Below are 126,154 nucleotides of genomic sequence, written 5' to 3'. Positions count from 1 at the left end.
AATATTTCTAATGCACATGGATAATTGAGAAAGCCAAAGAATGCAAAAATAAGTCACTATGTCATTCACTGATTTTAGAAAGGTTCGCCCCATTTTACGACCTTTCTTGCCCCAGTTGTTAAGTGAATCACTGCAGTTCTTAAGTTAGTAACATGTTTGTTAAGTGAATCTGACTTCCCCATTGATGTTGCTTCTCAGAAGTGCACAAAAGGAGATCATTTCCACCATCATAAATATGAGTCAACTGGCAAGCATCTGAATTTTGATCACATGATCATGGGGGATGCTACAAGGGTCGTAAGTGTGATAACTGGTTATAAGTCACTTTTTTTTCAGTGCTATTGTAGCTTTGAACGGTCACTAAATGAACTGTTGTAAGTTGAGGACTACCTGTATTGGATCTGCTATTGCCAAGAGTGAGCTGTAATGCCACAAGTGGAAGTGGACATAGTAGTAGAAGTGCAGCTGTTATCTATATTTTCTTCTTGCCCGTTTCTTCTTCCGCAAAAAGAACAAAACAAACAGATGAATAGGTGAACAGATTGGTGTGGATGTTTGGTTTGGGCCATGCTTATTCCCTTTCTAAGGACAACACACAATTTCCCCAATGCATATGTTGCTTTCCACCTGAGACGTGTGCAACACAACTGAAGGGGATGTGAGCCACATAACAGTCTTGATGCCCTTACAACCTCCTACCTGGAATAACTGCTTTACTGGACCTAAAGTATGCAGCTCTCTAGAAAGCCTTTCTGCCCCCAGCCAGGTGCTTTGTGTACCCTGTTTCTCCCAAAATAAGACATCCCCGATAATAAGCCCAATCGGGCTTTTGAGTGCATGGCAATAAGGCCAAGTGCTTATTTCAAGGTTCAAAAAAATATAAGACAGGGACTTATTTTCGGGGGAAACATGTTAGGTTACCTCTGGAAGGTGCTCAGCAAACACCTTAGGAAGTCTGATGCATAAGGTACTGGCACTACCCCTTCTCCATTCATCAGTTGATGTTATGTCTACTTATGGGAGATTGGAGTGGATGCATTGCCATCATTGGAACAGAGGATAGAGAGCATGTTGGAGGATAATTTGGTAGTGCGGCTCCAGAGAAAAATTATCAGGAAAGGACAACATGTAAGCTATCAGAAAGAAGGGATGATTAACAGAAGGATGAACTAGATTTCTAGATTAAGATGAACCTAAGGATGAAAACCCATTGTGGTGGCACTGATGAACAAGCAACGAACCCAGGACTGAAGACGAGCTGCAGACACAAAGATCAAGTAGAACCTGTCAAAAGACACATTAACTAAAGATAATAATATGTCAAAGAATTGTCAGTCAATAACAACTAGACTGAGACTCAGCCTTATATATTTATTCACCATCATGCTTGTTCTACTTTTCCGTAATCTGCTTGCCTACAGTAAGCTTCAGGTCAGCACTAGACCTTGGATTCCTGACTGGCTGAAAGGTTAGGTTGATAATTTTTAGAAAGACCTAATTTTACTTCTGGGGTGTACAAAAAGACAGAAACTGGCATTTAAGTTTTCCTATCATGCTAGTAACAATGATAAGAATGCAAGGCACAGATGTGAAGATAAATATAAAGGGCCAAAATTAGCAAGGGAAAAGGCAGCCGGGAAGGTGCGGATTCAGTTATTACCTGGCCTTCACGGAATAGTTGTTTTTCAGAGATGGTTGCATTCCTGTAGCTTCTTTTAATAGCCCTCCAGGCTGATAGATTTGTCATGCCTCAATTGGCTCAGAATGCAGGTGGAGACACAACAAGACTAGTAAACTCAAAGCTTTTGATGATTCCAAAGAGTCATGCTCAAAAGCTGGGTTCCATCAATCTCTTTCAACCATTTATTCATTTTTAAGGAACTTCAGCTAACCTGTCTCCAAGTCTTCTTTAGCCACACCCACCACACCTGTCTTTAGCCATATGTTTAGTAGTATTATAAAGGGCCACATATAGATATATGCAAGAGAACTCTATTACACTAATATGTCTCAGAGGCATGGGGGTGGGGGACCCTTTTATATTTCAAGTGAGAGTATAGCAGATAGAGAGAGGGACATTGTTTTATTTTTATCCCACCTTTATTATTTCTTTAAATAACTCAAGGAGGCAAATATACCGATACTTGTCCTTCCTATTTCTCCACAACAACCACCCTGTGAAATAGGTTGGGCCGAATGAGAGTGACTGACCAGTCACCCAATCAGTTTTCATGCCTAAGGCAGGACTAGAACTCACAGTTTCTAGCCTGGTGCCTTATACACTAGACCAGTAGGCCCCAACCTTTTGGGGACCAGGGACCGGTTCAGTGGAAAAAGGTTTTTCCATGACCAGAGGGGGTATGATTTGCCCGGATCAGTTGCTGGTATACCATGGACCTGTGCCGGTCCATAGACCGGGGGTTGGGGACCCCTGCATGGGACCAAACTGGCTCATTGGAAACCATATTTCATTTTCTGTTTTAGTGGCAACCCATTGCATTGAGACAAATCTATGTGCCACTTGAAAGAGATTCTGCCTGGGTAGCTGGGAAGTGGGGAGTGATTTAATTCCTTGAAGCTTCTGAAACCCCCTTTTCTGCTCAATTTGCAGAAAAATAAGGAGGAGCTGGTTCATATAACCCAACAGAGCATTTCTTGGAAAGCACCTTGTTGCCCAAGTTCAAGCACAACAGATCTTGATGTAAAACCAGACAGAGCCTAGGGGCTCTTCCGCATTGCAACTGCTACCCAGTGTGAGAACTGGTAGAAAACTATGCCAACTTAGAGAAGGGCTGGCTACCCATTGAACTCCTACTCTGCCTTGGCAACAAAGCAGACAGGAGGTCTCTCTGCCACAGAAGAGAGAGAAAGGGTGGCACATGGGATTAGTTCTTTTCTTCCTCATCTCCCCAGGTACATTCTCCCCCCAAGAATAATAGAATAACAAAGTTGGAAGGGACTTGGGAGGTCTCCTTGCTCAAGCAGGAAATCTTATGCCATTTCAGACAAATAGTTGTCTAATCTCTTCTTAAAAACCTCCTAGAGGCAAGTCATTCCACTGATTACTTGTTCTGTCAGAAAATTTCTCCTTAGTTCTAGCTTGGTTCTCTCCTACATTAGTTTCCATCCACTGCTTCTTAACCTGTCTTCAGGTGCTTTGGAGAATAGCTTGATCCGTTCTTCTTTATGGCAGACCTTTAAATATTGGAACAATGCTATCATGTCACCTCTAGTCTGGCTTTTCATTAAACTAGACATACCCAATTTCTGCATACTAAAGAGCAGAGACATCACTCTGCAAACAAAAGTGTGTATAGTAAAGGCTATGGTGTTCCCAGTTGCAATGTATAGCTGTGAAAGTTGGACCATAAGAAAAGCTGAGCGCCAAAGAACTGAGGCTTTCGAACTATGGTGCTGGAGAAGACTCCTGTGAGTCCCTTGGACTGCAAGGTGATCAAACCGGTCAGTCCTAGAGGAGATCAACCCTGATTGCTCTTTAGAAGGCCAGGTCCTGAAGATGAAACTCAAATACTTTGGCCACCTAATGAGAAGGAAGGACTCACTGGAGAAGAGCCTAATGCTGGGAACGATTGAGGGCGGAAGAAGAAGGGTATGGAAGAGAATGGGGTGGCTGGATGGAGTCACTGAAGCAGTCGGCGTGAGCTTAAATGGACTCCAGAGGATGGTAGAAGACAGGAAAGCCTGGAGGAATGTTGTCCATGGGGAAGTCGGACACGACTTCGCAACTAACAACAACACCACCCAATTCCTGCAACTGTTCTTCCTATTTTTAGCTTTCTGTCCCCTAATCAGCTTTTTAGCTGTAATGCTTGTTTTCCTGGCAGTAAACAGACCCTCTCTCTCACAACAGAGTAGTGTGAAGACCCACCTGCTCCAGCTTCAGAGAAAGAGGAGTGGAAAACGATGGCCTTTGCAGTGGACAAGGAGTGGTTTGAAGATGTGTTCTTGTCAGTTTATGGAGCATCTTCTTATCAGGGCAAGCAGGTGTATGAATGAGCTGAATATATACTTATATATATGCAAATACATACAGCAGCCAAATTTTTTGGGTTTTTTTATTGGTGTGCTAATAAACCATCTTTCAATTTATACAAGTAAATTTTCGATGAATAAATCACAGATTTTAAAAAGAATACTAGTCACACATCAATTTCTAAATGATAAAACAAATAATTAGTTTAAACCAAGAATCTAAAACTGCATTAAAAAGCAGCAAGAAGGTTATTTTTTGGATGCACTAGATATAAATTTTTCTTGATTTCCACTTAACATCCTTAAGCACTGTGCTAATCTCTAAACTCCAGCTCTGAAGTTGAAATAATGGATCTTGTCTTGATTTTAATGGGAGAGAATGCTAAAAGAAGTAGAAGAGACAGGAAGGGAAGCATCACTTCCTTATTTCCATTCACTCAGTTTCATGTTTGTTTTTAGCCACAAACATTTAGGCAAAATAGCTGAGTCTGTCTGGTTTTTGTTTGAAGGTCAGCAACATGCCCGTGGGAACTATTGACTGAATACCTCAGAATTATGTTCTGAAAAGCTTCAAAATGCAGAAGGAAGGATCCCTGCTTAGTGGTTGCTCATAGAAATACTTGAACAAACCAGTTAAAAGTGTTTAATTTTATCTACAGGCTGGTAATACCTTCGACAAATCTTTTCTTATCAGCAGTTTCATCTATTATCTGGAAGGTGTTTGAGGCTGGCCAATCTCCTTTGAAATTACCCTACCAATCTGTTTCCTGTGCCAGCTTTCCCCCCTCCTACAGTATGATATGATATGATATGATATGATATGATATGATATGATATGATATGATAATAATATAATAATAATATAATATAATATAATATAATATAATATAATATAATATAATATAATAAATATAATATAATATAATATAATATAATATAATATAATATAATATAATATAATATAATATAATATAATATAATATAATATATATTATAATGGCCTAAGAGCCAGTGTATGATCTGATGTTAAACAAAACCTGTTATCAATAACCTTCTTGCTGTGAATAATTTGGGAGATACCTCCCTTCTGCCTCAGCATTGATTGACAGATTTGATTTATGTCCATTCTTTTATTCTCTATACACATCCGATATTTTCTAAACCCTGAACTCCTTAAATATATTTCTATTATTTATTATTCAGCTAATTTAAAAACATGCTATTCCACTGCTAATGATCACTGTCTTCAATCAAAAAAAATTCAAAATCAATTAAGGAATTCTTACTATGTTCCTTTTGAAGGAAAGGCTGGAGAGATGAATGCCATAAATTGTTGTCCATTCCTGTAGATTACTAGTCAAACCTGTCAAGACTGACTGCATTGCAGAAAACAATGAAAAAGACATTTCAAAGATTTTCAAAACATTTTTAGTTGTCAAATTTAATACCCATCTAGCCAGTTAATTATATGGAGAAAGTTCCTTGAAGTTAAAATATTTGTGAAGAATTGCTAGATATAATAAGGGCGAGGTAGTCCCAAAGAAAATTAGCAATATTTAGTGGGTTTCAATAAAAATGGAATGGTGCCAAACCAAGCCTATGAATACTTTGAATTGCTTTCATTTCACTTGTCCAACCAAGTCTACTTTGGGTAGTCATACATAAAGGATCACTTTGTGGAGAGGCTATAGAATTGCATATCTCTTTATGGCCTGCTACCATCACAATACAGAACTGACAGTTGAATGCAAAAGCTTTAGGATGAAGGATGGAGTCAGGTACTGGATAGGACGGAAGTAATTAAACCTCTCCAAGGTGTAAAAGCAGGGGAGGAGTAAGCAGAAACTCTGGCTTTAATAGCAGAAGTCTCCATAATCTTAGTGGGGACAATAAGCATTTCCCAAACTATGCTTTCCAGGAGGAACTTCCCATGGATGCAAGTTGATTTGGTGGTGGCCCTGAGCTTTCTTTGGGTGGGTTTGCTGGGACTGGATGAGACAATGGCACAGTGGTGGGTTGCCCCCGGTTCGCACCGGTTCTTTTTTTTAAAATTTGATTTATATGCCGCCCTTCTCCGGAGACTCAGGGCGGCTTACAATGCGTTAAGCAATAGCCTTCATGCTTTTGTATATTTATACAAAGTCAGCTTATTGCCCCCACAAACTGGGTCCTCATTTCACCTACCTTAGAAAGGATGGAAGGCTGAGTCAACCTTGAGCCTTGGAGAGATTCGAACCAGCAGTAAATTGCAGGCAGCTGTGTTAATAACAGGGTGCGTAGATCACTGTACTATCAAGGCTCTATAGAACCGGTAGTAAAACCGGCGGGAAGCTCTGCCCACTGACCCTGATGTCATCAAAATGCTTCTGTTCATGCGCAGAAGCTTCTATGCTTGCACGAGGCCCCGTTGCGAACTGGTAGTAAAGGTAAATAGAACCCACCCCTGCAATGGCATCTTTGGTAATGGTCAACATGATCTCAGCTTTTTTAGCTGTCTGCTGAGTGGCATTCAAGAAGTGATTATTAATCCAAGTCTGCTAGTACCACTTAAACTGGAAATTGACCCCAAGATTCAGAATGTCCACAAAGAAGAAGAGCAAATCGAGAAGAAATTTTCCTGTTTCATTGACAAGATGGGAAATTGAATATTATGTTGGTGTTTGCCCATTATGATAAGCTAAGCTTCAACTGGGAAATGAGCCTGGTCATACTCATTGGTTTCTGCCTGTTTAATTGAATTTCCAAGGTTGTACGAATCGGGGATACTAGCTTCTTCTGCTTTCTGCCTAATATGTTCATTAGGAAAATAAATCCTAAACAAATCATGTTCCAGGAGGAAAAAACAAGAATTTGTGGTTTATACAACACAGGAAGATAGGTTAGACAAACTTTGGAAGGTTCCTAGCCACACCTGTTAGTGGGCAGGTGTGTGTGGGGGTTTACCACTAAGCTACAAGTAAGCATAGATCAAATATTTTTGTTTTTCATCATAGAAAATGTTTAGCAATACTCCTAACTGATGGGCCCATGATTATGTGTTTCCACTTTTTAAAATGTTGATCTGTGTTTTATATTATGAATATTTGTCTGGGATCAACAAAGTCCTGGATCCAAATGCCTTCCAGGTGTTTCAAGACTTCCTGGAAGATATCTGATTTATAGAAGAGAAGCCTGATAACTTTTGTGATGCCCTCTTTGCATCTTTGTATAAAAACAAGAGACACAAACTACAGGGATATCTCACTACTGTCCATCACGAGCAAGAGTTTTGCCAGCATTTTCCTGAACAGACTTGCCACTCTCTCAGAAAGGAATTTCCTGGAAGGTTGGTATGGCTTTCAGCCAGAATGAAATATAGTAAACATGATATTTGCCAGGAGGCAGGTCCAGAACTTGCTTTTTTTGACTTGACAAAGGCATTTGACATTGTAAATAAGGAGACTCTCTGAATCATTCTGAGATACTGTAAATCAGAGATGGAGACAGTTTATGGCCCCTTTACGATCTGTGAATTTCAAGTCGCAGAATTCCTGAGCCAGTCATGTGGGAGTTGAAGTTGAGGTCATAAAGGGGCCATAGTTGTCCACCTTTGCTATAGATGCCTAAGGAAATTTGTGAACTTGATTCAGTTGCTCCATGCCAAAATGACAGGACAAGTCCTTTACAGTAGTGATATGTTAGCTGCACTTGCCATTTCCAATGGGGTGAATCAGGACTGTGTACAGGTAGTTCTCAATTTATGACCACAATTGAGCCCAAAATTTCTGTTGCTAAATGACACAGTTGTTAAGTGAGTTTTGCCCCAATTTATTTATTTATTTATTTATTTATTTATTTATTTATTTATTTATTTATTTATTTATTGCGATTTATATGCCGCCTTTCTCCCTAGGGACTCAAGGCGGCTTACAAAATGACAACTTCAATACAAATCACAATACAATACCAAATTAAAATCAGTAACCCAATTAAAAAACGATTTAAAATTATACCAGTGTACCCCCAAACGGATCAGTTTACATTTTACAACCTTTCTTGTCAGAATTGTTAGGTGAATCACTGCAATTGTTAAGTTAATTGCATGGTTGTTAAGTGAATCTGACTTCCCTATTAACTGTGCTTGCCAGAAGGTTGCAAAATATGACTCCAGGACACTGCACCTGTCATAAATACATTTCAATTGTCAAGTGTCCAAATTTTGATAACATGACCATGGGGATGCTACAACGGTTGTAAAAGTCGTAAGTCACTTTTTTCAGTGCTGTTGTAACTTCAAACGGTCACTAAATGAATGATTATAAGTCAACAATCACCTGTATTATGCATCACTGACCTTTCTGTCACCTTTCCTATGAAAGTTGGCATGCAACCAAAGCTCAACATTATTGCCATTGCTGTTCATTCTCATGATGGATACCTTCATGTGAGACCTGCATCACAGTGCTTCCTGGGCCTTTCTCTATGCTGCTGATGGTCTTCTTACAGTTGCCACCAGGGAAAAAGTGCAATACTTTGTCCATATATGGAAAAACCATCTTAACCAATAGACTTAGACTTAGAATAAGTTTATTGTCACTTTATATGTACACTAACCGGCATACATTAAAATGAAATTTTGTTGCATACTGCTCTCAAAGGGTCACCACCTTCAATATACACTACAAAAACATGATGAAAATATAAATAAATAAATTCAGTTTGGGTCTCACTATCAAGAAGATTGAGTATCTAGAAATTAGCCAGAACAGCTCCACCATCCAGATCAGTGGTGAACCCTTTATAAATCATAGAGATGCACATGCCCAATTGGTCATTAGGTGTTTTCTGGACAGCAATGTACAGTCCAGCAATAATAACAGAGAAAATGCTATAGCGGCATGACTTTATTTTATAAGCAGCACCTCACCTATCACTTTAATACCAGTGGCAAATGTATGTATAGGAGACGAAAGCAAAAGTGGCAGGACACAATTAATGCAGACATGAAAAACCATTCAATTGGACTCAGTTGAAGAGCCAATTTACTCAGACTTCAAATGGCTAGGGTGGGATGGATCTACTGAGCCTCTGGATAATGGTTTGGCTCAGGGGTGAAATCTACTTACCTTCCTTACCGGTTCGGAAGTGTGTGTGCCACACGCATCACATGTGATTTTGCACCCTATGTGCAAAGCCTTCTGTGCATGGTCAGAGGGTCAAAAACCAGGAAGTAACAACGTTCAGGTGGGTGGGCAGAGCCTTGCACTGCTACCGCTACCGTTTCGCCGAACCACGCACCGCCGCTGCTACCAGTTCGTCTGAAGCAGTGCGAACCGGGAAGCATTTCACCACTGGTGTGGCTATGCAGCAGCATTGAAGTGACCACAAATTTGCCGAATTTCAATCCCATGGGAATTGTGGATCTTGAATTTTGGACACATTCTGTAAGTTAGCCCATTTGAAGCACCTTAGCTGAACGACTTTTGCCCTTTGATTACTGTTTTGCTTAGTTCAAGCTTACAGGTACAAGAGTTTTAGTAGTACAGTATGTATATTATTCATTCTGGCCACTGGAGATTACTCTGTTTAGAAAAAAAAGTATCTCTGAAATGATGACCCAATAGGTCATGGATTGCCTAGTGGCAATTAAAACTGAAAGGTCAATAATGGAAACTTACTCTTGACTATTGCCTGGTTTTACTATGGAAACCATGATGTAACTTGGTTTGGGTATTTAGCAAAAGAGCAGAGATTACTTTCTGTTAGGGGTCCTTCATTCAGCTTGGTGCTAAAGAAGAAAAAGGAGAAAAAAAGTGGGAAGGTGAGGGATAGGAGGAGATACCTGAAAAAAAGGAGGGAAAAGGGGATAGGGTAGCAAAGGTATTTGTGGACCAAGCCTGAGGGAGAGAAGGAGATAGGATAGGAGAGGCTTCTGTGGGGCATGTCTGAGGGACAAAGGTTTCTGTGGGGCAAGCAAAGGAATCCATGAAGGAGCAGAGGCGGTGGAGAGCTCAGCAGGTAATTCAAGAGAGGGAGAGAGGAGAAAGAGAGAAAGGAAGGAGGACTGACCAGCCACATGAATACCATCTCATCACGTGACCCGCCGGCTAGGAAAAGACTGACCATCACCCGGTGTGAAATGTAAAATTTGTTACTACTGGTTCTGTGGGTGTGGCTTGGTGGTGGTGGGGGTTTAATGTGACTGGGTGAGCGTGGCCAACTTTTTTTTTTTTAAACTTTTCAAAGCATTTTTTCTAATGCTTTGAAAAGCCTCTGCCAATCAGGCAACTCAGCTGGGATCGTCAGAGAGGCATTTTAAAAAATACCTCTCTGCCGATCAGGCAACTCAGCTGGGAGTTGCCAGAGACTTTTCAAAGCATTTTTTTACCACCTCTTTGGCCAAGAGGTTGCAGAAAAAAATGCTTTGAAAAGCCTCTGATGATCCCAGCTGAGCCGTGTGACCATCAGAGGCTTTTTTTTTTACTTTTAAAAGCATTTTTTCTTCGGAAGAGGTTGTAGAAAAAATGCTTTTAAAAGTAAAAAAAAAAAAAAAGCCTCTGATGATCGTGCGGCTCAGCTGGACATGATGCGTGTGTGTGTGTGTGTGTGTGTGTGTGTGTGTGTGTGTGTGTGCAGGGATTTTTGCTACCGGTTCTCCGAACCACCCGCCGCCATTGCTACCGGATCGGGCAATCCAGTCCAAACCGGGAGCATTTCACTCCTGCCATCACCCCACCACGTGACCTGCCTGCTGAGAGGAGACTGACCACCATGACCCTACATGACCCAGGCCAGTAGGGGTGCCTGAGCAAGGGACCAGTGTGAACCGATGGCTATACCAAAAAGGTCCAGGAGAACCTGGACTCCAATGGCCCTTTTGGGGAAGCGCTACATATAGGAGACTTTACGGGCTAGATATAAGTAGCAAAATGGGTTTTGGGTCTGATTTCTTCCTTTCAGAAGAAGAGGCAGAAGAAACATTCTGCCTCTCCCCGCCAGCAATTTTAATAAAATTCTCCCTTTGTTACCTCAGGCAAATGGTAGTTTGAAGCAGCAAAATGGCCCCGTGTCTGGATGTTATCCAATAGGACTCACCTGCCCCAGATAGTTTGGTCTCTGCCCCCCAGCTTCTGACTTGAATGCATTCTGGGTTGTAAAATTACTGCCAATTCAATAGAAGTATTGCCAAAGGCTAGGGTGGATTTCCCTCAGTTATATTAATTTCCTTCAACCTTATTGTCAAGAGAATGATTTCTTGCCAGTTTTCAAAAATAATTTGGCATTGCTTCATTTGCCTGTTACCTTAAAAAAAGCCAGAGGTCCTAATATAAAGCATTATGTAGGGATTGGGGATACAGTTAAAGCTTAGTGTAATATAACATATATACTTATACTATATTAACATATAACATATCAAGTATAGTTTCATGAGGGTGAGTGGGGATAGTTTGAAGAAATCGTGATGTTTTTTTAGGTGCCTAATTATTTATATTAACTTTGAGGAAGTAGCAGTAGGTTCAATATTTTTCTTGCCTTTTGCGGATAATATGAAGATTTAAATTCAGGTTATCTATTCCTTCCTGGCTAGGAAATTCTGGGAGCTGAAGTCCACAGATCATAGAGTTGCTAAGGTTGAGAAACACTGACTTATTTATTTATATCCCATCTTTATTATTTTTTTACAAACAACTCAAGGCTGTAAACATATCCAATACATCTTCCTCCTCCTATTTTCTCCACAACAGCCCCATGAGGTGAGTTGGGCTGAGAGAATGTGACTGGCCCAAGGTTACCCAGCTGGCTTTCATGGCTAAGGCATGACTTGAACTGATGATATTCTGGTGCCTTAACTTCTACCGTAGACCAAACTGGCTCTTAGTGGTTGTTTGGGATTTCAGTATGAAGCTGATGCAGCTACAAAGATCAAAGGATATGTCAATTGTTGAAATAGTCAAATAATATGAAGTTCTTAGATTAGCCAGGTTTAATATTCTGCTTCTACATCTTTATTTTCTATATGTTTCATTTCAGAGCTGCAGCTCCTGTTGCCTCCAGCTGAAGCTACTGAGTTCTTGTTTTAAATCTCTTTTTAAAAAACAGAAGCTACTTCCTGTAATGCTTTCCATCAGGGGTATAGCATTTTGCCTGTGAGTATTTGAATAGTAAATGATACCTAATATATATTAAGATATTTAAATAGTTTATGTGATCAGGATTAGGATTTTATTAGCTCAGGAGATAAAGTGGATTGCAGAAATGTACCAAGTGAGCTGGATGAAGAGGATGTGCAACATACTTGTTTTTTTTTGTGGGAGGGGGTTAGTAGGGTGGGAGATCTCTGGCTTGTAGTTACTCATGTTTCATCATTTCAGAAAGTATGCTGCTTCCTCACCAAATATGAGGCTGCTAAATTCTGCTGTTTATTTATTTATTTATCAAATTTTTATACCGTCCTTCTCCCAAAGGGACTCAGGGCGGTGTACAGCCAAGATAAAAAGTAAAAATATAAAAGTTAAAAACAATTTAAAATTATTAGATAGTTTGGCCAATCAACTAAAACACAATAACCCATTAAAATAATATTTTAGGCCAGTCCTGTTTGATGGAATAATAGCATTTTAAGGGCGCGGCGGAAGGTACGGAGGTCGGAAATCCGACGAATCTCCGGGGGCAGCTCGTTCCAGAGGGCAGGTGCTCCCACAGAGAAGGCTCTCCCCCTGGGGGTCGCCAGTCGACACTGTCTAACCGACAGCACCCTGAGGAGACCCTCTCTGTGGGAGCATACTGGTCGGTGGGAGGCTATTGGAGGCAGAAGGCGGTCTCGTAAATATCCAGGTCCTATGCCATGGAGCGCTTTAAAGGTAGCGACCAACACCTTGAATCGCACCTGGAAGACCACTGGGAGGCAGTGCAGCTCGCGCAGGAGCGGTGTTACATGGGAGCACCAAGTCGCCCCCATAATCACCCGTGCGGCCGCATTCTGGACCAGCTGGAGCCTCCGGGTGCTCTTCAAGGGGAGCCCCATGTAGAGAGCGTTACAGTAGTCCAGATGGGAAGTGATGAGGGTGTGAGTGATTGTGCGCAAGGCGTCCCGGTCCAGAAAGGGGCGCAACTAGCGGATCAGGCGAACTTGATAAAAAGCCCCCCTGGCCACAGCCGTCAGATGGTCTTCTAAAGACAGCTGAGAGTCCAGGAGGGCACCCAAGTTGCGAACCCTCTCCGAGGGGGCCAAAGTTTCACCCCCTATATAGTCAGTGATGGAACCAACTGACTATGATAGGTCCGTATCTTTTTTTTTTTTTTTTAAACAAGCTTCACTGTCTTGCCTTACCACTGTAAGCTACCACTTACTAGCTTTGGACCTTGAAAGAATGAAAAGAATTGATGTCTTCCCTTTGTACATTATACTCCAAACAGTTATTGTTGTTACAATTAGAGACAACAGGCCTTCAGCTGCAGCTCTGGGAGGAAGATTCTACACAAGCCGATGAACTGTTTGATTGGTGTAAATTAGGCTCACCTGGAAGATTGGCTTAGGCTAGTTTGGGTGATTATTCCCCAAATAAAATTAAGAAGGCATTCCGGAATAGATGAGGCATTTTCTTGAAGGTGCATCATAAATGGCTAACTTTCAGAACCCTGTACTTCTCAGATCACTGCCAACAGTCTTAGCATCTTGGCTTGAGCATAAAATTTCAGTCTGCCCTTCAAGCTAAGGGCAACTCTCAGGTTCAAAACAATGGTATGCTCTCATTCATTTTAAGGAAGGATCAGAAGCAGGAAGTGATATTTCACCTACCACTACTGACCTTCTCAGTGAAAAGGTACTGAGAGTCCTTCCTTTTTTGCAGTTCAGCTAAACAGGTTTGAGGACTAGGATTGCCAACATGATCACCAATGTCCGATGACAGATATGGCAGGAAAAGGAGATAGGATCTAGCTATGATTGAACTAAAAATCCCAACATCCTTCACCATTGACTATATTGATTACATCTGCTGGGAGTTGTAGTTCAGCAACAACAGAAGAACTGATAAGAGTTTGATAGCAGTGCTGGATAAAAAGTAGCATTTCTGATTCATAGGACCAGAAGCCGAAGTTTTGTTGCCTAAAGCATGGATGAGATCGGCCAAGGGCTAGAAAAAGAACTGTTCCTGTTCCAAGAAATGGGGAAAGCGCTTTCAAACATATCATGAGGAATAAGCAAGAGAATTGCATCAAACTCCCCTCAGGGGAAGCAATCAACCATCTGCAATATCTGTGCTGTGCTATAGATTTTAGATTTTCAGCCAATAGTGGCAGGGGAGGTTGGGGGGTGGAAACCTCTACATAGCTTTGAAGTACGGCACTGAATAATAATTATCCACAATTAAAGCAAATCATTTTTTTTAAGAATAAAAAAAATCTTTGTTGTCAGGTGTTAATTATTTTTTGGTTTATGCGTAGAGGCAGTGGTGGGAAAATTAATTTGTTAGCTTACACGGGTTTTGTGCCATGTAAGCCTGCAAGCTAAGCAATTTTAAGGCAGCACTTCACTTCAAAGGTACCTTTAAGAAAAGTTGAAGGGATTTTTTATTGCTGCCAGATATAACCCAGCCCAGTAACGATCTGATTCTTAATTAATTACCTAATTCCAGCCAAGCCCATCTCCACATATAGATGTGTATATATATATATAAAGGGGAAACCAAAACTGCACCTCGGAGTGGGGTGTGCTGTCCTTCTCTCTCTCTCTCTCTTCCTTCCTTCTCTAGCCCAACTTTTGCTCAGCTCTCTTTAGCACTCTTTGAATTGGGCACAATGAATAGGCAATTCAGTTCTAGATCTGGGGGAGGGATTAGGACTTCCCGGGGATATACCTCTTCCACTACTGTCATTCCCAGTGGAACAAAAGCTAGTTTCAGTTCCGTTTCATTATCCCGTGGTGTGAAGGGAAGTGCAGGATATGGTGGGGGCTTTGGTAGTAGAAGCCTCTACAATCTGGGGGGTAGCAAACGAATCTCTTTTGGAATCAGTCATGGTGGCATTGGAGGAGGCTTTGGGAGTGGCCTAGGATATGGTGGTGGTGGTAGAGGAGGATTTGGTAGTGGCTATGGATATGGAGCTGGAGCTGGAGCGGGAGCTGGAGGTTTTGGTTTAGGTTTAGGAGTAGGAGTAGGAGGTTATGATGGTGGACTAAGAATGGGGTCCATGGTTCCTCCTGGGGGCATCCAGAAAGTGACTGTCAATCCCAACCTCCTATCGCCACTGCACTTGGAGATTGATCCTGAGATTCAAAAAGTGCGGCAACAAGAAAGGGAACAGATCAAGACCCTCAACAACAAGTTTGCATCCTTCATTGACAAGGTGAGTCGAGTCAATCATCAAGTTCTTTGCAGGTAGTCTCAAAAACAAAGTCTGTTAATAAGAATGCAAGAGAGAAATGGATAAATGAACCATCCGAGTGCCTCTTGGATGAAAATGAGGACAGATATGAGTGTTTGAGTGTTCCAAACCAAACATTTAATTTCTGAAAAGACAGGAGGAGTTAAAGTAATACTTTGGCAGTCAGGAGATTGCATTTAATGTTGCATGGCTGACCAAGGCCTGCAAAATTTCCATAATCATGCAAAGTGGAGAGAGCTTTCTGGATTGGGGTTTTCTTAGAACCTATATTATTATTATTATAGAGACTATTTAAGGTTGATAATCTCAGAGATCACAGCTCACAACACTACTATGAGCCTCTTAAGTTGCAGAACAGTGTGAACTGAATTTTCAGGTTTTGAATGTTATGACCTGAGAGGCCTCTTGCAATTTCCAAGATTCTAAGTTCCTGCTATTCCTCCAAAGCTGGAGGAGTGAAATCAGGATTCCCACAACACATTGTTCACAGAACACGTTTAGGAAATCATTCAGAGTTTCAGCAGCTACATTACCACTCATCTCTCATATTTTTTTATAAGACTACAACTCCCAGAGTTCCATAGGAAGAGGAGTTGACCAAAAAAATCTCTTACATCTATGACATAGGATTATTTGTTTTTGTTGTCTACAGTATCTTCAAATAGCAGTTGCTATGTTTCATTCTAAGTATCTTTTTGCAAATTTGAATACAAGTTCTCCTGAAGAGATTTTTAACTCAAGCTTGAATATATTTTCAGGCCTGCAGCTCTTAAAATACAGGTAGTCCTCAACTTACAACAGTTCATTTAGTGACTGTTCAAAGTTACAACAGCACTGAAAAAAGTGACTTATGACCATTTTTCACACTTATGACCATTGTCCCATCCCCATGGTCACAAGATTTATATTTAGATGCTTTACAACTGGTATATATTTATGACAGTTGCAGTGTCCTGGGGTCATATGATCACTTTTTGTGACCTCCTGACAAGCAAAATCAATGAAGTCAGATTCACTTAACAACTGTGTTACTGTGTTTCCCCGAAAATAAGACCCTGTCTTATATTTTTTTGAACCCTGAAATAAGCGCTTGGCCTTATTGCCATACGCTCCAAAGCCTGATTGGGCTTATTATCAGGGGATGTCTTATTTTGGGGGAAACAGGGTCCTAATTTAACCACTGCAGTGATTCACTTAATAAATGTGGCAAGAAAAGTCATAAAATGGGGCAAAACTCACTTAACAAAATTCTCACCTAGCAACATAAATTCTAGGCTCAATTGTGGTCGTAAATCGAGGACTACCTGTAATGTAGCCAGTCTTAGCAATAGCCAGAAGGCCTTTGGAAACAGAAATTACAGTCCTCTGCACAGAATTTAAGTCCCCCATTTCCATCTCAGTTGACGAGATGCAAAATCGCTCCAAGGCATAGGCGCTACATCAATTATACTTTAGCAAGGCTTTTAGACATGATGAAGCTAACCATTGGTTATGTAAAACTGCAGCTTCTCAACTGCCCTATGAGAATTTTGATGTGAAATGTCAGTAAGGAATGTTTTTGCTGGAAATTTTTTTTCCTGTACATTAGGTTTCTGCGAAATATAACAAGAATACATATACTTCTCTTTTTTTTCTCAAAGTTTATTGGCAATCCTCACATTGCAGCCATTCATGTAGTATTTAGACTGTCATGAAAATGGTACCCGTGGTTCTAGATTCAGCACAGAATTAACTGTACCATTATTTTGGGATTGCCAATTGCTCGTGTGTTGATAGAAAGGAAGCTATTTTTATAGCAATTTACTACTATTTTTTTTCCCTGGTCACTCACTATTAGTGCCAAAGTTGTTGTTGTTGTTGTTTTTTAAACAAAAGATGACACAGTAATTTAAAGTAATTTTGTCCAGCTCCATATTCTCTAGGGTACAGATTACTACTGGGATGATAGGTGCTGTACTCTAATTTTCCTGAAGGACACAAGTGGAAGCATACAGATTTAGCCTTTTTTTTAAAAGCAAATAAGTACAAGACCAATTTATCCACAATCCAACAAAGTAATATATTTTTTGTGCACATACATGATTTAATGACAGGGCTATAGGATCTGAGCTGCAACGTCTGGATTACTTCTGAATGACAGAAAAGAAAGGTACAAAATTCTAAATCTTTGCAGCTGTCATGTGGTTGATCTGGTAGCACTATTAAGGATTTGGGTGGCCTCTTGGTTGTCTTGCTGCACTTGTGATACTGTGGCTGTCATCCCTTGATTTAAATGCTGCTAGTCCTCATTATATAATGAGGTGTGCATTCCAATCTAAGAGGGCTTATAAAAGCATCTCTCTCTCTCTCTCTCTCTCTCTCTCTCTCTCTCTCTCTCTCTCTCTCTCTCTCTCTCTCTCTGGACTTCAGGTACGGTTTCTCGAGCAACAAAATAAAGTACTAGAAACAAAATGGAATCTTCTGCAACAACATGGCAGCTCAGCTCCAAAGTTCAACCTAGAGGCCTTATTCGAGGACTACATTTTTAACCTCAGAAGGCGATTGGATCAGTTAATGAGCGATCGGGCAAAGTTGGATGGAGATCTAAGAAACGTACAGGATCTTGTAGAAGACTACAGAAGGAAGTAAGTGAGATTCCAAGACCTACTTAGCAAATTTATTTATTTATTTATTTATTTATTTATTTATTATCAGATTTATATACCGCCCTTCTCCCGAAGGACTCAGGGCAGTGCACAGCCAAAGTAAGAACATGTGAGATAAGAAGGGTTAGGATGGCAAATATTCAGTCTACAAGTGTGTATGTGGGGCATAAAAGTTTTAAGGCCTTCCCTTATGAACAAATAAACACAAAATGAAAAACTAAAACAGGCAGAAAATAAGCATGTTAGATGCTCCCTAACCACACTGTTTGCCTGCTGTCTGCCAGAAGGTTTTAGCAGAGCTTACCTGTTTCTTCACATTGTCAATTTCTGCTCTTAGTCTCTGGATAACTCGATTCAGTTCTGCGATCTCAGTCTTGGTATTTTTCAGGTCATCCCCCGTGACCAACAGCTGTGCTCTGAAGTTCCTGAAACATTTTGGTCTCAGAACTCCTTTATATTCTTAAAAATGATTGAGGACCCCAAAGAATTTTTGTTTATGTCGATCATATCTATTGATATGTACTGGAAATGAAAACTGAGAAATGTTAAAATATTTAACCTTTGACTTTGCAGACCCTGCCCCCCCCCCCCTGAAAGGTTCTACCCAGACCCCTGAGAATCACTTTGTGAAATACTCTTGTGGGTTAGGAGGAAGCACCCAGAGGAAGCTCTGATGAAGCTGCAGCAGCCCATCCTATCCCTCTTCCTTGGAATTATGCCCAACTGATAGCTGTGTGGCTGTGGCATTTTGGCATGAACTCGAGCTTGTGGTTTAGGGTGGAGACATTTTTGATTTATCAAAGAAATGACATTAAAGCAAGCAGTTACAGGTTCATTAAAATGCCTTTTGGCTCATAAAATAGGCTTTATGAACACTTCTGATAGCAATTAAATCAAATGCGCTGAGGAGACAGTTACAATAAAATGAAATGGAACTGGCATGATTTAAAAATTTTTTTTTAAAAAAATTGATGGAATGGTCATCAAATATGATAATATAAATGGAATAATCAGTGAGAATAAGAACTTTTATAACAAAAACAACAATATTGTGTAGTGCCATCAAACTTTCTAATGCCTACCCAGACTTGTGATATATTTGACAAAGCTACTTGCCTCCTTGTTTGAATTTAGTTTGGAAGATTATTATTTAAATTAATAGCTTTCAGATGTTGTTTCAGATTAAATTAAGAGTATTGATACTCTTAATTGAAAACTGGTGAAAACACACACACACAAACACACACACCATGATACAGTAGAAGTGATATATTCCTGCTCTATGTGCTTATTCTATGTCCATTTATTGTAGGGGTGTTCTTAAAAATAAAAATGACTGCTTTTTTACAACTACAATTAAAAATGTAAAAACTTCGGACTAGCAAGCTAACATGAAGATAAAGAAAAAGGCAAGAATAAATAGGAAAATGAAAAAAAATGAATTAGTCTACTATTTTTATGCAAATGTAATTTTCATAACTATACAGTACCATTATAGAGCTCCTGTTGTGCCAACCTGGGGAAAAATGTAAATTGACTGGAGAGGTTATAGCAGATTACTAAAACCTTTGAATTGGGAGTGTGCTGCATAGCCATAATGTGTTACATATGTAATATGAAGCAAGAATAACCCTTTCCTTTATGGTATTCCAAAAGCCTGTGAAATCTCAGCTATCATGCAAAGTCTTGGAGACCACTCAGTTAAAGATTGCAGTGCCATGAATTAATGTTAATGGATGCTGACCAAATTATATTGTGTTAATTTCTGCACTGTAATTGTTTCAGTACAGTTTTTAGGTTTTTTAAAATGCATGTTCTTAGTCAAACTGCTTAGAATCAACTGTGATTAAAGTGGTCTAAATCATAAGTAATAAATAGCTGCTTATTTAAACATTGACATCCAACACTTGTAATGACCTGCTGTTGGCAGCAATGATGAAAGATGACAATCCTTCACTTGCAGAAATGCTGGCCAAGTTCCAGCAGCCAATTTACTGGACTGGTAACTTAAGTCAGAAACTGTTTTAGAGGAGATAAACTATTGAAACTCAGGTTCCTCAAGCATGGGATGTAAAATAAATGCTGGTGACTTTAGTGAACTGTCCTCTCTGAATGACCATCAAGAGTGATATTTATAATCCGGGCTTGATATTCCTTGCAGATGGTTTGATGATTCAGTATTGTAAAATGAGTCTTCTTTTTTCTTTTTGCATGGCTGCTGTGCCACAAATTAATTTAGAACTGATATAGACAAATTTCTTTCCCTAGAAAGAGGAGCTTTTATGACAGCTTTGTCAAGGCCATTGAAGGCTATTGATTGGCACCTTTTTATATGACATTTTCTCTGCTGGATATTTTCTTTGAAGAGGACTGAAAGTCTATGTTCCTTCTCTTCACAGATATGAAGAAGAAATTAACAGACGCACCACTGCTGAAAACGATTTCGTTGGTATCAAAAAGGTGACTATCCTAAAACAAAAGAATTAAGTTAAGAAAAAAAATAATATGTGGGAGGTTTTTACACACAGAGAAAAAGCACTTTTGTTCAAAGTCTTTCTAATGTCTTAATTAGAAATTTCTAATTTAAATTAAATTAGAAATTTCTAATTACTTAATTAGGCTGAGAAATTTACAGCCATTGCTGGACACAACTCCTATAATTTCTCATTCTTCACTTTGGTTGATGGTCGTCAGAGCCCATTAATACCTGCAATCCCATTCACTTTTTAGTGTGCTAAAGCAAGAAACTGGATCAAGATTATACGACAATTATCAAAATATTTTGAATGGCCTTTTCGTTGGAATGTTCACATTTACTATTAAATGTAAACTGATTACTGATAAAGCAACAACTTAAAATTATGCTCTACATTTTACATCCCACTGTAAGGAAGTGTTCATTCTTTATCTATTGGTATACAATATTAAACTTGTATTAATTTATTAGGCAGTGAGCTTGTAGAGGCATGTTCAGAGTAAGATGTTGAATTAAAAGGGACAGTTCTAAATAGAAATATGCCTCGTACAGAACTTTGCAGCAATGTAGAATTATTTGGACAATCTGTAGTCTTTCACATATGTTCAGCTACAATTCCCAGCCTTGTTCACCATTAGTTGTTTTGGCTATAGCTGCTGGAGATTGCAATTCAGCTACTTTTGAAGGACCTCAATTTCGCCATCCCTTTTATGTGGTGTAAAACATTTAGAGGACTCCTGTTCCCCAACATTTTTCTTTGTTGTAAAAAGGCATAAGTTCAATGCCCAGCTTGTTAGTTAGAAACAAAGAGCTAGAAGCCTCTATGTGACAATCTGAAGAAATGCTACCAATTGGAGTACACTCTATGGGCTAAATAAATTAAATGTCTAAAGTGGTATGAAACAGCTGTCTAGGAATCCTTGGACTGCTTTTTTGTAATTTTGGTCTGTGTTGCATTTTTGCAGGATGTTGATGTTTCATTCATGCAAAAAGTAGAGCATCAAGCAAAGTCTGATAGGCTGTCAGATGAGATCAACTTCCTGAGGGCCCTCTATGAGGCTGTAAGTGTTGAATGTTCTTGTCATTGAATCCAAAGTAATGAAAAGTCCTTTGGGGCCAGAAATCATACTGCATCTGGAGAAGAAATGGAATGATCTTGCCAGGAAAGTAGAGCAACTGTGATTCATTGACAATCCTACGAACTACCATATTCTATTTCAAAAATCTCCTGGGGACTTAGATCAAAACCTTGGGGCTCTTTTGTGGGAGAGGGAGGCCAGTATACACTATATGAACTTGGGAGTGTCCTGATTGGATTCACACATCATGCTAAAATGTGATATTGCTAGCCCAGATTTGTTGATTAAGTCACAATTGCCTGGACAACATTTTGCATTAAAATGTACTGTTGTTTCTTTAATGCTGGCATGATGTAATGTGAGAACTGCAGTACTGCTACATATAGTTTCTTCAAATAGGTTTAAAGAGGTGTTGATTGACGCACAATGTAGAGGGACCATTGAACTACAAAGGAGAAAGATGAAGTCAGTCAGGTCCACTAATCAATTATGTCTTCTTTAAACAGTAAACAGTTTGATATACACGAGGCCTATTTTTATTAGAAACAGTGATGGAGAAAGTGCTATCTGTAAAAAAAAAAGTATACTTTTTAATTGATGCTCTGAATCAGAATGTTTTTAATAATGGGTTCCCAGACATGAGAATCATATAATCAGATCAGTTAGTTTGAATGGTTATACTACACTTTCATATATCACCTCAGGTTAAAAAATCCACATTATTATGCTGACAGCCATGTTCTCTTCGATTGTGAAAGTTTGGGAAATATCTAAAAAGGCTGCTCAAATTTCTTTAATTTAAGCTTTGTTTTAAATGAAAAAATAAAACTAGACTAGAGCTAAACTGTGGTATGAAAAGATCTGATAATGGAACCCTATATTCAATAGAAAAATAAAATTTACAGGGATTTCTAGAATCTAGACCTCTGGATTATGACCTAAACTCAATTTTCTTAATCACATTCTTACCTGAACACTGAGATGCCTGGGATGAGAATTCGTTTTGCTAAGTTTGGCTTGTTTGGTTTCCTATTAAAATGGAATCTATGTTCCAGATTTAATTTACAGTTTTAGAAGGGACTTATCAAAGGAGACTACAGAAAAGGCATCTGCGGGAAAAGATATGAATGTGAGATGGATGTTTTCTTGCACTTGGTTTGCATTCATGATGTTACGGACCCATGTCAGTGCTAAGGAAGTACAAATTAGTAAAAACTCATTCTCTTTCCTCCCTTTGTTATGCAGCAATATTATGATCCAGTGCAGGGGTGAAATCCAGCAGGTTCTGAGAACCGGTAGCAGAAATTTTGAGTAGTTCGGAGAACCGGCAAATGCCACCTCTGGCTGGCCCCAGAGTGGGGAGAGAATGGGGATTTTGCAGTATCCTTCCCCTGGAGTGGGGTGTTAATGGAGATTTTGAAGTATCCTTCCCCTGCCACACCCACCAAGCCACGCCTACCAAGCCACACCACGCCCACCAAACCACACCCACAGAACCAGTAGTAAAAAAAAAAAATGGATTTCACCACTGGTCCGGTGGTTTGTTTGTTTGTTTGAGTTTTCTTTTTTAATCAAAGGGAGCTTTGTAATATATTGCACTGTAACTGTCCATTCAAGAGTCTATTCAACTGTCCATTCAAGAGACGAGGTAGCGCAGTGGTTAGAGTGCAGTACTGCTGGCTACTTCTGCTGACTGCTAGCTGCAGTTCAGCAGTTCAAATTTTACCGGCTCAAGGTTAACTCAGCCTTCCATCCTTCCGAGGTGGGTAAAATGAGGACCCAGATTGTTGGGGGCAATATGCTGACTCTGTAAACTGCTTAGAGAGGGCTATAAAAGCACTATGAAGTGGTATATACGTTCTATTGCTATTGCTATTCTTCTTGCCCAGAACAGAGGCCTCCACTGATAAGCACAATTCATATGAATTGATAGAAAATTTCCTGAATGCAGCAGTCTTATCATGCTGAACTTTGTCAAGTCCCTGGTGGGATTTCATTTGGTGAATCTTCCACGGGAATCTAGCCCTACCACATCTAGGCTGCAAAATCCTGAATGACCAGCAGATAGCAGCAAAAAGGCAAAAACTGTATATTGTGATTCCATCTAACTCAGGGGTGTCAAACTGGTGGTCCATGGGCCAGATGCGTCACATGCAGGGCATGCCCACCCCAGCTCCATGAAGACAAAAAACGTTGTGACATCACGTGACAGCAATGTGATGCAGCGAGTTCAGTGGTGAAATGCAAAATTTTTCTCTACCAGTTCTGTGGGTGTGGCTTGGTGGGCATAGCTTGGTGGTGGTGGGGTCATGTGACTAGGTGGGCGTGGCCAACTTTTTTTTTTTTTTACTTTTAAAAGCATTTTTTTACTACCTAATCACCCGAACCGGATGTAAAAAAATGCTTTAAAAAAGTAAAAAAAAAAAAAGGTTCCGACGATTGTGCGGCACAGCTGATTATCACACCTGATCGTCGGAACCTTTTAAAAAACTTTTTAAAAGCATTTTTTTTACTACCAGTTCAGGGAACCTGTAGCATTTTTTCCTACTGGTCTGAGTGAACTGTCCCGAACCGGTAGCATTTCACCCCTGGGTGAGTTTGACACCCATAATCTGCTTTGCCGAAATGAGGCACAATCTTTATTTTGAGTTGGCTTCCACAGAATATTTTGCTAGGCAAAGATGACTTAGTGAGTAACAATGGGAAATATCTGGACGGATGGATAATAGCATCTTGTTTTTCCACAAAGGAATTGAATCAAATCCGAGGACAAATTAGTGACACCAATGTTGTCTTGCAAATGGACAACAACCGAGATCTGGACCTCAACAGTATCATTGCTGAAGTGAAAGCACAGTATGAAGACATTGCCAACAGGAGCCGGGCTGAGGCAGAAGCATGGTATCAAACCAAGGTAAGACTCTGTAAAACTTTTCCAGAGATGATAGTGGAATTAAGATAAAATTATCCTCTTAATCTGGAATCAATGCTCTTCTTAACCAGAAGGAAAGCCTGAAGTGACAGGGTTGATAGTCAGACCATGGTTTTACACCTCCAATGGGCTTTTCTTTTTTCAGAAATCCTTTAAGTGAATTGAATCTGATGTAGAACATTTGTCTTATATTGTAGATTTCTTTATAATGGGGTCGTAACAAGCATTACCTTTTGGACTGCTAGGAAGAACAGAAAAATCCTAGACCCTATTATTTGAGAAGCCATGGTGGATGGGCCTCATGAGCTTTGCAATTTCTCATGAGAAATAATGCAACTACAAGTTCTGAATCTATCATTCTAACCACAAAGTTATAGTGCCTACTGAGCTTTGCTGAAACACAAACACGAACTGTGATGCCATTGTCTCAATACATAGTATATTCCTAGGAGGCAAAAATTTGGATTCCACTTTTTGTTTTGAAATCACATTTAGGTTTAGAGGTGGCAAATTCGGCAAATCGTTTATCTGCCTTTTCCAGGGAAAGGTAATACACGGAGTTTGCCTCATATCCAAGGCTTCTTGTCTAATTCCTGAAGCTGGTGTTGCTTCCTATCAGTCATGAGGGTTCTCCTTTGGTGTTACAGTTTCAGGAACTTCAGACCACAGCTGTTGGTCACGGAGATGATCTGAAAAATACCAAGAATGAGATTGCAGACCTGAATCGGTTTCTCCACAGACTAAGAGCAGAAATTGACAATGTGAAGAAGCAGGTAAGTGGGCATTTGAATATAGCAATACTTCTGTCTGCATGGATTTTTCTGTTCTCTTTTTTCATCTTTGTTACAGGTCCATCTTCTCTTAGCTTGCACACTATTTTGCAGTTCATTCATGCTAGGAACATTTTCCCACTGAATTTCAATAGGATTTATTTCTGAGGAAAAGCGATCAAGCATATCCATTCAAGTTGGATAGCTCCTTGATTAAAATGATCCCTGCCACCATTTTAAGGAGATTATTCCCCAACCCTGACTGTTTATAACTCACACTTACCAGATTGAGACACAATGTGCAGAGATGTATTCTAAGCAGCTATTTCTTCCTCTATAGTAGAACTGGAGCAGAAATATTGCAAGAAGTGTGATGTGGACGTGTTCTTTGATTCTCAGGACTATCTGTCAGTCATGCATTACCATCTTTGACTGTGTGCCAGCTGCTGTTCTGCTTGGATAAAAATAGCTTCACTTCATTAATCTAAATTCTAGTAACCTCACATTTAAATTGTTGCACACTTTTGAATATGAATTTGCTCCCAAAAATGCTCTTTAATACAAAACACGGCAGCTTGAATAATCTCTGAAACTCCATGACCCTATTATGCCAAGATTAGATCCTATTTTATAGGCAAAATGCAAAATTTATTTATTTGTTTTTATTTATTTATTAATTTAATTTCTATACCGCCCTCCTCCCGAAGGACTCGGGGCAGTGTACAGCCAATTAAAACATAATATATATATACATCAATTTAAAAACCAATTAAAAGTAATAAATAATTTTGGCTCAGAATTAAAACCTAATTAAAACACCCAATTTGAACTCATTCACAGAGATAGCCCAGCCTGGCGGAACAATAGGGTTTTAAGAGTGCAGCGAAATACATGGAGATCAGAAATCTTATGTATTTCCGGGGGCAGTTCGTTCCAAAGGGCAGGAGCACCCACAGAGAAGGCTCTCCCCCTGGGTGTCATCAGCCGACATAACTTGGCTGATGGCACCCTGGGGAGCTCCTCTCTGTGGGAGCGAACTGGCCGGTGGGAGGCTACTGGCGGCAGAAGTCGGTCTTGGAGGTACTCCGGCCCTAAGCCATGGAGCGCTTTAAAGGTGGTAACCAACACCTTGAATTGCACCCGGAAGACCACTGGGAGCCAGTGCAGCTCGCGCAGGAGGGGTGTTACATGGGCGTAACGGGTCGCGCCCATAACTACCCGCGCGGCCGCATTCTGGACCAGTTGGAGCCTCCGAGTGCTCTTCAAGGGCATCCATGTAGAGAGCATTACAGTAGTCCAGCCGGGAGGTGACAAGGGCATGAGTGACCGTGTGCAAGGCGTCCCGATCCAGAAAGGGTCACAACTGGCGGATCAGGCGAACCTGATAAAAATCCACAAAATACATGGAAATGGACTCACTAGCTCCAGAAAGACTATGATTTGAATAAAACACTGCTCAAAGTTGAATAGCAATAGGACTAACAGAGACTTATATATTGCTTCGTAGTGCTTTTACAGCACTCTCTAAGCAGTTTACAGAGTCAACGTATTGCCCCCCCCAACAATCTAGGCCCTCATTTTACCGACCTCAGAAGAATGGAATCCTGAGTTAACCTTGAGCCAGTCACAACTGAACTGCTGGCAGTCGGTAGAGTTAGCCTGCAATATTGCATTCTAACCACTGCACCACCATATAGTTCCTTGTATTATGACTTGCAATATTCCTTGGTTCAGAGAGCTTCAGTCTCTCATTTGCAGGAAGATGCAGTATTTGATAATTTCCAGGTTTACTCTTTGTTGGCTATGCTGATAAAAGCTCAAAAAACATCCACAATCAAACCCCCTGCACCTGTTTTTCTGAATGCATGAACAATTCAAGATGCAAGACATGTTTTTGTTACGATACTATATGCATTTCCTGAAGATTTTTAGGGGAAAAAAAGTATTTGTCAATAATTTGAATCAAACCTTAGGCCAAGATGATATACATAAGGAAAAGAGGACCATGAAATGCTTGATTGGCATTTGGCACATCAAACCAGAGTAAACTTACTAATTATCTAAGCACATTTCCATGTTATTAACATGACTAATTCTTGCCCTGTTAAGTCTCATAGTTGGAGGTTGCCTAGGAACAGAGGGTGGCACTCACTCTGAGCTGATTTGCTGAAGAATAAACTTTTTGTTGGAAAAAGATAGTGAAGGAGAGAGAGTACAGATAGACCTCAATTTACAACAGTTCATTTAGTGACCGTTCAAAGTTATGATGGCCCTGAAAAAAGCGACTTATGACCTTTTTTCACACTTATGACCTTTGTAGCATCCCCATGATCATGTGATCAAAATTCAGATGTTTGGCGACTGACTCATACTTATGACCAATGCTGTATCCCAAGGACATGTTGCGACCAAAGTCAATGGGGAAGCCAGAGTCACTTAACAACCTTGTTACTAGCTTATCAACTGCAGTGATTCACTTAACAACTATGGCAAGGAAGGATGTAAAATGGGAAAAACTCACCTAAGAAATGTCTCACTTAACAACATAAATTTTAGGCACAATGTGGTCATAGGTTGAGGACTGCCAGTATTACAACTCACAGAGGGATCCCTTGAGTTACCTATTTCGTTGAAATTCATTTTGCTGAAATTGAATTTGCCCAGTGGCCTTTCAACCAGATTTTGAACTTGTCCGCTGAAAGATGTGCGAGTCCTGTTGAATCTGTTCACCCCATCAGTTTAATAACACATGCTTTTATCAATATCCTTGTTGAGGTAGGGATTTGAAGAGTAATTGGGGCAATTAAATGTTACCATCTGATTTTTTTTGAGGCTCTGAGGTCCAAATAAAAGCCAGTGTACAATAATGTGATCCTGTTTACAATCCTCTTGTAAAGACTTAGCTGTCTGCTGCTATAACAGAAATGAGAGGCAAAGTGCCGACTCTTACCAATGGATTCTTAAGACATCTATATTTAATACTTCATGAAGTCACGCATGCTATGACACACACGTATCATGAAATTAGAACCTAATTAATATTAATATATTAATAATTAATTAATAATTAATAAAAATTAAGAACCTAATTAATAATTAACTGTTGACCTCACCCCATTCCTAAGAGGTCCGTAAAGGGGGTGTGCATAAGAGCACCAGCGTGCCTACCGTCCCTGTCCTTATGTTCCCTTTATTTGTATTCATTTTATGTATTCAGTTCATGCTTATACTTATATATATATATATTATCTAATACGTACTTGACAAATAAATAAATAAAATAAATAAAAAATAATACACGAATGTATCCAGATTGCTGATCATCAAAGAGCAATAGCTGATGCCGAACAGCGTGGGGAGTCAGCCCTGAAAGATGCCCGACTGAAATTGAGCGACCTGCAAGTGGCTCTGCAAAATTCTAAGGATGAGCTGGCGCGTCTCCTGCGGGATTATCAGGAGCTGATGAATGTCAAACTGTCTCTGGATATTGAGATTGCTACATACCGCACGCTGCTCGAAGGCGAAGAATCCAGGTGGGTGCCATCTTGCGATGAATCGGGTCTCTGAGTGAAACATACCTATTTGCATGTTTCTTGTGTGTCGATTTTACCCAATCGTAAACATGGGTATATACACACAGATTCCTGTCATCGTAGCTGTTCTGCTTTTTCTATAACTGTGTATGAAATGCAGCCTGTGCATCCATTGTCTTCCCCATTAATTTTTTTTGTTTGTTTGTTTGTCCATCATTCTTTTTCGGCCTTTAACAAAGATCTTGTCCTAGGCTTGGAGCTTGTATGTTTTTCTATTGATTCTCTTTTCAGAGCTCCACTGATTGTTTCCTTAGAAAATTCCTAGAATTTCCAGTCAATAGTACATTTGATGGATGCCAAATTAGAAAAAGAAATGCATTTAGTTCATCCATTTTAGAAGGCTGTCTTTCTTCAACCACACTGTCCCTGGGTCTGATCTTTAGTTTATTCAGTTTTGAGCTGTTTTTTTCCTCCTTTCTCTTTCAGTTTCCTTTTGCCTAGCACAATTCAGTCTGTAGGATAAAGTTCCAAAGGGCTCCAAGAAGAGGACATCAGTGGTGGGTTGCTCCCGGTTTACACCTGTTCGCAAGAACCGGTAGTAAAAAATTTTAATAGTTCAGAGAACCAGTAATAAGATTGGCTGGCCACGCCCCCGAACTGGTCCCCGGTCCAGTTGCCCCTTGCTTACCCTGCCCACCTCATCAGTGGCTTTTTTTTTTTTTAACTTTTAAAAGCATTTTTTCTACAACCTCTTTGGCTGAAAAAATGCTTTTAAAAGTTAAAAAAAAGGCCTCTGATGATCACGCGGCTCAGCTGGGATTGTCAGAGGCTTCTGAAAGCATTTTTTCTGCAGCCTCTTCAGAGGTTGTAGAAAAAATGCTTTTAAGAGCCTCTGACGATCCAAGCTGAGATGCCTGATCGCCAAGGCTTTTTTTCTTTTAAATGCCTCTGACGATCCAAGCTGAGTTGCCTGATCGGCAAAAGCTTGAAGAAGTTGCAGAAAAAAGATGCTCTTAGAAGCTTTAAAAGAAAAAATGCCTCTGCTGATTAGGTAACTCAGCTTGGATCGTCAGAGGCTTTTAAAGGATTTTTTTAAAGAGGTTGTAGGAAAAAAAATCCCTTTAAAAGCCTCTGGCCATCCCAGCAGATTTGCATGATCGTCAGAAGCTTCTAAAAGCATTTTTTTCTGTAACCTCTTAAGGTTGTAGAAAAAAATGCTCTTAAAAGTAAAAGAAAAAAAAAAGGTTGGCCACCCAGTCACATTACCCCCAAGCCCACAAAATAAGCCACACCCACAGAACGTTAGTAAAAAATTTTAGAACCCACCCCTAAGGACATTATAAAGAGGACATTTTCCCCAAACTCAGCAATAGCAAAAATTATCATTGGAAACAACAAGAGTCCTGTCAATGAAAAGTGATATCAAATATTTTGTAGCTAAAATGATTTTTCTCTTTCTGCCTCTAAATACGTTATCTTCCTAAACATGATTTCTAATTTTATCTCCAAATCTAGAGTACCATATTTTTCAGAGTATAAGACGCACCGGAATATAAGACGCACCTACCTTTTTGTTTTTTGTTTTACTATTATTATTATTATTATTATTATTATTATTATTATTATTATTATTATTATTATTATTATTATTAGACAAACACACATACAAACATACAATGTATTTTCTTTGAACAGAGTATTTGGCCAGTTCACAAATTTAAACAGTGTTTAGTCATTTCAATTAAATTTATAATTTCTATATTTCCTTTTTGCCATATTTATTCCTCATTTATTTTTTTTAAAAACCAATATTACCCTTCATCCTCATCTCTAATCTTAATCAAATTCAATTTTCCCCTTCTATTCTATATTATACCCCTTCCCATTGTCATCTATTTTTATATCCATCCTCATATTGGTTAATTATGTAATATTACAATTGTTTAATACAAATTTAACATTTTAATATAAATCAACTATCTTTTTTTGTATATTCATCAATATGAACATGAATATTCCAATTACTTCCATGCAATCCAATTTCTTACAAATCAATTAATTATATTTACCAATAATAATAAACCAAATAATTTCCCCCGTATATTTTTCCAAACCACAACTTAACCATTTCTGCTTCCAACACAATATACAATTAATAGTATCTCAATTATTACAATTCCCTAGTTAAATAGAGCTTTCCCCTTATGTTACTCATTTTCACATCTTAAACTCTCCCAATAACCCAAATAGTTTTGCCCATCTGATCCTCCAAATCACAACTTAATCATTTCTACTTTCATCACAATATATAATTAAAAATATTTCAATCGTTACAATTTCTCTAATTAAATTTAAAAATGTTCTAGCTGTTATCCAAGCTACAATTTAATCCTTTTTACTTTCACCACCATATACCATTAAAGGTATTTTGTTACAGTTTATACTTATTCATATTTCTAAAAAAAATAAAAAAACTAAAAACTTACCATTGTCTAGATTTCAAAAATACAAAGACAAATATTCCAATTATTATTCATTTCATTTTTACAATCATGGTTTCCCATTTATTTCTTACTACTATTCATATTTCAATTCTAAATATGTATAACATCTTTCTCTTTCATTTCTTTTTCTCCCTTCCCATATTTATTTTTGCCTTTTTCTTAAAATCTTGAACTCTCCTCTTTTGCCCTAAATTTCCCATTGTTTGCACCTACCTTTTTTAGTGAGGAAAAAGAAGAAAAAGAAGAAAAAGAAATCTCCCTCTGCTTCTGCCTAATTTTTCCTTGCAGCAAACAGCAAACAGCCTGCTTTACTTTCAGTTTCGTTTTCAGCATACTTGTAGCTTGATTAGCACAAGGGAAAAAAAATCTGCTCCAGCACTCTTTGGACCTGGCTTAGGACCTGGCTACTTACGGGACTGCCTGCTACCACCAATAGCCTCCCACCAGCCAGTACGCTCCCATAGAGAGGGGCTCCTCCGGGTGCCATCGGCCAAACAATGTCGACTGGTGGCCCCCAGGGGGAGAGCCTTCTCTGTGGGGGCACCTACAATCTGGAACGAGCTCTCCCCGGAGATACGGAGGATTCCGGATCTGCGTACCTTCCGTCACGCGCTTAAGACGTTCTTATTCCATCAAGCTGGCCTGACCTAAACTTTTCCTCTTTTTAAATGGAATTTTAAATTTGGTTTTAAATTATTGGGGTTTTAAAGTGGTTCAGCCAAATTTATTTAATTAGTTTTATCTCTATTTTAAATTTTGTATCTATATGTTTTATTTTATGGCTGTTCACCGCCCTGAGTCCTTCGGGAGTAGGGCGGTATACAAATTTAATAAAATGAAATGAAATGAAAAATGGAGCAAGCAGCAGAGCCCTGCGCAAAACAGCTGAGAGCAAATCAGCTGAGAGTGGGGAGGCCAATCTAATCAACTTGTGCTAATTACCCTGTGCTAAAGCTGAAAGGAGCTGTTTTTTCTTGCTGTTTGCTTGCAAGGAGGTAACTGCTGTGAGGCACAGGCCAAAGGGTGGGGGGCAGTGGGTGGGCAGGGCTACATTCGGTGTATAAGAGGCACCTAAATTTTCACCCCCTTTTAGGGGGGTGGGGGAAAGGTGCATCTTATACTCCAAAAAATACCATATATGTTATGGTATATTTAGCCAGTAAATAAAAGTGATTCTCAAGCTGTCAGTAGGAAGTTTAGAATGTGGCAGGTTTGTGTGGGTGTGTATATCTGCATGTGTGTATATATGCAAATATTAACATTTGTATGGCACATTTCCAATGATGTTGAAATGTCTGAATGTTCAATGTGCAAATTTAGGAAGCACTACATGCTGTTCAATATCATCAGCATAGTAGAAGACATTTCCACACATCCATAATTTGCAATAACATTAGCTGGTGCTTCTAGCATGGGGTAGGCTTTTAAGAATGTAAATAAATACTATGTGCTTGTATAATTGCAAGTAAATAACTAAAACTATGTTTGCTATACAATCTGGAATTAATTGCAGTTGTTATGTCTACCATAATACTGCTTAGTCATTATTCATAGTAAGAATTGGTTGCTGACTTGGAGAGAGACACATAAAGTTATCCTTCACTCCTGATATTTTTAATTAGTGGTGAAAATTCAGAACAGAAAATATTGCACAGGTATAGAAGCAATCTTTCCTCAAGTATGTTTCTATAAACAAAGTAAATATGCCTTAGGCTTGTATTCTACATAAAATGTATGCTGGAAATTAAATCTGGTTCTCTCTGTGCAATATCTTTACATTTTAAGATTTCATCAATTTGCAATCCAAATGTGTGTACATTTACTCCTAAACTAACTCCCCCTATGTTTGACAGTTTTTCTTCAAAGTTAGCTGCCTTGGTTCATACCATAACTTATTCTCCTACCATCTGATGCCCTTCAGATGAGTTGTACATATTTTAATTTCCTAGGGCTAATAGGGATTGGTCTACACCAGATTGGGAAAAGCTGTCCTAAACTTCATAATTTGTGCTGCACAAACTTTGCACAAGAGTTTGCAAGATATATCCGAGGCATCTGGGTAAGGCCCAAAGCCCATCATGTTTAAACTAAGAAAAGATCTCTCATCCGTTCAAAAGAAAAATAGCAGCCGCATCACCACAATACAAAAAAAGATGTTGAGACCAGAGGTGGGCATCAGATACTGTAACAATCGGTTCACCCGGAACCAAAAATGTGAGCCCACGCACGAATTTAAAATTTTTGTTTTCTCTGAAAGGACATTAGCTTCTATTAACCTTATGAGGAAAACCTGTTTTTAAATATGAAGAGTTCCTAGTTTTCATTTTGTCCTCCAGTACTTAACTTCGTTTTTGAAGCATGATGTGAACTATTGGCAGAAGGACTTGCTGGAAAGCAACTGGGGAAAGTGACATCTTGTGGTCACTTCTTTTGTTGACATGCTTTGAGAGCTTAATTTATTTTGTGCCAAAATGCTGCCACCAATGCTAGGGCAGAAAGGCTGCCTTGTTCATTTTCCTCACCCCTCTGAGATATTGTGGTTCCATGGTATTCCGGGAATTTCAATGGTGGGCTGGATTTTGGTACTTGGTGTCAGTTGCAGCAGTATCTTCAATTTTGTTGAACAAGAAAACCCAGGGTAGACATTAATTGTAAGACCACTCCAGAGGTGGGTTTCAGCAGGTTCTGACCAGTTATGGAGAACCAGTAGTGGAAATTTTGAGAGTTTGGAGAACCAGTAAATACCACATCTGACTGGCTCCGCCCTCATCTATTCTCTGCCTCGCGAGTCCCAGCTGATCGGGAGGGAATGGAGATTTTACAGTATCCTTCCCCTGCCACGCCCACCAAGCCACGCCCACCAAGTCATGCCACACCCACCAAACCATGCCCACAGAACCAGTAGTAATTTTTTAAAAATTCCACCACTGGACTACTGCCAGAATTCTGTCAACTACTGAAGGGGCTGGGGGGTGGCCAGCGTTGATGACAAACTGCATTGTACTTTTCTATATTCCCCTAAGATATTGCTACAGTTAGTTCTGGAAACTGTAAATCAACTCTGGTGCCCACAAGAATGGAGATCAGGGCTGTTTGTGTTCAACCTCATAGCTATCCCTCATCACTGAAATAGTGGAGCATGGAGCACCTGATAGAGGAAGGAGCAAGGAGTACTTTTAGATAATAAAGACAATGATTTAGTGTTTCTTACCTGCACTAATAGCCCAGGATCTAAAATTACTGAGTTACAGATCAGGAAAAAAAAGAATTACTATAAAATGCTGCTGGCTACTTCTGCTGATCATCGGCTGCCAGCAATTTGGCAGATCGAATCTCACCAGGCTCAAGGTTGACTCAGCCTTCCATCCTTCCGAGGTGGGTAAAATGAAAACCCAGATTGTTGGGGGCAATAGACTGACTCTGTAAACTGCTTAGAGAGAGCTGTAAAGCACTGTGAAATGGTATATAAGTCTAAGTGCTATTGCTATTATGTGTGTTGATGCAGTTTGTTTCTGAGCCTTCCTTCAGGCCACTGTTTGATTCAGTACATTGGAAAAACCTTATGCTGTAGTAACCCTTGAACTAAATGTATTTTTTTTCTCTGGGTGAAATAATTGCCAGTAGTTACACAGGTGTAAAAAAGGAATAATCTGTATATACACCAACATTTTTAGCAACATTTGTTCATGTACTTTATTCTGGTTAATGTCTGACCCTGAAGAACAGCAGATGCTACGGTGGACTCCTGTTGCCATCTAGATAACCCTGGAGGGCAATAAGAGTCAGGATTGTCTTCCCTCATGATGTTTTTGTACAAAGCAGATGAGCACTCTGTCCTCAGGAGGGCGCTCCTAAGACAGTCCCATCAAGGCAGCTAGTACCTGAGAGCACAATGTTAACTGGGTACAGAAGACAGGTTTTGAATTCCATGAGAAGATGAGGGAAGGGGGTAGAGAGATTGCACCACCTGTGCTGCAACACAGTCACCGATTGCTACAAAATGCTTTCTTGTGGGTTCCTGGTTGAACCACAGACTGGGCATGGCCATTTTGCACCAGGTTGCTTCCTCACGGCTGAAACGTAAGTTCTGCCAGCACGAGAGGGGCAGCCTCCTCTTCCCCCCTTCCCAGTTATGTCTGCAGGGGATTAGGACCTATAGGAATTTGTTCTGCTCAAACGTGGAGGGCAGGATCCCACGAGGGAGGGGCGAACCGCTGCAAGCCGGCTGAAAAGATTACTGTGCAACCTGTTTCAGTGTCCTCCCAAATCTTAATGCTTCATGTGACCCCTCCAAGCTCAGGGGTGCGCTCAGATAGTGCATGAATGTTATGCAGTTGCCCTGCTTCTTGCACAATCCCCTTTATAAGGGGATATAGATTGTTTAATCCTCACAAGTTTCCCTAGGAATTCCCCCCCCCCATTTTAATTTGTTTAATAAAATTGCTGCCTTTTCTATCAGGAAGGAAAGGCAGAGAAACTGTAAGCTTCCTTTGGCTGGCAGGGATAGGAGCCAATTATACCAAAGGTCCCCAGCCCCTCAAAGCCAATTTATTTTTCTTTTTTTCCATTCAGTCTGAAGCTGGTGACTTTTTTGCACTAACTTCTCAGAAATCGATTCTAAGTTAAAGGATTTCTCTCTAATTGTAGAGCATCCGGTCCTGGGCATTCTTTTGAACTCACCTATCTGTAGTGGGATATGCAAATTCTCTGTTTTATGCTTTTCATAAGAAAAGTATAAACTCTAGCTTTGTTCACTGGTGGCACTAATCCATAATGTGATTAGTTTGAACTGGTGTGATGCAGGGTAGTCCAGTCAAACTTTAAATGGTTTAGTTATGCATATAAATCCTCTTTGTTGAATGACAAAAGATGAGAGGGTCAATCAAATCAAATCTTTCTTATAGACAAAGACCAACAAAAATGAAAAGGTCTGGTTAAAAAATAGCTAAAAGGCTAGCAGGAGACAGTACATGAAGAAAATATTTCAGCTGCTGGAATCTCCAGGCAAGCTATTTTAAGGCAGTTTTGAGATATAGTCCAAAAGCAGGAAAGAATAAATGCAGCTGACATAGCTCCTCAGTGAGCTTAACTTCCACAGGAATTTCCTTATACTTAATCAGGTCTGTTTCCTGGTTATACTGTACGTGTGTTCTGTTTGACAAATCATGTGTCTAAAGCCATCTTCTTCAGCCTGGAGAACGTCTGGTTTTTTTTTTTTTTACTTCAATACTCAGTCAGGGGAGTTGTGGTCTCAGGAGAGAAGGAGACCAAGGATGTCTGGTCCAGGGAGAACAGTTTCTAGAAGGATTTTTGGAGGTGCAGCTTACATCCCTCACCCAAATACATCAATGTCCCAGTACACAAATTCCTATTTTTTACATATAGACAATGCAAGGAAAGAAGTGTGTATATATGGGGGTGACGATGGGGGGCAGGGAACACAAAGTATGTTTTCCTTTATTTTGTTGCCCATCTGAAAGAGAATTTAAAATGACAGTTTGTTCCTTGTGTTTACTTGATACTTTCTGCCCAGATCTTTATTTGCAAGGACAAGGTCGTATAGGCTATAAGCTATACATGATAAAGGTAATTGACTTATACACATATTGTTTTCTCTTTCTTGCCTATAGGATGTCTGGAGAACTCACTGCCCCTGTGAGCATGTGTAAGTATTTCATTTATGTTAATTAGCCGTGAAGGCCCATGATAATACACTTGTTTGCACAGACTTTATTGTTTAATATTAATACTGAATAATTTAGAAATCTTGAAAAAAATACTCTCTATCACTGACAAGAGAATCAAATAAGAAATATTATACTGTGTATGTATCCTGCCTATCCTATTTTATACTGTTGATGAGAATAATAATTTAGATAAAAAGTGAGACATGAGGCTTTAAGAAAAGGTAACTAAAATTAAGTTGCGGTCAATTCATACTGAAATAAAAACAGTCTATTTGCTAAATAGAAGAAGGAATTAGAAGGTGTTAGCCTTATAAGATAGATCTGCAATGGCATATGAGAAAGACCTTGGGAGAGGAGCAACTAAGATGATTAAGAGCTTGGAGACTAAAACATATGAAGAAAGGTTTCAGGAACCGAATATGGCTGGGGGCTGCCACAAAGAAGAGGGGCTCAAATTATTCTACAAAGCACCAGAGGGCAGGACAAGAAACAATGGTTGGAAACTAATCAAAGAGAGAAGCAACTTGGAATTAAGGAGAAACTTCCTAACAGTGAGGACAATTAACCAGTGGAGCAGTTTGCCTTCAGAAATCGTGGGCTCTCCATCACTGGATATTTTTAAGAAGAGTCAAGACAATCACTTATCTGAAATAGTATAGGTTCTCCTGCTTTAACAGGGGGCTGGACTAGAAGACATCCAAGATCCCTTCCAGTTCATTCTATTCTAAGATCCATTCCTTCTTATGGGTTACAGCCAATGGTTGGAACAAAGTCCAGTAATGCACCTGTGTTTTTCTTGCAGCGGTGGTCAGCAACACATCTACCATGAGTGGAGGCGGTCGTGTGAGCAGTGGAGGATTTGGCCTGGGGATTGGTGGAGGAGGAGGAGGCAGTGTTTCTGGAGGCAGCTTGAGCCTGACAAGGGGAGGGGTTAGTGGTGGTGGCTTTGGTATAAGCAGTGGGGTTACTACTGGAGGGAGCAGTTACAGCAGCGGAAGCTATGGTGGAGGAATAGGTGTTGGAGGTGTAGGTGTTGGAGGTGTAGGTGTAGGTGTTGGAGGTGGCTCTTCCAGCATGAAATATGTCTCAACCACAACCTCATCGTCCAGCCGAAAAGTAGTCAGATAAAAAAAAAAATAAAATGTTGCCAATTGATTCTGAAAAAGCTCCTAATCGCCAGCATCAGCACAAGTCCCCAAGCTAGTCATCCTTCTTTTTTTTTTCCTGAGAAGTTTAATATGAGCAGACATTGTCCCTTGTCTCCTGAATGAACACATCTGAGCAGGGGTTGACCATTCATGAGAAATGGCTCGTGTCATCCCTTCTCCGGGCAGTTTCAGTGTTACAAGTCTCTTTCTCAACCAACGTGACTTGTGGCTGTGGAGGCATTTCTGATTTTCCTCCCTCTGTTACTATAATTCTGCCTTCAGTAAAGAAGTCCCATATTTCCTACAGGTTTAATGAATCAAAGCATCCCCCACATTGGACAGAATTGAACGTTTCCTCCCCTTCTCTCTTTCAAAAGGATGATGAGGATGCCCTTTTGTGATAGGAATTGTCAATCAATTTTTAAATCTGAAAAGGAATCTGGTGAAGGCTGATTTTAGTCAAAAGGAAACAAATCAAAAAAGCCAAGCACAAAACCTCTGAGTATTATTCCTAAAAGGAACCCCCTTCCCCACCTCAAATACTATTGTTACAGTGCAAAACTTTAGGAATAGAGTCTGGCCACATAAAACATTTTTTTAACACCCTGTTGATTTCAGTGGGAGATTAAGTACTTAGTTCGCTCTCCATATTTGAAATCGACAGGATGGGGAAAATGCTTACTTTTTATTTCAGTTGTTTTTAAGCACTAAAAAAAAAAATCACTGAATTGTTTCCAGCATTGGCATTCATTTTATGGTCATAGTTTCACTTCCATTTTCACATTTCTGCGATTTCTTATGCTGCTCTTTTTGTTCAGTGCTTTGCACCAGCCAATGAATGCGATATAATTATATTCTCTTAAACCCCATTGAAAGCAGGAGGAAAGTGTAACCCAAACTGGTCTTGTATCATCAGGGCCTGCACTTTTTCCATTTAAGCCCATTGCCCTGTTTAGTATATATTGTTTGGTATATTTTTGGTTTTCCAGAGCATTTAAAAATGTGACAGCCTTCTGCTAAGAGGGCATTTGAGAATGGAAAAGGCAATTTAATGGATGGGCTGACTGAAACAATATAGTTGCCAACAGAAAACAAAGAACTCCTGTGCTTTAATTCAGTTGTAATAGTAGGCAGGCCACTTCCCACACCCCAAGGAATATACACAGTCAAAACAACACATTGTTTAATAGGGAATTAGAAGACAAGTGCACAGGTCAGCCATCTTTTTAAAGGATGCCTTTTATTGTTCTGCGCCTAGAAGAAGCATAACATTTGACTTCATCAACCGCAGAAAAATAATTTTAGTATTCGTTTGGTTGACCTCCCCCCCCGCCACCCGCAAGATGAATTTTTAAACCCGTTAAATACATTTCCCATTTGATGAAGAACATTTTAAAAAGGCATAATAGTTTGTATGGCTTATTTTGTAAGTGTCCCCAAATGCTTGATGTAAATAAAATAGCAACCGTTTGGCTTCTTTTGCTCGGTCTATTGTTCTCCATAACTTCATGCTTGAAATTGCAAATAAACTGCATTGTGATAACTTGTTTCTTGCTGGTGTCTTCCTTGTTTTTACCCGTGGGCATTCATTACAGCTAAAATGCTTTTTTTTCCTCTGTGAAGAACTCAAACATGGAGGGCCTATAGCTGAATAGAGAAATAGGAGACTAGGAATATTTGGTTTACAACTTTTTTTTTCTTATGAAATGGTTTCAACTGATTGACTCATTTATGGTTCACCTCATTTACCTCTGGTGTCTCACTGATGGGCAATACTACAAGTATAAGAGAGATGTACCATTATCAACAGGGTCGAGGTACTGGTTTTGTACCAGAAAGTGCTTTTTCTCAAATGACAGAACTGGCCTGAGTAAACAGCTCAGCTCACCTCAAGAAAAAAAATATGTTTGAGATTATCCAGTGAAAAAAATGAAATCATTTTTTTTCTTCCCCTCACAGCAGACATGGCTTTTTCACAATTTAGACTACAATAGTAAATGTAATAGATAACGTTTCCCAGTTAAAGCCATTTCTCATTTCAGAGATTAGGAACAAATCTGGCTCTTCCCCAGATGGCCTGAGAGGACAAATCAGATCAAAGCTGGGCACAAAGAGATCTTTCAAATTCCCTTCCAAACTTGTAGGCAGAGACTAATGCATTTTCAGAATTTATCCAGGGGAAATAAGAAATTGTCCCGGAGTTTCTCAAGCGAGGCTAACAGCTGAATTCCTCCAGAAGAAATATAGTCATGATGATATTTATAGGGATTTAATAGGCCAAGGGAACCAGAGCCCGACACGATGATGGTGAAATGAAAGGCTGGATATCAACATACACCCCATTGGTCATTGGTAGTAATATAAACAGAAAAGCACATTGTTTCACTCATGAGAAGTTTTCCAATTTTTTCCCCCTTAGGAAGACTTTCAAAAGCAAATTATCATGTTGAATGAGAGCTGGTAGGAAAATCAGAAAAAATATCTCCTGGCACTGAACCAGATGTTATAGCAGCATGAGAAACAACTTCTTGCCAAATGCTGATACAGCATGTTTTTCATCTCCCAAATTGCTGAGGGGGCCCCCTCTTTCCTCTCAAGAAGGGTTATTTCTAACCCCAATTAGGGGTGGGGTGGAGGGGAGGGGTAAACCCTAGGGAGAAATATCCATAAAAGGAGGGGTGTGAGGAGAGGGAACACAGAGGGAAGGAAAAGAGCTGAGTTCCTACACTCCCTTGCTAAGCTTACAATCCACTGTAGCATTCAGAGACAAACCAGTTCCAATCTAACAGATCTGCCCCTTCAACCTCATTGAGAAATACAAGAGCATGACACAGCAAGAACATGGAGGAAATACCTGCAGAGTTAAAATGAAGTCTAGGAAGGACTTCATTGAAGAGATGTTTCCCTAATGAATACTACTCTTACGTTTTGGGAGGTGGTGGTGGTGGTGCTAAGAACATGGTCTTACACAGAAGACTGGCTGGGAAGTGCATATTCTTCAGAAGGTTATGACTTTGTTCTTGCAGATGTTTTAAAAAGGAGTTTTAAACAAGGAACAAGGGATTTACAAGAGGGGAGGTAGGACAGAATCCCCATAGACAGTATCAATTGTCTACATCAAGTTGGAGATGAAGGTGTGATTGTGGTTCAGGAGACTCAAGAAACCTTCGGTGTTGAGGGGCAAAGTGAATGCTTGACTTCCAAGTAGGCTAAGCATGTGTTTTATAAAGTTTAAAAACAAAAACAAAAAAACCCTGTAACCATTGAAAGTCAAGTAGGAGGTTAATCAAAAAGACTTTTACTTATCCCTGAAGTGGGAGGATTGTCTTATATTCAAAGCAGATTCTGTTCGAAGTGAAGAAGATGAGTGGGAGAATTGAGGTACCTAGCTATCAATGATACAAGCGAATGGCAGAAAAGGGTTAACAATGGAGATGTCTGCTCCCTATTCATTTTTTAAAAAATTTCATCCTCCTTATAGAGGGTAACTGGAGGAATGGGTAGAAATGGCATGCAGACCTCCTACTCCCCTTGAATAGTTTTCATCTCTCTTGATGGGTTTCGCAGTGATCAAATAGGTCTGATAATCCCAAGGATATTCATTTGGAAAAGCCATAGAGCTCAATGGGATTTACGACATTGTAATCATGCGTAGGTTTGAATTTCCTTACAACCCAGCACAAATGCCTCTGTCAAAGTTTTTGGGGTGCAAATGAAAGTGTGAATGTGGGGGTGGGGGGTGGGAGGGGGGGAAGGGAGCTCTTTTTCCAATGTCTTGAGACTTTGAACCCTAGTCCTAACCCGTTTCCATCACCCCACTAAAGTGATGTGTTCCCAGCCCTATGAACTGAATTTAGTAAGATTTCAAAATTACTACAGCATTCCTATTGTACTTGCTGGGTAAGATCCAAGTACCTACTGGCTTTCTATTCTCTTTCTCTATTATTCTCTTTCTTTCCTTATCTCTATCTCATTTATTTCTCCTCTCACCACCTCTCCAGCTTCCTCCCTTCCCTTTTTTTCTTCCTCATTTTGGACAATGCCTTATTTTGAAATGTGGCCTCTAGCCAGTCTGTGCGCACATACTGTACATGCGCTAATGCACAAAGATGTACAGTACAAAAGTATTGGAGGAGGAGGAACCGTCTGTTTCATTTGAAGCGGGCAATCGTGGTTTGAAAATGGACACCACATAGAGCTTTAGTATATGTTTAAATATATTTTTGTCTAATTCTACTTATTTTTTTCCCCAAAGGATCATCTTAATCTTCAAGATTGTCTTCCTTTCAAGTAAATATGATATGTGATACTCGGTGCAATGACTGAACAAGTAAAACTAAAGATGATTTGCAAAACAATAGCTAAGAATTATAGGTTCTTGAGGATGAATTGAGAGATGAGTCAGTTTATTTTTACTTAGAATCATTTTTTGAATGACCTATCAATTAATGCATCGTGTGAATTACATTTTCAATGTATCTAGAATTTGCATTTAAATCCAGTTCAAACTGTGAATTAGTTCAACCAGTCTAACTACTGATCCATGTTTGTTAGTATTAGTTAATTAAATTTCCCAATAGTCAATTCACTTGCATGTATTCAACTCTAAATTTATTTCCTCCTATATCTGCATCAGCTGCACATTAAGAAATACAAAATAATGCTTCCTAATTTACATGCAGTTTCCCTAGTGTACAGATCAATGTGGGTTTATGCATTAAAAAATTTGGATTAAAAAGTTTCTTTGAAAATTTATAAAGAGTATCCAGCCCTTAAGAACTGGATGGAGTATGGATACTGCAGAACATATTATGTTTTATCACTGTGACCTATATACATACCAAATCTTCTGTGTGAACCTTCTGGGAGAAAATAGATTGTGGTATGAAGCCTTTTTCTGCAATACATACACCCATTGAATGATTTGGACACAGTTCCTTTGAAGCTTGATATATTAATTATAGGGTTTTGTGATGCCCACGGCCATTTATTAATTAATTGTTTTTAGCCTTGTTTGTACACCGCCCAAAGTCATTTCTTTATAAGATGGGCGGGTACATAAATTTGAAAAATAAATAATAAATCTACATGGTATTCATCAATGATACGCAAATACTCCCAAGATATTAGTTCTGCCTCGTTGTGCCAAACCACTGGAATTAAAAACTTACCTAAGGAACTGAGGCTTTCTTCCATTTGGCCCATGGTCAATTTGGAAGCTGCTGAAAGGAAGACATTCAGGTCATGAAGTTTAACAGGAAATCCAACTGAATTGGTATTCAACCCAAGTTACAGTTTCTATGTCCCAAGAGCTTGTGATTGAGCTATAGCTTCTTCAGCAAAATGTGAAGGCGACATGTTCTCTTTCCCTTGAATTAACGTCCTGGGACAGATAATTTAATATGAGTTATGATTCAGCCAAGGGTTCATGTCCTCATTCATAAATCTGTGCCATGTAGGTTTTGTAGCTATCTGTAAATTGAAAAATGCCTGTAGATAAATGTTATGTTAAATATTTAAATAAATGCATATTTGAAAAAAAATCTAAGCATATTTTTCTTTTTTATTAAAAAAAAAGCATTGGTATATTTTGGAGCCATCAAGTACTGCGCTGACACATCCAGAAGTTGTAAGTATGAACCCTGCATATCCTGAGAAATGTAGGACTAGATTGTGTCTAAATGATATCACAATTCACAGAAATCTAATTTCTCAAATAGAGAAACAACATGCAACTATTAAAAATGAGGAAGTCCTACTTTCAGAAGAATCTATAATCTTTCTCAAGTAGCTTCTACTTTTTGGGGAGGAGCTTACTGAGGAACTATATTATAAAGAAGGAAAAAAAGCACCAAGATCCAGTTTGACTCAGTTCTCGGGACCAAATGTTTTTTCTTCCAAGCTTTCAGGCTCATGCTGGAGCCCATCATCAGAGAACTTCTCTCTCTCTCTCTCTCTAGATTATGGTTCCTGGCTGGGTGTCAGAGGTGGGTTTCAGCAAATTCTGACCAATTCTGGAGAAATGGTAGCAGAAATTTTGAGTAGTCCGGAGAACCGGTAAATACCACTTCTGACTGGCCCCGCCCCCATCTATTCTCTGCCTCCCGAGTCCCAGCTGATCGGGAGGAAATGGGGATTTTGCAGTAACCTTCCTCTGGAGTGGGGAGGGAATGGAGATTTCACAGTATCCTTCCCCTGCCACACCCACCAAGCCACGCCATGCCCACTAAGCCATACCCACAGAACCGGTACTAAAAACTTTTGAAACCCATCACGGCTGGGTAAGGCTTTTAGTTGTTAATTAGGGTGTTGAAAAAAAAAGCACCATTTTATATTTGCTTGTTGTTTGTTTATATATCATATTTAGAGGCTGCCTATCTCACTCAGAATGACTAATCTAGTGATTACCTCACATATAAGCTCCCAAACCCTAGTCTTACATACAGCACAAAGTCTGTGTTCTGTAGCCCACTCCTCTGCCATCATACTGTTCCAGTTCCAGTTTCTACTCTTAGAAAGAGATTTACACCAGAGAGCAATTTTATTTATTTATTTATTTATTTATTTATTTATTTATTTTCTATTAAAATTTATCTATTTATTTATTTATTAAAATTTATTTATTTATTTATTAAAATTTATTTATTTATTCATTCATTTATTTATTTTGTCAAGCACATATTAGATAACAGAAATAGATATAAACATGGTTATTAATACATGAAATGGTTACGAATAAAAGGGGGACATTAGGACAGGGACGGTAGGCACATTGCTGCACTTATGCACGTCCCTTACAGACCTCTTAGGAATGGGGTGAGGTCAACGGTAGATACTCTAAGGTTAAAGTTTCGGGGGTTTGGGGAATAAACCACAGAGTCAGGTAGTGCATTCCAGGCACAGATGGGCACAGAAGAGAAGATCGACTTAGGGCAAGGAGAAATTCTACTTGAAAGGGAAAGGAAGCAAAAGGAGGGAACAAAATAGAATGGAGATGGGATGAAGGAAAGAAATTACCAAATAGGGAAGCATTAAGGTTTAGGGAGGAAGTGATTCTTCAAGGCTTTGACTAATGTTTATAAAACTATTGAACGGATTGATTGATTGATTGAATGATAGTGTGCGGTTGAGTATTTTTTTTTTTTTTTTTTTTTTTTTTTTACTCCTGGTGGTCAGACAGATGTATTTTCTCCATAATAAGCAGTCCCTAGCCTGGAGTCATTCATGTCTTCCAACAGTGCTCCCATCACCATCTGATACAGTGGATAGTAATCTTTGAAGATTAATAGAGCAATAAATATGTCTATGAAGATTAATAGAGTGATAAATATACCCTGTTTCCCCCAAAATAAGACATCTCCTGATAATAAGCACAATCAGGCTTCTGAGCGCATGGCAATAAGGCCAAGCACTTATTTCAGGGTTCAAAAAAATATAAGACAGGGTCTTATTTTCGGCGAAACATGGTATTAGACTTCAAACTAGTCCTTCTGATACCCCTTAGTGCCGTGATGGCGAACCTATGGCACGTGTGCCATAGGTGGCATGCGGAGCCATATTGGTGGGCATGTGAGCATTGCCCTAGCTCAGCTCCAGCACTCATGTGTGCGTTGGCCAGCTGATTTTCAGGCCTTCTGGGCCCACCAGAAGTTGGCAAATGGGCTGTTTTTGGCCTCCGGAGGGCCTCCGGGGGTGGGTGGGTGGGTGGGGAAAGCTGTTTTCACTCTCCCCAGGCTCCCAGAAAGCCTTTGGAGCGTGGGGAGGGCGAAAAACGAGTCTACCGGGTCCACCGTGCCATCACATGCCAAAAGCGGAAGGAGCATGGGGGGAGGGGTGTCACACGTGCATGCACGGGGGTGGGGGGTAGGGCACATAGAATTATGGGTGTGGGCACGTGCGTGTGTGACCACCCCGCACTCCTCCCGCTTTTGACACACAATGGCAAAAAGGTTAGCCATCACTGTCTTAGAGTATATATGAAGAGATCTGAACCAGCTTGTTGACTGGGATTCCAAGCATATTTTGAAACAAAGGCCGATGATGCCTGCTTTCAGGTGTCAGAAAACACAATTTTTTTCTGGTGTAGGGGACTGACATAACTGACATACCCAGAAAGTCCTCCGTAATTTAATTTCCAGCATCAGCATGAGAGAATCATATTGCCCTCCCATTAAGCCTATTTTAATTTCCATGATTTTAAAAATGGTACTACCACCATTTTTGACAGTCCAGAACTTCTTCAGCAACAAAATATTGGGATGTTGTTGTGTTTCCCTGTGGCATCTTGGCTTCTCTCTGATTGCAATCTGCCTCTTTTCACAAGAATAGAATAGCACCTAGTTTTGTTTTAAGGAGTGCAACAAACCTGAAATGAATAGGAGTTCCTTTTTTTCTTTCCTCACATGATTATGTCCCTACTTCAGGGGTGCTATTCAGAAGGTTCTGACTGGTTTTGGAGAACCGGTAGCAGAAATTTTGAGTAGTTCGGAAAACCGGCAAATACCACCTCTGATTGACCCCAGAGTGGGGTGGGAATGGAGATTTTGCAATATCCTTCCTCCAGGAATGGGGATTTTGCAGTATCCTTCCTCTGGAGTGGGGTGGGAGTGGAGATTTTGCAGTATCCTTCCCCTGCCATGCCCACTAAGCCACGCCCACCAAGCCACACCATGCCCACAGAACCGGTAGTAAAAAAATTTGAATTCCACCACTGCCTTACTTCAAGCAGGGGTGTCAAACTCACGGCCCATGGGCCGGATGTGTCATGCACTGGCCACACCCATTCCCAGTTTAATGAAGGGGGGAAAAAGTCATGATACGTCACGTGATGACAACATGACGTCACGAGTTTGACACCCATGCTTAGAGGGATAAAGAGGGCTTTTATTTTATGACACCATCACCCTTTCTTAATACAAACGCAATGCGAACCAATAACATGGTGGTTTCCTCTGGCTTATAATGTTGTGTGAAGGTAGCCAACTGTACCAAATAGGTTGTGGTGCAACTGCAATTTATCCATTCTTGCTTATTAAAGTTGTTCATATTGTGAACATCCATATAGTACATTAACAAAGAGCAGCACAAACAAACTAACATTACAGAGGAGATTGCTTTAGCAGGTGCCAAATTATGTCAGGTGCTCCTGGATTCCAAGTAGCTGATAATTATCCTGGGACAGTTGATAATTAATGTGTGTTGCACTGCTGACATTCCAAAACTGTTATGACCTCTGGGTTTGACAAGGATGAGGTAGTATCTCCTTTGATCTGAGATACCAATTTATTTTTAAAATAATTTTTAAAAAAGGGTTTTTTTTTAAGCCTTCGTGTCTTAGCCTTGTTACACCACTGCTACTCTGGACAATGGATGCTTGCAGCGTAGAGTTCACTGCAACTCAAGACTCTCCTCCAGTGGTGAGATTCAAGTAATTTAACAACCGGTTCTCTGCCCTAATTATTATTATAATTTATTTATTGAATTTCTTTAATGATTTCTTCCAGTTTGCCAAACTGCTCAGAAAGTTAACAACCGGTTCTCCCAAAGTGGTGTGAACTGGCTGAATCCCACTCCTCTCTTTTGTTTTGTTGGCCAGAGATAGAATATCTATGGTGCCTGCAGAATATGTTTCTTCTGCAGGCACCATAGACACAATCAGTTCTCAATGGAAGAGTATCAGAAACCCAGAGGGGCCCTGAGAAAAGGTGACTTATTGGGCAAAAACCAGCGGTGAAATCCACTTATCTTCGCTACTGGTTCGGGAATGGGAACGCATGTGCAGAGGGTCAAAAACAGCTTGTAATGACATCCCAGTGGGTGGGTGGAGCCTCCTGCAGCCGCTACTGGTTCGTGCAGGCAGATAGATCTGGCTGGATTTCACCACTGGCATAAACCCCTATGGCCTTACAATATAGCTCTAACCAGTGGTGGGTTGCCCCCGGTTCGGACCAGTTCGCAAGAACTGGTAGTAAAACCAGCGGGAGGCTCCGCCCACTGACTCGGACATCATCAGAAGCGATCTGCGCATGCGCAGAAGAGTGCGTGTGCGTGCGAGCGGGCACAATGCGAACCGGTAGTAAAGGTAAATAGAACCCACTCCTGGCCCTAACCCTTATAAGATGCTAGGCAGGACTGCAGCACATAGAACTCAAGCCAAGTGGCTGACACTGATATTTGTTTCTCACTGTCTCAAACAAAGAAGTCCTTACTAAGTGGAGATACTATAGTGGAGTCTTGGAAGTTGTCTATGCCACACACTAAGATGTAAGCTATTCCTTTCCAGAAAGCAGAAACTCCTTGGGAGAAGGTTTTTTTTCTCCATATGATGTTAACTCACTCGATTTTCTTCTAAGTGAGAATCATACCTATTAGATCAGGGATGGGCAACCTGTAACTCTCAGGCTTCATGCAATTTTCTGGGACTGTTTCAATGACAACACCCGCCGATTTTTTTTTTTAATGACCCAGTTTCTGCAAAGACTAAGAGAAACCACAGATCTTTCCAGATGCAAAATCTGGGTGTTGCAGAAAGCACATAATTATTGCAATGTTGATAAGTAATTTTTAGGGATTTTCTTTTTTCTAAATATTGTAGTAGATCGTCATCAAAAAAGCACAACAAAGAATGTTCTCAGAAAGTTCAAATTGCCCAAGGAGCTGTTGATAGAGTTCTACAGAGGAATTATTGAGTCTATCATCTGCACCTCTATAACTGTCTGGTATGGTTCTGCAACAAGACAGACACAGATTTCAACGGATAATTAGAACTGCAGAAAAAACAATTGCTACCAACCTGCCTTCCATTGAGGACCTGTATACTGCACAAGTCAGAAAGAGGGCTGTGAAAATATTTACAGACCCCTCACATCCTGGACATAAACTGTTTCAACTCCTACCTTCAAAACAATGCTATAGAGTACTGCACATCAGAACAACTAGACGCAAGAACAGTTTTTCCCGAACGCCATCACTCTGCTAAACAAATAATTCCCTCAACACTGTCAAACTATTTACTAAATCTGCACTACTATTACTATTAGTCTTTTCATCGTTCCTATCACCCATCTCCTCCCACTTATAACTGTATGACTGTACCTTGTTGCTGTATCCTTCCGATTTATATTGATTGTTTCCTAGTATGATTCGATTGCTTATTTGTACCCTATGACTATCATTAAGTGTTGTACCTTATGATTCTTGATGAATGTAACTTTTCTTTTTATGTACACTGAGAGCATATGCACCAAAGACAAATTCCTTGTGTGTCCAATCACACTTGGCCAATAAAGAATTCTATTCTATTCTATTCTATTCTATTCTATTCTATTCTATTCTATTCTATTCTATTCTATTCTATTCTATTCTATTCTATTCTATTCTATTCTATTCTATTCTATTCTATATGGAAGTCAAAGGCTCTTTTATTTTTCTGATTTTACTGTGCTTGTTGCTCCTGCTATGCCACTGAAATTCTGAACAATGTTAAGAGAAGCAGCAACAATAACAGAACGGTGGAATAACAGAGGTGGAAGGGACCTTGGAGGTCTTCTAGTCCAACCCCCTGCTCAGGCAGGAAACCCTATACCATTTCAGACAAATGGTTATCCAACATTTTCTTAAAAACCTGTAGTAAAGGAGTATCCACAACTTCTGGAGGCAAGCTGTTCCACTGATTAATTGTTCTACTGTCATTTCTCCTTAGTTCCAGGTTGCTTCTCTCCTTGACTAATTTCCATCCATTGCTTCTTGTCCTCCCTTCAGGTGCTTTGCAGAATAGGTTGACCTGCTCCTCTTTGTGGCAGCCCCTCAAATATTGGAACCATTTTACCATGTCACTCCTAGTGACATGATAGAAGAAAAAACCTATCCTTCCTCCATAACTATCTCAGCTCATTTAGATCACTGGGCAATTTGTGAGGCTTGGGCTTCAAAGGAAGTGCTTAGGCAGGGGTGAAATCCAGCAGGTTCTAACAGGTTCTGGAGAACCGGTAGCGGAAATTTTGAGTAGCTTGGAGAATCAGCAAATACCACCTCTGACTGGCCCCAGAGTGGGGTGGGAATGAAGATTTTGCAATATCCTTCCCCCAGGAGGGGAGCGAATGGAGATTTTACAGTATCCTTCCCCTCGAGTGGGGAGGGAATGGAGATTTTGCAGTATCCTTCCCCTGCCCACCCACAGAACCGGTAGGGAAAAATTTTGGATTTCATCCCTGTGCTCAGGTGTAAATAACACCCATATGATACCCCAGCCCATTATCCAGCATTGCAGGCGGTTCTTTGTCCATCCCTGACCTAGATTATCAAACTACACCTTAGTGGTTGTGCATTCTGCAGCCAAACTGTAGGATGGACTTGTTTCTTCATCCTTCTATGGAGAAACACGGTGACTTTTGGCCCGACTTTGGCACCACTCAGTGAAACGCCGCCGTATCTATCTTGGAGTCAAACATGTACAGGCACGGCCAGGAAGGAGTTTCAGGCTTGAAAGATTTGATGCTATCGGGGAGCACTTCTTTTTGCTCAATCGTGTTCAGTCCTGTATTATTAAGCAGTAGCTGGCTATTAAGCTGGTCAAGGATGACGGAGAATGTTCCTGTTTGCAGAGGAAAGAGAGGGCCAGGAGGCAGCTGTCAGTTCCCAGCCAGCCACCATAGATTTGTCATTATGACAAATAGTGCCTTGGCTTTTGACCAAAACTGTAGATCCAGATATAGCTTAATGAAAATTCCCCCCTACCTTAAGGATTCCATTCTGTAATATATTCTGCCTTCTCCTAATATGCACATGAGGGACATGGTGGCTCAGTGGCTAAGACACTGAGCTTGTCGATCGAAAGGGCGGCAGTTCAGCGGTTCGAATCCCTAGTGCCATGTAACAGGGTGAGCAGTTTGAAAGCACAAAACCTAGCTAGTTTGAAAGCACATAAAAATGCAAGTAGAAAAATAGGGACCACCTTTGATGGGAAGGCAATAGCATTCTGTGCGCTTTTGGTGTTTAGTCATGCAGGCTACATGACCACGGAGATGTCTTCGGACAGTGCTGGCTCTTTGTCTTTGAAACAGAGATGAGCATCACCCCCTAGAGTTGGGAACGACTAGCACACATGTGCGAGGGGAACCTTTACCTTTACCTTTAATGTGCACATATCAATGGTAACAGCAGTGGGTCCAGTCTTGATATTACATCCTTCTACAGGCAGGCCTCAACTTGCAACCATTTGTTTAGTGACCCAAATTACAATGGCATTACAAAGGGGATTTACAACCAGTCCTCACACTTACGACCATTGCAATAGCCCTATGGTCATAGGATCAAAATTTGAGTGCTTGGCAATGGGCATGAATTTGCAGCATCCCGGGACCACATCATCACCACCTGTGACCTCCCCTGCTGATTTCCAACTAGCAAAAGTCAATGGGGAAAGCTGGATTCAGCTGGATTAACGATGGCATGATTCACTTAAGAACCACTGTGATTTGCTTAGCAACTAGGGCAAAAAAAAAAAAAGGTTGTAAAATCAGGCACAGCTCATTTAATAGCCACCTTGCTTAGCAGTGGATAGTGCGGTCTCAACTGTGGTCGTTAGTCAAGGACTACCTATGCTGCTTTATAACTTGGGAAGGTAGGCCAGTCCACCTCCCCTTTGCCTCCAGTTTGTTTCTCCTTTCTTTGCTTGGGTTTGATTTGTGATAGGCAAGACATAAGAAAGACATAAGGAAGGCTGAGCGCCAAAGAATTGAGGCCTTTGAACTATGTTGCTGGAGAAGACTCCTGCAAGTCCCTTGGACTGCAAGGCGATCAAATTTGTCAGTCCTAGAGGAGATCAACCCTGACTGCTCTTTAGAAGGACAGGTCCTGAAGATGAAACTGAAATACTTTGGCCACCTAATGAGAAGGAAGGACTCACTGGAGAAGAGCTGAATGCTGGGAATGATTGAGGGCAAAAGAAGAACAGGACAACAGAGAACGAGGTGGCTGGATGGAGTCACTGAAGCAGTCGGCATGAGCTTAAATGGACTCCAGAGGATGGTGGAGGACAGAAAGGCCTGGAGGAGCATTGTCCATGAGGTCGCGATGGGTCAGATATGACTTTGCAACTAACAACAAAGCCAAGACACTCATTGGATATTGAAGAAGGAGGATAGGAAGAATACTCACCCTTTTGAACTTTGGAATGGGAGAAGATGTCTCAGAATACTGTGGACAATCAAGAAAAGAGACAGATGGATCGTCAAACAAATCGACCCAGAGTTCTCACTTGAGGCACCAAGGACCAGGCTCGAATTATCCTTCTTTTATCTTGTGCAAAGGCTGAGTTGTCTGGAAAAGGTTCTAATGCTGGGGAAAGGTGAAAGGAAAGAGAAGAAGAGGGCCATAAGCAGCAGGGTGGATAGATTCCGTTCCAGTGGTGATGAAAGCACCATTGGGAGACCTGAAGGATTAGGTTAGGAATAGATTATCATGGAAAAAAATCTATCTATGTGGTTACTAGGTGTCGAAAATGACTTGATGACACATAATCAATTAGTCAATCAATCAATCAATCAATCAATCAATCAATCAATCAATCAATCAATCACTCTTTCAATTAACCCAGTAACAGTTTGAGAGATGTTTCAATATTCAGAAAAAGGGTGGGAATGGAGATTTTGCAATATCTCTATGCCCACCAAGCCACGCCCACCAAGCCACACCACGCCCACCAAGCCACACCCACAGAACCGGTAGTAAAAAAAAATGAATTTCACCACTGGTGGGATGTATTTCTCTTGAATTTTCATGGAGAAAGTTCTTCCTAATAAGTGGTTTGGGGGATTTCTTTCTTCTGTTGGGGAGGGGCACAGACTTGCAAAAATATGGAATAAATTCTTTTTAGCCTGTAATGAAAGCATTCAAATATGAGATTGTCCCACTTAACATTTGGAAGTGGAATAACTTAGATCAGAGGCAGAGTTTATGAGCCCTGAGGATCCTATTGGGCAGCGTACCGGATTGTGCAGTTCAAAAAGTGGGTGGGATAAAGAGAAAGGCATCAGAAGTGAGGCCAGAAGAAAAGGTAAACTTGATTTAACTGAAAGGTAAATAACATTAACTCCATAATTATCCTTTTTTTTTACCTGATCATCTGTTTTTTTTATTTTTTAATTTATTTTTATTAGCTAAAAAATACAAACAAACATAAATACAACGATACAACATATAAAACAAATGAACATCAATCAAGTCTTACGACTTACTCTTAAAGTTGTCACATCGGTAGACTGTTTTTCCGTGTTTATCTGTATATCTATAGATTTACATGTAAAGCATTAATATACCTGATCATCTGTTATTAGACTGCATCTCTAAAAGGATGCAAATGACCAGCTGTCTGCAAGGAATATAAATCCTTCCATTCCCCACCATTCAGTCAGAGCTGAAGAAGCTTCTTGAATATGAGAAGCAAAACGTCTTCAAAGAAAAACCAGAAAGTCCAGTTGCCTCTTGAAAAAAACAGCTCCTTTGGGACTGCGTGTACTTCTTAGCTGCTGGGATTGCAGCAACCATACGCTGGCTTGCAAGATAGTTTTTTAGTGTGCTTCTGGCCTACTGGTCAAAATGAGTGCAAATTGACTGATGCTGACCTCATTGTAGGGAATCGTGCACATGGCATGGATGTGACTAAGGTTGGTTCCCTAATGATACATAAAGGCTTCAATTGACCAAGCCCATCATGAGCAGTGGAGATCAACATTTATAGGGCCATTTGATGATGATTTTGAATTTGAAAGAATGCAACTCGGAATGTAAGAAAAGAGGAAGGATGTAATAAACTTGAATGAAGGCGGACTGCTCTTGTGAACGGAAGTTGATGAATACATGAAGGGAAGGGAAGATATAATTATAATTAAAAGAGCTGAAATGCATATAAAAATGATTGAATTGGTGTCATCTACTATATTATAGATTCTTTTGAAAGTAAGACTTCCTGATTTATAATAGTTGCATATTGTTTTTTTGTTTTTGTTTTTAACCAAATGTCTATGGAGATTCTCAATCATCCAGGTCATGGTTGTTCCAAAGGTGCTTTTTCCAAAAGGCAACTGGACTTTCTTGTTTTTTCTCTCTGAAAATGTTTCACTTCTCATCCAAGAAGCTTTTTCAGTTCCAACCGGTTTAATATGGAAATTTTAAATTTGGTTTTAAAGTATTGGGGTTTTAAATTTGTTCAGCCAAATTATTTAATTCGTTTTATTCTATTTTAAATTTTGCATTTATATTGTTTTATTCTATGGCTGTTCACCGCCCTGAGTCCTTCGGGAGTAGGGCGGTATACAAATTCAATAAAAACTAAAACTAAAAAAACAAAAAAAAAACAAAACCCAACCGACTGATTCTAACCATCCATTCCCCACCAGTCAGGTAGAATTTCCGGGATGAGAAACAAAACATTTTCAGAGAAAAACCCAAGAAAGTCCAGTTGCCTTTTGGAAAAAACACCTTTAGGATTTTCACTGAATGGTGATAATGGTAGAACCAAGAATGAATTGGGATAAATTGTGCAACTGTCAGGGTTCCAAGTAATATACCCATAGCAAGAAAAACTCAGAGGCACATAGATTCCTCAAAGAATAGTTTTATTGACTATATCATATTGGCACAGTTCACCTAATTAAAAGTAAAAGTTTCAGTAGAAGTGCTGTCCGGTTGCCTGGTAACTTCACTCCTCCTCTCTCTCTGGCCACCTGTGGGAATGTCCTTGGTTCCCAGGAGAAAGTTTTTTGTTTTGCCTATAAAATCCCAGCTATTTCTATTCCCCCCTCCCTATCCCTCAGCTCCAGTGTGGCAACACTGAAGCTTCAAAATGGTCAGGTCAGCTTCAGGATTGACAGCAATATTGTGAATGAAGCCAATCTCTGGGAAAAATTATGATGTCAGGCAAAATGAATGGATGAATGTGGGGACACAGAATAAAAAATACAGGGGGGGGGAGCCCTTCCCCATCGGACCATTGGGAGTGACAAAAATGAATGACAATTGTAACTGTCAGTGGCCAACTAAAATATATGGGGTACATCTATTCATCTGTATGCACAAATACAATGTTAATGAATAAAAAGAGGTTTAATCTGAAATTTATTACGAGGGTTGAGAGAAGTAATGAAGGATACAAGAGCAAGGAGAAATTTTGAATGTGGGACAAACACATTTTTGGTACTACCAAGACAGCACAGTACCTGTCTTGGGGGAAATGGGCATATAGGGAATGGAAGGGTGGGAAGAAACTAGAGTGAAAGTAGGATAAATGGGTTATACAAGCAATCCTCAACTTACGACCACAGTTTAGCCCAAAATTTATGTTGCTAAGTGAGACATTTGTTAAGTGAGTTTTGCCCCATTTTACAACTTTTCTTGCCAGTTGTTAAATGAATCACTATAGTTGTTCAGTTAGTAACATGGTTGTTAAGTGAATTTGGCTTCCCCACTGACTTTGCTTGTCAGAAGGTTACAAAAAGTGATGATATAACCCCAGGACACTGTAACCATCATAAATATGAGACAGTTGCCAAGCATCTGAATTTTGATCACATGACTATGGGGATGCTGCAATGATCGTAAGTGTGAAAAATGATCATAAGTCACTTTTTCTGTGCCTTGTAACTTTGAACAGTCACTAAAAGGACTGTTGTAAGTTGAGGATTACCTGTACAACATTTACAGCTGGGATCTGAAATTAATACGAATGCCAGGGCCACATTACCCAAAAAAAATGAGCTAATCAATGGGCCACATTCATACATTTGCAGAAATGCACAGATACCAAATATTAATACTAATCCACAAATAAAAGATTTACGAAAAGCAATTCAGTACTGTTTATAATGAATCATAATTCAACAGTTAAATTAAAATTATTGTTTTTATTACAGCATTCTTGGTGGTTTCATAAAAGCAAGAATGAATTGCCTCCCATAAAACCATAATACGTTTTATAGATGTGGGTTTCTCGAGGGAAACAAAACCTAAACTGATGCATGTTTGATCTCTTCTAGTTGCATCAAAGGTGCTTTTTCAAAAGGCAACTGGACTGTTTTTTTTTTCTTGAGGAAGAAGAAGAAAACGTTTCTCTTCTCATCCGAGAAGCTTCATCAGTTGGAAGCTTCTTGGATGAGAAGTGAAACGTTTCTTCTAGTTCTTTTGAGACAACTATGATCTGGATGACTGAAAATCTCCACAGACATCCTCCTGGTTGCAAGCCCCAATTTGTGTATTACTGTATATTTCCGCCACTGTCAGGCTCTTCATACACACCTTCGTTCCAGCACAATCATGCCTGTGCACAAGATTTGACCTTCTAACATAGATGTCCCTCATTGGTGGGTTTCAATTTTTTTTACTACCGGTTCTGTGGGTGTGACTTGGCGGGCATGGCATGGCTTGGTGGGTGTGGCAGGGGAAAGATACTGTAAAATCTCCATTCCCTCCCCACTCCAGGGGAAGGTTACTGCAAAATCCTCATTTCCTCCTGATCAGCTGGGACTTGGGAGGAAGAGAATAGATGGGGGCGGGGCCAGTTAGAATTTTACTACCGGTTCTCCGAACTACTCAAATTTTCCGCTACGGGTTCTCCAGAACTGGTCAGAACCTGCTGAAACCCACCTCTGATGTCCTGTCTAAAAACATGAACAGAGAGCAAGAAAGGCAGCCAGTCAGTGAAGAAAAGACCAAGATAGAAAAATCAAGGCAGGACCATAATGGAAAGCAGGGATCTCCAAAGGCAAACAGAAATGGAAAACTCAGTGTGCTTAATGCTGCCCACACAATGCAATCCAACAGTGAATTTAAGTGAAGATTAACAGAGGCAGAGTAACTGCAGAATGATGTTGATTAAAAAACGTGGCTCTGGATATGGGAGAAGAGAGTTCAATAGCCCTTGAGCAGAGTAAATGGGATTAAAAATTCAAGTCATGAAAATGAGATGAGGGAAGATTTTAAGTCCTTGGAAGATTGCTTAGAAACTGACATGGGAATGATTATGCTATATTTAAGTGTGGAATTGAAGCAAAAGCTGGTATCCAACAACAACAACAAAACAACGATGAAAAAATAGTTAGAAATGCTGGAAGAGTGCTGGAAAATGGAAAGATTGCAGATAGAGACTGAGAAAGTGGAGAAATGTTACATTTGATGTGATTGGCTGAGGAGTGGCTATGCAACTTTTTTAAACATGTAGATGAAGTCCGCATCTGTGTTGATGATGGGAAGAAAACCATTATCTTTCTGAATGAAAGGAAAAATAGCAAAGAGTGGGGGAAAAAAAGTGAGAGGATGAATTTCTTAAGTATGCTTGGGAAGGTGTTTGGTTGAATTCTGTTCAAAGTAATAAAGAGTAAAATTTGAGAAATTGCAATTTGGCCTTATGCTAGGATAGTTTGGCAGTTTAGATTTCTGTTTTTCAGCAGGTTAGCAAAGAATGCATGAGCATTCTTTGAGCACTGTGGTGGCCTAGTGGTGAAGATGCTCACCTCCCACTCAGAAGGTTGAGAGTTCAATCCTTGGTAGCGGCAGATATTTCTCTCCTAGGGTGCAAAGAAAAAAAATCACACTCAACACCATCCAGTCGTGCCTTGACTCTACCCTGAATTAAGGGATTAAGGGTCATAAAAGGGAATTCAGTAAAGAATGTATGAATGCAAGAAATAAAGTTTACCCTCTTTGTTGACTTAGAGGAAGTGTGTGATAAATGAATAGGCTTGAATTGTGGAATGTTCTGTACAAATATGAAATAGAAATTTGGATGCCAGATGTGATTGGGCTAATATATGTTGGAAGAAAAGCATGTGTGAGAATAAATAGAATGTTTAATGAATGATTCAGCACAGAACAGAATACAAGATATCTCCTAGGTTGTTATATGTATTAATGGAATGTTTGTGGTGACATTAAAGTTTGACAGGGGTCATGTGGATTTCATATGCTGATAATGCCATGTTGTTGGCTGAGAATATGAGTGATATTAAATAGATTACAATATACTTAGTGCAGATCTGAAAAATAATGTACAAGAAGCAAGGTAATTATGTTTCACAGGAAAAATGGAGAGAATGTGATTGCAAATTATACATAAATGATAAACAATCAAAACAAGTTGTTTATCTTTTTTGTACCTTTGTAATACCTTTAATAAGTAGTAAAAAGATGGTGAACTGGATGGAGACATTTCAAAATTGTATTAATGGTGGTAGGAAAGTATTAGTAGTCTATACTCTACTGTTTGTCAACAAAAATTAAAATGGCATTGCATAGGAGTATGCCTTGGCCATTTTGTCATATGGAATAGAGAGTTGAATACATTAGGAGAAATGTAAGAAAAGTTCAATGCATAGAAATAGATTACCTAATAAGTTTACACAATAAAACATACAGAGATAGAGTCAACAAGAATGGGCAGAAAAATGTGCTGCTTACATACTTGAGTCAGAGGTAACAATGCAAGTATGTAATTGTGTCATTTCTATCAAAATTCCGTTGTGTACATATCATCATTTTATGGTTTGTTATGGATGCTGTTGAGTAAAAAGACAGATGTCACGGAGAGTTGACAAGATCTTCAAAATGATACATGTGAAAAGGAGTAGGAGAAAATTTGCCTCCTGTGAACTTTTTCTACTCATGCTTGGAGGTTCTGCAGAGTTTTCTGAAACACAGAACTACCCTTCCTCTCTTCTGTTTTCCTAGTACCATTTGGGCTGTATAAATGACAACATCCATCCCTTTAAATCTGGAAGCACAGGAACAGCATGTCACCCCCATAGGAGGTGTTTGATCCCTCTCATCAAAGGTGACACTTTAGAAGGGAAGATGTATCTTCAAAACAGAAATTCATGCGAGGTATCTTTTTCTAGGCCATTGGTGCAGGAACTTTGTGGCTGAGAAAGAAGTGAGATCTTTGAGATGCACACAGGCAACTGAGTTTCACAGTACTTGAGATGATACTAGTCAAAGCTCAGCTCCTGGTCAAATTGTTCTTCAAGTTTAAACATTCATCAATTAACATAAACATCCATAATTTGCCCACCCAGATAATGGCTACTCTGAAAATGTGCAGGGCCTATGGGGAAAGGTGTGCAAAGCAAGTGTACACTTGTAATGTGTGCAGTTATGAAAGACTAGTTAAGAAAGACATTTTAATAGATCTGGTTCTGAAGAGGACATGTTACATTTTTCATTTTGTGTTCCCACTTTTAGCTTCTCCCTGATTTATCCACCCCAACTAGTTGAATTAAATTACTAGCAGAATGTCATCCCTTGTTCAGAGAAGAAAGTTGAGGGTTGGATGGAATTGCTTGGGATTATTAATTTGTTTAGCATATTTACAGTATAAGGCTATCGGACTCTGGTGACCATAAAACATTGAAAATGTCAGGAACATTTTAACAACACAAAGAATTATATACATTCAGAAGGGAAGACCACATGGAAAGTAGCATGAAAAATCTAATAAAAGGCTCTCTCTCCCCATTGCAACCTGCCTGGGGGAAAAACCAGAATATAGATCATATTGTGCACATTTTTTCCAGCTTTTCTAATGATGCATTATGTTGGCTACATTTGTTTCTACGCAAGCTTGGGAAATAATTCTTATGAAGATCTCTGCTCCTTGCATGTTGTGCCCAGGCAGGCAAAGATCATGATTTAAATACATAATATTTCAGGTGCAAGACATTTTTGCCCTGAAGTTTCTTTGCAATTAAGGAAACTTTTATTACTTGTTGTGGTTTAGTAGGGTACTTAGTATTGCTTGAATAGAAGCTGGAAACATTTAGCTGAACATGGTTTTCCAAACCACCCCAAAATCCTGAAATCATCCCTGAAAACAACTTGTTATTTAAATTGAACTTGTTTATAGTATTCCTTAAACCAAGGTGCCCACATTGCTGTGTTACATGCAATCTTCTTAGATGGCCATAGCTCTAGATAAAATATTGTACAGCTCCAATGATGCTGTAGCCCTAAGAAAAGCATGGTGTCACTCAAATGGCCCAATCTATCATTTCTGAGCAATTTACGTGGATTAGTAGAAAATCAGTCATTCTCACCTTGATGCTCTTCAAGTATTTAGCCTAAGACTCATCTCTGAACATTGCGTATGGTAGTGGCAGTTTTTGGAAATTGCAGGTGAACACATCCAAAGAAACTAATGTTAGGAAAAACTGACGTGGAGGTGCAACACAGTTAATTCTTCCTTTGTAGATTCCTCATGACACCGTTTATGTGATTCATAATAAATACACACACAGGTACATACACACAAATATACAAAATGGTCTTAAGGGGTTCCCCTCTAAAATGAACTTTTGAAGAGTTTTCTAGAGCTGAATGTTTCCTTAGAACTCTCTATGCAATCTTGCTGATTGGCTCCGAAGACTTCTACAAACTTCTGCAGAGCATCACACACCCAGATCTGTGTCTTGTTCTTTATGTGCAACAGTATTTGTTGGCACAGAGGAAGGTATCCTCAGTTGTACCCCCTTGCATTAATCTTTGGTTGTGTACCATAGCTTAAAGCTCTTTGAAGAAAGCAAACATGGTAATGGTGAACATGAAAGGGATGCAAATAAACTGGTATTGCAAGGCAAGCAATTTGGACAAATTAAAGTTATCGGATAGGTGTGTTGCACTTGATGTTGGGCCGTTACCGTAGAACTCATTGCTTGAAGGCAAGCCAAGCCCTTGAATATTTGCCTTCCTCTTCTCATTCCCATGCAACCAAGCCCAAGACTTCAAATGCATATAAGGAGACATCTCCCATTTCCACATCACAGGGGGGCTCTTGGTCTCCTCTAATCTCTAGTCTTCTGTTTCTGCTTCACAACTTTGCCATTCTCCCTCTCACAGACACACCATGAACCGGCAATTTAGTTCCAGATCATTTTCAGCGGGGGGAAGGAGGAACTACTCTGTCTCCAACAGTGGCTTCCGAGTGGGGAACAGCTCAACCTCTGTCATCGGAGGAGTGGGATGTTTTGGTGGTGGCTTTGGCAGCAGAAGTCTCTACAACACTGGTGGAAGCAAGCGGATTTCTATGGGCCTAGCTTCCGGTGGTGGTGGAGTAGCTCACTTTGGAAGAAGCTTGGGTGGTGGTCTGGGATTCAGCAGTTATAACACAGGATATGGAGGTTTTGGTGGCGGGGTTGCCCTTGGCAGTGGCATTGGCCTAGGTAGTCATGTTGGAGGCTTTGGTGGTGGTGGTGGTGGTGGAGGATATGCACTTTCAGGCTCAATGCCTTGCCCACCACCTGGGCGAATCCACAACGTTATCGTGAATAAGAACTTACTGACTCCTCTCCACATGGAAGTGGATCCTGAGATTCAGAGGGTCCGGGTGCAAGAGAGGGAACAGATTAAGACCCTCAACAACAAGTTTGCCTCTTTCATTGACAAGGTAAGATGGAGGGCAGGAAGAACATTGTATTGCAAAAAGAAACACCAGGAAGATATGAGGGGGTTCAAGACTATTCTGAAAATAAGAAAAAAAAAAGAAGGATATTTTCTTCTAGAACCTGGAGGTAGAATGCTGCTGCTCAGGATTTGTATAGTTTATGAAAATCTGACTTCATAAAGATGACAAAAGGACTGAAACTATAATGCTGAGAGTTTCTGCTGTTTTAATTGTAAGGCAACGTTCCTCAATCTGGTTTCCTTCATGTATTTCGGGCAGTAATTTCTATTCATCCCTTTGTCTATGTTGGTTAGGAATGATGACATTTGTAATCGAAACCTACCTGAAGAGCATCAGATGGTGGGAAGCTACACTTGAGAACTAGTAACTTTATTTAAATTGTACATTTAAATTAAATCCTAGGAAGAAATTATTAGGCTGCAGGGTGTTTCAGTAATGAAGTTAACTATAAATGAGAAAGTTTTATAGTTTTCCTTGGAAATTGTCAAAGAAGGTTGGTCAGACATTTGTAATGATACTAGATTAAAAGTTATCTTGTCAGGGAATACACGGTCATTTAAGATGTATGGACTTCAACACCCAGAATTCCCTAGTTAACTCCCAGGATTCTGGGAGTTGAAGTCTGCATATCTTAAAGTTGCTGAGATTGAGATACACTGATCTAAAGATTAGTGTCTGGTATAGCATCCACCCCCACAATACTTGTTAAATTCATTGCTGGCTTCACTTAGTATATATGGCAGCTTCTTTCAAATAAAATGTTATAGTGACATTGATATAAATCTACTCTAGTATATCTAGTAAATAAACCTGTTTAATTCCTGAAAAGCTAATTTTCTCCAGAATGAATAGGTTGATCATCACTATTTCAAAGAACTGGTTTCTCTTTGCAATGTGTGTCTAAACAGAGTTTTAAATGGCATCTTTTCTCATAAGAGGAAAGCCTGCTGGGTAAACACAAGCTGGATTTTAGCAAAGCAAACCTGCAACGTTTTTGAGGCAGAGGTTACTTTCTACATGTAAAAGAAATACAAAAGCTTTTAAAGAAGGACTGCTTTGCATGCATTTCAACTGGGGTGGAAGCGAACTATTGTGACTTTTAAAAAGATTTGTAGAATTTGAAAGTTAAAATGCAGAACTGTTGAAATTGGTGGCATTTAGGGGCGAGAGAAGTAGGCATGCTACATTTTATTGCGCATTTTGGATTCATTTGATAGCAGTAATTTGAAGACTCATTTGGTCAATATAAATGGTTCTTCTAAGGAATTATGCAGTTAATAGTATATACCTAATGACATGTACAACTTCATTCTTAGGTGTTTCTCAATCACAGGTTTCTTATGACCTCGTGCATCTAAGAATCATGTTTCATATTCATCTTCATAAGGTGTTTGATGCAACATTTATTGCTAGTATTTACAAACTACTTCCCCACAGTTTTATTATTATGATGTAATAGAAATAAATAAAAATAAACTTGGTGTACTGGCTAAGAAGCGCCGCATCATGCGAGATATTGGGAAGCCTTGAGTTCTAATCCTGTCTTGGGTATGAAAGTAGCTAAGTGACCTGGAGCCCATATCTCTTTCTTAGCCCTTGGACAACAGTAATCTGAAAATTGCAGGGATTAGTCTAGGCAGTTATCATGACTCAAGTTTGTCTTGAAGATGCGCACGCATGCGCACATGCACACATGCGCACACACGATATAGAACATATTTAAAAATTAAATTGCTTTAATGACCTACACTTTGCAAACTGGAATCAAGTGTCCTGCATGAAAGAGCTTTAAAAATATGCTATTCCTTCCCTTAACCCCTGCATGCGAACATTAAAATGGAACAGTTCAGGAAGGGATGTCTGTACAATAGAATGTTCTGAAAATGTAGTCTAGCCCTATGCAAATCTAATTAATACCTTGAGCTTTTCCTCATTGGGTTTTCTATATAGCTCTCTTCTAAATCCTTGTATCAATATACTCTACAGGGGCATATCACAGTAACAGCTAAACAGCTGTATGTCTTCCCTTTATTAAACCTATACTTGACACGTGCCTAGTAAATTTTCTGCCAAGCACTCATTCATTGCTTTCCAAAAAAACCTGGCAGATGCCTTTGTCCAAGTCATGGTATGGTATAGAATTATAGAGTTGGATGAGGTTATTTAGATCAAGTCCATTTGTCTGCCCATTGCAGAAATCCAAATTTATTATGAAGATTATGTCTGAAGGTTACCATTCTAGAGGGAGCTTGGGGGTAGGGAACACTGCTTGCCTGGTGAACTTAACTCTTCCCTGTCTAATGATCCTTTTGCTTCACTTCATCTCAGTTCAGTTTTGTTCCCCTTTCCCTTTTCTTTTCTTTCTCAGTCCAGTTACCTTACTCAATTGTCAAACCATTCTTATTGTCATAGGTCTTCCCCCACCCAATACATGACCTACTTTCTTGTACTTTAAATCCTTTTTTTTTTTTCATGTTCTGCATTCTGAGTTGATGGATAATAGGTCCCGATCTTCTCCAATTACTTTTCTTCAGGTACTTGTACAATATTAATCTATTCTATCTCAGTCCTCTGTTCACAAGATTAAATGCAACCCATTCCTTCATTCCCCTTACAGAATAACAGAGTTGGAAGGGACCTTGGAGTTATTCTAGTCCAACCCCCTGCTCAGACAGGAAACCCTATACCATTTAAGACAAATGGTTGGCCAATCTCTTCTTAAAAACTTCCAATGTTGGAGCATTCACAATTTCTTGAGGCAAGTTGTTCCACTGGTTAATTGTTCTAACTGTCAGGAAATTTCTCCTTAGTTCTAAGTTGCTTCTCTCCTTGATTAGTTTCCACCTATTGCTTCTTGTCCTACCCTCAGGTGCTTTGGAGAATAGCTTGACTCCCTCTTCTTTGTGGCAACCCCTGAGACATTGGAACATTTCTATCATGTCACCCCTAGTCCTTCTTCTCATTAAACTAGACATACCCAATTCCAGCAACCGTTCTTTATATGTTTTAGCCTCCTTGCTACTCTGCATTCTTTCCAGAGTCTCAACATCTTTTTGTGGCGATCAAAGTTGGATGCATAAGATGCAATCCTCTTCATAGGATTTAGTTTATAGCTGCCTCATCACTCTTATTGCCTTCCTTGAATCTGTTTTGACTTGTCTGAATCCTTCTTAATGGCTACTGTCGACAACTGGGCACAATAATCACCCTTGAATCTCACCCATACAGCATATATTTATTAGAAATAATGACAATGTTTTTAAAATATTAAATAGAGAGAATATTCTCTATTGGGATTTTCACATTGAGGATAAAATGAATGAAAATGCATACCAAGTGCTGCCGGTCATATGTAGTTTTATATTTCCAAGTAGCAATATATCTCTCTCATGGCTGAGTTCCCAATGAATAGATCTGGAGAAAAAAGATGGATGCAACTATTATTGAAAAACGTTGTTACTTGGCAAACCTGTTCTGGATTTGCATATATCAAAATGTAATGGGGAATATTGTCCTTGTGAACTGGTTGTGCTTAATCCACAATGATCTAAAATGTGGCTTCATAGATTCATTGGAAAAGACTTCCTTGCTTTACACAGGATGCTCTGTCCTTTCAGTCAGGATGAACCAGAATTTGGATGGGGCAGACTTAACTGCTTCACTTTTTCTAGCTTATGATTTTCAAAAAAAGTTTAATGCATCCTGTTTCCGCATCAGTCCATCAAAATTCATGCACACTTGTGTATTCCAGTATAAGCATATTTGCACTTAGTTTCTGCAATATACAGCACCCATTTTTGTAAAGCAAAAAAAATGTTTATTTCACTTCTTCCTCTCCCATTCCTTCTCCCTCTTTCTCTTACCTTTGAATAGCCAAATAGGAGAAATGCAAATGCTGTAGTTCAGATTTATTACTATGGAATAAATTTATTTATTTATTTATTTATTTTATTAAGTTTGTCGATCATGTACTAGATAACAGGTATAAGTATAAACATGGACATGAACAAGGAATGAATACAAATAAATGGGGACAGTAAGACAGGGACGATAGGCACAATGGTGTGCTTATGCACGCCCCCTTTACCGACCTCGTAGGAATGGGGTGAGGTCCACAGTAGACAGTTTAAGGTTGAAACTGTGGGGGTTAGAGGATGTAATAATGGAATCAGGTAGAGCATTCCAGGCATTAACCACTCTGTTGCTGAAGGCAAAACTGACAGAATTTTGTCACGATTTCTTCAGTACATTTAACATCTAATTTACCTCACAGCTGCGTATCTAATGGGCTGTTTGATTTTTCCAATTATTTATCCATACTTGTGTATTTTAAAGGGTGCTGCTTTCAACCCCAAATTTCCCTATTAAGAGACATATGGCCTTTCCTTCTGGCTAAATAAGAAATATAACCTTTTCCCATGCAAACTCCAAAGGTTTATGGGCACCGTGTAGAGTATCATTTGGCAACAGCACTACATTGTGGTGCCAAGTTTGAAAATCATTATCTCGTTAATTATTATGACATCCCTCAAGGCTAAGTTCCTCATTATCTATTAGTCTTGTTTCAGAGATGAAGGAGCTGCTCTGATGAGATAAACAGTCAATTGCCCAAGGCCACCCAGGAAATCTGGCAGAATCACAATGAACATTTTGTTCTCACAGTTTAAAAGCCTGAATTCTGGAAGGTGTGGAGGAGGGGAGAACATGTCAATTAGAGCATTGGATGATTATAAAGTTATATTATTCTTTAATGAACATTAATAAATACTCCCCTTTCAAATAATAAGCCATTCTAATTTTATCCTAAGAGGTTTTAAATATGAATAAGAAAGATAAGAGCTACTTTGATCTTTCATCTTTTTTTCTTTCCCAAATTTATTCCAAGTACATCTTCATTAAACATGGTTTTCCGTATTTATTCAGCACCAATCCAACCTTAAAGTACAATTGAAAAACTATCCTATGCTTTGGCCACTGAGTGGATTTATTAAAGCAGCCACATCTTTAGTGTGACTTTTAAAGAAGCCACATCCCCCCCCACCCCAAGTTTGGCTTGGGTAGAAGTTGTGGGGGGGGGGAATCATAGCTGATTTAATGAATTGGGGAGGGGTATAGGTTTGCTTTTGAAGCCCTTCTGAATAATTTTTGAAGCATGCGCAGCTCCAAAGCATAACGTACCCCAAACACAACTTCTTTAGATTTACTTTAATGGTTTATAGATTTTGTAGCAAAATAATAAACTTTTGTCTGTTAATTGTGGTAGATCATAGAATAAAACAAAGTGATTTCAGGCAGTGTACAGCTACTTGTTCGCTTATATAGGAATTACGGTTTTCTGACTAAAGTGAAGTAAAAATACAAATAAAAAATGAACATTGATAAACCTGTTTTAAAACCTTTAAAAATGAATGAAGATCAGCAAAGGCAATTCTAAAATACCCGGTGCTACTAAAAATGTAGGGATCATATGACGTTTCCAATGCTGGAAACAAAACAGAATATAGGTGTAAAATGCAACATCCTATATATATATATATATATATATATATATATATATATATATATATATATATATATATATATATATATATATATATATATTTTAAAAAAAGGATATTTGCATCTTCGATAAATTTTAATTAACTGGTGATTTAAAATTTCGCAATGTGAACATACACATCTATGTGCTTTTATGTAAAATATTGATGCTGTGAAATTGTGTGAAAATTTATTTCAATACTGTTTGGATTTTTAAAATTAGAGAAAGGATGGACGGTGGGTTAAGGAAGGATGTTTTCCTTCAGGAGGACAAAACAGTTAAAAGAATTAATCAATGAAATGGCTTGCCTTCAGAAGTTGTGGGTGCTCCATCACTGGAGGTTTTTAAGAAGATATTGGACAACCATTTGTCTGAAATGGTATAGGGCTTCCTGCTTGAGCAGGAGGTTGGACTAGAAGACCTCCAAGGTCCCTTCCACCTCTGTTATTCTATCTCAGAAGGGACATGGGGAAATCAGCAGAAATTCAGTGGGGCTTTTCCACCTGATCTGATAAATAATAATAAAAGAATTGCATTGGCACTAGGGAAATCCATGTTCCACTCCCAACTTTAGCTATGGAAATTAACTAGGTGTCTTAGTCCAGTCATTTTCTCTGAGCGCTGCCTATTAATGGCATTATTGCAGGGAATAGTGGAAGAGAGATCTGCAAAATGAACATATGGATTTTAGCCAATTCTTCAAGAAAGATAACGAGGTCCCTCTTCTCTCTCTCTCCATTCCTTTTTGGGTTTTAGGTGCGATTCCTTGAGCAACAGAATAAAGTCTTGGAAACCAAATGGGATCTTCTCTACCAACAAGGCTCTCCGGCACTAAGAGACAATCTTGAACCTATTTATGAGGCTTACATTGAAACTCTTCGAAGGCAGCTTGACAGCCTCTGCAATGATAAAAACCATTTGGACATAGAACTGAAGAACACACAAGAGCTTGTGGAAGATTTCAAGAACAAGTAAGTAAAAATGAAGAGAAGTAGATGATGTTGGGTGGGTGATGTTGGGTGGATGATGTTGGGTGGATGATGTGGACTTCTGTTAAGAAGGCAAAGCAATGTGTGATGACTTCCTCCCAATTACTGCAGCTGCTCTTACGTTAATTTTTTTCACCATAGTTTCATGATATGCTTTCCCTTCTCATTATTTCCAGTTGGGCAGTCTTTTTTCAATTTATACCTAGTTAATTTGCCATGTATGGTCCTGTGCATAGCATCTGGCCAGGTATAATAGTCTCATATGGTATAGAACTTCTGCTGAGACTTAGGGCAAGTATGAGCCTTGGTGGCGCAGTGGTTAGAATGCAGTACTGCAGGCTACTTCTGCTGACTGCCAGCTGACTGCAATTTGGCAGTTCAAATCTCACCAGGCTCAAGGTTGACTCAGCCTTCCATCCTTCTGAGGTGGGTAAAATGAGGGCCCAAAATTGTTGGGGGCAATAGGCTGACTCTGTAAACTGCTTAGAGAGGGTTGTAAAGCACTGTAAAGCAGTATCTAAATCTAAGTGCTATTGTTATTGCTAATGATCTCCTGATTTCATTTACCATAGAAAATTGTCATAAAGTTATATATTCAGTAAGGCTTGTAAAGATTTTGTATACATCTAAACAACTGGTTGAATAAAGCTAATATTACCAGTACTAGTAATAATTTATTCCTATTGCAGATATGAGGATGAAATTAACAAACGGACAGCTTGTGAAAATGATTTTGTGGTGCTCAAAAAGGTAAGTGGTCCATATTAACATATTAACACATGGAAATGTAAAAGCTACAATGACATTTTTTATTTCTTATACATCCCCACTCATAAACATTTGCACGTACACATCTATTTGCAGTGCTGGAATTAATAGTCTTACATGCCTGGCATTCACAATTACCACATTACCTGTGTTAAATCCAATACCAACATTTTTGAACCAGTGATGTGCCACTTAGTTTAGAACAGAGATGCAGATTGTTGCTATTAGCACATTTAAAAACTCTCTTCCAAAAGTTTGTATATTTATGCATTAAAAATGTTGGTTTCTAACCTGGGTATTTTTGTTTTCTAAAAGTGCAGCTTAATTATAGGGATGTATTCTTGCAATGTCCACCATAGCTGATATCACTACAGGTTGTTAATGAGCGTGGGGTAATGGTTAAGTTATTGGGCTAAAAGTGGGGAGAGCCAGGTTGCAGTCCACAAACAGCCATTCAAGCTCACAAGATAAATTTGGGCCTTTGGCTTTCTAGCAACCCAACTAGTGGTGGGTTGCCCCCGGTTTGGACTAGTTCTATAGAACTGGTAGTAAAACTGGAGGGAGGCTCTGCCCACCAACCTGACATCATCAGGAAGCTTCTGCGCATGAGCACGTGCGGCCCCATTGTGAACTGGTAGTAAAGGTAAGTAGAACCCATCCCTGAACCCAACCTACCATATAGGGTAGTTCTTATGCAGAATGCTAGGAAGCTCAAGCACTATACTGTAAATGCAGGCTTGAGCTCCAAAAGCGAAATCTTCATCGAACAAATAAATAAGTAATGCTTTGTGCTATATTATATACCAGGTATATTACCTGCATAGAATATTGCTTCCTTAAAAAAACTTAAAGCGGGAATTAAACAGGTGTTAAAGCTCTGACCCATCATTGCCTGATTTGTCCAGACTATGATAGTATTCATATGTTTCTTCCTAAGGATGTGGACGGCTCATATATGCACAAGATTGATCTGGGATCCAAGTCTGACTCCTTGACTCAATATATCCAGTTCTTAAGAGCACTCTTTGATGCGGTAAGGGTCACTTCTGCCTTATTATACCTATTAGCACCTAAAGCAAATTCATTTTCCAATGTGTGACCAATAAAAGCATTTTAAATGCATGTAAGACATCCCTGCTAGAGCAATGCATGCCATCCAATGTATAGCTTTCTGACTGTGTTTTACTGCCTGCATAAACCTGTCCTTTACCTGTTATAAAAGCTGTCCTAAGACCTATGAATTCATTAACCCTGAATAAAGGTAAAGGTTCCCCTCGCATATATGTGCTAGTTGTTCCCGACTCCAGGGGGCAGTGCTCATCTCTGTTTCAAAGCCAAAGACCCAGCACTGTCCAAAGACATCTCCATGGTCATGTGGCCGGCATGACTAAACACCAAAGGCTCACAGAATGCTGTTACCTTCCCACTCTATTTTTCTACTTGCATTTTTTATGTGCTTTCGAACTGCTAGGTTGGCAGAAGCTGGGACCAATAACGGGAGCTCACCCCGTTACACGGCACTAAGGATTTGAACTGCTGAACAGCTGAACTTTTGATTGACAAGCTCAGCATCTTAGCCACTGAGCCACTGTTTCCCTGCTAACCCCGAATAGCTCCTTTCAAATCAATTATTACTGTATTTTCCCCAAAATAAGACCCTGTCTTATATTTTTTTGAACCCTGAAATGTGTTTGGCCTTATTGCCATGCGCTCAAAAGCCCGATTGGGTTTATTATCAGGCGATGTCTTATTTGGGGGGAAACAAAGTAATTTAGTCCTAGGTAAAATAAACCCATCCTTATCGGATTGTTTGGTGTGGGGTGAGCTCAGGAGGGACCTTTCTATGTTGCCGGAATATGGATACCTGAAAAGGTGGACATCTTAATGGGCTTTCAGAAAGAGATTCACATCTCCCATGCCATGTGAGGCCAACAAGCATCACATCTTTTCCCCATGGAAGTGAATGATGGTTGTTGACAGTTCTACTTTGAAAGCTGTGAACAAAGTGACACTGATAATTCCAAATCATACCGGGTTTTCCCAAAAATAAGACTGGGTCTTACATTAATTTTTGCTCCAAAAGATGCATTAGGTCTTATTTTCTGGTTGGGTCTTATTTTGGGGAAAATACAGTACTAAATGCATCCATCTGGCTGACAATCTTAACTGGGGCTTATTTTGGGGGGTAGGGCTTATATTACAAGCATCCTGAAAAATTATGCTAGAACTTATTTTCTGGTTGGGTCTTATTTTCAGGAAAACAGGGTATATAATGATAGAAATTCCATCTGTAAAGTATTTCAAACCCTGGCATATCTGCTTTTTTTTTTTTTTTTTTTTTAAATTTGATTTATATGCCGCCCTTCTCCGAAGACTCAGGGCGGCTTACAATGTGCTCAGCAATAGCCTTCATCCTTTTGTATATTTATACAAAGTCAGCTTATTGCCCCCACAACTGGGTCCTCATTTCACCTACCTTAGAAAGGATGGAAGGCTGAGTCAACCTTGAGCTTTGATAGAGGTTCTGGAATCTTTATTTGAAAGTCATTCGTATAATTATTTTCCTGTGAGCTCCTTTCAATGTAGACACATGTCTAACAAGTTAATCTAAGGGTATGTATGAACACACTCTGTCACGGTTCCGCATCAGGGCTTTTCCCTTAACAATTGCATTGTTTGCAACCCCCACAGGAGCTGACTCAGCTGCACTCGCAGGTTAAGGAGACAAATGTTATTCTGCAAATGGACAACAACCGAGATCTGGACCTTGATAGCATCATTGCTGAAGTCAAAGCTCAGTATGAAGACATTGCCAATCGGAGCAGAGCTGAGGCCGAGGCATGGTACCAAAGTAAGGTGAGGATCTTTGGCAAAAGCAGATGCAATTTCAACTCAACTTGAATGACTAAAAAGTCCCCTCAATTATAAAGCAAATCTCTGAGGGGTTTCAATATTTACACTGGAACGAAACTGAATTCAATGCTATTTGAAGCTGCTGAATTAAGAACTGCTGAAATCTGAAAGCTGCCAACTAGCAGCTTCTCCAGAAAGTTAGTCTTTTGCAAGAAAATCAAACAACAGTCTTTAAGGCACCCCCTTTAAGAGGTTAATAAGATCACTATATCATATCATATATTTTAAAGATCTAATCTATTCCACAAGATATAGGGAGCACTATTTTTATGTCATACACATAGGGCATATTACATCCAAAAACGGTTTGGTGAATGACCACTATCAATAAATAGTTATCACCATCCCTTCCATTTGTATTTCATTTTTCTAAAATGTAACCTTCCCCATCTTGGGTGTATTTATGAGATGTTTCAGCAGCTAGAAAATATTGTATGGCCTGGCATCCAATGTACTGTACCTTGCTGTTTTGCCTCAAGTGGAAAAGTATGTTCTGCTCATTTTGTAAACTGGCTCTTTTGACTCTCAGAATCTTCCAGCTTCCTGGAATGGTTCCCAAGAATCTGCTTTTGCCCTGAGAGCACATTTGCACATAAATTTATATTCAGTATATGCATTCCTTTATTGAAAATATATTTCTGTTCCTGTAGCTAAATTTTGACTCTTTGTCTATAGAAAAACTAGATCTTTCTGTACATTAAGCTAATGCAATTCAAAATTTTCTTTTTCAAGTACTTCAAATGCTCAACTTTTTTCCCATACATTTGCAACCAATACCAACCAGTTTATGCATGTGAATAAAGAACATTTTGTGAATAGGATTCATTTAAGATGCACAAAATGATCATTACTTTCCATTTTGACTTTCAGTTCCAAGAATTGCAAAGTACAGCTTTCAAACATGGAGATGACTTGAAATCAACCAAAGATGAGATTGCAGATATGAGCCGGATGGTCCAAAGACTTCGCTCCGAAATTGAAATTGTGAAGAAAGCAGTAAGGCATATCTTTTTTCTCCCTTTTTCTCCTCCCCTCTCTTTGTTTCTTTTTCTAAGGAGAAATTAATTGCTTTATGATGGTCAAAGATTCAACTCTTGTACTGCCTAGGTTCACACACACCCCTTAAACAAGATTTATGCAATTTATAAGATATTTCAATAATTCCTTAGATTCTTTCTTATTTAGTTTTTAAAAAGTTTCTATGGTTCCTGGGAAGAAAGGGTGATGGCGCATCTTCCACTTAGGTGGCTGATGGCTTCTCCAGATTCCCTTAGTTCTATTTGTAATTACTTTCAAAGCGTATCTTCAAAGCTGCTCAGGGCTTCAGCTTCAGAATCCCATTTTCTACTATTCACTTTCATTGGTTTGATATTCTCACCTTATTTTCCCACCTGAATGCTTTCACTTTATCCAGTTCATATGGAAACCACCTGGGGATTTTTTTTTGGGGGGGGGGAGTGGGAGACATATTTTAACTGAAGTAAAAATAACAAAACCATAGAATAGTGTTTTTTAAAGAAACAGTGGCTTACTATGAATAAACCACAAGGATAAAAGCCTTGATAGCACAGTGGTCTAAGCACCCTGTTATTAACACAGCTGCCTGCAATTACTGCCAGTTTAGAATCTCTCCAAGGCTCAAGGTTGACTCAGCCTTCCATCCTTTCTAAGGTAGGCTAAATGAGGACCCAGTTTGTGGGGGCAATAAGCTGACTTTGTATAAATATACAAAAGTATGAAGGCTATTGCTTAACGCATTGTAAGCTGCCCTGAGTCTCCGGAGAAGGGCGGCATATAAATAAAAATAAAAAACAAAAAACAAAACAAAAACAAAAACAAAAACAAAAACAAAGCAGATACCTTACACCCAACAGCAACAAAAAGAAATGAATTCCCTTAACTAGTAATGGAATTCTTTCTCCAAAGTCTTACATTCTTCTCTAAGAAACAAATAAAAGTAAAGATGGGGCCTGGAAAGAATACTCAGTTAATGTTGGTGCTTCAACTAAAAAGTCCCAGCCGCTTTGAATTAATGAATTAATTGATTAATTTGTATTGGCAATTGCATCCATGTACACAAAGTGTGATATCTAAGGGAAAATTTGTCTCTTTCTTTCTCAGATTGGCAGCCTGCAGTCCAATTTAGCAGAAGCTGAACAACGTGGGGAGTTAGCCCTGAAAGATGCTCGGACAAAGTTGCTTGACCTCCAGACTGCCCTAACAACAGCAAAGGACGAGCTGGCTCGCCTGCTGCGGGATTATCAAGAACTGATGAATGTGAAGATGGCTTTGGATGTTGAGATTGCTACATACAGGACCCTGCTAGAGGGAGAGGAGTGCCGGTAAGTACTGACCAGGATATCAGACTCTTTTGCCTATTTTCATGTGTAAAAGACCAATTGCCAAGATTTGAGTTTTGAAGATAGCTGCCTATTCTGGTCAGATGCAGAACAGACCACAAGACCACTTAGTGCAAAAGACATGGGTGGTTATTTGAACAATCCCTTTAGCCAATAATGTAGGTAGAATTTTTCTTTTTAAAAAAACCAACAATGCATAGTTCCAGAGCAAATTATTTGGAATAGCAGAAAGAGAAATATGTTGATACAAGACTAAAGCCAAGAAGGAGATAGCTTAAATGCTACTATAGGACTGGTTAGAAAACCATGACTTATGAAAAATACTACTGTACAGAGCTGTGTGGTTGAAACTCATTATCCCGAGAATATCCAGCTCATAGTTAATAACCTGATGCTCTGGCCCTGAGTGATAAATTTGCAGGATTCAGGAAAGGCTCCTTGAAGTTATTTTGAAGCAGATTTGATGTTATTATGAAAGCCATGAAAATGCTGGGAGCTATAGAATTTTCTGGATGGTAAAATTTGTTCTTTGTTTCAACGCTTTGTTTTTCTCTTCTCTCTTAGGATGTCTGGCGAGTTTGAAACCCCTGTCAATATCTGTAAGTACACAATGTAGCGTTCAGTTAAATTAGAGAGTGCCTTTGTCATCTTGAATGGCCATGTCTGATTTCCTGTATCGTTTTCCAATCCACAGCTGTGATCAGCAGCACGAGCACCATGAGTGGTGCAGCAGGAGGAGGATACGGTGTCGGTGGGGGATCTGGCTACGCAGCCGGAGGAGGAGTTGGATATAGTATCGGTGGAGGAACCAGTGGATTAAGCCTTGGTGGTGGTGGTGGAGGAGGTCACAGCCACATTAGCGTTGGAGGAGGAAAAGTGAGCCGATTTAGTAGTGGGGGCAGCTTAAGTGGATCTGGAAGCATCACAGGGGGCGGGTACACCTACGGTGGGGGGGGTTCAAGCATGAAGATTGTATCGTCCACAAGCTCCTCAAGCAAGAGAATAATCAGCTAAGGTTTCCAAAAGCAGAGGTCGCTTCCTGCTTCAAGAAACAGAAGAGTCTCTTGTTATCACATACCCCCACCAACACAACATACACGTACTTTCTGAAAATTTAGTGTGCCCACAATTGTCCATACTTCCTCTACATTGATCATACAATCCTCTACATTTACAGGATAAATGGCCTGTTGGGATGGCACTTGTAAGCCTAAATTATGATCAGGAGGTTGATCTATTATTGCAACCCTTCCAGGATCTAGGTGGATGATCACATACTTGGAAACTTCCTCTCTCTTTTGCTTTCTAAAAGGATGTATGTATGCATGTACAAGACCAGTGTGTCGAGGCTTCGAGCCCAGTTTTCTCCCTGGCATGCTAGTTTTTCATGAACAGGCATGTTTTCTGATCAATGACAGAAGCATTTCGATCATGTAATCATCCACCTGCAGGCTCAGAAGTGGCCCATCCCAGAAAGGCAGAAGATGCAAGTTGATGTGATTGTTCTGATTGTATGTGTTTCACCTCATCTGTCTCTTTACACGCTCTGCTGCATAGCCCATTGTAATTTCCCTGCACGTTGTTGGGTTAGTGCTTCTGTGAATGGAATGGTGCTTCCCATATTGCCTTCCTCCATGTGGTCAGCTGTACTGTTGCATAACTCTGTAGGAAGCCGGTAACATAGCTTGTCTCTTGGCTTCTCTGCTTCAGTGGCTTTGCACAAGCCCATCTTGTCACAAAGAGAATACATTAAATTGCAGATCAAGAACAGGAGCACCAAACCAGACATACCACTTTTTATAAGCTCTGTTTAAAGGATCACTTTATTGTACATCTTGTTTTTAAATTCTAATGTACAGTAGTTCATGTGACTATACCATCCTCTAATGTTGTTAACGAAAAGCAAAATGCAAGCTTCCGGCAATTTCCTCATTCACAGTGCAACTCATGGAATAATCTCTTGTCAATAAAATCTTGTGCTGCAATAAATACTGTCATTTTTTACATTAGCTCAAAACCCTCTCTTTTGTTTTGTAGCTCAAATCATGGCACTGCGTCAACCTGTGACTTAGAACCAAATGTGACTTTGAGCCTAATTTCACTTGGGATTCTCAGTTCTAATGTCTGGTAACATCTATCCCATTTATCCCATTCCTGGGGCTTCTGCTTACCAGAGAAAAATAAGAATTAGAAAAACAATAAAAGGAAGAGGGAGGACAGGTAGTGCCAGAGAGCCCAAAATAGAATACACTTGACTTTTGCTCTACCTATTAGTTTCTGCAGCACTTTTCTCCATTAGCCAACGTCCCTCAAGAGATGATCTCTGAGGGAACTTGGCCCTGGACAAAAATAAAATTGCCTACCTTTGCTCTGCAGGGTATCAGGAGCCTTTTGTGGGCTCTTGCAACCATTCCAATAATTTTCCAGGGAAAGCTCACAAACAGGCTCAAAGCTAAATTCAAGATAGATCAGTTTGGGAGTTGTCACCTTCCAGCCTCACATATTTGTGCTTTCAAACTGCTCTCATGGCAGGAAAGGGGAAAAAAAAGAGAAGAAGCTTTGCTTAAAACTTTCTCCTCTCTTCTCCCTTTCAAATATACTATGAGAAAAGTCAGGGTTTTATTATTTTGCATTACCTTTTACAAATGAAGGAGCCTATAATTAGTTCTTCATGCTTTCTAGACACAGCTATGAGTATTCAAAGCTATTGTTTTCAAGAGAAGTAGAAACACTGAACCATTGACTTTGTTTTTGTGGAGGATATAAGCCATTCTTTTGGCAAACTTCACTATTTCTGGTCAATTCACCTTTGCAAGTTTTTGAAGCACAATCAAGGTTGTAGAATCTCTTTACCAGCAGCAAAAGCAAGAGGAGCAGATCAGGGGTGGGTTCTAAATTTTTTTACTACCGGTTCTGTGGGCGTGGCTTATTTTGTGGGTGTGGCTTGGAGGTCATGTGACTAGGTGGGGGTGGCTAGCTGGTCAGACATTTCTGGAAGGTCCTTGCACTTACGACCAGTCCTCGCACTTACGACCCGACTCATTTGTTTGCTTTTAACACTGATCAGCTGTAGGACGGCCCTTTGAAGCCCCGCGGCAAGAGTTTAAACAGTTTTTTTCCCTCTAGTCATCAGCTGGGACTTAGGAGGCAGCAATAGATTGGGGGTGGGACCAAATAAAAGGTAAGAATAATGTGGGTGGGTGGGGGTGGGGGGTAGAACCGGTTCGGTGACGTCATATCGTCACCGCTACTGGCTCGGCCGAACCGGACCAAACCGGGAGGAACCCACCACTGGAGCAGATCCATATCAGGCAGGTGCCTACTCATTCTACCAGCTTCAGCAGGACCATCGAAATCTAAGCCAACATTCCCGGGATTACCTATTTTGAAATTACGATGCAAACATAATTCAACATTCTTTGGGAATTACTGTGTCCCCAGGATTCAGTGTACTGAGGAGAAATGCAGACATTCTCTCCATATATATTGACTCTAATTACCTACATCCTTACCCACATTTTAAAGCAATAGAAGCTGTTTTTCCGCAGCAATGTATTCAAATGAGTAAATATATCTGTTGCGGAGATGCCCAAGGGGTCCGGCTAAAAAAATAAATTAATTAATATGGTACTTGTGACAATGCACTTGTAGCCACCAACTTGATTTTTTAAAATCCGTGTCACATGTAGAACACACTCACAAAAACAGGATTGTACTGTTGTTGTCACCATCTTGATTTTAAAACTATATTTTTGGAACGCTCCTGGTCTGTTGCAGCAGCTGTTTGCTTGACCGCCTCTACTTCTGTATGCAGATGGAAGTAATTTCTCCTACCCTATTCTGATGCTGGTGATATGTAAAAAAAAATAAATAAAAAAAATACACAAAGTCTTTGTATATTTCCTTACATCTCTTTGAGAGTTCTAACATTTCTGGCGTCTTCAATAAAACTGCCTTGTGTACAGACTTGTCCTCATATGTCCTGCTTCTTTAATACTAGCTGCAGGAGCAATTTGTATTTGCCACCTTTTTAAAGCCTTGAATTAACAACCAGCCCTTGCTCTATTGAGAGAGGATGGCCTTCCTTGAGCTGAGGCTGTGATATCTGGTCCTCAGTGTCTATGGAACTCAGGAGTCCTTCAGGGGCAGCTTTGGTGCCGGGTCTAAACAAGATGGCCAATCAGTGCCGAGCTTGCTAGTGGGGTAGGGGGGTTCAACTGCAATGCCCCCTAGCCTACATTCTTTGAATTAAAACATGAGGTTGGACTAGAAGACCTCCAACTCTGTTATTCTATGAAATACGATTTTCTCTTTTTCTTTTCTTTAGAAAATGACATTGTTTTGAGTCAGTGTATGACTATTTGTAAGGGGCAATGGGGAATAAGGTGCTTGAGCCTTTTATTTTCTTCACAGAGGTTAACACTGTGGTCAGATCTATTTCATCAATTTATACTTCAAAAAATCAGTTTGGCTAATCTTCCTCTAAAGGATTCAGAGTACCATATTAATACAGTTTTATGTGATGGCGAGGTTGCCAGATGCTCCCTCACCCCCACCACTCTTGGCTTAGAGATTTCTCTTGATTCCCTGTGGAGAAAAAACCTTCAGCCATTCAACAAATACAAGCACAACTCTTTCAGTCCCCCCACCCCAATATTTCCATTAGATAACAAAGATCTGAGGGAAAGTTCTAATTATGTGCAACTATGTACAGGATGGATGACTGAGAATCTCCATAGATATTTAGCTATACCAGGGGTCTGCAACCTTAAACACTCAAAAAGCCATTTGGACCCATTTCCCACAGAAAAGAAAACACTGGGAGCCACAAAACCCTTCCCGTGCCTGACTATTTCATGAGCGGCCACAAAACTAGCATATCTAGTTGAATTAAACATTCTGTTTTCTTCTGAAACTTTTCTTTTCTTGGATTTATTCATGGTTGGCCTACTGGGGGTTGAAAAGCTCAATAAATTGTGTGTCGGCGGGTGTCGCACATTGGTGGTTGTGACACATATTTTGAGTGACAGGGAGCTGCAGCAGAGGAGTGAAAGAGCCACATGCGGCTCCAGAGCCACAGATTGCTGACCCCTGAGCTATACACTTTGGGATGAACACTCTTCAAATGGTGCGGGAGCATAAACGGATTTCCAGAAAAATTGCAGACTGCAGGAACCATTTGCGCTTTAGTTTGAGATGTAGACAACACAGACTCATCTCCAACAGCCTGTACCTGTGTCCAACAGTGAAGGGACACAGGACAGAAAACATCCTACAGCAAAAAGGCTTCACACACATTTGCACTACTCAGGTGACTCTGAGGACCCAAATAAACCTCCAAGTAGCCTCAACTCTAACAGAACGTAAATGACCAGCTGTCTGCAAGGAATATGACTCCTTCCATTCCCCACCACCATCCAGTCAGAGCTGAAGAAGCTTCTTGGATGAGGAGTGAAACGTCTTCAAAGAAAAAAAACCTGAGCCTGAGTGGCGCAGCAGACTAATGCTACTGTTAAAGGTAGTATTTAGCTTCCAGCTACCTGCAATTACTGCGAGTTCAATTCTCACCAGGCTCAAGGTTGACTCAGCCTTCCATCCTTTCTAAGGTAGGTAAAATGAGGACCCGGTTTGTGGAGGCAATAAGCTGACTTTGTATAAAATATACAAAAGTATGAAGGCTATTGCTTAACGCATTGTAAGACGCCCTGAGTCTCTGGAGAAGGGCGGCATATAAATCAAAATAAAAAAAATAAAAAAACAACAAGAAGAAAGTCAAGTTGCCTCTTGAAAAAGCACCTTTGGGATTCAAACTTCCCAACTCATTTCCAGAAGATTAGGGTGGAGAGTGCAGAAATAGCCCTCATGAGCTCCGTTTTCACTGGCAGAGGCACTGCGGGACAACCCTTTGCTGTTTCCAGAGCAGCCCTGTGGGCCAGATCTAAGCACCTTGCAGGCTGGATTCGGGCCCTGGGCCTTGAGTTTGATACCCTTACCCTACTTGAATACAAAGTATATTACAGCATTAGCAACTCCCCCCCCCCTTTGAAACAGGTCTACAATATATAAGCTTCTACAACTCTATTTACCCAAACAATTTGTCCTATCATCTATCTACTATAAAAAGAAATAGTTAACAGGTAAGCCCATCCAGAGAGACTAACTTCAAAACTAGTTAGTGCTAATGCTAATGCAATATACTAATATGCAATATGCTATACGCTAACTTTGTAAACTTTGTAAACCTCTTAGAGGGCTGTAAAGCACTATGAAGCGGTATAGAAGTCTAAACAATAAACAATAAACCCATCAGTTCTTATTTTATTTGGCTTCCCTATGCAGAAAGCATATGGTTATGTTTTAAAGATTCATTAGAGTTACATTCCTGCCTCTAAATAACACAGAATGAATAGGCATAATGAAGTCATAAATCCAAAACAGTAGTTTGAATAATATGCAGTCTTAAAGTACATTTCTCATTATTTGTCATCCTTCTTTCCACATGTTGTTGTTGTTGTTGTTGTTGTTGTTGTTGTTGTTAGTAGTGAAGTTGTGTCTGATCCATCGCGACCGCATGGACAACTTTCCTCCAGGCCTTCCTGTCCTCTACCATTCCCCAGAGACCATTTAAGCTTACGCCAACTGCTTCAGTGACTCCATCCAGCCACCTGATTCTCTGCCATCCCACATATTACCATTATTCAAATCCTGGTATACCCACTGAAATTTAATGCGTCCCAGAATGCCCAGGACAATAGTTGGAATCTTTACCTTTTGAGAGAAACTTCCAAAATCAAAGAAGATCCTTATTTTCTGGACAGTGAACAGCATTTGTCAACAAATAGAAATAAATCTCATACTTTTCCTAAATAACTTCATGCCCAATATTAAAAAATGGTGCAGCAATGTCGCTTCCTGGGGTCAGTACGCACCTGCTGTAATGGAACTCCTTTACTAAATTCAAGATATTGAGCTAATGAAATGAACTCCTTCAAGAAGACTTGGAATTACAGTTTTCATTTGAGAAATCGTAATTTGAGAGAGAATGTCCATGTTCTTCCCTCAGCGGATCCATGGCAGAGGATCAGTTATTAGAAGACATTGACTCCCACCCGCATTTGCTTCTCCAAAACATCAACAATTGGGAGGAATAGGACAGTGATTCAGGTTCCCCATCTTATCTTGGTAAAGTATAAAGATCTTTTACCTCAGGATCACAACAGTAGAATTCCCTGGATTGGCTATGTGACAAGGGAATTGCAGCAGTGGTGGGTTGCCCCCGGTTCATTCCGGTTCTATAGAACTGGTAGTAAAACTGGCAGGAGGCCCCGCCCACTGACCCTGATGTCATGAAAACGCTTCTGCGCATGTGCAGAAACTTCTGCGCTTAAGCAGAAGAGTGCACGCACACGCTTGCTTCGTGCATGCGTGGCCCCGTTGCGAACCAGTAGTAAAGGTAAGTAGAACACACCCCTGAATTGCAGCCTTGTGCGCCAATGTTCAGGTGATAATTGATCTTCTTCCCAATTCTTGGGAGCCTTGGTAGTACAGTGGTTTAAAGCACCTGTTATTAACATAGCTGCCTGCAATTACTGCAGGTTCGAATCTTACCAGGCTCAAAGTTGACTCAGTCTTCCATCCTTTCTAAAGTAGGTGAAATGAGGACCCAGTTTGTGGGGGCAATAAGCTGACTTTGTATAAAATATACAAAAGTATGAAGGCTATTGCTTAACGCATTGTAAGCCGCCCTGAGTCTCCGGAGAAGGGCGGCATATAAATCAAATTTAAAAAAAAAAAAAATTCTGAAAATTGAGTCTGTACTCCCATTTTTTAAAAATACTCCACGCAATATTGAACAGTTGTAGGAGATGTGTGTTTGTCACAATATATTTGGAAAAGCCAAATAATAGAGAGAGATATATATTGTTTTCTTTCCCATTTTGTTTCTGAAACCAGCTTTTTCCATCCTTTGGAATTCTGTTCCTGAGTACGTTCATAGATGGTTGCATTCAAGCAGTTAATGTCACATCTCCTTTCACCTTTTTTATGTTAAAGAAAGAAGAAAAATAACAAAAAAAGAGACCCAGGCTGAGGCTTACAGGCTAAGTAAACTCCAATAACTGTTTTGTATATCCTGAGAAAGCTTCTTGTGGTTGGATTACCAGACTGTCTTATTTTAAACATGCCAGGTCCCATTCCAGATGGCATCATTATTTGCTGAGATCCATAAATGGCCCTTTGCTGGCCCTAATTTCTCAAAATGAGATTTAATGATATATATACAGGGTGTACTGTAGCATAGTCATGCTATATAAAATTTTTATTATATAAATTACATTAAATGTTCAAATTGGCTGCCATTTTCTTTTAACACTGACTTGTTTGTGTTAAACACTTGTTTGAACAGAGTAACATTGTCTCTGAAAAATATTAATTAATAAAGTATATTGTGATTGACCAATGGGGACTGATTTTTGGTAAGCTTGTTTATTGTGTAAGTGTGTGTGAGAAAAATGTTTTGTTGACTTTATTAACATTCTAGGACTCGATTCAAAGGTGGTGGAAAGTACAAGATTGTCAAGCTACACTAAATTGAACTAAGAGCACTGTGTATCCCTGAGGGCCACAAAACTATGGATTGCTTGACTATGGATTGCTGAACAATCCATAGTTTGGGGTTGCATGTTATTCTAAGCTACAAGGTAGGATTTACAAACCACAACGACTGGATTCACAAACTATATTTAGTCAATATTCAGATACATTTGAATACAGTCTTCAAATAATAGAATGCAATCAGCTAAGTTAATACTTATTGAAAAAAAGATGAAGGAAAAATTCAAACGGATATTCTTGTGAATGTTATTGCAAGAAATAAACTTTAGACCAGAATGATTTCTGAGCCAAAGTCTTTCTGGCAGGAAACGTGCCTCGAAGAGGAAATCTGGAGTTATAAAGAGCACATTAGTTATTTAAAGAAGGAAATGACAGGAGCCAGTACAAACAGATAATATCTTATTTGATGAAAATCGTGTAATCTAATATTACATTATGTGATACCATTGAACTATAGTTTAGGGTAGATCAAATAGCCAACTTCCTGCTCTTATTTCATCTTTGAAGATGTTGAAAAAGGATATCCAGTGGAAATCAATTGTGATGGGGCCAAGTGTATACATAGTTAAGCAGAGACTTCTTCTTTTGAGGAATAAAAAAAAGGGGGGGGGAGCAGAGGTGGTATTCAGCAGGTTCTGACCAGTTCTGGAGAACCAGTAGCGGAAATTTTGAGTAGTTTGGAGAACCGGTAAATACCACCTCTGACTGGCCCCGCCCCCATCTATTATCTGCCTCCCGAGTCCCAGCTGATCGGGAGGAAATGGGGATTTTACAGTAACCTTCCCCTGGAGTGGGGAGGGAATGGAGATCCTTCCTCTGCCATGCCCACCAAAACACGCCCACCAAGCCATGCCATGCCACGCCCACCAAGCCACACCCACAGAACCTATAGTAAAAAATCTTGAATCCCACCACTGGCAGGAAGGATATAAAAGCTCTTCCTTATTGTGGTCCAATTCACTTTAGCTTCTTCTGAAGGGAACACAAAGAATGTCAGGTTTCCAAGTGATGAAACCCATTCAAAAGAGAAATAGGCAAAGTCCATCTTCCAAAACAAATTTCCTTTATTTAGGTAGGTATCAAATTGGCAAAGACTGTTGTAATTCCAGATCTGACACAAACCGGAATTACACCACATAATATTGAAAATTAGAAACATCCCACAAAAGTCACATTCCCCAATGAAAGCAAAATCAACATAGCCCAATGTCATCAAACTCCACCTTCAGCTCTCAGCAAGAAGTCTCCCACTGCATTTACCTAATCAAAGGGAGAAGTAGAAGTCTTCTTTCTTGGGGATCCATCATCCAAGGCAAGCAGGGGTGGGTGGGTGGGTGGGTTTCATCTGTCTTAATTGAGAGACAAGTTGTGAGTCATGTCCTTATGGATCTCCAGCAAAATTGCTCTAATGTCACCCTCCACAAAACAAAAATGCAAGGAAGAAATGGGCAGTTTCACTGGACAGAATCCTTCAGGAAGGGAATAGACTCAACAGATGTCCGCTTCCATGAAAACAAAATAACTTTAATGTTATACACAGACACAGGCACAGGCACACACACACACACACACACTCCCCGAAAATAAGACCATGTCTTATATTTTTTGAACCCCAAAATAAGCGCTTGGCCTTATTTTCATGGAGGTCTTATTATTTTGGGGCACGTGGAGTAAGATGGGGCTTCTCTTGTTGTCTTACCTGATTTCCAGCTCTGCACTTAAATATTTTCAGGGAGGGATTATTTTCAGGGGGAGGCTTATTTTAGCGCATGCGCTCAAAAGCCCAATTGGGCTTATTATCAGGGAATGATTGGAATAGTTTTCTTCCCCTTTTCTAAATACAGTGACCAGTGGCATGAAAGGAAGATGTGCCAAAAACAATTAATAGTACTGTTACCTAAAGTTGGCCTCAGATTACAACACAGAAATAATTTACCATTCTCTTCTTATGGAATGATTTTCAAATTCCCAGATGACATCATCATCACCACCACCATCATTGTCTAGACTATATATACATAAACAAATATATACATACATATCAGAACATGCATAACATATGCAAAACATGCATTACCAGTAACCAAGGTATAAAATTACAGAAAAAAGGGGGAAAAACCCTTCAGTAGGCGTTAGCAGGCCTTGAAGAAGTTTGTCTATGACAGCAATAGCACTTAGACTTACATACCACTTCACAGTGCTTTATAGCCCTCTCTAAGCGGTTTACAGAGTCAGCCTATTGCCCCCAACAATCTGGGCCCTCATTTTACGCACCTTGGAAGGATGGAAGGCTGATTCAATCTTGAGCCTGGGCTGATTTATATTGCCGAACTGCTGGCAGCCGGCAGTCAGCAGAAGTAGTCTGCAGTATTGCATTCTAACCACTGCACCATCACGCTTCATGATCATCTCCCTACTATCAAAAGAGCCTTTTCTTATAGTCTTCTATCGCAGGGGTCCCCAACCCTCAGGATGTGGCCCACTACTGGGCCTTGAGCTGTTTGGAACCAGCCTGGGGAAGTAGCAGTTGAATGTGTACACGTGCTTCCCTACTTGCACAAGCAGCAAGCGAGCATGTGCCCATGCTCTCCATTTGTGTGAGCAGCGGGCATCATCCCTCCCTCCCATCCAGTCCACAAAGCCAGAAAATTTGGTAAACTCTGTTCTATCGCATCTTCCTTTGTAAGACATCCTGATATGGACAATCTCATCATCTGGCTAGGAAGAACCACTTTTTGAAGTAACTTGCCCTTAAGGCAGGATATAAAGTTTATTATCACACCAAACACATATAGAACAGTGGTGTGTTTCTACCGTTTCGCCCCGGTTTTGGCAAACCGGTAGTGGCAGCTGTGGGAGGCTCCGCCCACCCACCCAGACGTCATCACAAATGCTCTGTGCATGCGCCGAAGCACCGCGTGCAAGCTCACAGTTCCAAACTGGTAGCGAAGGTAAGTGAAAACTACTACTGATATGAAAGGATGTCAAACATTGGCATAATATAAGTGCATAATGTCACATTCTTTGCAACAATCGTTTTTTTTTTTTAGTTGAAGACGATTTTCAGAAGATGTACAGGACATTGCAGTGAACTAAATTTATTATAAGTGGGTGATCGATCTATTAGGGCAAACTAAGGACTGACAAAAGGCGGACCACTCATTTCTCTCACCTCACTGACACAGATATATAGGCAGTTTGCAGCTGCAAACCAGAACACCCTTATTTACTCCCAAGGAAGCATGAAACTGGATTTACCATGAAAGTAAAATGCAGAAGATTCTACATTGCCTACAGAATCCTAAGGAGAGTATAAAATTAAGTCTTGTTTTGAAGTCTCTAGTCAGATAAATGTCTGAATTTATTGGGTTGGATTACAAATATTGTCAAATAAATAGAATTTGAGCTTGAAAGATGGAAAGAAATACACATTTTTGGACTGTTCTTTATCTGCTAGTCCTGGCAATATTTCAACTGAGATACGTAACACATCCTCCCAGCTAACTTTTCCCCCCTTTCCCTGCTATGCATAACAATTAGGAGTAAATATCAATATTTTACAAAATTGCTCTAACTTTGGTTGGATATATGATGTGCTACTTGGTTGGGGAGGGGGAACATCCAGCAGCATATTGAGTAGGTTTCCTGGTGACTGGCAGTTGTATATTTTAATTTCAAATCCACTTAAAAAGCCTGAAACCCTGGAGGGAAAAATGCCTCACTCTAGAAAAGTCTTAAGTCATTGTTTATCTGCAGCTTTCCATTTTTTTTAAAAAAAAATAAGTGAACTTTAAAAATTTTTATTAAAACTTTTAATAATTTAAAAAAAGTTTTAAAAAGAGGATTAAAAAAATATATAACACCAATCCAAAATAAAGAAACCAGATTAAAAAAAAGGACAAAAGTGCATCTATTTTTTAAAAAATAGAAAGAAGCTTCCATTTTCTTTTGCAGCAAATACAAGTATAATTACAGATATCTGGTACTCTATGGTTACAAAAAAAGGCTTATGCTTTTTTTCCCCTCTAATCATCAAATCATAAATGGACTTGTTTCTTGTTTCATGAAAAAGTCTACAAGGGATTTCTAGTCAGCCATAAATGTAGATATATTTTTTTCTAATCAAGGAAGTCAATTTAGCTATCTTTCTATCATTTTCACCAACTATTCCTCTGTTGCAGTGGTGGGTTGCTACCAGTTCTCCCCGGTTCGGGCAAGCCAGTAGCGGAGTTGGTGAGTTGAGAGCGAACTGGTTCTCTCTGACGGTTAGCTTGGCCCTCTCACCCGCCCCTGCGTTATACATACCTTATATTCGGTTGTTTTTAGCCCAGCTGAAACACGTGGCAGAGCAGATTGCTGCAGCTCAGCTGTCCCTTAATACACTGAGCTTGCGCGGAACGCAAGTCTGGCATGCATGCACGAAAGGTGTGCATGAAATGAACCGGTGGTAACACCGGTTGAAACCCACCACTGCTCTGTTGTTGATAGTTTTGGACCTTTCTACCAGTGGTGGGTTGCCTCCGGTTCGGACCAGTTCGCAAGAACCGGTAGTAAAACCGGTGGGAGGCTCTGCCCATGGACTCCGACATCATCAGGAAGCTTCTGAGCATGCGCATGTGTGGCCTCGTTGCAAACTGGTAGTAAAGGTAAGTAGAACCCACCCCTGCTTTCTACTTACATATAAGCATATAATAACCTCACTGCATCTTTTCAGTTTTTAGGTTTCCTTGGTTTCTGCCTGAATGGTAAGTGATGGCAGAGTTGGTGCCCTCCAGATGCCCTCCAATACAGATATACCTCAACTTACCATAATGGAGCTTGCCCATCACAAATCAGGTTTTGAACAGATGCTATTTTTGTTTACTTCTATTGGTTTTATATTGTTCAATTGTTTTATATTGTGAGCTACCCAGGGTAGTCCTGGAGCCTGACAGTGTCTAAATCTATTAATAGGTAAGTAGTTGAGAGTCATCTCAAAAATGCCAAGTTAAACAATTTTTCTAGACATGCTTACAGTACAGCAAAACAGGACCCAATGTGCAACAAGCCCTTAAGCTGAAAAGCTGGCCACTTGAGAGTAAGCCTTTTAAGAATTAATTAACTTAATTGGTCTCTTGTTGGCTGACGATGAAATAATAACATAATTTCCAATAACTCTTGCTTTTCAGGAAGAAATATTCTGCTGTTTTTCTGCTTGCAATGAGTTCTCAATGCAACGAGTGGGTGGAATAGGAACGTGGGGGAGAACTTTGAAAAGATTCATTCCTGCTAGTGGATTTGCACATCCATCCTGTGTGCCCACCCTCACCAGGCAATGAGGGTCTCTCTGGAGTGCTTTTTGCAAGTGAAGAAACGATGCCTATCTGTTCATTGGACTTTCTTCAGCCATGTGCAGTTCTTGGTTGGGGATGATGAAATGCCAATTCTATTAATTTCTGATTGGCAGAAAAAGATTTTTTTGTTGCTTTATCAACGTTCATTATTCTTGCACTTCAAGGAAACAAGAAAGGATTATGAGAATTCTAGCAAAGAATTCTAGTTGGTATTGTATGAAAGTGTTAAAAAGAGTGGATTAGTTAGTGTCATCTTCATGCATGTTATCAACTTAGCAATTAATAATGTTTCTGAAACACTATGAGACCCTGGAAACTTCTAAATTGGTCTTCCACCTTTTGGCTTTCTGTCTCAGAACATGTTACCTGTTCAAGGCAAACAAATAATTTGGAAATTCCACACACTATTTCCCATGGAAGATTTGTGCTCAATATCAATTCAACACTACCTATAAGTTCATAAAATCAATTCATTTTCTAAATTTGATGAATAAACAAACAAGCAAACAAGCAAACAAACAAACAAACAAGAATACCATGTTCATCCAACACTTTTGGGAGCGTATTATTTCTAACATATTATTATCCCATCAGACTGTAATATCAGAGAACATGCAGCCAATCCTTCCAAATTCAGTGTGGAACAATGAGACAATTTTTTAAGCAGCATTCAAAATTCTACCACTCCTGCCAGTCCTTTCCTCAGCCAGTAGAAGATACTTATCAATCTTAAGAAGTTCTCCAACTCTGCAAAACTGCATTTGAGCGGTGGTTTATTATTTGTTAAATCTTGGCATGTTATCAAGTCCACTTCCACACATGTTTCAGTATGTTGGAAAATCTCTTTGAGGAGTCTTTGAGGATTCTCTTTAAGGATTCCCTTACTTTAATCTTTCTTTCAGTCTAACTTAGCAAAGCTATAAATATGAAAGGAAGAAGGAAGCTATGTACCTGCCTTGAGCTCCTGGAAGAAAAGTGGATATAAATGTAACAAATTAACATTAAGATCTACAATGGGGGAAAGGCACGACCCATATTTTTGTGATTTTCTGGTGAACCTGCTTGATGATGATGATGATTGTCATTCAAAGAATATCAGAAAGCAAGTTAATCCTCCAAGAACAATATGGTGCTGCTCTTTGGAGATGACCTTGCAGTATTCCAGGGATTCTACACAGCAGTCAATCATTTGTTGTGGTTAGCCTACCATGAGCTGAAGTGGACCAGTGTGTTCAAAGTGACATAACATAGAAAATGTACTCTGGACATGGAGTAGAAATGTACGCAGAACAGAATGTATGTACTCGAATTTGCAAGCTAAATGTTGGAGATGTGAATGTAATGATGCAACCTATTATCATATATGGTGGACCTGTAAGAAAATCAAGGCATTTTGGATAAAAATTTGGTGGGTGATGCAGAATATTCTGAAAAGAAGGTTGAAATTTACTCCTCAATTGTTCCTATTGGGTATAACGACGGATTGTACAGTATCAGAGACTAATTTGATTTTGAACTTAATATCAGCAGCTAGGCTGTTGGTAGCGCAATATTGGAAGAAGGACTCTTTGCCTACTATTGAAGAGTGGATACTGAAAGTAACGAACTTAGCAGAAATGGCGAAAATCTCAGCGTACCTGAAGGACTATACACAAGAAAGATACGTATCAGAATGGAGAAGATGGATTGATTATATACAAAATAAGTATCAGACAAGAAAATATCAAATAGCTTATGAATGAACGTTAAGTATTAGAAGTATTATGTTATCTATAGTGGAGTTAAGGTTTCGGGGGGGAGTTAGTAGTCTGAGGATAAGTAGGTTAATCTAGTTTATGATTGTTAAATGAAACACCTTGTATTTTGCTCTGGGAAGTCTCAGGGGGAGGGTGGGATGAGGGGAGGGAAAGGGGGGGGGAACATGGGGGGGAAAAGAAAATTCTTGTTTTTCTGTAAAACTTTTCAATAAAAAAAAAGAAATGTATGCAGAACGGGAGTTTAATTGGGGACAATATCATCCATTTTGGTCCTTCAAAAATGGTTGTCAGGCGATGCTGGTAATGGGGCAACCAGACACTCAGGATCTACTCTCTCAAATATCAATTTCATGTGATGTCAAAGGATTTTTGTTAAAAAGTGATAGATATCCAAGCCATTGCCTGAGGTGGTGTTACATCACTTGGAACCTGCAAAAGTTGGCCATGAAAGCTATAGTGTTGCTACCTGAAACATCTTTGGTAGGATGTGAAACAAACCACGTTTCGGTGGTTGATATCCTGGATCATGGGAGACATGGACAATGGGATCAGTCTCTATTTTAAAACATAGGTGAAAACTACTGCACAGTATTTGGACAAGGCAATTCATTAACATGACTAGGTCATTGTGCCTCCTTCTGACCCCACTCTGGAAAATTTTAAATACAGCAGTTAAAACACTAAACTAAAGACTGGCTTCATTCTCTGAATCCTTCCTGTATAAGCAAGCATGGAAATATGTAGGACACGACTTTTGTTGCTGTTGTTGTTGTGACGGAAGGAGACAACTGTGATAGATTTTAATAATTGCTGGATGGCAGCATCCATTTTCTAAAAAAAAAAAGTCCCAGGCCAATCATACATTTATGCATAAGCATGAGACTACCTTTTACCCATCTACAAGGTAGTCTCTCCCTACTAAAATGAGAGTCTGGAAACTTTACTAGCCATAAACAATATAATATTGCAGTGGATGTTGGTTCCTCCTGCAAGAAGTTGGTGAGCCTGGCAGTTCTTCTCCATCGCAAACAAATTAACCCAAGTAGCCATGAAGGATTAACATGGCAAATGAGCCCTTGTCTGCAGACATTGAGGAAAACAAATGCTGCCTGGGGCAGCCCAGAAAGGAAATATCCTTTTAATAGTGGGGAGTTGCCTGAAACAAGGTGTGATAGAATCACAGAACAACTTCCTCCTGTTGCCCCACAGATGCTGGATTGGTGGCTCCAGAGCAGGACATGTGCCTTGAAAAAAAAAATGGCTGGGGAAGCAGCAACCAGCCCCTCATGGAAAATCACTCCTCCAAAACCAAAACAATCAAAATGCTTCTTCTGAAACAACGATAAGGAAAAAAATTACATATGGTCTTGTGCCTTAAGTACTACCAGATTTTGCACCATGGAGCTACTCTTATTATGAAAAGAGATTGACATGAAAAAAAAAAAAAAATCCACACTACAAATTTGTCACCACGAATAAATGAATACGGTTGACTACATACAGATTTAAATACAGATGGGGCTCTACACAGATGGAGAAAAACTATATGGTTCTCAGACTGATTATTTTTTAATGTGCCATCAAGTTGGTGTAATTTCTTAGTGGCCACATAAATTGATTTTTGCCATGATGTTGCTTCCCTAACTTGGTTTTCCTTTGGTATGCCGATTGTCATTGTAATTGAGTCCATCCACATTCCTGCTGGTCATCCTCTTCTTCTCTTTTCTTTGGCCTTTCCCAACTTGAGATCTTTCTCCAAAGAGCTAAGTCAGGAGTCAGTAACCCATGGCTCTGGAGCCGCATGTGGCTCTTTCATCCCTTTGCTATGGCTCCCTGTTGCTGGCTGGCTCCACAAGTGATAGGGCTTTCAGTTGGGACAGTAGAGGAAAAAGGATGTCGCGCTAGGAGAACTCTCTATGGTGGAGGAACTGACTTCCAATCGGCAGAGGAAAAAGGATGCCATGCTAGGAGGAGACTCTATGGTGGGGGAACCGGATTTCTGGTCAGCAGAGGAAAAAGGACATCTTGCTAGGAGGAGAGTATGATGGGGGAACTGGACTTCCGGTCAGCTCCAGAATTGAATGGGGGCTTCCGGTTAGGATCTTTGTGACTCTTTGAGTGTTTAAGGTTGCCAACCCCTGAGCTAAGTGCTCAAATATTGTGCCCAAAGTAGGATAATTTGGGCCTGATCTTTTGTGTCTTGAGTCAGCACTCTGGGAGTTGAGTGGTTCCATGATCCATTTGTTTCTTTTCTTGACTGTCAGTGGTATTCTCAGAACTCTTTTCCACTCCAAAGTTCAAAAAGCATAAATACTCTTCCTACCCTTCTTCTTCAAAGACCAAACCCAAATTTTGCTTCCATAGAGCCACAGGGAATAATATCATGGCTTGCATTATTTTCATGTTTGCAGGTCATGGGATATGAATATCTTTTCCAAGGCCTTTATGACTGCCCTATCAAATGCTGGTCTGTGATGTAATATTTCTTGACTGCATGTTCTTTTACTATTGATGGTTGATCCTAAAAGGCAGATATTATTTGTGAATTTGGGTAAACCGTTATAAAAGATAAGACCCAACCCAAATTTTCATCCAGTTTGTGACTAAAGAAGTGTCCTTTTCCCTGTCCTACAATGCAACAATTTGTCTTTTCATTCTACATTCTGCATACAATAAGTTGTGTAATGAAAGTGTACCTGTGTATGTATGTATGTGTGTGTGTGTGTATGTATGTATGTATGTATGTATGTATGTATGTATGTATGTATGTGTATATATATATACCACATGCAGGGGAATTTTCTCTAAATATTTCACTTTGCAAAGTGATTTTTGTGGAAAAACTGTGGAAAAATCACATCTTTTAAGTGGTACTGATTTCTCATTTTATGTTAGTGAATAATTAGCTTGTTGGGCTTTAGATAGAACGTCTCAATTATCTTGCTTATCTGATCACCAATATCCAATTAATGGTCCAATTCCTGAAAAGAAGATGAGAACAGCTGCCAAATTGTGCAAGGGTGTACATTGTTGTGGCACACTATAGGTTCATATGATAACATAGAAACAAATACCACCTCTGCTCAGTTTCCAATCAAATAAGAGTATTCATTAGTCTCCAGACAATTTATCTGGAAACACTTCACTTACCTTCAATATCACTGATCATTTGTCAAGGATCAGTTCATGAAAATCAAAAAAGTTCAAAAAAAATATGGTGAAGCTCTAGAGATGAAAACAATTTGATGAGAGCATGAAGGCTAAACCATGTACTTGTGGGAGGTAGGTATGTCTAGTCTAGCAAAGAGAAGGACTAGGGGATGACATGATAGCAGTCTTCCAATATTTGAGGGACTGTCACAGAGAGGAAGGGGTCCACCCATTCTCCAAAGCACCTGAGGACGGGACAAAAAGCAATGGATGGAAGATTATTAAAGAGAGTTCCAACCTAGAACAAAGGAGAAATCTCCTGACAGTGAGAATCACTAATGTTGCCACCAGAACTTGTGGGTGTTCCATCACTAGATGTTTCAAGAAGAGATTGGACAAGCAATTTTCCAGAATGGTAAGGGACAAGAAGATTTCCAAGACATCTTCCAACCCCATTATTCTATAATAATCAAATCATTATAATTATTACAAATTCAAAGCCAGAGAGGTAAGTTACTATGGCTCATCTTTGAAAATAAATTTCTTTTGAAAGAATTGGGAAAAAAAAAAACTACTTTCCTTCACAGATGGTATCAAATTATCTCCATTCAAGTTGTATATAGTAACTTTGGCTAAAATATGCCATGGAATTGCTGGGAAATTCTAGACATCTTGTGGAAATATTTATTTTGCTTCAATTTGTTGGCATAGGCAGCCTTGGTGGTGGTGGTGGTGGGGAGGCAAGGGTCACATGTGCTTTACATCACTGTAGCACAAACTGTGTGTTTTACATATTTCCAAGTGACATCACAATGTAAGATGGTAGAGCTTGCATTGGGACGTCATAATACAAGTTTCAGCATTTTGGCATCATCGAGGTTAGGAACCGATGCCTTGTTGGGTTTGTTTGGTCCAATGGGAGCGTCACTGATTTATGTAACTTTGAACAAGAAGCCCTAAAACTGAAAGCTGGGTAATCTTCACTCTTGCCTGAGACAAGGTGCTGAAATGTCGAAGTTTCAGAAGGCAAAATGCAAAGGACTTTTCTGAAATCATTTAGCCCAGGCCTAATTGCCATATGGAAAACAGTTTAATTAGGTCACTCAAAGATCACCATCAAGAGCCATGCAAGCCAAGCAACATTTTTCCATTTCAGATTATTTCATCCGCAAATGCGCCTGCATGTTGACTATTTATGCTTCCCAAGGAAAGGAAGCATAATCTTCCTAACCTGATGGCTATTTTGTAGCCCAGCCCAGATCCCAGAAGGTATATATAGAATAATTCCTGATGTGAGCAGGAAAAGACTTTGCTTCTCTCTTTAAGCCTCTCTCTTCCTCTTTGGCAGCTCTGTTGGCAGCTCACTTCTTTTTCAACCGCTTGGGTTCTATCTTTTCCTTAGCCAACATGATCCGGCAATGCTGCACCTCTAAATCCCTTAAAGGGAGACGGAATTATATTTCTAGCGGTGGGCTCCATGCAGGCAACAGTGTGTCCTCCTTCCGCCACCTTGAGCGTAGCAGGAAATACTCCGGAGCAAACCTGAGTAGTGGGCAGGGCTATGGAGCTGCGCCTTTTGGCTACAGTGTTGGGCCGGTGGGCTTTGGTGCTGGAATTGGAAAGAACGAGGGATTTAGCAGTCAAAGTGCAGGGACCAACAGCCAAGCCAGAGCAGCTGGCAACCAAAGCAGCGGCCATCACAGGCACGAAGCGTTCAGCAGCCAGAGTCTTGGTGGTGGGAATAGTCATGGCAGACGCTATCGGCCAGAAGACTTCAGTTCTCGAAGTCTGGGTGGCAGTTGCAGCAGAAGTGGTCTTGGTGTGAACTACGAGTCCCTTGGCCACTTTGGGGAAGGGAGGGGCATCCACACAGTCCGAGTCAACCAAAACCTGTTGCAGCCTCTTAGGATCCAGATTGATCCAGAGATTTCTCGAGTGAAGGAGGAGGAGCGGGAGCAGATCAAAACCCTGAATGATAAGTTTGTCTCCTTCATTGATAAGGTGAGAAGAGTGAACGGTAAGGCTGGTCTGTCGTGTTCTGATACAAAGCTCTCTTTGGGCATTCTAATTAGAGAATGTTCTTTATACCAGGTGGACTAAGTATGAGCTGTGGTGGCGCAGTGGTTAGAGTGCAGTACTGCAGGCTACTTCTGCTGACTGCCGGCTGCCTCTAATTTGGCAGTTCAAATATCACCAGGCTCAAGGTTGACTCAGCCTTCCATCCTTCTGAGGTTGGTAAAATGAGGACCGAGATTGTTGGGGGGCAATATGCTGACTCTGTAAATATGCTTAGAGAGGGCTGTAAAGCATTGTAAAGTGGTATATAAGTCTAAGTGCTATTGTTATTGCTGTGTACTGAATGACAGTGTTTGTATCATTCAATTACACCAAATTCTTTTTCTTTTTGGAGCTTGTGTTGTTTTTCTCCGATGGCATCTTCCCTTTCTCCAATTTTGCACACACGAAGATTAGCACCATCTAAAATGGCAACTGCGCATGCGCTAGCCTCAACATTAACCTAATCCATTTACAACTTGCACTAAATCTAGAATCAAATGATTACAACTTGCACAAATCGTGACTTACCTGTATATGGGAAAAACAACAACAATGGACCACTTGTTAGAGATCCTTTTTAAAGCAATGACCTTTTTTGGGGAGGACATACATATGGCTTTGGAGTGATGCACAGTCCTATTCACCCATACATAGGATTTTTGGAGGGTTATTATTATTTTTTGTATGTATGTCTTTGAGTTAGTTTTTTGATGGTGACTGCCTTAACCAGTCTCTCCATCTTTTTCTCGTTGAGATTTTTCAGAAATAGATTGCCACTGCCTCCTTCTTAAGGCTGAGAGAGAGTGACTGGCTCAAGGTCACCCAGTTGGTTTCCTGTCTAAGGTGCGGCTAGAATTCACCATCTCCTGGTTTCCAGCCTGGTGCCTTAACTGCTACAGTAAACAGGCTCTTATCCATAGAGCTGGAGAGTTTTAACTTTTAACATGCATTTACTATTAAATTGATTTGAAATTGTGACTATACAGGTAGTCCTTGACTTACAACAGTTCGTTTAGTGACCGTTTCAAGTTACAACATCACTGAAAGAAGTGACTTATGATCATTTTTCACACTTACAGCCGTTGTAGTTATCCCCATGGTCACATGATTTACATTCAGATGGTTGGCAACTGACTTACCTTTATGGCGGTTGCAGTGTCCAGGAGTCCTGTGATCCCCTTTTGCGACCTTCTGATAAGCAAAGTCAATGGGGAAGCCAGATTCACTTAACAACCGTGTTATTAATTTAACAACTGCAGTGATTCACTTAACAAATGTGGCAAGAAAAGTGGTAAAAGGGTCAAACTTCACTTAAGAAATATCTTACTTAGCAACATGAATTTGGGGCTCGATTGTGGTCGTAAGTCGAGGACTACCTGTATTTCTCCTTGTCCTGTCAAGATGTATTTCTCCACTGCTTTTTACAGCTTTTTGGTGGATTAACCAAATGGAAACAGCTCTACAATATCTTTTGGGGAGTTATTCTACATTTGTCTATGTGTCGACTGCAATTGACCCATCGTCTCTCTCACACACACACACACACACACACACACACACACACACACACACACACAGATCAGAGTAGTTCTACCAGTAGAAAGTGTTCAACAGAAAGTCACAGCTAATCCAGCTTTGGTTTGAATCCTGTATGCGTTAGTTAGGGAGGAAGGCGTTGCAAACGCTGAGTATTGCAAATTGCCGTCTTTTTCCAATGATACAGTGGAAATTCTGCCCTTCTCTAATTCATTGCTGCAACTTTTAAGTAAATTATTCTCAAGTAACATGAGAATATTTTTAGGGGTTGATTTTGCATTACTGATGCTCAGAGCAGTGATGTAAACATTTCGATGTGTGTTCTTTCTTTCTTTCTTTCTTTCTTTCTTTCTTCCTTCCTTCCTTCCTTCCTTCCTTCCTTCCTTCCTTCCTTCCTTCCTTCCTTCCTTCCTCCCTCCCTCCCTCCCTCCCTCCCTCCCTCCCTCCCTCCCTCCCTCCCTCCCTCCCTCCCTCCTTTCTTTCTTTCTTTCTTTCTTTCTTTCTTTCTTTCTTTCTTTCCCAATTTCAATCCTCTAGATCAGGGGTGTCAAACTCATGTCATCATAGCAGCGTCACGTGATGTATTGCAACTTTCCCCCCCTTCGCTAAAATGGGCGTAGGCATGGCCAGTGTGTAATGCATCCGGTCCACGACACCCTGCTCTAGATCTTCCAAGACATGAAATGGTGATGCCTAGTTTTTTTCCAAAACAATAATATCAATAACAAGAGGAAGAACAATCCTTCTTTCAGTCAAAGAGTAGCTCCTTTACCTTCCTCATGTAATATAGATCCTAAGAATCTGTTGATACTCTGAAGCAGTAGAAAATAATCTAGACACTTTCCTCATTACAGGTCAAGCACTTGGAGCAACAGAATAAGCTTCTGGAAACCAAATGGAACTGCCTGCAGCAGCAGGAGCCTGTGGAAAAGGCCAACATTCAGCCCCTCTTTGAAAATTACACCACATGCTTGAAGCATCAGCTGCAGCGGCTGCTAAAAGAGCGGGAACAGCTGCAATTGGAGCAGTCAAAATTCCAAGATATGGTTGAAGAATTCAAAAGCAGGTAATCAAGCGAGAGGTTGAAGCAGGTGGGAAGAAGGTAAGCTTCCCAAGGCCCACGCATGTCAAAAAGTAGTTTCGGGGGGGGGGGGGGAATCCTTGAAAAATGGAATTGCGTTCTCTCTTCAATATGGATCTGCCTTTTCATTCTGTAGTAGCAAGCGGTCTACCCATGGTCAAGTTGGCTCTGCCATTTGTATATAACTGTAGGGTAACAGGAGTTCCTGCCTGAATATAGATCTTCTTTTTCCCACCGTGGGTGAGTGAGAGAGGGACCTCATTATCTATTATCTATTAGAGTCATGGTGGCGCAGTGGTTAGAGTGCAGTACTGCAGGCTACTTCTGGTGACTGCTGATTGCCAGCAGTTTGGCAGTTCAAGTCCCACGGGCTCAAGGTTGACTCATCCTTCCATCCTTCTGAGGTTGGTAAAATGAGGACCCAGATTGTTGGGGGCAATATGCTGAGTCTGTAAACCACTTAGAGAGGGCTGTGAAGCACTATGAAGTGGTATATAAGTCTAAGTGCTATTGCTACTGCTATTATAGCACAGTGGCTATTATCTCTTGCATTGTTTCTAATCTCTTTAAAGCAGAAATCCATAACCTGAGGCCCAGAGCAATGTGTGCCCTCCAAAAACTTGAGGGTAGTTCTCAGGTTCCCTCCCCAAATTGCCATCTGCTAATAATTGCTAATGTGACAGCAGAAGAAGTTAATTGCTACCTGCCCTGGGGAAGTGGGAGGGGCAATCATATCCAATGTGCTTAATCGTGTTAATTTAATTCAGTGCTAATTTAAAAGGAGAGGAATCAAAGTTAAGTTTGTGTTGGTTTTATTTATTTATTTAGTTATAAAATTTATTCTCTTAGTTGTTTTTTTTTTGGTCAAAGTCCCATTGACTTAGGGTGAAGGGCACACTTTAAGTCTAACCAACCCAAAAAGTCTGGCTGGTAGAGCAGACTTGGGCAGCATTAAAAATTATTGCACATTTTGCACCACTCTCTTTCATACAGAGAAGGTTGGGGTGGAGCACTGGCGGAAGGTCATAACAGGATTCCCAGCTTTTGAGGAATCAAGTTCTACATTTCTTTCCCCAAAGCATGCTATGTGTTTGTCCTAGTATCTCCTCATTCTTCTTCAAATCTGGAAACTGTTTGTAGACCTAGTGTTAGATGGAGTCTGTCCTTTTGAGATAATTGAGATTCTTTGAGATAATTCATTATCTGTACAATAGCCAAGAGGATCCTAATCCAGCCAATGAAACCTCTCCCCTCATTCTGCTCCAGCCATCAAAGGTCAGGAGGCAAAAGCTTCAAGCTCACACTCTGCCCCCCAATCCTGATATTCACTCATACAAAATTTTGCAATTCAATTGATTTGTGTATATCTTGTGTGTATATTTGTTTGTTAAAGCTCTTCGATATTTCCTCCCCCCCACCCACCTCAAGGTATGAAGAAGAAATCAACCATCGGTTGGATGCAGAAAATAATTTTGTGCTGTTAAAAAAGGTTAGATATTTTCTGGTTCTCAAAACAATGAGATTAAAATAATTTATCCCTTACCCAATATGTACACACTTGTAAGCAGTATAATGCTGGAACAGATGGAATGTAGGTTTATTGCAATAAAAATAAAGGCCTGTGGAATTTACTTGAGGTCAATATGAGCCCCTTTGCAACATTTTTAGACAGGGTGCAAATTGATTTCATCCATCCATCCATTCATTCATTCATTCATTCATTCATTCATTCATTCATTCATAACATACATACATACATATATTTTGATGCTCTTCCTTCAGGTTGTTGAGAGTGTGGTGGCGCGACAGCTTCCACAGTACCTGGATGAAGCTGTCTATTTGGATCCGCTTCAGTCCGGCTTCAGACTTGGGTACAGCACGGAAACGGCATTGGTTGCGTTGGTGGATGATCTCTGGAGGGCTTGGGATAGGGGCTACTTCTCTATCCTGGTCCTGTTAGACCTCTCAGCGGCTTTTGATACCATTGACCATGGTATCATGTTGCGCCGGCTGGAGGGACTGGGAGTGGGGGGCACCGTTTTGTGGTGGTTCTCCTCCTATCTCTCTGACCGGTCGCAATCCGTGCTTACAGGGGGGCAGCGGTCGACCCCGAGGCGCCTTGTTTGTGGGGTGCCACAAGGGTCGGTCCTCTCGCCCCTCCTGTTCAACATTTATGTGAAGCCACTGGGTGAGATCATCCATGGTTTTGGGGTGGAGTTCCATCAGTACGCTGATGATATTCAGCTGTACATCTCCACCCCAGACCATCCCAACGATGCCTTGGAAGTGATGTCCCAGTGCCTGGAGGCTGTGCGGGTCTGGATGGGGAGAAACAGGCTTCGACTCAACCCTTCCAAGACCGAGTGGCTGTGGCTGCCGGCATCCCGGTATAGCCAGCTGACGCCATCGCTGGTTATTGGGGGCGAATCACTGGTCCCCACGGAAAGGGCCCGCAACTTGGGCGTCCTCCTGGATGCACGGCTGTCTTTAGAAGGGCATATGACGGCCGTGGCCAGGGGGGCTTTTTATCAGGTTCGCCTGATACGCCAGTTGCGCCCCTTTCTGGATCGGGACTCCCTACGCACAGTCACTCAAGCACTCGTCACCTCTCGTCTGGACTATTGTAACGCTCTCTACATGGGGCTCCCCTTGGGGTACACCTGGAGGCCCCAACTGGTGCAGAATGCGGCTGCGCAGGGGATTATGGGAGCGACGGGGCGCTCCCATGTGACTCCTCTCCTGCACGAGCTGCATTGGCTTCCGGTGGACTTCCGGGTGCGCTTCAAGGTGTTGGTGATCACCTTTAAAGTGCTCCATGGCTTAGGGCCAGGGTACTCACGGGACCGCCTTCTGCCACCAATAGCCTCCCACTGGCCAGTTCGCTCCCACAGAGAGGGCCTCCTCAGGGTGCCGTCGGCTAGACAATGCCGGCTGGTGATCCAGGAGGAAAGCCTTCTCTGTGGTGGCACCTACCCTTTGGAACAATCTACCCCCAGAGATACGAGTGATCTCCGACCTCCGGACTTTTCGTCGGGCCCTAAGAACTCATCTCTTTCAGTTAGCCGGTCTCTCTTGATTTTATGATTTTATGGTTGATTTTAAATTTTGATATGGATTTTAAATTGACAAATTTTAAACTATGGGCCAAATTTAATTATTTTAAATTTATTTTTAATATGATAGCATATAGAGTGGAGATCAGGAGTCATGCTCCTTTCCTATCCCTTCCAGCTTATCATTCTTTGTTGATGGTGACATGCTCTGTCAATTTTGAGAGTTCACTAGAGGAAGAGATATAGGACAAGCAGCCCAATCCTCTTTACTGGTGTTCAAATTTTCAGTGCTTGGAAATCATGCTTGGTTTTTCTCATGATAGGTCCCAGGCTGACAAAAACATTTCCAATAAAGCAGTTGACCAGTGAGATGTCTGTCTACTGCAAGAGAAAACCACCTAGCCAATGCTGATTAAGAGGCTTAATGGGAGTAATTGTCCAATATATTGAGGAGGGACCAGACTAGGAAAAATCATCTATAGGACAATAATAATGAGAAACTAAAGATTGATTTGATCACCAACCACATCAATTTCATGAGTAAAGAATGTGGAAAAGATCTGTAGGGGACACGTAATAAAATGTTTTGAAAAATGAGTTTTGTGCTGTTAAGATAAATGGTACTTTCCCGTCATGCTTTTCAGGATGTTGATGTTGGGTATAGCAACAAAGTTGATCTAGAAGTGAAAGTGGAATCCCTCAGACAGGAGCTCAACTTCATCCGATGTGTCTTCGAAGCTGTAAGGATCCCCCACATATGTGGTTTATTCCTCCTGCAATGAAAAGATTCTTGATCTCTGCTTCCCTTGGATTACTTTCTTTCGTTTTGCTTTTTACCAGGAATTGGCCAAAAGAAAGAGGAGAATCTGATTTGTTTTTCCATAACCCACAGCAGAGAGGTGGAAAAGATCCAACTCTCTCCCAAGTAGTTAGTATTAGAAGAATCCAAGGAAGAAAAAGGACTTGGATTTGTGCGTCCACTGTACACATCGCAGTAAATCCTGTTGAAGAGTTTCCCTGGATACTTAAAATTGGGGTATCATTATTGACTACCATAAATAATGGAAGGTTTTAATTATAAACCAAGTTCATATATACAATTCAAGAATTTACAAATATCTGCATCAGAGGATAGGTAAAGCAGAATAGGGTCCTATTTTGCTGGAATCTTTCCAGGCTCATCAGGCCCTATAATTATGAGAATGATGTGACCACCTCAGGTGATATTTTATAAAAGGACCAGGGAGGCTCTGGGATATTCTTTCCGAGCATCAGGACTGCTCTTCCAAGTTAAATGATATAGTTATGGAAATCTTACAGTCTGATATGGCCCCTGAAACTTTTCCTGCCACTATTGCTGAAATAGGTGGCATGTATTGCAAATCAAGCCAGCTCCTCCTAGGAGTGATGAATGGTGCTACAGGCTTCTCTAGAGTCTTTAAGGGGAGGGGCTAAAATGATGAGGGAAATGCTATAATTGATAAATGGATCATTTGCTCAAAGGAGAAGATGCTAACCTTTCTAACATGTCTTCTTCTGTTGGGATAGGAGTTTCCTGCATTATTCAGAAGTATTTTCAACATCTCTTGCAACTTCTTCTTGACAGGAAATAGAAAGCTTACAGGCAGCAAATGAAGAAACCAGTGTCATTGTGTCAATGGACAACAGTCGAGTCCTTGACATGGATGGAATAATTCACTCAGTGAGATCTCAGTATGAAGAAATTGCCCAGAAGAGCAAGGATGAGGTCAATGCTCTGTATGAAAACAAGGTAGGCTTGGCTTAAAACTTACTTTCCCTAGGGGGAAATGAGTGTTTTTATTGAAATTAGTAGAAACCAAAGTTACAAAGCCACAACAAACATAAAAGCATAAGCCTTCTCCTGTATTTCAGTATAAAGAACTACAGAACACATGGGGACATTGTTGCAACAATCTCAGCAATGGCCGTCACGAAATCCAAGACCTTACCCGTATGGTTCAGAGATGCAAAAGTGAAGTGGAAAGTACCAAAAAACAGGTAAAAGAAGCTGATCTAAGTTCGGAGTAGACAAAAATGTGCTCTGCCAGATATTAGCACTAGCAGTTATGGGTGCCCATAGAAAGGTATATGTCACTGCTCCATGAGCTGTATTGGTTGCCGGTTTCTTTCCAGATCCAATTCAAGGTGCTGATTTTGACCTTTAAAGCACTACATGGCAGGAGGACAAGTTGTTTGAAGGACTTCCCAGTTACATCTACCCTTCCCATAGGGTCCAGCAGGAGGGCCATGTTATAGGTTCCCTATGCTAAGGAGCTGCATCCGATGGGACCTCGGGGATGAACCTTTATTGTCCTGGCACCTGCCCTCTGGAACAACCTCCCCACCCCCACCAATGTTGAGATTATTTATTTATTTATGCATTTATTTATTTACATTTCATTTCATATTTTTAAAGAGCCCATCTTCCCTCAAATATTAAGTCCAATACTATTGACCTTTTGGAAATCTCCTTTTAGCAGGCCTTGGGATCCCTTGGTAACAGGGAGGCCACAAGTGTGGTTGCATTATACATCCTCCCGTTATGATCTTGTTTATATGATTGTTTTAATTAGTTCATTTTATTGAATGCCATCCAGAGACGCACTTGTGGACAGGCAGCTATACTTGTATAAATCTGATGAACAAGTAAATGTGAATTTAGTGGGAATTTTTGCAGTGTTAATTTTATAGATTAAGTATACAGTACTGGTTATCTCATTAGATTCCCCCATCAAGTTCTTACTTACGCTTGTTCCTGCTTGGCTTCCAAGTTCAGACAAGATTGGATTTGTTCAGGTGGTATGGCTTTACGTAGTATTAAGAATTTAGCATATATTTTGATCATTCTGAAATGGGATGCTATCGGGGCTATCATCGTTAAATGTGATCCCCAGAGTCCTCCCAAAATATACTACCGAATGATCATTTTCAATATGCAGAAAGGGCAAATGACAAATGACATGGGGGCTCAGAAGATTAAATGTATAATTAAATTTCACTTCAAACACATTTGACTTATCATCCTGTCCTTTTCTTCTTGGGGGTGCCATCTAAAGACCAACTTTCCCCTCACCCCTGGAAGAATTGATAGCACATTTAAGGATCATTGACATTCAGACATCTGATTGATGGATTTAGAGAAAGACCATACTTTCTTATTTCCCCACCCCACAGTCAATTTATGCCTCTGTATTTAACTCCCCCTTTCTCTCCTCTCCATGTCCTGCTGAGGAAGCTCAAGTTGTCCCAAGTTCATTCTTTCTTTTTTGGTCTGGCTCTTTTCAAGATCGACGCCTTACAGACATCTATTGCTGACGACGAGCAGCGGGGAGAGAGTGCTTTGAAAGATGCCAAATTAAAGCTCACTGAGGTGGAGAACAATCTGCAGAGCTCAAAAGACGAACTAGCTCGCCTGCTGAGAGATTACCAGAACTTGCTGAATCTCAAGCTTCCCCTGGATATTGAGATTGCGATGTATAAGTCACTTCTGGAGGGAGAAGAGAACAGGTAAGTGGGTTAAAAAAAAAATCAAATGGCCAAAAAAAAAAAAAAAAAAAAAAAAGACCCCTGCAAACCACATAGCTACAGATTGTTAATGTTCTTGTGGGAAGGACACCTGGTCATATTTCAATATACTGCAATATACTGTAATAAAAAAAAATACTAAATGAATCAGCTGATACTTCAAGTATAGAGAAGAGCTGCTATTTAAATGGCTTTTCACTGTTTATGGCCAATTCTTCACTTCTAATAAGTTCTAGATTGCGGTCAGAGGGGATTAAAAAAATCCACAGGGCAAATTCACTAATATACAGCATTTGAACCTACCAGCTGTCCTAAAAGATCACAATTCAAAAAGGAGCTGGGAAAATATTGAAACATTTGAAACTCCATCAGCCATCTCCTTTGTGGGTACTGATATCTGGGATACAGAACTAACTTCTTGGGACATTAATTCATTCTCTTTTCTCCACAGGATATCTAATGCTCCTCCTGTCAACATATGTAAGTACCTTTGAAAAGCACATGTGTATTGTCATGAACATTGCCTGATGCGATAGATAGATAAAGAGATAGATAGGTAGATAGGTAGATAGATAGATAGATAGAGAGAGAGAGAGATGATAGATAGATAGATAGATAGATAGATAGATAGATAGATAGATAGATAGAGATCGATGATAGATAGATGATAGATAGATGAAGAAAGAAAGAAAGAAAGAAAGAAAGAAAGAAAGAAAGAAAGAAAGAAAGAAAGAAAGAAAGAATTCTTTATTGGCCAAGTATGATTGGACACACAAGGAATTTGTCTTTGGTGCATATGCTCTCAGTGTACACAAAAAGAAAAGATACATCCGTCAAGAGGTACAACACTTAATGATAGTCATAGGGTACAAGTAAGCAATCAAATCATATTAGGAAACAGTCAATATAAATTGTAAGGATACAAGCAACAAAGTTACAGTCATACAGTCATATGTGGGAGGAGATGGGTGATAGGAACAATGAGAAGACTAATAGTAATAGTAGTGCAGATTTAGTGAATAGTTTGACAGTGTTGAGGGATTATTTGTTTAGCAGGGTGATGGCGTTTGGGAAAAAACTGTTCTTGTGTCTAGTTGTTCTGGTGTGCAGTGCTCTATAGCATCATTTTGAGGGTAGGAGTATCCTTGGATTACAAAAAACAAACAAACAAACAACACGTTATTCAGCATTGCTTCTCCGCCCCCCCCCCCCTTCATATAGCTGTTATAGGTTCTTCCAACAACTCTGTAGCTGGTGGACGTTCTTATGGTGGGACAATTGGAAGGAGACAAAGAAACCTCAACAGCAGTGGAAGATCCAGCTCTAGAAGTGGAGATCATGGCAGCAAACCTGCACTTACCCCTAGGAGCGGAGACAGCCTTTCTAAATCCTCCATAAGCTCTGGGTTTGGACAAAGCGGTAGCCCTACCGCCGTCCCATGTACTTCTAAGAATTCTGATCTGGCAAATGTGGGAAGTCCTGGAAGTGGATTGTATGGTTCTAAGAGTAGAGGATACAGCAGCACAAACACCACACATATTTCCGCAACTACCGGGGTTTCTAGCAAAGGTGGCTCCGGAGGGATCTCTGTGAGTGGCAGCTATAACATCCAGAGCAGTGGAGGATACTCTGGGGATGATTACAGCAGTCATTATTAGAACATGGCACAAATGACATCTCAACATTCTCCACCTCCTTGTGAGCAAAACCGTAACAAACTCTAGAAACTAAGCAAGGGAGGGAAAATTTCACTAAACTTCTGCAGGGGGAAGTTTCCCAGTAAGTTCCCCATGTAAGAACAATCATTCGCTGTGACAGTGGCACAGCTTTTCCAGTTTGCTTCTGGAACTCTTTGTTCCTATCACTGCAGGGGATGGGATTAGCAATCGCATTGATAAGCTTTTTTTTTTTTTTTTTAAAAAAAAACTCCACAAAACCCTGAATATTTAGCGTGTTTATGTGTGTGTGTGAAGTATATCTAGAATGATGTCAGTTGGCCATGTTAGGAAAAACATGGGTAGGAACAGGGATGGGGAAGGAAAGGGAAGACTTTCCAAACTAGTAGAGTTCTTCAGAAGATATTTTAAAGGATTAATCCAAGAGCAGCAGGTGTTTTCTGCTAACATTCCCTACTTATATAAAGAAGCCTCATTTAATCACTCCCCTGCCCCCACCAATGAAAACCAGCAGTTTAGCACAGAAGTCCAATATTCCTTTAATAGTATATTCCCACAATTCCTAAGACAGTGTTGAGGTCTTTCAAATATATAACCTTTTAACAGAGCTATAGTTACATCTCTCTGTGGTAGCCCAGTAGGTCGTTTCCTAGGAGTTGCAGGTATGGAGAATGTCAACAAAAAGTACAAAAATAACATCTGAATTACACTTCAAATTTCTGGTCCCATGCTTGTGGGAGAACATGTAACACATGGCTATTGTCCAACTGTCTGCCATTACTACTGGAAAAAAAAAATCCTCCTATTTTCTTTGTCTTGCATGTTTCGTGCCATTTTTCCAAATGAGATAGCATTTCATTCTTTAGCTGTAAAAAATCTGAAGTGTCCAAGAATGAATGTCTAAAATGTACCACCTCTGATGGTGTCTTTGAACCATGAGAAGACAGAAAGTGGCTTCCTACGTTTGGAATGAATGTGTACCAGAGGTGGTATTCAGCAGGTTCTGACCAGTTCTGGAGAACCGGTCGCGGAAATTTTGAGTAATTCGGAGAACCGGTAAATACCACCTCTGACTGGCCCCGCCCCCATCTATTCTCTGCCTCCCGAGTCACAGCTGATCTGGAGGAAATGGGATTTTACAGTATCCTTCCCCTGCCATGCCCACCAAGCCATGCCCACAGAACCAGTAGTAAAACATTTTGAATCCCACCACTGATATGTACGATGCTTCTCAGATTTCATTATATATTTAAATGCTGCATACCTGACCAACTAACTAAATCTGAATAAATTACACTTTTCCATACAAAAAGCAATACTTGCAAGTGACAGTAACACCTGAGGTTTTGGGGCCACAGAATTCAAGATACTGATTCTTTTTTTTTTTTTTTTTGGAAAGCAGAAACAAAACAGTGCTTTTCTACCGGATGGAAATAGTTATTCGAATATGTATTCTACAAGCAGCTTTGCTGAATTTCTTGGCATGAAAAATCCTCTGTTCTTAGGTATTAAACCTAGCAGAGGTTTAGCCCATATTTATTTAACTTTCTTATGCTTAAAAAAAGTTTATGAAAAATCATTTCTGGGACATTTTGCAAGGTTTCACTGCAGTAATCGTATGGGGGTTATAGTAGCTGCAGCAATGTGCCTGGATACTATGCTAAAATCAGAGCCAGAATTCTATTAAGAACTCAAGGAAAAGCAAACAGAATGTGGTTGTGAATATGAATGGTGCGAAGATCAATTGTGTGTAGCCTGTTAGAGCACCCGTTCATCTTTTTAGGTTTAGGGGACAATGTTGGTTTTAAGGATCTAGGCTGGGTTCTATGAATAGCTACTCTGATGGAACAATATCTTTTAAAAGTATTTTTACTCTGGGGAAAGAGTGATCTGTTCTTGTTTCTAAGACATACAGGTGTGAATTGCATTAGCAACCCCTTTTTCCTCACGTTGTAATTGTCACTTACAAACTGCCTTTATAGCCTCTGCATGGGCCACTTCCTGTCTTATCCCATATTAGTTAGTAATATGCATTAACACATAGATGCATTGATTAAATCATGGTGCAGAAAAACTTGGGGGGGGGGGATGGGTTTATGTGTATTCTGCCCATAAAAATGTGTCCCCTTCCCTTTTTCTGTTGCACGCAAGTTAGAGCTGGCCTGCATTTTAAAAAAAATGTTCTGCCACAGTCTGAAGCAGCCAAAATTGTCATAATCTTGTATTACATGTTGAGATGAGGAAGGCAAGTGTTACTTTTTGCTTGAGAATGTGCCTTAATTCCTTCAGTAATTAATTCTATGCTCTATTTATCTAAAGAAATAAATTCTTCTTGCTTTTCTGAATCAAATACTCTTTCTGGCTTCAAGATTTTCTTATCAGCATTTATAATTGGCAGCAGATATTCGATCAAGGTCAAAAGAGAGTAAATAACAGAAGAATTCAAAAGACTTTCCTGTCAGAAGCCCAATTCGTTTCCCATATGCATCGCCGAAAGTTTTTGTACAACTATGCTTGTATTGCATTTGTGAATAAAGCTGAGCTTTTTTTCTTAGAAATGGGAAATGGCCCCAAGATCATTCACATCAATCAATCACTCAGTCAATGAATGCCGGGTGTGCATGTCAAAATACATGCTTTGGAACATGCTATGAAGCAACTTGTACCTCACAAAATGGTGCATGATACTGTATATATTGTGGGAAGAGCCACATGTGCAGATAGCAATATATGTATAAAACTTATATTTCGCTGATAAAGAAATAAAGGGAGACTAGTATAGATCTATTTCATGCTATTTAGCTCTCATCAGCTAGCCATACCCTTACTTGGATTCGAACTTGGGCTTCCTTCTTGAAAATGGTTTGTCGTGAATGTGATTGCTTGAGGGCTCCTGGATTGGAAAGGCAAAACGGAGCAAAATGCTCCCTCCCACGTGTTGGGGTAGACCAGATGTCTCAATAGAAAAACACTTAATCTTTCCCCTGGCTCAAGCTGATGAAGGGAGGAGAACTTGTGGCTCAGAGGTTAATTCAACATGCAGGAAGCCCAAGTTCGAATACAACTAAGGGTATGGCTAGCTGATGAGAGCTACATAGCTTGAAATAGATCTATACTAGTCTCCCTTTATTTCTTTCGTGAGAATGGCTGATGGTTGGATTCCGAAAGATCTCCTGTATGGAGAATTAGTGCAGGGAAAGAGCCTCAGAGGGAGACCACGGCTGCGATATAAGGATATCTGCAAGAGGGACCTAAAGGCCCTGGGAATGGACATTAACAACTGGGAAACCTTGGCCTACGATCGTTCAGCTTTGAGGCTAAAGACGCAGCATGGCCTTCTCCAATTCGAAGAGACACTTGTTCGGCAGGCTGAGGCAAAGAGGCAGTCCCGGAACCAGCGAAATCTGGGGGCTGGGCAGGGGACAGAATGTATCTGCCCTCAGTGTGAAAGGGATTGCCACTCTCAAATTGGCCTTTTTAGTCACACTAGATGCTGTTTTAGGACCTCTTTCCAGAGCACGATACCATAGTCTCTTGAGACTGAAGGATGCCAATGTAAAACACACACACACACACACCCCTGCAGTTTCTCATGTGAAACATGTGAAACATTGTAGAAAGGATGCATGCAGGTAAAACACATAAAATTCATACTAATGAAAAATGAATCATAGAATAATAGAGTTGAAAGGGACCTTAGAGGTAGTCCAATCATCTGCCCAAGGCAGAGGACTTTATTCTGTCCCAGACAAATGGTTGTCCAATCTTTTCTTGAAAACCTCCAGTGATGGAGCGCCCACAACTCCAGAAAACAGGCTATTCCACTGATTAATTATTCTCACTGTCAGGAACTTTCTCTTTAGTTCCAGATTGGACTTCTCTTTAACCAGCTTCCACCCATTGCTTCTTGTCCTGCCTTCAGGTTCTATGGAAAATAAATTGGCCCTCTCTTTTCTGTGACAGCCCCTCAAGTACTGGAAGACAGCTATCATGTCACCTCCAATCCTTCTCTTTGTTAAGCTAAGCCTACCCAGCTCCCTTCATCGTATGATTTATCCTGCAGACCCCTCATCATCTTTGTTGCTCTTCTCTGCACTCTTCCTAGGATCTTTGCATCTTTTATTTTATTGTGGAGACCAAAACTGGATGGATCAGCTTTGAAGCATGCTGGTTCTAGATTCCCTGCATCAAACACAAACTTGGTGAGATAATTAGAATCCCATTCATGACTTCATGATTCTGATGTGCTTACCAGCAGACCAATGAAACTGGATTGTGTCCTGGAAATCGTAACTTAAATGCCAGCAAACAAGTCACAGAACATTTTCAGCAACTCTGCAACAACTAGCAATACTTAGCACCATCTAGTGGGAAACGAAGGGCCCACATAGATAACTTACAGAAAAAAATGATTTAAATTAAATCTCATATATATTCCTCCCCTGATTTCAAAAGTCTGCCATTTACCTTGTCGATCTTACCCCTTACATTTTTCTGTTCCTTTGAAGTTTTTAAATTCAGTTTTATTCATGATATCTATAGGTCTCTTCCCTATTTACTTTTTTTTTTTTGCTTTTCCTACTTTTCTTTCTGGTTTTTTTTCCTTGATTACATTTATAAATATTTAGTAAAGTAAAAAAAAAATGTAGTGAATTGTAGTTAAAATGTGGACATCTCCAAGCCTAGGAATAGCTGGCATTAATTGCCACATGGAAAGAGTGTCTGGAGGGTGCTTGTAAGATTGGGTGCTCTGATTTCTAAAGCTGTCACTTTATGGACCTAATGACCTCTAGATGGCAGCTAAACTTAGCTGCAAGGTAAAAATGGAATTTGGACATGTGAAAGGGTTTTTCAGGTGTGGACTGCTCTAAGTCATTTCTATAAAGTTCTGGACCTAGTGAGTAATGGAGCTGTCAGTCAATTGACCACTAGATGACGCCAAAGAGACAGAATGTTTGTATCTCTTGACTTCCTCCAGATTTCTGAATAGTGATGCAGTGATTGGATCAAATGGTTTATATTTTAATATGCTGCTATACTACTCCAGCTTTGACTTACTCTGAACAGCAGTAGTAGTTTGCAAGCCTCAATGGATGGATTGACACATCATATAAGATCTCATCCATATGGCCTGCTTACTATTACCTGAAGTTGCCCCACTTAACACTATTTTCGGAGGTTACAGTTTTCACAATGGAGCATCCATCTTGTAGACAGCCCACAGCCAAGACAGGATGAAGCCAATCCAAAGCATCCAAGGTTAAAGTGTTTATTCACTGACAATAGAATAGAATAACAGAGTTGAAAGGGACCTTGGAGGTCTTCTAGTCCAACCCTCTGCCCGGGCAGGAAACCTAAACCACTTTAGATAAATGGTTATCCAACAACTTCCTAAAAATTTCCAGTATTGGAGCACAATAGCCGAAGGTCTCTATAGGGATATTCTAATTTGCGTGGAGGAGTCATCTTAACTGATTCTTGTGTCAATCTGGGATGCCCAAACCACCATTGATCATTTAGAAAAGCAGGAGAAGGAAAACAAAACAAAGACAGCCACATTGAAGACACATTGATATCTGGTTATGTTGAATGATGGAATTATTATTATTATTTTAAAAAATCTGTTACAAGAACTGATGGTGTATTGAGAAAGGAAATCCCCACCACACACTTATAGAAGTGCAAGACTAATGTCTTTTGAATTACACTTTCAATTTTATGCATTAATCTAGGAATGTGCTGATCAATTTAGGGGTTACTGAATGTTTTTAATTAGGTGGTAAAATGCAAAAAAAAAAAGAGAGAGAGAGAAACAAAAATAAACAAAAAACACTACAGAGGAGGAGGAAAAAGGAACATAAGAGAGTGATTATTCATTGAAGAAAGGAAATCTAATTGTAATATAGAAGCTAAAATAAAATAAATATGATCTCCCCAATTAATTAACAGAAAAGAGCCACAGTGGTGCAGTGGTTAGAATGCAGTACTGCAGGCTACTTCTGCTAACTGCCAGCTGACTGCAATTTGGCAGTTCGAATCTCACCAGGCTCAAGGTTGCCTCAGCCTTCCATCCTTCCGAGGTGGGTAAAATGAAGCCCCAGATTGTTGGAGGTAATAGGCTGACTCTCTAGACTGTTTAGAAAGAGCTGTAAAGTACTGTGAAGCAGTATAAAAAAAGATTTAAAAGATCCATATAATAATTATAGATATTGATATAAAATTAATTTAATCTTTAATATTATCATGAAATAATGGCCATATAAAACTGTATTCTTCTTAATTTTAGAACAATGACTTTTCAAAAATAAGCAAAAGGCTCATGTCTGGAGCCAATCCTTAAAATCAGAAGAACAATTTTCTTTCTAGAGCATAATGTCTTCAAAATGATGGTTGGCCTATCTTTTGACTGCTATCTAGTAGTTGTCTGGATTTGTGCAGCCAAAATGTAGCCACCAAGTAAGTCTCATTGAAGAGCAGTAACTTGAAGCTTTTTGTACCAGGTTAGATTTTACAGTGGAAAAATAAATTAATTCTTTAAAAAATATTAAAATGAATTTCCCACCAACTAGGCCCGTGATGGTGAACCTATGGCACGGTGCCATAGGTGGCATGTGGAGCCATATCAGTGGGCACGCGAGCTCAGCTCCGGCACGCATGCGTGCACCGGCCAGCTGATTTTTGGGGTTTCTGGGCCCACCAGAAGTCAGGAAACACACTGTTTCTGGCCTCCGGAGGGCCTATGGGGGTGGGGTGGGGAAGGCCGTTTTCGCCCTCCCCAGGCTCCTAGAAAGGCTCTGGAGCCTGGGGAGAGCGAAAAACAGGCCTACCGTGCCATCATCATTTTGCAGTCTGTAGGCTAAGAGGTCTGGTCAACTAACTTAAAATAGAATAGAACCATAGGGCTGAAGGGACCTTAGAGATTTTCTAGTCCGTTATCTTTTTGCACGAAGACTGATGCAAAGAAAGAATTAAGTAGTTCTGCTTTCTCCCTGCTGCTGGTCACCATCTTGCCATCTTTTCCCATTAGCAAAAAGATCATTTCCTTGACTTTCTTCTTGTTCCTTACATGTTGAAAGACACTTTTTTTTTGGGGGGGGGGGTCATTTATTGCAAGTCTGAGTTTATTCTTAACACTTGTTTTAAAAATAGAGGAAAGAAAAGAAAAACATGGCTGCAGAAAGTGGGAGTCCCATCTCCTGAGCCCAGGAATTACATAAAAGGGGGCAGCCTTGTAGAAGATTAGCTGGGCTACTTATAGCTATGCTGATTGTTGTATCGTATAAGATCATCTCAAGGCTCCCCCTCCTTACACTACGGATGGTTCCAAGGGGAGTCTTCTGTTTTCCTAGGGAAAGCCCACTTTGCTAAATAGAGGTTGACAGATATATTTGATATAGGTAGTCCTCAACTTACAACAGTGACCATTCAAAGTTACAATGGCACTGAAAAAAATGACTTATGACCATTTTTCACACTTATGACCTTTTTGCATCCCCATGATCCAGTGATCAAACTTCAGATGCTTGGCAACTGGTTCATATTTATGACCGTTGCTATGTCCCATGGTCATGCGATCCCCTTTTGTGAACTTCTGACAAGCAAAATCAATGGGGAAGCCAGAATTCACTTAACAATTATGTTATTCACTTATCAACTCCTGCGATTCACTTAACAACTATTGGTAAGAAAGGTTGTAAAATGGGGCAAAATTCACTGAACAAATGTCTCACTTAACCACAGAAATTTTGGGCTCAATTGTGATCGTATGCTGAGGACTATCTGTACTTCGATGTGAGCACTGCTAATCGAAGTAGGTGCTGAACTCAACACCAGATATGGTCCCAAGGGAATCAGGTTTGGAATAAGCCCTGTCAAGTTAAGTCTTACTTTTATATTCTGCATGATGGTGGCTGGTTCAAGTTTCCCCACAGTAAAATGAATGAATGTGCACCAAGCTTCTTTTGATAGGCTCATCCAAATATTTACTAAGGAGGCAGGGCTCTAAATGCAATTATTTTTCTCTCTGCCTGCCTCATTCTACCCCCTTTTGCCAACTTGCTTCTGCTAATGCCTGGTGGCATGCAGTTCAATATTCAAGCTATAAGGCTCCAACCTGAGATTCAAATATAGCTGTGATGTCAATCATTTCTTACACAAACTATAAGGTAAACGTAAAAGTTCCCCTCGCAGATACATGCTAGTCATTCCCACCTCTAGGAGGCGATGCTCATCTCCGCTTCAAAGTCGAAGAGCCAGCGCTGTCCGAAGACGTCTCTGTGGTCATGTGGCCAGCATGACAAAAACGCCAAAGGCGCACGGAACGCTGTTACCTTCCCACCAAAGATGGTCTCTATTTTTCTACTTGCATTTTTTACGTGCTTTCAAACTGCTAGGTTGGCAGAAGCTGGAACAAGTAACAGGAGCTCATCCCGTTACACGGCACTAGGGATTTGAACCGCTGAACTGCCAACCTTTCATTTGACAAGCTCAGCATCTTAGCCACTGAGCCACCACATCCCTACTATAACACAACACTATAACAAACTATAACAGCTCCTTAATGCTGAAGAAAATCAGCTACTGCAAATTCTGTATATAGCAGTGCCCAGCTTCAAAGCCTGCATCCCTTTCCCCTGTCCTTACCTTACAGTAGAATGAGAACTGCTCATTTCTCTATGAAGGCATCACCAGTTTATTCTCCGGCCCATCATTCCATATCTTGCCAGCACAGGCCCTCCCAGCTGTATTGCTAATAACAGACATAGATATTGCTAGCATTACAACCAAACTGACAGAATCAAATTCAGAGAAGGTGCAAGGGTTGTGTTCTGTTCTGCTTGGCATCCCTTGGTATCAACAATGGGGGAAGGACAGTCCTTCCTAGATGAGCTCAAGTTTGTCCAGCCCTCCCAGAAACTCAGGGATCAGATGTACCAAAGCACAAACCTCTAGCACTCCAGAAAAAAACACTGAAAAGAAAAACAAATTCTGGGATGATCAAAAGAAGTTTTGAAAGTCTGCATTTTTAACTAGGAGCAGGATAACACATTGGTTCAGATGAGTTATTTACAGGCTCCTTGTTACCTTTTAGGCATTTGTAGACTCTACGTTTGTGGTGCTATAGACTGTAAATTTGCTGTGTTGACATTTCCACAACCCTAATCTCCCTTCCCCAAAAGTAGAGGTTTGGGAAAAGATCTCAAAATGTATTGTAATATATTGTAATGTAATGGATGGGAACTAATCAAGGAGAGAAGCAACCTGGAACTAAGAAGAAATTTCCTGACAGTTAGAACAATTAATCAATGGAACAATTTACCTCCAGAAATGCTCCAACACTGGACATTTTAAAGAAGAGATTGGACAACCATTTGTCTGAAATGCTATAGGGTTTCCTGCCTCAGCAGGGGGTTGAACTAGAAGACCTTCAAGGTCCCATCCAACTCGATTGAAAAATCAGCCAATCAATCTCTGGTGGGGAGCATTAAGTAATACATGAAAAGAAAGGTTCTCAAGGTTTACTCAAAGGTTTTCTCCTTTATAACCAACCACCAAGGAAACCCAAAAGATTGCACACCTCAGAGGAGGTCAGTCACACTGCTGCTGGGCTATGTTTCAGCGTTCCAAGTAACGTACCCATTGAAAGCAGAACTCAGAGGCAGGCAGATTCCTCAAAGAACATGTTTATTGGATACATCATATCGGCACAGCTGGTGAAAACCAACTCTAACAGTTCCCGCTGTTAATTAAAAGTGTAAAACTCCCCCCCCCCCAGGTGTCACCGGTCACATTGTCCAATGAAGATGGATGGCAGGCTCCTCGCCTCCTTCCACAGCCACCTGTTACAATGACCTTGGTTCCCTCAGGAAAACTTTTTGTTTTGACTGTAGCTGGGCTATCTACTTCCCCCTTCCCTTCCCCCTCTCATGCTGCGTGGCAACTATGAGGCAGCACAAGATGGCTTCAGCCAGGTTCGCTTCAGAGTTGACACTATGTTTTCCTTTGGCAAGTGGCAGATGTAGTGGGAAGCACCACCCCACAAGCACTTGAAAAATATAGCAAGCTCTTGATCTTTAGCAATGCCTCAAACTTAACTTTCTAAGGTAGTATGTGCAAATCATGTCTGTGGTCTGTGATGCCACAAATTTAAAGATATAGTCACCTTTCATTGGAAAGGGCAAAATCTGCCAGTGTATTTAAGAGTTATCTTCCCCTTCTTCAGATATTTAAATAGTTTCTATTGTACACGTTGGAAAGAAACAGAATGGATTATGATGCTCTTTTTCATTTTTTCATATACATTCTTTCTCTCTGCATCCCTCTAACTGAGGGATGAAGGTGTCCTTTGGACCATTTTTAAAGGATCTATCTCAGTGATGGCGAACCTTTTTGGCACTGAGTGCCCAAACCGGAATGTGTGTGTGTGTGTGTGTGTGTGTGCCAGAAACAAAGGCCATCTGGCTGGCACGCATGTGCATGCCGGAAACCAGAAGAGCAGCTGGTGATGGCATGCGTGCCCACAGAGAGGTCTCTGCGTGCCACCTCTGGCACGCTTGCCAAAGGTTCGCTGTCACAGATCTATTTTCTCTTTTTTTTCATCTGCAATCCAGAACAAGGAATCTTAAACACATTTTTAGCTGTTACCCTTTCAAAAGAGTGTTTTGTTTCTTCTCCCGACATAATTTTTGCCATAGACACAATCTAGGATACTTCTTCAGTGAAGAAACAGGGGTGGGAGCTGCCTAGTGTCAAAATGTCCCATTAAATTTCTGTGGGCACAGCTGCCATCCTCTATTGACTGGACACTGCCCTCCAGGGCCATTCTGACTTACGCAGCAGAAGAGACTGGATATGTGGCTTCCGCAGAGCCAGCATCTGCTTGGATAAGGTCTGCTTGATGCTTCAAAAAGGGCCATTATACAGCATTAGCAGTGCTTTGAAAAATCACCAGACCAGTTTTTAAAATACAGGTTTATGTTCTTCGGAAAGAATGCTAAGCCTGTCATTACAGCCATAGTCCTAGAGTGATATAAGCCAGCTGTGTGTTCCTGGTTCGGTCTCCAATCAGTTTCCTGCTGTGCCGGTTGACACACATTTTTAATGGTTGCACTATTTAGTGTTTGTGTGTTGGTCTATAACAGTGCCGCTTTCTTACTCCTATTCCATTTGATACTTCCAAGTACCTCCAACCACAAGGAGAGAAATTTCTTGGTCACTTGCTACTGGCACAACCACTCATTTGCAGTCATCTATACAATAAATATGGGGCGCGCGATGGCTCAGTGGTTAAAGAGGCTGAGCTTGTTAGCTGGAAAGCCAACAGACCATGTTCGAGACCCAAGTGTGCATGACGGGATGAGTTCCCATCCTTGCCCCAGCTCCTGCCTACCTAGCAGTTTGAAAGCATGCAAATGCAGGTAGATAAATAGATACCAGTTTGGTGGGAAGGTAACAGTGTTCCATGTGCCTCAGTGTACAGTTAGGCTGGCCACATGATCACGGAAGTATCTTCAGACAATGCTGGCTCCCTTGGCTAAGAAACAGAGATGAGCACCGCCTCTTGGAGTAGGGCATGACTGGACAGAGGAAACCTTTACCTTTATACAATAAATTGAGATATTGTTGTGGCCCGCCAGCGGCCTGCGCGGATCGTGGCTGATCCCGACGACGAGGAGGCTGGTGTGGTGTCGCGTCAGCAGCCTGCACAGCTGGCACTCATGTTGGACAGCGAGGAGGCTGAAGAGGATGTGGTGCCAGAGGCAGAGACTCAGCCAAGGCCTTCAGAACCTCCAGAGGCTCCTTCAAGTGGAGAGAGCGAAGTGGAGGAGCCTCTTCTCAATGCTCGAGCACGCAGGGTTGCCAAAAGGCAGGAGTGGCTACTCAGGAGGAGGAGGTCTCCTTGAGAGTAAGGCTTGAGGATAATTGGCCACTCCCTTAGCCTATTTAAGTCACACACGGTTAGTAAGTTTCTTGCTGGAAACAACTTGTAATTATCATCAGAGCATTTTTGGAACAGTCTTATTGTATTTTGTTTTCTGGGCTGGTTGCCAACCTTTGCTGGACTTTGGTTTATTCTTGCTACTTAATAAATTTGATAAGGATCGTTGGTGTGTGTCATTATCCTAGGAAATCTGGAGCTGGGGCAGAACAGATATTCAATTATACAAAGATGTTTTCATCAGGGCAAATTACTATTGAATTCCGTAATAAGTAACTGTGAACTTGTTGCAATATTTTAGGATCAGACTCAATAATGATATTAAGAGTTAAAGGTTTAAATATATTTCCTTTTATTTACAATAGGCATTCTATATTCACTGAATATTCACAGATAGAAGCAGGGAAAAAGGGGAAGGTGGCTCCTTATATATACAATGGGTGGAGCTATAAGTGGGAGTGGTAAATCATGAATACATTAAGAATTAAGGAATAAGTTAACCCCTGATATCCCATTCACATACTATTTACACATTAGAGAATAAGGCATTTACATCTAACAAATCCCCCTCTAAATGCCGATTCGTTATACAACACCAATTACACTCAGATTCGGGACAATACAAGACATGCATTTTGGAAGTTAAATATTTGTGCTGTTTAGAAGGTAAAGGCTTTGTCAATATGTCAGCTAATTGTTCTGAAGTATCACAATGCACTGCTTTAATAATTCCATCCTGAGACAATTGTCTCACATGTTTAAATTTTATATCTATATGCCTAGACCTTTGTCCAATGGCATCGGATCTAGATATTTCAATAGCTGCTTTATTGTCCTCATTCATAACAAAAGGTAAAGCAGGTTTTTTCCAAACATCAGAAATTAAATCATTAAACCATACAAGGTTATTTGCAGCTTTGGATAAACAAACATATTCCGCTTCTGTCGTTGAAGTGGCTACTAGTTCTTGTTTACCAGTATACCAGTAAACTGGACAGTCATTTAAGAGAAAAACATAACCTGATGTACTTTTTCTGCAAGATGTGTCTCCAGCCCAATCCGCATCTGCGTAACATACAAGTTTTGGTTCTTTATTATTACTAGGTTCTAAAATTAGACAAAAATCTAGTGTGCTTTTCAGATATCTTAAAATTCTTTTAACAGCTTCCCAGTGATACATTGTTGGTTTGCTGACGTGTCTGGATAGTAAATTGAGTGGTAAGGCGATATCTGGTCTAGTCCAATTAGATATATAAAGAAGTGAACCTATGATTGATCTATAAAATGTGTTATCCTTGAATTCAGGAGAAGATTCATCAGTATTTCTGAGAAAATCAGTTTGCATAGGAGTATCACAGGGTTTGGCATTGATTAAATTGCATTTATTTAAAAGTTCTATAATCTTATCTCTCTGAGTAAGTTTGAATCCTTTTTTAGTCTTATTAATTTGGACACCAAGATATTTGTTCACTTTACCTAGTGATTTTAACGAGAAATGTTCATTTAACTTATTTACAAAAATTTCTCTTCTCTCTTTGTGTTTTCCAATATATAAAATGTCATCTACATAAATCAATACAAATTCAATGTAACCATCACCCTTTTTGACAAAGAAACAGTTATCAGCAGAGGTAGCATTGAAATCCATGGTCTTAAGTACTTTTACTAAACAATCATACCATCTTTTACCGGATTGTTTTAATCCGTATAAACTTTTATTCAATAACCAAATCTCATTTTTGTTGGTGTATTGACTGTGAGGTGCCCTTACATATATTTCCTTATCTAGTTTTGCGTGTAGATACGCAGTCTGTATGTCATATTGAAATACATCAAGATTGAGTGCTGATGCTACCACTAGAGCTGTTTTGACACTCTCTGTCCTTACTGTGGGGGAATATGTGTCAGTATAGTCCTCTGGATATTTCTGTGCATAACCTTGTGCAACTAATCTTGCTTTATATAGGGTATTACCTCCTTCTAAGTTCTTAATTTTATATATCCACCTGGTACCAATAATTGTTTTATCTCTAGGTGCAATTGCAGGTGTAAATACATTTAATCCTTGTAAACTTTCCATCTCTTTCTTCATAGCTAGTTCCCATTTTTCTTTTTTTTCACGAGGAAGTTTTAACACTTCTTCATATGTATTAGGTGTTATTGGTTCACCATCCATATGCATTACATAATCTCTGTATTTATTTGGCATTTGATTCCTGTTGTTCCTAATGATTCTTTCGGGTTTGCTATCGTTATCATGCAAATATCTTGCTTCTTTTTTTGTTAGTGTGTCAGTCTTTATTTTGTGTTGGCTATTTGTCCAAGTTTTGGTTTTGCTATTATGTTTGTTGATATTTTGTTTTTCTATGGTCTCTTCCTCATGAGATTTTGTTTCTTTGTATTTATTTGGAAATATTTCATTAAGATGTAATTTAGACCAGTTGGCCTGTTCATGGAACACAGCTGTTCTGGAAACTATAAATTTATTGTTATTATCAATGAATCTGTATCCTTTAGTACCAGTTTCATATCCCATGAATCTGAGCCTTCTGGATACGTTTTCTCCCTTTCTTCTCAACTGTTTAGGTATGTGTACGTCTGCAGTGACTCCAAAAATGTGCATGTGTGCCAATTTTGGTTTCCTATTATACATTATTTCGTATGGTGTCTTATTTATAATACTGGACCAGGTTCTATTTTGTGTGTAATTTGAATAATGTAAGGCTTCTGACCAAAATTGTTTGCTTAAGCCGGCATCCTCTAATGTGCACCTAATCATGGTTTGTAATGTGGAATTTTTTCTCTCTGCAATCCCGTTTTGGAACGCAGAAAATGGACTGGACGTGTAATGTAGCATTCCCCTATCTTTTAACCATTGGGAGAATTCTTTGGACATGAATTCACATCCCCTATCTGTCATAATTTGTTTTATTCTGATATTATGTTGTGTTTCTATGCGTTTGTAAAATTCCTTAAATTTTTGAAAGGTTTCATCTTTATGTTTTAATGTGTAAACAAACCCATAACGACTATAATCGTCTACTATTGTCAAGAAATAACGTTTTCTATAAGTGATTGATGGAGTTAATGGACCTACTAGGTCCATGTGTACTAAGTCAAAAATTTTGTTAGTTGATCTAGTAGATTTTTTTGGCCTGGGACTAGTTTTTAGTTTTGTAGATTTACATACTGAGCATTCCAAATAGTTTTCACAATTTTTTATTTTGACGCCTTCTGCGTGTTCAGTCATTTTTTGTACTACAGGAAAACTGGCATGTCCTAACTTCCTATGTAAGATGTGAGCACACTCATCATGAATTGGCTTACCTATTTTTGGTTTTTTTTTATCGTGTGCATCTGTATGATCATGAGATATTTTACATTCATCATTGTCACTGTTGCTAATGTTTTCATCATCTGCCTCAATACAATCTTCTACATTTGAATCAATGTTATGCAACCATTTTTCCTTTGTTATCAGATAAGGTAGGCCTCCTTTAATCATTACTGTGCCTATATTACTTTTATTCTTCTCCAAAGTCGCTTTTCCCTTTGAGAAAACTATATTAATGTCAGAATCTCTACTTAGTTTTATGGCACTTAGTATATTATGAGGTATTTCAGGTATTAACAATACCCCCTCTATTTTTCCTAGATCAGGCAAAGTTACATTCCCTCTGCCTAATACTTGAACCTTTTCTTGGTTAGCTACCTTTATTACAAATTTATCTTCTGTAAATGAAGACAATATATTTTTGTTATTAGTGGTGTGATTTGTTGCTCCAGAATCAATAAGCCAATTATTGTTCTCATTTTGTGGTATTTTAGTGTTGTCTTGTTTATTTAGTCCATTCAGTGAACCAGATTTTCTATCCTTTGAATTTTCTCTGCCCCCTCTATTTTCTCTGTAATTTGGTGGGCTTCTATATCTATGTCTATCTATGGAAGGCTGCCTATAATTGTGTTTGTTCATATATTCTGACCTATGTCTTTCCCTTGAGATTTTGGGGCAATCTCTTCTATTGTGTTCCCTGGATCCACAATTGTGACATTTATATGTTTCATTATATTTTTCTTGGAAAGCTACTTTCCTAAAAGGTTTGTGTTCTGTGTGATTGCTAGAACGATTTTTTCTTGAATTGTCTTCTGCTATCAATTTGTTGGATAGACTTTCTATGGATAAATATCCTAGATTGATAGTGTCTAAATGTGACATAAAATTATCCCATGATGAATCAAGTGAGTTGATAATGACACTTTTCATTGTTTGGTCTGAAATCACCTCCCCCCTCAAATGCAGCTCAGCTCTTATTTTGTTTAGAGATATTAAATGCTCACTTATGGAAACCCCTGGTTTTACCCTAGATGAAAAGAAATCCTTAGACATTCTTGTGGTGGTAGCTACACTGTCGCTGTGAAACAAATTAAACATGCATTGAATAATTTCTGAAACCGTTAGATTTGGTTTGATGCTATAATACATTGCAGGTGACACGCTAGATATTATTAAGAAAAAAGCTCTATGGTGTAAACAATCTATTTTTAAAGTCCAAGGTCTTTTTGGGGGACTAGTGATAAAGAATAGTAAGTTTTCTTTCATAAAGACAACCTGGAGCTGTTGGTACCATTCTTGCAAGTTAATGCCATCAACCCTTAGTTTTGGGAAGTCACTGGGTAAGTTTCCCACATTACTTTGTCCGTTACTTACAACCTGAGGTAGTCCGTGGTCTCGCAAGTGTAGGAAATTGCAAAACGGCATAGGGATGTTCGCAACGAGTCTGCGTGGTTCTCTCACCAGTTCATGTCTTCCCGGACCGTCTGCGTAGTTTTGCGCATGCGCGTTGTTCATTTCTTCTTTGACATCGTCGTGGAAGGTTCTCTCCATCGCGGCTCGCTCGCTCTGCTCCTCTTCAGACGAGTCGGTCTCTGGTTCGGTCTTGGGAGTTCTGGCGACGGCGGCTGCTCTTCTCTTTCTTTTGTGAGCGTTGTCACTTGCTTCGGTCTGTGGTGTAGGGCGGAATCGACAAGGTTCTCTAGGTTCGGGCGTCGTCGCTCTCGAAGTCAGGATGGAGGCGGGCAGGTCCTGAGGCATCGGCTTGTTCGCTCGCTTCTTTGGTGATTCTTTGGTAATTTTTAGTTTTGGCCCAAATGCAGCAAAAAGTGTTTTCATCGCTAACTTTACTTGGGATTTCGTTGAGTCATCTTCACTTTCTGATTCTGATTCTTCCGAGGAGTTTGAATCCTCTTTTTCATTTTCGTTGTCTGATAACGTTTTTCGCGCCAGAAATTTTGAACTGGGCATTTTGATTGGCTCTGCTTCGCTCGCCTTGGAGGTCTGTTGAAACCAAGATGGCTGCCATTCAAAATTTCGCGCGGGATCACATTTTTTCTTTTTCTTAATGACTTTCTCTGTAGTCATATCACTTACTATTTTTAGTTCTTTAGACTTCTCATTAGTGATGTTTTTTTTTCTCGCTGCTCCGCTGTTCTTCAGCATTTCTTGGAGGTTCGCGATGAGGTTTTCATCATTCTTCTGGCTTTTTAATAGTTTTAATATCTCTGACCTGAGTTCGTTATTCTCTATTTCGATTTCCTCCTGGTCATCATTTTCATCTATTATTTCTTCGTCTTCAGTGGTGTATTCTTCGGATTCTCTTGAAATTGCGTTTGTGGATTCGTTGATTATTTCTTGTTCTGTTTCCATTTCTTTGCTGTAGGCCCTGGTGTTGGGCCTATCCTTCTTAGACATTTTTAAGTTTTTATTGAGTCAATTAACCATCCTCTGCTACCAGCTTGTTGCAATATTTTAGGATCAGACTCAATAATGATATTAAGAGTTAAAGGTTTAAATATATTTCCTTTTATTTACAATAGGCATTCTATATTCACTGAATATTCACAGATAGAAGCAGGGAAAAAGGGGAAGGTGGCTCCTTATATATACAATGGGTGGAGCTATAAGTGGGAGTGGTAAATCATGAATACATTAAGAATTAAGGAATAAGTTAACCCCTGATATCCCATTCACATACTATTTACACATTAGAGAATAAGGCATTTACATCTAACAGAACTGATGGTTCACTGGCACAGAGGAGAATCGAGCAAACCTTCTTGCAACCTTCCTCTATGCCTTTGACCTCTCACTTAGCCTATCTTGAATTTAGGCCTAGTGCTTAACAAGATCACTCTATCATTCAGACAAAAGGGGTTAAAACTTCCACCTCAAGAACCACCTACATTCATAAGGAACATTTTCCCACCAGCAGGTGATACTCACTAAGAGGGAAAGTACCGTAAAGCTGGGGAAACCCACCAATTGCATTTCTTAATTTGTCCCACATTAAAACTCTAAGGACAACATCATTCTCTAGCCTGGATTCTGATGCACACAAGAGTATTTGCAGAACAATTTAAGCAAGTATATTTTTCTGCCAAGGCTGAAAAATGGCATTTGCAGATAGCTAAAGGAAGAGTTTATCATATTTTTCAGAGTATAAGACGCACCTTTTTCCCCCCAAAAAGAGGGTGAAAATCTTATACTCCAAATGTAGCCCCGCCCAGCTTCTCAAACGGAGGTTTCAGAGGCTGAAAAAAGCATCAGAAAAGAAGCCCCCAAACAGAGCTTCAGAGGCTTTTTTCCTGAAGCTCTGTTTTCTGAGGCTTTCAGAGTCAGGAAAAAAACAGTTTCAGAAGTTTCAGAGGCAAAAAAAAAAAAAAAGAAAAAGAAAAAAAAAAAAGCAAGGCACAGAACTCACAACCAAGGAATCTGTTGCTAAAATTCACCTGTGGGAACAGCTGATTGGGGGTATTCTGGGAGGCCAATCCTCCTGCCAATCAGCATTTTTCTTATTTTCCTCCCCAAAAACTAAGGTACGTCTTATACTCCGGTGCATTTTATACTCTGAAAAATACTGTAAGTGACCAGGGGACCAGGTTAGAAGAATGTTTTCCCCTCCAGAATATTTCAATGCCTATTGTTGACATATATATGGTTCATTTTTTTTTATAATATATGTTGAGTGCTTTCACAGGAGTGATTAAAATCTATTCCATCAGCACAGGGAAAGGAGTTGTTTTTTGCCTCCTAGCTATCTCATAATGGCAAGATGTTTGGTTAAAATATAGCACCATGCAATCCTCAATTATGTGTGCACATGTGTATGAAAGAAGTAGACCTTCTTTTGGACATCAAAGAATCCTTTGCTTCTGGTTCTACTTGTTTTAGTCTGGTTTGCTTGGTTAAATTTTGAGTTGGGTTCCTGGACATTTATACCTTACGCTGAAAACAGACAAGCCTAAGAGAAGTCCACTGGAGGCCAGTTTTTGATTCCATGAATCATTTCTCCTTGTCCTTCATGTAAAGCAGATGTGCATAATGAATGATTGACTTTTGATTATGTACAAGTCAGCACCAACTCTCAGTGGTCCCACAGACAGATTTTCACCAGGACAATCTGTTTCCAGCTGGTCCTTCAGGTCTTCCAATGATACCCCCAACGTTGCTGTAATTGAGTCCATCGCTTTGCTGCTGGTCATCCTCTTCTCATTCCTTTCACTTTTCCCAGCATTGTAGACTTTTCCAAAGAACCAGGTCTTCACATAGTGTGTCTGAAGCAGGATAATTTGAGCCTAGTCATTTGTACCTTGACTAAGAATTCAAGTTTGATTTGTTCATTGATCCATTTGTTTGGCTTTCTACCCATGGTATTCTCAACACTCTTCTCCAATAGTAAACTTCAAAAATGTCAATATTTTTTTTCTATTTAGCTTCTTCAAAGTCCAACTTTCACTTCTGTAGGGTGTCCTAGAGGAAATCATTGCCTGCACCATGAATAATAGTAGTGTTGTTTTTTTCTGAATCTACTAGTTGTCTGTGGTTTGGCGCTAGATTTCAGTATCTGAAAATATTCCTTAAATGGTGTTTATCCAGTGAGAAAAATAGTTATTTTTTGTCAATTCTGCTTTCTCTCTTTCCAGAGAGAAAAGAAGGGATTGCAGGAGGAGAAATGGACTGTAATAATAATAATAATAATAATAATAATAATAATAATAATAATAATAATAGTATCCTTCCACCTTCTGCTAGTCTGCAAAGAACATGGTATTCTTCTGGATTAGACAAGGCTGTTTTGGATTCTCAACATTATTAGGTTATTGTATTTTTAACATTTCTATATATTGCTTTTCAGGCACCTAGGTGGTATAAACAGTAGTAAAAAGGGAATAAGTCAGGGGTGAAATCCAGTAGGTTCTGACAGGTTCTGGAG

At 40.0% G+C, this 126,154-nt stretch overlaps 3 protein-coding genes across 3 annotated transcripts; all 3 read left to right on the top strand.

The window, feature by feature from the left end:
* The first annotated feature begins 14,674 nt into the window (after positions 1-14,674).
* LOC117662711 (keratin, type II cytoskeletal 75-like) lies at positions 14,675-39,674 on the top strand. Its single transcript, XM_034412251.3, has 9 exons — positions 14,675-15,318; positions 17,767-17,981; positions 20,402-20,462; positions 21,444-21,539; positions 24,307-24,471; positions 25,137-25,262; positions 28,572-28,792; positions 36,927-36,961; positions 37,786-39,674. The coding sequence occupies exons 1-9, from the start codon at positions 14,773-14,775 to the stop codon at positions 38,109-38,111; spliced, it is 1,791 nt and encodes a 596-aa protein (XP_034268142.2). The 5' UTR covers positions 14,675-14,772; the 3' UTR covers positions 38,112-39,674.
* Positions 39,675-60,788: 21,114 nt separating this feature from the next.
* LOC117662712 (keratin, type II cytoskeletal 75-like) lies at positions 60,789-76,132 on the top strand. The gene is made up of 9 exons (XM_034412252.3): positions 60,789-61,556; positions 67,870-68,084; positions 68,792-68,852; positions 69,808-69,903; positions 71,562-71,726; positions 72,654-72,779; positions 73,905-74,125; positions 74,708-74,742; positions 74,838-76,132. The coding sequence occupies exons 1-9, from the start codon at positions 61,017-61,019 to the stop codon at positions 75,155-75,157; spliced, it is 1,779 nt and encodes a 592-aa protein (XP_034268143.2). The 5' UTR covers positions 60,789-61,016; the 3' UTR covers positions 75,158-76,132.
* An 18,271-nt stretch (positions 76,133-94,403) lies between these two features.
* On the top strand, positions 94,404-106,375 carry LOC117663098 (keratin, type II cytoskeletal cochleal-like). Its single transcript, XM_034413036.2, has 9 exons — positions 94,404-94,997; positions 97,445-97,656; positions 99,100-99,160; positions 101,369-101,464; positions 102,331-102,495; positions 102,618-102,743; positions 104,032-104,252; positions 104,722-104,750; positions 105,492-106,375. The coding sequence occupies exons 1-9, from the start codon at positions 94,404-94,406 to the stop codon at positions 105,926-105,928; spliced, it is 1,941 nt and encodes a 646-aa protein (XP_034268927.2). The 3' UTR covers positions 105,929-106,375.
* The last annotated feature ends 19,779 nt before the right edge of the window (positions 106,376-126,154 follow it).

This window comes from Pantherophis guttatus, chromosome 2, assembly GCF_059756535.1.
Source record: "Pantherophis guttatus breed Tessera chromosome 2, ASM5975653v1, whole genome shotgun sequence".
Taxonomy (NCBI): Eukaryota; Metazoa; Chordata; class Lepidosauria; order Squamata; family Colubridae; genus Pantherophis; species Pantherophis guttatus.
Note: the sequence above shows the minus strand (reverse complement) of the source record. Positions and strands in the feature narration are given on the sequence as shown.

Excerpts from the sequence above, each read along its gene's own strand:
- LOC117662711 (XM_034412251.3), top strand. The coding sequence starts at position 14,773 with ATGAATAGGCAATTCAGTTCTAGATCTGGGGGAGGGATTAGGACTTCC. Across the intron at positions 20,463-21,443 it reads ATTTCGTTGGTATCAAAAAG|GATGTTGATGTTTCATTCAT; the intron begins GTGACTATCCTA and ends GCATTTTTGCAG. Across the intron at positions 25,263-28,571 it reads TTGACAATGTGAAGAAGCAG|ATTGCTGATCATCAAAGAGC; the intron begins GTAAGTGGGCAT and ends GAATGTATCCAG.
- LOC117662712 (XM_034412252.3), top strand. The coding sequence starts at position 61,017 with ATGAACCGGCAATTTAGTTCCAGATCATTTTCAGCGGGGGGAAGGAGG. Across the intron at positions 68,853-69,807 it reads ATTTTGTGGTGCTCAAAAAG|GATGTGGACGGCTCATATAT; the intron begins GTAAGTGGTCCA and ends TTTCTTCCTAAG. Across the intron at positions 71,727-72,653 it reads AGGCATGGTACCAAAGTAAG|TTCCAAGAATTGCAAAGTAC; the intron begins GTGAGGATCTTT and ends TTTGACTTTCAG.
- LOC117663098 (XM_034413036.2), top strand. The coding sequence starts at position 94,404 with ATGATCCGGCAATGCTGCACCTCTAAATCCCTTAAAGGGAGACGGAAT. Across the intron at positions 104,253-104,721 it reads CTGGAGGGAGAAGAGAACAG|GATATCTAATGCTCCTCCTG; the intron begins GTAAGTGGGTTA and ends TTTTCTCCACAG. Across the intron at positions 104,751-105,491 it reads TGCTCCTCCTGTCAACATAT|CTGTTATAGGTTCTTCCAAC; the intron begins GTAAGTACCTTT and ends CCCTTCATATAG.